Source organism: Ahaetulla prasina, chromosome 5 (assembly GCF_028640845.1).
Source record: "Ahaetulla prasina isolate Xishuangbanna chromosome 5, ASM2864084v1, whole genome shotgun sequence".
Classification (NCBI taxonomy): Eukaryota; Metazoa; Chordata; class Lepidosauria; order Squamata; family Colubridae; genus Ahaetulla; species Ahaetulla prasina.
In genome coordinates, this window is record NC_080543.1 from 60,561,309 (window position 1) to 60,683,204 (window position 121,896).

Consider the following 121,896-nt stretch of genomic DNA (forward strand, 5'->3'; position numbering starts at 1 on the left):
AAGTCTGCATTAAGAGAGTATATAGCTTGGAACTTAATTTAAGTAAAACATGACTTTGATCTCTATTTGGAGTACTTTTTAAATAATTTTATTAAATGCTGTATTTACAATAATAAAAAACAAAATAAAAAATAAAAGGGTGCAAGAATACAAGAAAAAAAAAGAGGAACCCCCCCCCCCCAAGAAGACAAGTACTCTCTTCACCTCCTTTTAATTAACAGATGTAAAACTCTTCATCCCATAACTCATCCTTAACTTTAGGCAAATCCAATAAGAAACATCTTCTCCAGTCCAGGTATCAGAAAAAAGTCCAGAGCCCAAACATAGATTGATTACATTGATTAACAGATCTAGAACTCAACATTCCACATCTTGATTCTTAATTGTAAGCAAATGCACATTTAGAAGGCATAAAGTGGTTCCAGTATCCTAGCATGAACAAACGTAAATAAAATTTAATATGACAGAGGGACAATTTCTCCCTTAAAAAGAACAAGCTCACAAATATCTCTTACTTTAAATGAAAGGACAGTTCGATACAAAGCCATTTTAAATGCTCTCAGATTAGGACAGATACTGAAACTCCATGGAAAAAGGCTTAAACTCTTTGTTAACTCTAAGCAAACCCAGTGCAGAATATTTTTCCAGTCCAGATGTCAGCAAATTTGAAAAGAACCATCCAAAATAACCTGTCCTATTTTAATCCTAATCAAATAAACCAACTTGGTGTTCCTTTTAGATATATATAAATCGATCTTGCTCTTTAATCCATTCAGAAGATTGTTGATCCTTGTCACAAATTTCTTCAAAACTTTAAACAACTTCCTTTGTATGTCATTAGACAAATTTTATGTCTAATGACAAATACTTATTCAAATTCTTGTTCATATTATTCTCAGATAGACTTTCTTGCATATATTTTACTATAGCCTCTTCTTCTGGAAACAAACTGTTCCCAAGAAGACACAACACAGCTGACACTGATTCAGCATCATAATGCAGTTCCTCAAAAATGATTTTGAACGCCATTATAAATTCCTTGCTATGTCTCCAATATCCAAAACAGTTTTTCTTTCCCACAAAAATGCATTTATTGTTTAAAATTAATTTCACAGTCTTAATATTTAAAATCCAATGTTTTCTGAGCCCTTAACCCATTTTAAACTTTCTGTACCCAAATCATTTTCCATTTTCTATTTATTAAAATTCTCAAAGTTTACAATTTTTTTTATTTTCTTATATTAAGGATAGAAGGCACTCACTCTGTGTTTTCAGCCTTGACATTTCTGAAGGTATCTAATGTTTTTAGAGCAATTAATAGGCAATTTCTGAAAGTGATCAACAAGAAAAGTGTGAACTTGTTTTTTTCTTTAGTTTGTTTCCTTCCTTCCTTCCTTCCTTCCTTCCTTCCTTCCTTCCTTCCTTCCTTCCTTCCTTCCTTCCTTCCTTCCTTCCTTCCTTCCTTCCTTCCTTCCTTCCTTCCGGCTTCATTTGCAGCTGAGCAAATATGGCAAATTCCCTTGCTTCTGGAGATGGCTGCTTTGCAGTCTTCTTGTAAGAAGTAACCATGGAGCACAGCTTGGGTAATCTTACATCCCCTTTTTGCCCAGAGTGTTGAAGAAGCCAATCTACTTGTTGGTTCTCTGTTCTTAGCCAGAAAAATTGGCTCCACTTTTTGCAGAACCATTTCCAGTCTGTCTCTGGAAGCCTATTTGGAGCACTTTGAGAACTTTTTAAAAAGTTCAACTTATTGCATATTCCTGTGAGATATAAGACCCAAATATTTTAATCTTCACAATTCATAAACAAGTCTGGTTCACAAAATCAAAGGTTTATTGGAGATAAAATGAAGAAAAATAAAAAGTGGTTGCAAGCGCAGCCTCTTAGACCCTTCCCAAATGGATTGATCAAAGAGTGCAAGAAGCAGTTTTCAAGCTACATATTTTATACTCCTACACAATGCACCCCACGCCTAAGAAGCCCTCCCAACTCCCCTTTATTTTCCTAAGTCATTCTCCAAGTTATTTTATACTTTAAAGGGGTCACCTTGACAATTCCTGTCTAACAATTGACTATCTGACTATCTTATCATGTTTACTTGTAACTTCACCTTGGGCGGATGTTCCCTTTTTTATTGATAATGGTTTTGCCCAAGGCGTAGGTTCCTGTCTCCAAGGGAGCTTTTAGAAAGTCGTAACACATTTTCTCTACTAATTGCAATTTGTGGTCAGTTTGCAACAGTAAGAACATCATAGCTTTTTATACATTAAACACTTTTATAAAAGAGTAACTTATTATTCATTTCCCATATTCCCTTCAACAGAAGTCACACCACAGATAATCCTTGACTTATGACTGCAATTGGGTCTGGAATTTGGATTGTAAATTGTTTTGGTCATTAAGAGAGGTGCCCACATGATTAATTCACTCAACGACTGCTATCCCAGCCCTCCAAGATAGAATCGCTAGCAACCACATTAAATGGATGGAGTGAAAGATCTGCCTGCTGAAATGGGGCAGGCAGTTCTCTCCATGTGCAGAAGGGAATTACTCTGTTGGGCTGGATAAACTAAAGTTGGATCTTTAGGAATTGAGTTTTGTTTCTTCATTCTACTGTGAGCTGTGAGGAAGAGAACTAGAACACAGGGCCAAAGAAAAGAAGGTCCAAGCTTTTCCAAGGAAGTTTGGATCCCAAAGATCCAGGTTTCATTTTTCCAGCTTACTACAGAAGGGGATTGATATGCTGGGCCAGAGAAAGGAAGCTCAGATGTTCAGGATCTGAGCTTCCTTTCCAGGCAGTTCTCCACCCTGTTGAGTGCAAGAGCAATGAAAGTTCACAACTTTCCAGAGCCTGGAACCAGAACTTTTTGACTTTATTTTATAAACAACCCCCCACTCCCCACACAATACAGATTAGAGGGAGGGAGGGAGGGAGGGAGAGAATCTACATTTACACAATATGCTAAGCCTCTCTGGATGATTCATGGAAATTTCTGTAACACCTTACTTTTATCCTGCACAATTCCATATCCATTGTTGGTAGTTTTCCTACTGTCTGAATACAGACTCACCATTTCTGCTTAGCACCAGCCTAAATTGAAACCATTATTAATTGTTGCTTTCAAATTCTAGTTATTGCTTATCAGAAATTGTGATATATATTTTTAAATAACTTGTCCTAAATTATTGATTTGTTGAACTATTAGCCAATAGATGGCAGTCAAGTCAGTGCTAAATGTTGGAGAACTGAAGTTTGAGCAATCACTTTCAGATTCTCATGCCAGATCATATAACTTTGATAATCCAAAAGGGTAGTAGAAGAACAATATGCAGGGTGATTATGAAGAACTATTTGGAAGGGTATAATTCAGTGATGAAATCTGAACTGGTTTACTATTGGTTTTCTGGTTGCGCATATGCACCGCGTGCCAAATGCATGCGCAGTGTGCACTAAATGTGAGGTGCACGCATGCACGTGCAGTGCACACCAAAAGGAGGCATGGGGTAAGTAGAACAGCACACGCGGGGGGTGGTGATTAGCTGTGGCACGCGATCTTTTTTTTTTTAACTTTTAAAAGCATTTTTTAACCTATTTGGCCAAATAGGTTGTAAAAAATGCTTTTAAAAGTTTAAAAAAAGGCTTTTATGATTGCACAGCTCAGCTGTGATTGTCAGAGCCTTTTTTTAACCTTTTAAAAGCATTCTTTACAAACCTATTCTGGCAAATAGGTTGTAAGAATGCTTTTAAAAGTAAAAAAAAGGCTCTGACAATCACGCAGCTCAGCTGTGATCATCAGAGCTTTGTTTTACCTTTTAAAAGCATTTTAACAACCTATTCAGGCGAAAAGGTTGTAAAAAGATGCTTTTAGAAGTAAAAAAAAGACTCTGATGATCGTGCGCCACAGCTGTGATCGTCAGAGCCTCTTTTTTTACTTTTTAAAAACATTTTTACTACCGATTCCGGAGAAAAAAGTAAAAAAATGCCTAAAAAGTAAAAAAAAGTTTTGATGATCAGCTGAGCGACTCATGATCTTTGGAACTTTTTTAAACTTTTTTTTTAAAATGATATTTATTAAATTTCCAACTTATTAAAACACAAAATACAAAAAACACAGCAAAAGAAAAAAGCAGAGAAAAAAGCAGAGAACTGGTAGTAAAAAATGCTAAAAAAGTTTTTTAAAAAAGTTCCAACGATTGCACATCGCTCACCTGATGGTTGGAACTTTTTTTTTTTTTACATTTTTTACTACCGGTTCAGTGAACCAGTAGCCTTTTTTACTACAGGTTTGGGTGAACTGGACCGAACTGGGAGTATTTCACCCCTGGTATAATTTATATGTGCTACTTTCTCATTTAGCTATCACTTAAGGTTATGTGAAAAATTGCTACATATCTTCCGATTCTGTATTTAATTGAAAAAAGATCTAACTACATTTAGTAGGATATATTTAGCTAAATGTGCATAGTTTATAGTCTTTACATTTCAATCCTCCATTTATGTATAGGGGATGGCACCTAATAGTTATCTGTGAGTATGCTTAACTGAACTCTTTAGGGCAAGGCTGTCAAACTCTATTTCATTGTGGCCAGGGTTGTATTTGACCTCGGGGTGGGGGGGGCAAAGTGGGCGTGGCCAGGGAGGGTATGGCCAGTTCAACTTCATTTGTGTCAGGGGTGCCTGTGATGCCCTGAGCACTCTGCCAGAGAAAATGGACTCCCGAGCTCTGTTTTTGGCTGCGATGGCCTCCCACAACCCTCTGCCAGTGAAAACAGAGCTTGGGAGAGCCGCCCACAGCCCTCACAAGCTCCGTTTTCACTGGCAGAGGCATTTCAGGCCAGTCCTCTGCTGTTTCCAGGGCAGCCCCGTGGGCCGGATCTAAGCACCCCACAGGCCTTGAGTTTGACACCCCTGCTTTAGGGTTTACATCTGAGCAGCCTGAATAAAATATAACTGTTACCCTGCAGTTTTTATCCCAAGTAAACATGTCATGGACAGGATGACATTTTATGACACCACAACATAATGCTTTTTAGTGATTTTGGTATAATATCTTACATGAAACCAGCCATTGTGGGTTATAAATTATTTCTTTATGGTATGTTAATTCCATGGTAGAGCAAATCAGGAGTGATGATGATATAAGAACCTGATCTGTAGACAGTCACACTTAAATAACAAGGATTTTATTTTGTTATTAAGAACTGGAATATTGCTATAATATTTAATATGAGAGAGAATCACTTCCCTTCCAAGACTGAGTGGCTGTGGATGCCGGCATCCCGGTACAATCAGCTGAATCCATCGCTGACTTTAGGGGGCAAGTCATTGGCCCCCACGGAGAAGGTCCGCAATCTAGGCGTCCTTCTGGATGCACAGCTGTCATTAGAAGAGCATATGACAGCCGTCGCCAGAGGAGCTTTTTATCAGGTTCGCCTGATACGCCAGTTGTGTCCCTTCTTGGATCGGGATTCTCTATGCACAGTCACTCACGCCCTCGTCACTTCCCGCCTGGACTACTGCAACGCTCTCTACATGGGGCTCCCCTTGAAGAGTACCCGGAGGCTCCAAATGGTTCAGAATGCGGCCGCACGGGTGATAGAGGGAGCAACTCAAAGCTCCCATATAACACCTATCCTGCGCAGGCTGCACTGGCTTCCGGTGGTCTTCCGGGTGCAATTCAAGGTGTTAGTTACCACCTTTAAAGTGCTCCATGGCATAGGACTGGGTTATTTACAGGACCGCCTGCTGCTACCGGTGGCCTCCCATCGACTAGTGCGCTCCCATAGGGAGGGTCTCCTCAGGGTGCCGTTGGCCAGACAATGTCGACTGGTGACCCCCGGGGGGAGGGCCTTCTCTGTGGGGGCCCCAGCCCTCTGGAACGAGCTACCTCCAGGGATACGCCAACTCCCTGACCTCTGGACCTTCCAACGCGAGCTGAAGACTCTTTTATTCCACCGCGCAGGACTGGCCTAATAGTTTTTAATGGGGTTTTTATTAGTTTTTAGAATTTTCAGCCAATTTTGAATCAGTCTTTTAAATTTGTTTTTTAATTTTTGTATCTGTTGTTTTATCTGGCTGTAAACTGTCCTGAGTCCTTTGGGAGAAGGGCGGTATAGAAATTGAAATAATAAATAAATAATAAATAAATACTCTAGAGAACAAGTTTATTTTACTCCTTATTTTCTTAATAAAGAACTATATAATTAAAACATACAGTAGAAAAGTAATACAAAACAGCAACATTACATTAAAAGAATTTGAAATTAGGAATTTTCAATTCTAAAAAAGTTAGATTTCTACTTTAAAATTAACATAGATAGTAAACTAATGTATACAAGATATACATAATTATAACAACAGCTTTCAGATTTATGTTACATATCTTTACTTTAAAACCAGAAAAAAACTCAATAGAATTTAAATTATATTCCTGGTTATTTCTTGGACATGATTACTCCACGTGCTTTTGTAATGCAGTCCCCAAAATTAGACAGCAATATCATAAAAAAGTAGGCCTTTTGTCATTTTTTTAAAAAATCTATTTTTGTCAAGCATTTAAATTTCATCTATTGGCTATACAGAATCACTTTACAGACACTCAAAATGAAACTGGTTGTATTTGTAATCATCTAAGGACAATAAATAGTAAAGTACTATAAAAAAACCCCTCATCAGAAATACAAACTTCATATATTCCACACAATTCATATACAAGAACTATAAAAAAATCTGGAAATTTTAATATCTCAACATCTTACCATGCAAGTGCTAAAACTGTGAATAGGGTACTATTTGGATCTACTGAATTCAATGGCTTTTTTAAAAAGTAAAATAACTTTAATCAACCTTAGAAAGTCAAATTTTAGATATCTTTTTCAGTATAAGAAGTGTTAATAAATTTAAAACCTTATGGAGTGCTCATCTTTCTTTATTACTGGGAAACATAAGGTAACCCAGCTATTCTATTAAAAATGACTCCCTGTTGCATTTGTGGTCAGCAATATACTTGGTTTTAGTACTGATTAGATAATTGCCATTGCAGGAGGAAGAAAATTAGTGTGCTTTAATTGTATCCAACATTCAGGCAATAAAATGTAAACAGTCTTCTTTTAACAAAATAAGCAAAATCTAAGAGAGTAAGGCTAAATTAATTTTAATTAAAGATTAATATTTGACTATCAATTTATAACCATATTGCCTTTGATAGCTTCTAAAAGTCCTGGTTTGGTATATCTTGTAATTTCAAAATTCAATTTAATTACATATGACTTCAGAACAACCACTAATATCTTTCCCCCCTCTATTTCCGTCTACATATAATCTAAGAGGTACATCATTCAAAGAAAACACAAGATCTTATGATAAAATCTTAATAATTAAAAGGGTGTGATGTAGTTCACAATAAAAAATACTGGCTTTTTGACTGTATTGGCAGGTAGGATTTATTAGGATTTGCTGAGCTCTATGGTTGTTGTGTTTTTATGAGGATTACTGGATATATTCAGCTATTTTACTGTGCCAGAGGCAGCAGTGCAAAAACGTGAACATTGCTGCTATAATTAGGAAAGATAGAAGAAGCAAATGCACCTTTAGAAAAATGGGGTATGTTTTTCAATATGCAATTATTGGAAGATGATAAAAAGCTACCTTTCACTAAATCAAATGCTACTTAGAGTATTACAGTATCCACAATTAAATAACTGAAGATGTTTCTGAACCATTTGGGCTACTATTATCCATTCCACTTTATAAAAACAAAACCAAGTTTTTGTTAAAATGCTACAATGTTCATATGTATTTGCTACTTAGGCATGTAAATTCAGAATGATCCTTTTAGAATTTTCCTCTTATTTCATGCCTTTTTAGAAAGATTAATTTATGAAAAGAGTTTAGCATAGCGCTTGTTTTAAATAAAATATTTAAATTTTATTGTTTAGGATCTACAATAAATTCACATATAGATAATAAATCTTTGCTAGAGTAGAATTCCAGTTATTTAATGAACTTTAATTTCAAGCGTCATTTTTGCAAATATGGTATGAATTTGCAAATAGTAATTAAACTAGATACTTATAACTAAAATAGTAGATACATGTATCCTACTATGCATATTGTTAGTGATATTTTTAATTTTGAATCTTTATCTCATGTTAAGCTCTAAATTAGAAAGTATGAACTGTATTTAATAAAATGTAGATCTGAGCAGTAAATCAATATCTTTATTGTTTGTATAATATAAAAATAATTGTACGGTTGTAAATAAAATGCATGTTGATTTTTCTTTTATTACAAGCAATATATATTTATTAAATAAGACTTAGGAGAGTTTCTACTAAATCTAGACTTAATGGTAGGGCGAGCATGTTTAGCAGAGTTGTTAATTAGACATTCAATAGTTGGAGGTTTTCTAATAGAAGCCCCATTAAAATGAAATATAGTTAAGTGGCTGAAAGAAATGGGAATTATAATCTATAAAAGTCAACCTTTTTGTTACTGGTTTAAGTATGATTCAGAAGTGTTGTGCATATTTTAAAAGAAATCGAGGAAGTGCTGTGGTAATGGGAATGATGACCAAATCTTGTGTATAGGCAGCGAGAGATCATCAGAGCTGGTTCACATATTCCCCCCATATAGCAGTAGCAACAGCTATCTTCAAGCACATAGTAACAAACTCTGAAAAAGTATGTTAATATCTAACTCCAAAGCAAAAGAGGCAAAAGCAGCATATATTTGTTGTAATGCAATAGATCAAAAAAACGGCTGACTAAATCTCTGGGTCATGTTAAGTTTTCCATGCAGGCACTATAATGGGATGACAGGAGAAATGCTGAACTGAGAAAATATTCTGTGAGAGTCTAGTTTAGGTATGCAATGTTTACCACAAAAATAGCAATGGCTCCATTCAGTTTAAACAAGCAGAAGAATGTAAATTCACTTTTCTTTTTAATGATCAAGAGTTCATTTATTCTGAAGTTAAAAATAAATGTCATTGTTCAGAAACTGCATGTATATGAACCTTGTTCTAAAGATATTAGCTTTTTATACATTCATTTATATTTTCAAAATAAAAATAAAGTACATGGTTTAGTTTGGGAATAAGAAGATAATTTATTTGTAAACTTTGCTGTTAAGTTATTGCTTTTTCCTTATAGCTTGAGGAAATTAAAGTCAGATGTTTACCTCTTTAAAAAAAAAAGACTACACAAAAGCATGCTCAAAACTAATTCTGACAATTATTTTTAAATTTCTTTAATAATATAAAGATTGCTTCTGAATAAAACTTTCTGAACAACTTTATTAAACTTCATAGACTCACAACCTGAGAGCCCAGTTACAAATAGTGTCTGAAAGGCTTGTATGCAGACCCCAAAAATTACTGTATTCAAATACTTTTGTTAAATTGTAATTCTTTATCTGACAGCAGGGCAAAAGGAAATTGATTTGTATGAAAATAGTAAAAAATAAATGCTGGGATAATAATCATTTCAACACATTTAATATAATTAAATATAAATTTAGTTTTTCCCCCCAGACCTCATAAGTATTTCATGGAATATACCCTCCATCATGCCACTGAAAGGTCAAGAATGGCCTTTGGTTGAGAAAAATGTATCCATCACATTAGAGTTAGGATTCACAAAAGCTTTCTTCTCACAACACACTATTCACCGAAGAGTAACTATTTTGGGAGAACTTGGTGGCCAGGTGGATGTAATCGTATAGCTTTCTTGCAATAGCATGTGTTTTGCAAATGCCTTTCTCTGATCCACTCACTCATTTTAGCCAGTTGTGGTGAGAGAACTTATCATATGATCTTGGGAACTCAGTTCATTTAAGTATGGATACCATGCAAACTTGGTTAAACTTCTCAATCATCAGCATAGGCAAGTGATTCTCAATCAAGCCCAGGCACAAAAGGACGTTAACAGCGATAATGTAGTAACCGCTCCAGGCAACTGTTGATGCCCAGAAATATCCTACAATTCCCACAATAAAGTATGATTTCACCAAAAGCTGGATGCAAGGGCCTCAATATTTGTTATACAGCTTTCTTGTGAAACTTATTTCTGCCTTTCTTAAATTATTTACTAATATTTGGATCATGGCCATTCAAGAACTTACCATATTTAATCCAAAAGTGATTTGTCAACCCATATTTTCTACAGCAACTTTTGATCAGCGAACTATAGAAAATAAAATTTTAAAACCCCAATAAACATTACATGGAGCTCACTAGATCACATGTATTTTATAGATCTTATTTTTAACTTTAAAAAATATTGTAATTTTAAGTTGCTCTAATAACGTGACTGACAATGACATTTTATTTACTGCTCATATTTCATTTCTATTAGATTCTAGTATTAGTGTCCTATTGTTCTTTTTTCTTCTAGAAACTCAACAAGTTTCCATTTGTTTTTAAATAGCATAAAATAAATGAATCTTGCAATTATGCTAGCTCCCAAAAAAATTCTTACATCACAATCTAAAATATCAGTTGATGCATCTACAGTACTCACATTCTTATCATTCATTCTAATATATGGACACTAGATCAAACTTAAAATAAAACCATGGTTAAATTTTAATTTTTCAGCAGGAAATAGAACTCCAATTGCTTGGCAGACTTCTGTATTAATTATTCTACTTAGTCATATATGGATGCTACAACTCATCATCCCACTGTATCAGTCCATTTTAATTGTAGGACAACTGATATAGGAAGCTTGTCTACTACAATGGTTGTATTATACCAAAAGAAGAAATCAATGAACAAGAATTCTTATGTAAGGATGTTGTATTACAATTGATGAATACACATGCATGTTTGGGAAAGTTGTTTATAGATGCTGCAACTGTACACGTGCATGAGTGCAGATGTCTCTGTGAATAAATAAAACACACATTAAAATGAACTGTTTGAGGTGTTTCTAAACTGGCCATATTTGGTGGGAAATTATGAAATTGAAGAGCACCACATTGGGAAACACTATTTTAACTATCACTGAATGTACACAGGCATTTTTGCCAAGGAAAATCAGTGGGCTTAAATTTGCATTAGATTATGGCTCAATATTCTAATCACTTTAATCTTAAATGAACAAAACAAAAAGGTGCTGAAAGTAGGATACTGGATATAAAAGTTCATTGTGGATTTTCATTTATGAAATACATTGCTTTTGGGTGTTGCATTTCTTCCTGCACTTTCACCTAAGCATAATTAATATAAATTTTCTATTCATTTTTCATTTATACTTACATAATTATTTACATTTGAACTTTTTTTCCAAACACTTTTTTGCAGCCTTGGCGGGGGGCCCTATTACTCAGTTAAGGAAATGAATTTTCTCATTTTTAAAATGTTCATATTCATACTTTTCATTTCAATGAAACATAAGCACCAATATGGATCAGAAGCAAAGAAGAATTTAATTTATGATATCTATTAAATGCTATTTCATTCAAAAATGAAATAGTTTGCATTAGAATATCAATTTGCTTCTTCTTCTTACATTAATTCTGTGTATTAAAATATAAAACTATCAGCCTCTGAGGACCAGATAAGCACTGTATCATATTCCAACATTAAGAATCTTTTTTAAGGCAACCAAAGGAAGGTTCACACCTACTATACAGGTAGTTCATTTAATTACCATTCAGAGTTACAGCAGTACTGAAAAGAAGTGACTTATGACCGTTTTTCATATTGACGACTATTGCAACATTCCCCATGGTCATGTAATCAAAATTCAGATGCTTGGCAAATGACTCATATTTATGATAGCTGTAGTATCCTGAGGTCATGTGATCACCTTTTGCGATCGTTTTACAAGCTAAGTCAATTGGGAAGCCAGTTTCACTTAACAACCATGTCACTAAATAGCTGCAATGATTCACTTAACAACTGTGATAAGAAAGGTTGTAAAATGGGGCAAAATTCACTTAACAAATGTTTAATTTAGTAACAGAAATTTTGGGCTCAATTATTATTGTATGTTGTGGATTACTTGTATATGTATAAACATCCAATTGCTCACATATTGCTAAACTTTGATTACATCTTGTACAATATTCATTCAGGAAATTCCAGTAATGAAATTATTCCAAGATAAGCAACCTTTTTCAATAAGGGTCAATTCAATTCAATTGAAGTTTTATTCATTATTGCTAATGTTCAACAGGACCAAGGCCAACACAGCAAAGCACTCAATCCATTTCTTCCCTTAACATCAAATGAATGACTAATATATGGCGCTCATGAGTTATTTTCTGTAAAAACAACTAGCATGAAATTTTGCTGTACTCTAAATACTTAAGTCACTGATTCTTTTTACATGTCCATGTTTACCAGTATAACATTATGAGAAATATATATTCAGATTTAATGAATGCAAATATTCTATAACTAAGAAATCTGAAATCACAATATCAAAAAGTTTGCACAATTTTCTCTAGTAAGGATAAATTTAGTTTACTTTCATTTCTATATCCAAAACACAGCATCACAAATTTCAAGTTTAATTTTGAGAGTTTTTTTACCCTTTGCATGTGTATGCCTTATATATATTATATATATCTATATATATATAATCTACTTTCAGTGATGCAATTTCAGAAACATCACAGAAATTAAACAGATATTTGAAACTTTCTTTAGGCACTCTTTTAAAAGTTTTCTTTAATTGTGTGTCTGTTCATGGCTCCAAAGACTAAATGCAGTTTTGAATGTCCTATGGCAAAGTTTGCACATATACTGTCTTTTGAATGTGATAGCTGACAATGGTGGTGCATGATAAAAAAGTGTGTCAGACTTCTGTGGAACAAATAATTTCTCACTACCTGAAGGGGTTTCTGACAGGCTTGTAGGGCTATCTGGTTCCAAAGGCTGTATTTTGGGAAGCGGAGGGGGTGGAGGCAAAGGTGGTGGTGAAGGAGAATTAGCAGAAGAGCACATCTCAGGTTCTTTTCGCAAAGGTTCTTCCGAAGCTTGTGCCATATGGGACTGGAAATGACTCCACAGTCGGAAATTGGTTCGGAAAGCCTTATTACACACATGGCAAATAAAGGGTTTCACTGAACATAAAAGCTCTTGATGACGCTCTAGCTGCTTGTGTACGGTGAAAATTTTTCCACATTTTTCACAGGGCCACAAACCAGTCTCCTTATTAGCAATGCTTTCCTTTGGTTCCCGGATACTTTCAGAGATCTCCTCTTCTACATCATCCACAGGTTCTTCTTTGATTTGAACTTTCAGCTGTTTGGAAACACTAAGGTCTTCAGGAAGGCATGAGGAATCTTCTGAATCAAAATTGATTTGCTCTGAGGAATCACTAAATACACCATCTTCTTTAGCTGCAAGAAAGCTACCAATTTTGTTAGGCTCTGCTTGATAATGTGGTTTTGAAGCATTACTTACTTCACCGTTGTGCTCCAAAACTGGTAAAGAAAAATTCTCTGTTGGAACCATAGTATTTTGATTGTGCACCTCAACTTGATGGCGCCAAATACTGAAGGAGGATTTAAAAGTTCGCATACACTCTAAGCAAGTGAGCTTCTTATATTCACATGTGACTTCATGGTCATGCTTCAGTTCTGGAGAAGAAAACAGAAGACTGCAGTAAGCACAAACTGTTGCTTTCCGGCATAGCCGCTCATGATTTCCTTGTTCAGTAAGAGATGAAAGTTTAGCATTACAAATGCGACACTGATAAACTTTTTTGTTTTCCACTGGGTTTTCAATGCGACTATCTTCTTTTGGTTTAATAAGAGTTTTATTTCCTCCAACCAGTTTTTCTCCTGGGTGCATTTTTATATGCTGTTTAAACTGCGACAGGAAGCGATACGCTTTCCCACAGTAGGTACAAATGTAAGCTCCTCTATTTCTTGACCTCAGATTCCTTTTGATGACTTGTTGAGCTTGTGAACTAGTTTGTCCCTGAAACCCTGGTTTTCCACGTCTTAATTTAACAATCAAAGCCTTTTTAATTTCCCTTTCTCTTACAATATCAATTAATTTCCTCTGGAATTTTTCATCTAAGACAGCATGTGAACTAGAAGCAGGCGAGGGGTTCTTTACAATTCCATGTTGTGTCTGGCAATGGGTCCAAACTTTGAAGTTTGTGTGAAATCTCTTATGGCAAATATCACAAGCATATGGTTTCTCTGGATTGTGGTACATATTGACATGACGATGTAGCCCTGCTGTTGACCTGAAAATCTTAAGACAGTGTTTGCACTTAAATTTTTTGTTAGGCTTTATTTCCTCCAGTTCACCACATTCATCTCTGCTAACATCAGAATCTGGGAAATCAACAAAGGGTACAGGATTCAAATTCTCTTCAAAATTGTCCTCTGACTCTGGGGAAACATGTTGGTCTACCTTCATTTTTTTTAGTGGTAGCCTTCTGTCTGCTTGAAATCTTCTTTTAGCTGGAAGTCTATTGAGCTCGCTATCTTCTGCTTTAAAAGAGTTAGTGAGTTCCCTGTGGTCATCTTCAGTCTTAAAACAGTCACTTTTGTTGACAGATGATAAAGTATCTCCCACTGTAATTCTTATAATTTCAGATGGATCTGAAAGTGGACTGCTAGGTTCCATTTTAATCTGTACTTCTTGAGAATTCATGTCCCTGTCTGTTGATTGAGAAGCACTGAAGGATCTGAGACGATGTGGATGCATTATCTGTGTCTTATCATCAGAAGCTGCTATTTCTGAAGTATCTTTCATGGGTGACTTTCGTGATATTACATTCAACATTATTCCTTGTGCATTGTTCCCCACTGAAGATCCTTGAGAAAGCTTTAAATCAATAGAAGGTGAAGATATAGGAACTTGACTATCCATTGACAATGACCTTCGAAGAAGACTTTTTACAAGTGATCCACTCCTGTCAGTACTTTGGCTTTCAGGACCAGCTATCCTAGATGGGATTACTAATCCTAATTTTGAATAGTATAGTAAATTCCTGTCTTCACCTGAACTAGTTCCTTTGTTTCTTTCATTCAGCAAAAATGTGGCTTCTGATGAACTGCTTACAGTTTCAGCAGGTGGACAAACCTGTTTCAAGGATACTTCCTCTGCCTTTCCTCTTAATAGTTGATCACTTTCTCCTAGTTCATCAACTGCCAGTTCTTTCTCTACAAAAGATTTCTGTGATAATATTGCATTTCTTTTCATTCTACTTTGATCATCCATTGTAACTGAAGATTCATGGGTCTTTGAGTATCTTAAAGAACTATCTTTCAACCATCTCTTTTCATTTAGTGATAGGCTATGTTGAAATTCAGTTGACTGTTGTGACCACTTAGTTTTGATAGCAACAGATGACAAAAAATTAGAACTATGGCTTATATCATGGAAGGTTTGACCAAGATTTTCCCCCTGTGTTTCATTTTTGCTCTGGCAAACAATGACACTTCTTTTCTGGGAGCCACTTTCATCATCTTCTTGGAATAGTATTTTCTTGATCGGACATGCAGGCAACGGAACTTGAGGACTTCTAGATACAATGTTAGTAAGAAAGGAAATTCCAAGACTGTAGCCTACCTCTTGCACACCAGCCAGACTGCTTTTTTCAACAAACAAAGATGATGAATAAATATAGTTTAATACATTATCAAAGGTATCTGGTTCACAGAAATCAAGCTGAAATACTGACTGAGACTCATTTTCTTTCTTAGTGAAGAGAGATTGGAAGTATTCACTGCTGGCAGCTAGAACATTTTTATGAGCTCGAAATTTTTGATCTCCTACTATGAGAACAACATCACAAAGTTGTCCTTTCAGACGCTGTTCATTTAAAGCACTTAAAAGAGAAATAGCATGTGCGGGATTTATATAATGCAAAAGTCCATCCATGATTAAGTTTATCTGAAAGACAAAAAAGACAGACTCACATTCACAAAATAATTTAGATGGAATAAATATAAGTAAAAGAGAGCATTTTAAAAATAATATCTCAAAAGCATAACATGGCCTTAATATATTTTGTTTAGATTTTTAACATGTGTAATATTCTATATCAATTAGATCAATACAGTATATATAGATATATATGTAAAATGTAGTGCAATGTACAATCAGACTAAAGCACAATCAAGGAGAAAAAAATCCACTTTTATTTTATCTGCCCATATAAGATAATTTAAATATATAGCAAACAAAATAAAAAAGTTTTAGTTTTTCACTACATCTCTGTAAAACTTGACAAAAATAAAGACTGAATTGAAAGTAAATCTGTTTAAATGTTTAAAGCCTTCTTTTATATTCATATTTAATTCTAAATACAAAGGAAATAATCCCAGTCTAATAAAGTGAAACAAAAGGTACTATAAACTCATTGTAGATTGAATCTGAACTAAGATAATTGTTGATGATGTTAATCTTGGAGTTAATCTGTTTTTGGTTTGTTGATTATCTCTTTTGCATAGTATATATTGTTTATGTCTATTTGTCTCTTGTCAGAGTGCCAAACTTCTAGAAATTCCCTATCATTTTTGGACTTGGCTTAGTCTAGGTCCAGGATGATCATTTTCCCAATTGAGACTATGGTTATGTCTGTCCATATGTTATGAACTTAAAAAGTTTTCATCATGTATTTTGAATGCTAGCTGGTGTTCATGGATGTATTCTACCAGTCTTCTGCCTGTTTGTTCTATGTGTGGTTGTTATAATCATTATACTATATGTTGTAGATAACTACTGTTTTTTTCTTCTGGGGCTGCTGGGTATTTTGATTTATGTAGGACATTTTGAAGGGCTTTAGTTGGCTTGTGTACTATGTTGATTCCATGTGGTTGCAGTAGTCTGTTGGTAATATCTGAGGCATTGTTGATGTATGACAGTGTTACTCTTTTTAGGGCTTGTGTTGGTTGTGCTCTATTGGGTTGAGTGGTCAGGCACTTTTTGATAAACTTGCATGGATATCCATTTTGTTGGAATATGTTGCATAAATACTCTGTTTCCTTTTTGTGCTGTTCAGGGTTGCTGCAGTGAGTTTGTGCTCATCTAAATAAAGTTCTTACACAGTTTCTCTTAATGATAATGATCTGGTAGACAGTCCTTCAAAAAACATTCTCCTGCTAGTCGCTGGCTGAAATGTTTAGATGGGATCCAACATACTTATTATTCAATATCTTATTTTCTGCCTTTAATTGTAATTGCTGAGTTGATTCATGAGATCTTTTTTATTAGATATACAGAGCATATTCATTTGCAATATGTAAGGAGTACGCAACAATGTATGGAAATGCATTTGACCTGATATAATACTAGAACAAGTTTAGTATTATATGAATGTAAGCAGTAAGCATCCTTCCTATTTCTTCTCTTGTCTGTTGTAGTCATAGCCCCAAGTCTCTATTTTCTGCTGAGACTTGTTGAGTATCCTTTAAATCCTTTTGGATAGTCACAATTTCTGCTCTTATTTCATCAGTTTCTTGTCCATATTAGATAACTTTTCCAGAATTCTCTCCATTTCTCCAGCAGTTGGTCTCTGACCTTTTGCCATTTAAAAAAATTTTTTCAAAATCCTCAGGCAAGCACAGTATCCTTATAATTTCCTCCGGATCCACCAGGGGGCACTCACAGGAGCAACGAGTCCAGAGTACAGTTAATCAACCAGGAAGCCGAAGGGAAGTGATGTCATCAAAATTCTCATAGTGAAGGCGGAAGCTGGGCGCCACCATTGTTCCCCAGAGGGGGGGCCTCAAACCCTCCCTCCTAAATTTCTCCATCACCTCTTCTCTCCAGAGCTCCACAAAACCGGTAATCTTGTTATTTTAAGTTCTCCTCTCTCCAAAGTGATTCGTACTCCTTCCAGTCGCAGGGGAGAAAAAACCCCCCCGCACTCCGGAGTACTCCACTCACGTTTGCCGATATTCCCTTTCCTTCTTCATTCCTCAATTCTTCTCCGTTCCCTGTTCACCACCAGGCTGCTGCAATTATAAATCCAAAGCCCGGTGTCACGGGCACAGCGCCCAGGCGGCGATCCTCAGCCTCTTCCCCACTCCCGCCTCCGCCCTTGAAGCAGCAGCGGGGCGGCGGCCGGATTCGGACACTGGAGGCAGGAGAAGCCTTCCAGACGTCCGTTGCCACCGGATACCGGAAGTCGTCTCCTATGTAGGACATTTTGAAGGGCTTTAGTTGGCTTGTGTACTATGTTGATTCCATGTGGTTGCAGTAGTCTGTTGGTAATATCTGAGGCATTGTTGATGATGTTAATCTTGGAGTTAATCTGTTTTTGGCTTGTTGATTATCTTTTTTGCATAGTATATATTGTTTATGTCTGTCCATATGTTATGAACTTAAAAAGTTTTCATCATGTATTTTGAATGCTAGCTGGTGTTCATGGATGCATTCTACCAGTCTTCTGCCTGTTTGTTCTATGTGTGGTTGTTATAATCATTATACTATATGTTGTAGATAACTACTGTTTTTTTCTTCTCGGGCTGCTGGGTATTTTGATTTATGTAGGACATTTTGAAGGGCTTTAGTTGGCTTGTGTACTATGTTGATTCCATGTGGTTGCAGTAGTCTGTTGGTGATATCTGAGGCATTGTTGATGTATGACAGTGTTACTCTTTTTAGGGCTTGTGTTGGTTGTGCTCTATTGGGTTGAGTGGTCAGGCACTTTTTGATAAACTTGCATGGATATCCATTTTGTTGGAATATGTTGCATAAATACTCTGTTTCCTTTTTGTGCTGTTCAGGATTGCTGCAGTGAGTTTGTGCTCATCTAAATAAAGTTCTTACACAGTTTCTCTTAATGATAATGATCTGGTAGACAGTCCTTCAAAAAACATTCTCCTGCTAGTTGCTGGCTGAAATGTTTAGATGGGATCCAACATACTTATTATTCAATATCTTATTTTCTGCCTTTAATTGTAATTGCTGAGTTGATTCATGAGATCTTTTTTATTAGATATACAGAGCATATTCATTTGCAATATGTAAGGAGTACGCAACAATGTATGGAAATGCATTTGACCTGATATAATACTAGAACAAGTTTAGTATTATATGAATTAAGCAGCAAGCAGCCTTCCTATTTCTTCTCTTGTCTGTTGTAGTCATAGCCCCAAGTCTCTATTTTCTGCTCCAAATTTGTTACAATCTTCTTCCCCATTTTCAGATGTAATGGGGAGTCTAAATAGTTTAAAATAGTCTCCCTTCACAATTATGCGGAAGAGAAAAGTGGAACTAGGCTCTTTGCGCTTTTCTCCAGTAATGTTCCAAGATGGTTCATTATTACATCTGCAAAAGATCTTATTCTTTAACAACTGAAATACCAAAGGAAATCAAGAAATTTAATCCTAAATTCATACTACTAAAGATAAATGGAACGTACCAGAAATGCTTTTTTCTTCTTCTTGAAAACACTTCCAAACAAGAGAAATCTTAGATTCAGGACTGCATTTACTCCTTAATTGGCAATGACTTTGAATTCTTTATGCCATGTAGTCTGTTATGGGGAAAAAAGAAATTATGTCTATTGTAAAACAAAATTAACATCCAAAAGAATTTTCTGAGTAATTACTGCTCCTTGAACATGTAAGAAGAACCATACTAAAAATGGTTTTCTTGAGGACTTCTCTTTGCAGAATGCAATTTCAGTAGGAAACAATCTGTTTTGGAAACAGTTCAAAGTAGTTGGTTATAACTTCTAACTCTTTAAAGCAATGGAACTAGATTCATTCTCAGATGAGTCTGATTTATTTCAAAAATCTCCAAAAAACCTCGTCTTTTTCTGTCCTACCCTCAGTAGAGTACATTTCTGAGGACCTGAAAGGGATCTTTCAAGAGATTTTGGAACTCTTGGTTAAAGAAGCAAAACTAATTCAATATTTGATGTTCTTCTTGAAAAAATATGTTCTTGGTCAGACAAGCTTTTGGACTTGAAGTAACATCTCAGTTTGGCCCAAAGAAATGCAAATTGATAACTGCTACTTACTGCTTAATATATCTAATATCTTAACTGATATCTTTATTTCATGTTTTGATTGTATTTTCCTATGATTAATTACACTAACAATTCCTTGCCCTTAACTCCTGCTATGGTGCCTGATCATGGTAGGGTGTGTGTGTTCCTAAAGAAAGCCAGGAATGCATGCCACGTAAATGTGTATATATGTGTACATGTTTATATTCCCTTCATGAAAGTCATCTCATATGTCCAGCTAAAGCAAGAAGGCACCTATATTGGGCATCTGTTATATAGGAAAACGCTGGAGACAAATGATCATTGTAGTGACAGTGACAAAGGCATCAATGAATATTGAGCAGAAGGCAATTTGATCTACACTAGTATTTTAACCCCCCCACCCCCCCAAAAAACAAAAGCTACAAAATATAAAATGATTTGCAATTGAATCTATGTGGTTGCTAAGACATGAAACTGACTTGATGGCACATGATCAATAAAAAAAAACATAAACTGAACACAATAGGTAACAAAAAAGTAGAATACTATAGAGATTTAATTACAAAATTATAGTCAGCTTTTTTTTCTGGATACAATGGTAAACAAACCCTAGTCATATGTTAGGTATTCTGAATGCTCAGTTCATGCCCATTAGAAATAATTCACCCACCTGCTACAAATAATTGCTCTTTTGAAACTCAGATTCAGCATATATACAAATGATTGTATGCACTTAAGACTTTCCTTTGATGGACAGTTGGGCTAAATCAGCAATTGTTTATGTTATTTAAACAACATCTGAGGAGTCCTAACTGGAACACTGAAATTAGGTGAACTTGTTTGTGAATCCCAGAACAGAACTACCTTGGTTGGATTCACTTCTAACTATAGTCTCTAATGTTTGAGCCACCCAGGTATGTGAATTCCCACTCAAATTTTGCACCTGTACTTCTAAAAGAAACAACACTGACAAACAGATTTCATTACTACTGTAAGTCACAAAGCTCTGCCCAACAGTTTCCTCTTAACCTTGGAACTCTTTCTTATTTGCTAATGCCTCCTTCAACTTTCCTTGAGACTAGCTAAATATGATAGATAATAGTGTGGATCTTCTGAAAATAAACTGTAAGAGCTCTCAATTTTTTTGCATTGGATTAAACATCTGAGGTTTATTGTCCAACATATCTGGACTTTTTTTGCTTAATATATGTAAATAATTATATTGTGTTGTTTTCAAACTATTTTTACTATTAACTTAGCGCCACTGAGGCATTAAAAGTAGAATTGCTAACTGCAGTTGTAGAGTAGTTGTATTCTTAAATGCAAGGCAGATTAGGAGGCAGTTGAGCTCATTTAGCTCAAGTTTGTAGTGCAGACATGTCAAATATAAGGCCTGCGGGCCACATCTGGCCCGCAATGTGGTTAGATCTGGCCCAAGGGGCCTCCCTGGAGACAGTGATTGGCTGGCCCCTGCTGCCTTCGCCTACCCCACTGTAGGTGCATGGACAGGAGGCATCGAACGTTTGGGGTCTGGCATCCAGTGAAAGGGAAGGACTCAGAACATGGTCAGCCTGCGGAGCAAGATAGTCATCAGGGGTGTCTGGCCCTGTGTACTTGTCGCCTCCTCTCCGCATGCCCAAGGGATGGGGATCTAAGGCTGACTGTGTTCCGGTCTACATGACTGCCATGAAGCTGTAGATCAGTGCTGTGTAAGCCAAAAGAGCCTCCATGGCCCACAAGCACTTCCCTTTCACTGGGATTGCCCCCGCCTCCACATGGGAAAGCCACAGCCACCATTGGCACAGCCACTGGCAGTGCTGCCAACCTCTCCCCCTCCCCTCATCCCTTTCTGGGCACAGAGGGAGGGAGGAAGGAGATGGGAATGAGGAGGAGGGAGGCAGGAAAGGGGGAAAGGGAAGGAGAAAGGGATGGAGATTGGAATGAGAGAGAGATGGAGGCAGGGAAGGAAGGAAGACAGGAAGACAGGAAGGAAGGAAGGAAGGAAGCAAGCAAGCAAGCAAGCAAGCAAGCAAATTGAAATGAGAGGGAGAGTCTGAGGGAAGTCCTGCCTTAGTATAGTATACCATAGCTTTAATTGTCTTTGTACATCATGTATACAACGAAATTGGTTTTAGCCTCACTTGTGCAATCCATGACAAAAAATACAAACAACATTAATAGTATAAAGAATAATCCCTATGCAAGTAATTAGGGGGGGAAGAAAAAGAAAAACTAGTCATTCATTTCCGCATGTGCATTGAGTGATTGTGGTTGTGTTTAAGAGTCTGACAGCCCAAGAATAGAAACTATTTTTAAACCTATTTGTTCGGCTGGCTATGCTTTGATGTCTTTTGCCTGATGGTAGAAGTGTGAAGAGACACTGACCAGGGTATGAATCATCTGATAGCATTTGGCCATCAGCAGTCTTGCTGCCCTTTTGCCATTCCTTTGCCCCCTCCTTCTATCCTGTCATGGTAGTCTTCCATCCTATCACTCAGGATGCTTTGGTTACAAAACTTGGTCTCCTCACATGGAAAGACAGTGGACTTCCCTCTAATCCATCACTTTTCCCTTCCCACAATAAGCAACCTGGCCAAGGGGAGTAAGCATAGCGACAGGAGCCTCATGGAGATAAGTGCAGCTGGGCGCTCCCTCGGGTAAGCTGGGCTGTGGGGTCCTGGTGCCCCGGGAGCTCGAGGGCCAGGCTGGGTGCTTGCCCTCTGCTGCTCAAGGCTCCGAGCAGCCCATGCTGCCATCTGGGGGTCCTCCATATGGTCCGAGAGGGATGGCAAGGCTCCTCTGGTGGACTAGGTTTTGGCACTCACCCTTGTCTCATCTTCCTCTGCTAGAGACCTCCGGATCCCCCCCTTCCAGCCTTGCCTGCCCCCCCCAACCCCCAATAGGAGGTGGAGGACAATGCTGCTGCATGTGAAAATACAGACGTCTGGAGAGGAAGATTGGCTGGCGGGGGAACTGAGTGAGGGAAAGCTGCCCCAACAAGCCAGTATCCTTAGCACACACGATTGGAAACATTGATTCCCTTTCGAGAAGGGCCAGCCTCCCTCATGTAGGATCAGGGAGCGCTGCTTCCTTGCCTCCTCCTCTTGCTCTCCAGGGATCTGTCAAGGCAGAAGTTGGACTCGGAGGAAACTGCTTGCTGCAAACTTTCTCCTCTGAGCTTACATACACAGTAGTGTCGTCCTCCACCTCCTGCTTTGCTGGAAGGAGGCACCAGACAGGAAAACACCATTTCTGGGATTGAATGTCTCCTTTGGTGTGCTATGCATACACATACACACACATACACCATTCCAAGCTTGGAGACTTTTATCCATATCTGAGCTTGCAAATTGCCAATCATGCCAGCAGTTTGGGGGAGGCGAGGAGCTTGTGAGGCACAGAATTGTCCCCACATCAAGTTAGCCAGTGCGACTTATTCTGTCCCGACCCAGCCGTCCCGAATTAGCCATGCCTACTGAGCAATGTCAAGCAGACCACGCCCAACCAGCCACGCCCACCTAGTCATGGTGACTCAACTACTGGCCCTTTGAAGGCAACCATAATGCTGATGAAATTGAGTTTTGTAGTGGATTTTATTTTCCTGAATTTGCCTCCTCTGTGCAATGGGTTGCTGCTGGAGACCAGATTAAAAAAAGTATGAGCTGAAAGTCTGCCAGTTAATTTGAACTGCAATACTCATGATGATCCCTAGGCAGCAAGATCAGTGACAAGGGACTGTGGAAATTATAGTCGTAGATACATAGACAGTTGCAGACTTCCTATCCTTGGTCTACTGCGATTGATGACTGTCTCTGTATTGTTCAAATACAAATCTCCCCCATACCTCTCTGCTCCCTCTCCTTCCCACTAATCGCGACAGATTTTGTCTTCTCTGTATTTTATTCAGTGGGCTTCTATAGAAACACATATTGGCTGATGATGTAAGTATGAAATTTTTTTACACTCAGCTGCAACTAATCAGTCCTTAGTAGTACTGACACTAGAAACATAATTAATCAGTTATCACTCATAATATCACTCATTATTATTAATCTTCTCATTGTTCCTATCACCCATCTCCTCCCACTTATGACTGTATGACTGTAACTTGTTGCTGTATCATTACGATTTATATTGCTTCCCAGTATGATTTGATTGCTTATTTGTACCTTATGATTATCATTAAGTGTAGTATCTTATGATTCTTTAAAAAATGTATCTTTTCTTTTTATGTTCACTGAGAGCATATGCACCAAAGACAAATTCCTTGTGTGTCCAATCACACTTGGCCAATAAAGAATTGTATTGTATTGCATTGCATTGTATTTTATTGAAATTCAAAACCCCCTACAGATTTGATTTTTACCAGTGCTTCTAATCATGTCTGGTTTCCCGGCAACCTGCAATGTGAAAAGTAGCCCATATACAGGTCAAACAGATGCTCTTCTAAAATGTATAAGAATGTTATAATTCCCAATCATCACAGTATAAGTTAAATACACCTTGAGAATATTATTAAGGGAAGACAAGTTTAAAGGAAGTACTTGTACCTGGTACAGGCTGTATTCCAAGACCTCCCAATTGAAATTTTGTTATCTCTGGCTAACACAACTTTCTCAAATTATAATGTCCCTCGGGTATTTGACCTTTAACTTTCATAATTATTTATTCATAGTAAATGAATAATAAATAATTCCTATCCAGTCTGGGAATTTTAGGAGCTGAATTTCAACACTTGAGGGCTCAGAAATGGTTGCGCTGATAGGAATAAAAAGCATAAAATATTAATGAACCCTGAAACTTAACACATCAACACCCACCCTTCCTTTCCGCGGAGAACGAGGCTGGCCCAATTATGTGTTGCCCAAAATGACATCATACGATTCAAAGCCCAGTACTGCACATTCATTTTCGGCGCATGCTCATTGCGCTCTATTATATACCCCACCCAAATTATTATTCCTAAACTAACCGCGTAGGCGGTTAACACTAGTTTATATGGGCAAAGCGCAGGCGCAACACAGAAAATAAAGCCTCCATGAGCTAAAAATGGGCAACAGACATGCGCGCTAGGTACCTAATAAAAGCAACGACGCGAACGTATGCCACAGCGTGAACGCGTCTATTAGGACCCACGCATGCGCTGTGAAGGGGTAAGAACTCGTTTTGTAACTGGCGCAGGCGCAACACAGAAAATAAAGCCTCCATGAGCTAAAATGGGCAACAGACATGCGCGCTAGGTACCTAATAAAAGCAACGACGCGAACGTATGCCACAGCGTGAACGCGTCTATTAGGACCCACGCATGCGCTGTGAAGGGGTAAGAACTCGTTTTGTAACTGGCGCAGGCGCAACACAGAAAATAAAGCCTCCATGAGCTAAAATGGGCAACAGACATGCGCGCTAGGTACCTAATAAAAGCAACGACGCGAACGTATGCCACAGCGTGAACGCGTCTATTAGGACCCACGCATGCGCTGTGAAGGGGTAAGAACTCGTTTTGTAACTGGCGCAGGCGCAACACAGAAAATAAAGCCCATGAGCTAAAATGGGCAACAGACATGCGCGCTAGGTACCTAATAAAAGCAACGACGCGAACGTATGCCACAGCGTGAACGCGTCTATTAGGACCCACGCATGCGCTGTGAAGGGGTAAGAACTCGTTTTGTAACTGGCGCAGGCGCAACACAGAAAATAAAGCCTCCATGAGCTAAAATGGGCAACAGACATGCGCGCTAGGCACCTAATAAAAGCAACGACGCGAACGTATGCCACAGCGTGAACGCGTCTATTAGGACCCACGCATGCGCTGTGAAGGGGTAAGAACTCGTTTTGTAACTGGCGCAGGCGCACACAGGAGCTTAAGACCGCAGCCCTACTCGGTAGGGCACATGATCAATAAAAAAACATAAACTGAACACAATAGGTAACAAAAAAGTAGAATACTATAGAGATTTAATTACAAAATTATAGTCAGCTTTTTTTTCTGGATACAATGGTAAACAAACCCTAGTCATATGTTAGGTATTCTGAATGCTCAGTTCATGCCCATTAGAAATAATTCACCCACCTGCTACAAATAATTGCTCTTTTGAAACTCAGATTCAGCATATATACAAATGATTGTATGCACTTAAGACTTTCCTTTGATGGACAGTTGGGCTAAATCAGCGATTGTTTATGTTATTTAAACAACATCTGAGGAGTCCTAACTGGAACACTGAAATTAGGTGAACTTGTTTGTGAATCCCAGAACAGAACTACCTTGGTTGGATTCACTTCTAACTATAATCTCTAATGTTTGAGCCAGCCAGTTATGTGAATTCCCACTCAAATTTTGCATCTGTACTTCTAAAAGAAACAACACTGACAAACAGATTTCATTACTACTGTAAGTCACAAAGCTCTGCCCAACAGTTTCCTCTTAACCTTGGAACTCTTTCTTATTTGCTAATGTATCTTTTCTTTTTATGTTCACTGAGAGCATATGCACCAAAGACAAATTCCTTGTGTGTCCAATCACACTTGGCCAATAAAGAATTGTATTGTATTGCATTGCATTGTATTTTATTGAAATTCAAAACCCCCTACAGATTTGATTTTTACCAGTGCTTCTAATCATGTCTGGTTTCCCGGCAACCTGCAATGTGAAAAGTAGCCCATATACAGGTCAAACAGATGCTCTTCTAAAATGTATAAGAACGTTATAATTCCCAATCATCACAGTATAAGTTAAATACACCTTGAGAATATTATTAAGGGAAGACAAGTTTAAAGGAAGTACTTGTACCTGGTACAGGCTGTATTCCAAGACCTCCCAATTGAAATTTTGTTATCTCTGGCTAACACAACTTTCTCAAATTATAATGTCCCTCGGGTATTTGACCTTTAACTTTCATAATTATTTATTCATAGTAAATGAATAATAAATAATTCCTATCCAGTCTGGGAATTTTAGGAGCTGAATTTCAACACTTGAGGGCTCAGAAATGGTTGCGCTGATAGGAATAAAAAGCATAAAATATTAATGAACCCTGAAACTTAACACATCAACACCCACCCTTCCTTTCCGCGGAGAACGAGGCTGGCCCAATTATGTGTTGCCCAAAATGACATCATACGATTCAAAGCCCAGTACTGCACATTCATTTTCGGCGCATGCTCATTGCGCTCTATTATATACCCCACCCAAATTATTATTCCTAAACTAACCGCGTAGGCGGTTAACACTAGTTTATATGGGCAAAGCGCAGGCGCAACACAGAAAATAAAGCCTCCATGAGCTAAAAATGGGCAACAGACATGCGCGCTAGGCACCTAATAAAAGCAACGACGCGAACGTATGCCACAGCGTGAACGCGTCTATTAGGACCCACGCATGCGCTGTGAAGGGGTAAGAACTCGTTTTGTAACTGGCGCAGGCGCACACAGAAAATAAAGCCCATGAGCTAAAAATGGGCAACAGACATGCGCGCTAGGCACCTAATAAAAGCAACGACGCGAACGTATGCCACAGCGTGAACGCGTCTATTAGGACCCACGCATGCGCTGTGAAGGGGTAAGAACTCGTTTTGTAACTGGCGCAGGCGCACACAGGAGCTTAAGACCGCAGCCCTACTCGGTAGGGGAAAAATATACCTCAGAGTTACGTCAGGAAAAGACGCCTTTGTGCACGGGGAAACCCGAACCTTTGTCCAGGAGGAGTCCCACCTTAGAGGAGCAACAGCTGGGGTGTCTTACTTACCTTCCGCGCACCCCCTTTCCTTCCCCCTTCGGCGGTCTCCTTTTACGATTCACCCGCGCGCCGCCGCCACCGCCGTGATTCCATCCATCTTGAATTTGACGTCATCCCACACCAGGGATGAAGTCATCGTTGGGAACGCTTATCACGTGCGCATCTTTTCGATTGGTCGAGGTTAGCCGGATGGAGGAGGGGGAACGCGCCCGATTCTCAGTCTGGGATGGAGGGTGGGAGGAGGCGAGATGGGGTATTTTTGTGACAGCCCTCGGCCTCTTCCAGAATGCTAGGTTTAAAAAAAAAAAAAGTTTGTAGCCTGTCTGCGCAAGCAGAATAAAACCGGTTAAGAACTAGGAAATCCGTACTTGTCTAAAATAAAGCAAATTCAACCTACAGCCCTCAAGACAAGTCCAGCTGAAAGGCAGCAGAGTTACCGAATTCCGTATTTTGAGAAAGCCACGCTGCGGTATTTTTTCCACAATAATAGTAGCGATCTGATTCCCCACTAGTAATATCCCACCAGTATTAATGTGTCTGTTTTTTAATGCATAGATACTAAATCTATCGTTGAGCTTTTATTTCATAAGTGCTCTGAACCAGCCACAATATTTAGGTGCATGGACAGGAGGCATCGAACGTTTGGGGTCTGGCATCCAGTGAAAGGGAAGGACTCAGAACATGGTCAGCCTGCGGGGCAAGATAGTCATCAGGGGTGTCTGGCCCTGTGTACTTGTCGCCTCCTCTCCGCATGCCCAAAGGATGGGGATCTAAGGCTGACTGTGTTCCGGTCTACATGACTGCCATGAAGCTGTAGATCAGTGCTGTGTAAGCCAAAAGAGCCTCCATGGCCCACAAGCACTTCCCTTTCACTGGGATTGCCCCCGCCTCCACATGGGAAAGCCACAGCCACCATTGGCACAGCCACTGGCAGTGCTGCCAACCTCTCCCCCTCCCCTCATTCCTTTCTGGGCACAGAGGGAGGGAGGAAGGAGATGGGAATGAGGAGGAGGGAGGCAGGGAAGGAAGGAAGACAGGAAGGAAGGAAGGAAGCAAGCAAGCAAGCAAGCAGATTGAAATGAGAGGGAGAGTCTGAGGGAAGTCCTGCCTTAGTATAGTATACCATAGCTTTAATTGTCTTTGTACCTTATGATTATCATTAAGTGTAGTATCTTATGATTCTTTAAAAAATGTATCTTTTCTTTTTATGTTCACTGAGAGCATATGCACCAAAGACAAATTCCTTGTGTGTCCAATCACACTTGGCCAATAAAGAATTGTATTGTATTGCATTGCATTGTATTTTATTGAAATTCAAAACCCCCTACAGATTTGATTTTTACCAGTGCTTCTAATCATGTCTGGTTTCCCGGCAACCTGCAATGTGAAAAGTAGCCCATATACAGGTCAAACAGATGCTCTTCTAAAATGTATAAGAACGTTATAATTCCCAATCATCACAGTATAAGTTAAAATTTGAGGCATACCAATTACAGTTACTAATAGCACAATAACCTGATTTTAATAGTGATTTAAAACTATGAGATTAATATATCAGTTTATTAAATTAATTTTACAATGACTAAATCTATCGTTGAGCTTTTATTTCATAAGTGCTCTGAACCAGCCACAATATTTAGAAGTCCTCATTAAATTTCTCATATATTCTGCATATAAGTTAAAATTTGAGGCATACCAATTACAGTTACTAATAGCACAATAACCTGATTTTAATAGTGATTTAAAACTATGAGATTAATATATCAGTTTATTAAATTAATTTTACAATGACTAAATCTATCGTTGAGCTTTTATTTCATAAGTGCTCTGAACCAGCCACAATATTTAGAAGTCATTAAATTTCTCATATATTCTGCATATAAGTTAAAATTTGAGGCATACCAATTACAGTTACTAATAGCACAATAACCTGATTTTAATAGTGATTTAAAACTATGAGATTAATATATCAGTTTATTAAATTAATTTTACAATGACTAAATCTATCGTTGAGCTTTTATTTCATAAGTGCTCTGAACCAGCCACAATATTTAGAAGTCCTCATTAAATTTCTCATATATTCTGCATATAAGTTAAATAAAGCATTTAGGTGCATCCCTTTCCCAGTTTTGATTCATGTACAGTATGCTTTAGATTTTGCTTCATTTTTTTTCCTTTGGGTCATCTCATACATAATGAGATGAGCATAATGAGCAGGTGAAGTGGTCTGATATACCTATGTTTAAAGGACTATACAGTCAAAAGCCATTGTATAATCAATAAACTAGTCGTTTTGGAACTGTCTTGTCTTTTCCATGTTACCAATGTGATCTGAAGTGTTTTTTGAACATAAATTCTGTATCTTGACAATTTTTGTTCCACATTCTGCAGTAGTCTGGATTGTAAAATCTTGACTATTATGAGAATGCAAGTGTTTCATGTTTGGATTTTTTTTTACCACTGCCCTTTTCTTGTATTGGAGTATGAATTTATCTTTTCCAGTCCCTTGGCCACTGCTGTTTTCCATAATTGCTTACAAATGCCAAGTTGCTCTATAACTCAACTTGCAAGGTTTTGAATTGTTGAATTTATCAGCTGAAGTTTTGTATTTAACTATATTCAATATTCTTAATTAAATGTAGAAAAATGTTCATTCCACAGAAAGCCTTCCATTCAAAATTATTTACATTCCTTCAGGTTTTCCATTTGTTAATACATATTTTATAGGGATATGAAAAAGTTCTTGGAAGAGGTGGGCCATAAGATTTAAAATGTGATTTTTGCTAATCATTTTAACAGATAAAATTGCTCACATGTGCTAGATTAGCAGCCAGGTGGATAAAACTTGATGAGATAATACCATTTGCTGTTATCTGGACCTTTTTGAGGCTGTGGAACCCAAGCTAGTAGACAGTTCACTTGGTCCTAACTCTGTCATTTATGTGCTTGACCTTCTCCTTATGGTTAATTAAAGCAGATAGGGAGAAAGAAAGATGGCTTCAGGCAACAGACAAATGGGAAAATGGCACTAGAGCCACAGCCCTTCTCAAGGGACCTGCTTTGGTTTCATTACTAGCAGATAGGTGAGCACAGTACAGAACAAGTTCACCATGCAATAAATACTAAGAAGATTAACAAGTATTATGCTGTACTGATTGTCCTCAATGGGAAGGTGATGGGACAACAGTTATGTAGAACTGTGGAAGAAATGGTTCATTTAAATCTTTAGCAAACAAAATTCACTGAAACTCCTTTGCTTGCTTTCAAGAATGATTCATGGCAGGACAGGAGTGAAGAAAGCATGGCCACCTTCTATAGACACTAAAGTTTGCAGGTGTTTTTATAGTGTTAGCCATAGTATTTGGGCCTGCCTATGAAGACTGGGGGTAAAGAACATTTTATAGCAGTTCTGCTGTTTCCTGAATGGGTCCAGTAAGTAGTTGTGAGAGGAGGGAGAGGTATGACCTACATGTTTTCCATTATTGTAATTTTTTATTCTGGTTTATAAGTTAAAATTTGAGGCATACCAATTACAGTTACTAATAGCACAATAACCTGATTTTAATAGTGATTTAAAACTATGAGATTAATATATCAGTTTATTAAATTAATTTTACAATGACTAAATCTATCGTTGAGCTTTTATTTCATAAGTGCTCTGAACCAGCCACAATATTTAGAAGTCATTAAATTTCTCATATATTCTGCATATAAGTTAAATAAAGCATTTAGGTGCATCCCTTTCCCAGTTTTGATTCATGTACAGTATGCTTTAGATTTTGCTTCATTTTTTTTCCTTTGGGTCATCTCATACATTCCTTAATGAGCAGGTGAAGTGGTCTGATATACCTATGTTGAAAGGACTATACAGTCAAAAGCCATTGTATAATCAATAAACTAGTCGTTTTGGAACTGTCTTGTCTTTTCCATGTTACCAATGTGATCTGAAGTGTTTTCTGAACATAAATTCTGTATCTTGACAATTTTTGTTCCACATTCTGCAGTAGTCTGGATTGTAAAATCTTGACTATTATGAGAATGCAAGTGTTTCATGTTTGGATTTTTTTTTTACCACTGCCCTTTTCTTGTATTGGAGTATGAATTTATCTTTTCCAGTCCCTTGGCCACTGCTGTTTTCCATAATTGCTTACAAATGCCAAGTTGCTCTATAACTCAACTTGCAAGGTTTTGAATTGTTGAATTTATCAGCTGAAGTTTTGTATTTAACTATATTCAATATTCTTAAGCGGAAATTATTGTAATCATATAAAGCCAATGGGAAAGATCATCCAATGTAAGATACCATCAACATGAATATTTGTTAAAAGATACAAAAGATAAACTGAAAGAAACAAAGACTAAAGACAAACAAACAAAAATCTGAACCAAGAAATACTAATAGGAGAAAAGGAGCCCCCCTTTTAATAAAAGAAACCACACAAATGCAATAGCAATACCAAAGCATAAGATATAAACTATTTGTATTATGCATCCCTATGGAGAGCAACTTCACAGTTTGGAGATCCTCTTAACACATGACCTTGAAGATGGAAGCTATGACCAGTAGGGCCTTTGCTCAAATTAAGTTGTGCATCCTGTACAATAGGGGGCACTAACGATTTGTTCATGTCACTTCACATGTACCTTAGTAAAATTTTCATAGGATTGCCTTTAAAGACCACCCAGAAATTTCAAATAATACAAATTGCAAAGTCCCATCTGCTTATGTTACTGGCTTGTAACTAAACATTTATTTATTAATTAATTAATTAATTAATTAATTAATTAATTAATTAATTAATTAATTAATTAATTAATTAATTAATTAATTAATTAATTAATTAATTAATTAATTAATTAATTAATTAATTAATTAATTAATTAATTAATTAATTAATTAATTAATTAATTAATTAATTCCGGGCCATGCTGCGACCGAGACAACGACGCCAGTCGTGGAAAGCTGGGCTGTGGGGTCCTGGTGCCCCGGGAGCTCGAGGGCCAGGCTGGGTGCTTGCCCTCTGCTGCTCAAGGCTCCGAGCAGCCCATGCTGCCATCTGGGGGTCCTCCATATGGCCCGAGAGGGATGGCAAGGCTCCTCTGGTGGACTAGGTTTTGCACTCACCCTTGTCTCATCTTCCTCTGCTAGAGACCTCCGGATCCCCCCCTTCCAGCCTTGCCTGCCCCCCCCAACCCCCAATAGGAGGTGGAGGACAATGCTGCTGCATGTGAAAATACAGACGTCTGGAGAGGAAGATTGGCTGGCGGGGGAACTGAGTGAGGGAAAGCTGCCCCAACAAGCCAGTATCCTTAGCACACACGATTGGAAACATTGATTCCCTTTCGAGAAGGGCCAGCCTCCCTCATGTAGGATCAGGGAGCGCTGCTTCCTTGCCTCCTCCTCTTGCTCTCCAGGGATCTGTCAAGGCAGAAGTTGGACTCGGAGGAAACTGCTTGCTGCAAACTTTCTCCTCTGAGCTTACATACACAGTAGTGTCGTCCTCCACCTCCTGCTTTGCTGGAAGGAGGCACCAGACAGGAAAACACCACCATTTCTGGGATTGAATGTCTCCTTTGGTGTGCTATGCATACACATACACACATATACACCATTCCAAGCTTGGAGACTTTTATCCATATCTGAGCTTGCAAATTGCCAATCATGCCAGCAGTTTGGGGGAGGCGAGGAGCTTGTGAGGCACAGAATTGTCCCCACATCAAGTTAGCCAGTGCGACTTATTCTGTCCCGACCCAGCCGTCCCGAATTAGCCATGCCTACTGAGCAATGTCAAGCAGACCACGCCCAACCAGCCACGCCCACCTAGTCATGGTGACTCAACTACTGGCCCTTTGAAGGCAACCATAATGCTGATGAAATTGAGTTTTGTAGTGGATTTTATTTTCCTGAATTTGCCTCCTCTGTGCAATGGGTTGCTGCTGGAGACCAGATTAAAAAAAGTATGAGCTGAAAGTCTGCCAGTTAATTTGAACTGCAATACTCATGATGATCCCTAGGCAGCAAGATCAGTGACAAGGGACTGTGGAAATTATAGTCGTAGATACATAGACAGTTGCAGACTTCCTATCCTTGGTCTACTGCGATTGATGACTGTCTCTGTATTGTTCAAATACAAATCTCCCCCATACCTCTCTGCTCCCTCTCCTTCCCACTAATCGCGACAGATTTTGTCTTCTCTGTATTTTATTCAGTGGGCTTCTATAGAAACACATATTGGCTGATAATAAGTATGAAATTTTTTTACACTCAGCTGCAACTAATCAGTCCTTAGTAGTACTGACACTAGAAACATAATTAATCAGTTATCACTCATAATATCACTCATTATTATTAATCTTCTCATTGTTCCTATCACCCATCTCCTCCCACTTATGACTGTATGACTGTAACTTGTTGCTGTATCATTACGATTTATATTGCTTCCCAGTATGATTTGATTGCTTATTTGTACCTTATGATTATCATTAAGTGTAGTATCTTATGATTCTTTAAAAAATGTATCTTTTCTTTTTATGTTCACTGAGAGCATATGCACCAAAGACAAATTCCTTGTGTGTCCAATCACACTTGGCCAATAAAGAATTGTATTGTATTGCATTGCATTGTATTTTATTGAAATTCAAAACCCCCTACAGATTTGATTTTTACCAGTGCTTCTAATCATGTCTGGTTTCCCGGCAACCTGCAATGTGAAAAGTAGCCCATATACAGGTCAAACAGATGCTCTTCTAAAATGTATAAGAATGTTATAATTCCCAATCATCACAGTATAAGTTAAATACACCTTGAGAATATTATTAAGGGAAGACAAGTTTAAAGGAAGTACTTGTACCTGGTACAGGCTGTATTCCAAGACCTCCCAATTGAAATTTTGTTATCTCTGGCTAACACAACTTTCTCAAATTATAATGTCCCTCGGGTATTTGACCTTTAACTTTCATAATTATTTATTCATAGTAAATGAATAATAAATAATAAATAATTCCTATCCAGTCTGGGAATTTTAGGAGCTGAATTTCAACACTTGAGGGCTCAGAAATGGTTGCGCTGATAGGAATAAAAAGCATAAAATATTAATGAACCCTGAAACTTAACACATCAACACCCACCCTTCCTTTCCGCGGAGAACGAGGCTGGCCCAATTATGTGTTGCCCAAAATGACATCATACGATTCAAAGCCCAGTACTGCACATTCATTTTCGGCGCATGCTCATTGCGCTCTATTATATACCCCACCCAAATTATTATTCCTAAACTAACCGCGTAGGCGGTTAACACTAGTTTATATGGGCAAAGCGCAGGCGCAACACAGAAAATAAAGCCTCCATGAGCTAAAAATGGGCAACAGACATGCGCGCTAGGTACCTAATAAAAGCAACGACGCGAACGTATGCCACAGCGTGAACGCGTCTATTAGGACCCACGCATGCGCTGTGAAGGGGTAAGAACTCGTTTTGTAACTGGCGCAGGCGCACACAGGAGCTTAAGACCGCAGCCCTACTCGGTAGGGGAAAAATATACCTCAGAGTTACGTCAGGAAAAGACGCCTTTGTGCACGGGGAAACCCGAACCTTTGTCCAGGAGGAGTCCCACCTTAGAGGAGCAACAGCTGGGGTGTCTTACTTACCTTCCGCGCACCCCCTTTCCTTCCCCCTTCGGCGGTCTCCTTTTACGATTCACCCGCGCGCGCCGCCGCCACCGCCGTGATTCCATCCATCTTGAATTTGACGTCATCCCACACCAGGGATGAAGTCATCGTTGGGAACGCTTATCACGTGCGCATCTTTTCGATTGGTCGAGGTTAGCCGGATGGAGGAGGGGGAACGCGCCCGATTCTCAGTCTGGGATGGAGGGTGGGGGAGGCGACGCGGCTTACGACGAAGAGCCCTGAGGGGAGATTCCCCTCCCGCGCGGTGGTTCCCTTCCTCTCCCCTTTGGGAAGCGCCGCCGGGCCATGCTGCGACCGAGACAACGACGCCAGTCGTGGGAAAGCCGCCCGGGAAATTGCGGGGCGCCGAAGAGGTGCCGGGCGACCGCTACCGTTGAGGCTGACAGAACCGGGGCAGGCGGTCCCGGGTCTCCTGCGCCCAAGAACGATTTGGAGAGGACGAAGCTTTGGTCGGGCTGAGGTTGCAGAAGCAAGTTTTCAAGGACACTGTTTTCGGCTCCAAGATGACGGATTTTCCCGAAGGAGGCAGGCCGAGGAACTTTCAAGTCCAGGCCTTCAAATTGGGGGTGCGGGGAGGAGGCGAGATGGGGTATTTTTGTGACAGCCCTCGGCCTCTTCCAGAATGCTAGGTTTAAAAAAAAAAAAGTTTGTAGCCTGTCTGCGCAAGCAGAATAAAACCGGTTAAGAACTAGGAAATCCGTACTTGTCTAAAATAAAGCAAATTCAACCTACAGCCCTCAAGACAAGTCCAGCTGAAAGGCAGCAGAGTTACCGAATTCCGTATTTTGAGAAAGCCACGCTGCGGTATTTTTTCCACAATAATAGTAGCGATCTGATTCCCCACTAGTAATATCCCACCAGTATTAATGTGTCTGTTTTTTAATGCATAGATACTAAATCTATCGTTGAGCTTTTATTTCATAAGTGCTCTGAACCAGCCACAATATTTAGAAGTCCTCATTAAATTTCTCATATATTCTGCATATAAGTTAAATAAAGCATTTAGGTGCATCCCTTTCCCAGTTTTGATTCATGTACAGTATGCTTTAGATTTTGCTTCATTTTTTTTCCTTTGGGTCATCTCATACATTCCTTAATGAGCAGGTGAAGTGGTCTGATATACCTATGTTGAAAGGACTATACAGTCAAAAGCCATTGTATAATCAATAAACTAGTCGTTTTGGAACTGTCTTGTCTTTTCCATGTTACCAATGTGATCTGAAGTGTTTTCTGAACATAAATTCTGTATCTTGACAATTTTTGTTCCACATTCTGCAGTAGTCTGGATTGTAAAATCTTGACTATTATGAGAATGCAAGTGTTTCATGTTTGGATTTTTTTTTTACCACTGCCCTTTTCTTGTATTGGAGTATGAATTTATCTTTTCCAGTCCCTTGGCCACTGCTGTTTTCCATAATTGCTTACAAATGCCAAGTTGCTCTATAACTCAACTTGCAAGGTTTTGAATTGTTGAATTTATCAGCTGAAGTTTTGTATTTAACTATATTCAATATTCTTAAGCGGAAATTATTGTAATTTTTTTATTCTGGTTTATAAGTTAAAATTTGAGGCATACCAATTACAGTTACTAATAGCACAATAACCTGATTTTAATAGTGATTTAAAACTATGAGATTAATATATCAGTTTATTAAATTAATTTTACAATGACTAAATCTATTCTTGTTCCTTTTATTTTTCCCCTTGGTTTTCCTTTGATTGTATCTGTAAATGTAATAAATTTAAAAAAAAATTACAGAATTCAAAGAAATCTTCTATGCAAAGATAAGTGTCATGAAAAACAAAGAAAACAACTGTATCTCCATAAAAGGCAAAACCAAACTGATGATATAGCAGCTTATTCACTGAATTAGAGCTAGATGTACTGGAAACTAAAAGATAAATGGTATCTAAAAATGTCCCTAAGAACAATATTCTTAATTAAATGTAGAAAAATGTTCATTCCACAGAAAGCCTTCCATTCAAAATTATTTACATTCCTTCAGGTTTTCCATTTGTTAATACATATTTTATAGGGATATGAAAAAGTTCTTGGAAGAGGTGGGCCATAAGATTTAAAATGTGATTTTTGCTAATCATTTTAACAGATAAAATTGCTCACATGTGCTAGATTAGCAGCCAGGTGGATAAAACTTGATGAGATAATACCATTTGCTGTTATCTGGACCTTTTTGAGGCTGTGGAACCCAAGCTAGTAGACAGTTCACTTGGTCCTAACTGTCATTTATGTGCTTGACCTTCTCCTTATGGTTAATTAAAGCAGATAGGGAGAAAGAAAGATGGCTTCAGGCAACAGACAAATGGGAAAATGGCACTAGAGCCACAGCCCTTCTCAAGGGACCTGCTTTGGTTTCATTACTAGCAGATAGGTGAGCACAGTACAGAACAAGTTCACCATGCAATAAATACTAAGAAGATTAACAAGTATTATGCTGTACTGATTGTCCTCAATGGGAAGGTGATGGGACAACAGTTATGTAGAACTGTGGAAGAAATGGTTCATTTAAATCTTTAGCAAACAAAATTCACTGAAACTCCTTTGCTTGCTTTCAAGAATGATTCATGGCAGGACAGGAGTGAAGAAAGCATGGCCACCTTCTATAGACACTAAAGTTTGCAGGTGTTTTTATAGTGTTAGCCATAGTATTTGGGCCTGCCTATGAAGACTGGGGGTAAAGAACATTTTATAGCAGTTCTGCTGTTTCCTGAATGGGTCCAGTAAGTAGTTGTGAGAGGAGGGAGAGGTATGACCTACATGTTTTCCATTATTGTAATCATATAAAGCCAATGGGAAAGATCATCCAATGTAAGATACCATCAACATGAATATTTGTTAAAAGATACAAAAGATAAACTGAAAGAAACAAAGACTAAAGACAAACAAACAAAAATCTGAACCAAGAAATACTAATAAAAAAGGAGCCCCCCTTTTAATAAAAGAAACCACACAAATGCAATAGCAATACCAAAGCATAAGATATAAACTATTTGTATTATGCATCCCTATGGAGAGCAACTTCAAAGTTTGGAGATCCTCTTAACACATGACCTTGAAGATGGAAGCTATGACCAGTAGGGCCTTTGCTCAAATTAAGTTGTGCATCCTGTACAATAGGGGGCACTAACGATTTGTTCATGTCACTTCACATGTACCTTAGTAAAATTTTCATAGGATTGCCTTTAAAGACCACCCAGAAATTTCAAATAATACAAATTGCAAAGTCCCATCTGCTTATGTTACTGGCTTGTAACTAAACATTTATTTATTTATTTATTAATTAATTAATTAATTAATTAATTAATTAATTAATTAATTAATTAGATTTCTAGACTGCCCTTCTCCCGAAGGACTCAGGGCGGTGTACAGCCTTATTAAAACACATAGGAACACAATAAATTTAAAATACATTTAAAATGAAATATTTAACCGGCCAATTTAAAACTAAAACGGTCAAACGACCGATATAAAACCCTAAACTATAAAATTATAAATAAATTAATACAGTTTAAAATTCAATTAAAACTAAGTTAAACTAAAATATCAAATTAAAATAATATTTAGGCTAGTCCCGCCTGATTGAATAGCAGAGTCTTCAGTTCCCGCTTGAAGGTACGGAGGTCGGGAAGTTGGCGTAACCCAGGAGGTAACTCATTCCATAGGGTCGGTGCTGCCACAGAAAAGGCTCTCCCCCTGGGGGTCACCAGCCGGCACTGTTTGGCTGATGGCACCCAGAGCAGGCCCGCTCTGTGGGAGCGCACAGGTCGTTGGGAGGCTATTGGTGGCAGAAGGCGGTCTCGTAAATAGCCCGGTCCTAAGCCATGGAGCGCTTTAAAGGTGAGCATTAACACCTTGAATTGCACCCGGAAGGCTACCGGCAGCCAGTGCAGGCCGCGCAGGATAGGTATTATATGGGAGCAACGTGGTGCTCCCACAATTACCCATGCAGCCGCATTCTGGACTAGCTGGAGCCTCCCGGTGCTCTTCAAGGGGAACCCCATGTAGAGAGCATTGCAATGGTCCCAGGCGAGAGGTAATGAGGGTGTGAGTGCCCATGCGTAAGGAGTCCCAGTCAAGAAAGGGGCGCAACTGGCGCATCAGGCGATCCTGATAAAATGCTCCCCGGGCGACGGCCGTCAAATGTTCTTCTAAAGACAGCCGATCGTCCAGGAGAACGCCCAAGTTGCGCACCCGTCCCCTGGGGGTTAGAACTTCAACCCCCACAGTCAGCGAAGGCGTAAGCTGACTGTACCAGGACGCCGGAACCCACAGCCACTCTGTCTTGGTAGGGTTGAGTTGGAGCCTATTCCTCCCCATCCAGACCCGCACGGCCTCGAGACACCGGTCCATCACCTCGATAGCTTCATTGGGGTGGTTCGGGTGGAAATGTACAGCTGAGTATCATCAGCGTACAGATGATAATCCACCCTGAAACCGCGGATAACTTCACCCAGCGGCTTCATATAGATGTTGAACAGGAGAGGCGAGAGAATCGACCCCTGAGGCACCCCACAAGTGAGGGACCTAGAGGTCGATCTCTGCCCCCCTGCCAACACCGTCTGCGAACGGTCAGAGAGATAGGAGGAGAACCACCGATAAACGGTGCCTCCCACTCCCAATCCCTCCAACCGCCGCAGCAGGATACCATGGTCGATGGTATCAAAAGCCGCTGAGAGATCTAACAGGACCAGGACAGAGGAACATCCCCTGTCCCGAGCCCTCCAGAGGTCATCCACCAATGCAACCAAAGCCGTCTCGGTGCTATAACCAGGTCTGAAGCCGGACTGGAACGGGTCTAGAAAGACAGTTTCCTCCAGGTATTGGGGAAGCTGATACACCACCACACTCTCAACAACCTTCGCCAAAAAGCAAAGGTTGGAGACTGGATGATAATTCGCCAATACAGCTGGGTCCAAGGAAGCTTCTTGAGGAGGGACCTCACCACCGCCTCTTTCAGGGCGGCAGGAAAGGTGCCCTCCAACAAGGAGGCGTTGATAAATCCCAGGAGCCAGCCTCGTGTCACCTCCCATGTGGCCAGTACCAACCAGGAGGGACACGGGTCCAATAAACATGTGGTGGGATTCAGCCTAGCCAACAACCTGTCCATGTCATCAGGAGTCACAGGATCGAATTCAGCCCAGGATTATAAATTCAATTATAATTTTTGCTAGAAGAGTTGCTCTAGCTTGTGGTTTGCTTCTGAAGGCAGTTATGAATGGCTTAGAAGAGGTAACTAGGGAGTCTACAAGATCTCATGTTCAAAACTGATTCTACTTACCAAGCCTGAGTGAACAAAAAGTGCCTACTGAAGCTTTCACCTACCAAGAAGTAAGGCAGCCAAGACATTCTCTGACAGTTCTCAGCTTTGCTCCCTGAGATAAGGGTAGCTCCCATCCTCATTGCCTTCCAGATGTTGGCTGTTCTGGAAGGTCCTGGGGACTTGGGGAGTAGTTATTAATGACCGTTGTACAATATAAAGTTAAAAATGATGCACTATAATATAGTTTCAGATTATTGGGTTTATGGATCCTATTGAATTGGCTCTTTGTTGCCTTTTGAAGAGCCTTCTAAAAATGGAAGGAACTCCATGAATTGATAAATATATAAATAATAGCATGTCCTTGAATTTTTAAAGAAATGCAAGACAGAGCAACTGATTCAGGGGCGTTCCATAAATCTACATAATTTATAATTCATTTGACAAAGACTTCTTTAATTTTGTTTTTGTAAGAATTGTTTATGTAATATATTTTAACCGAAAGCAGGAAGCTAGAAACAAACAATTTAATAAGGTGCTGTGGGAGTTTCTCAGGATAAGGCTTATTAAAGGTAGAGCCTTAAGTGAACAGAAGATTCAAAAGATTTCACTATGTTGGCTATGTGCATTTTGCCAAAACAGAAAAGGAGTGTCCAACTTAAAAAATTGTGACAGAAGTCACATATTTGCCCATGAGTTTGAGTATGCAGGTAGGTAGGAAAGTTGATGATAGATAAAGAAAAAGGAGACACAATCTCACATGAACACACATTATCTGCAACGCCACACCACACCATGACCTGACGATCAGATGTATTATGAATCTACTAAGTTGCCCTGCAAATGTTATCTTTTGATAGGGAATTTTGCGTAGCTTCTTTTCCAAAAACACCACACTACTAACCAGAGCATATAAAACATTTGCTAGACCAATTCTAGAATACAGCTCACCTGTTTGGAACCCTCACCACATCTCTGACATCAATACAATTGAGCGTGTCCAGAAATATTTTACAAGAAGAGTTCTCCATTCCTCTGAAAACAACAAAATACCTTATCCCACCAGACTTGAAATCCTAGGCTTAGAAAACTTGGAACTCCGTCGCCTTCGACAAGACCTAAGTTTAACTCACAGAATCATCTATTGTAATGTCCTTCCTGTCAAAGACTACTTCAGCTTTAATTGCAATAATACAAGGGCAACCAATAGATTTAAACTTAATGTAAACCGCTTTAATCTAGATTGCAGAAAATATGACTTCTGCAACAGAATCATCAGTGCTTGGAATACTTTACCTGACTCTGTGGTCTCTTCCCATAATCCTAATAGCTTTAACCAAAAACTTTCTACTATTGACCTCACCCCATTCCTAAGAGGACCATAAGGGGCGTGCATAAGCGCACAAACGTGCCTACCGTTCCTGTCCTATTGTTTTTCTTTTCTTCTTCCTATATATGTTTATATGTGTATATACTACATACCGTATATACTCGAGTATAAGCCGATCCGAATATAAGCCGAGGTACCTAATTTTACCACAAAAACTGGGAAAAACTATTGACTCGAGTATAAGCCGAGGGTGGGAAATGAGGCAGCTACTGGTCAATGTAAAAAATAAAGATAGAGCCAAGTAAAATAACATGAATATTTATTTGAACGAAAAACAATAAAAGTGCAAAAGGGGGTCCCCAAAAAGAATATGGTATCAAAAATACAGTATCTTTAAAAGTAACAGCAACCAAGCTAACGAGAGCTAAAATCCCTCAAAACTGGAGTTCTCCTCCTCCTCATCTGTTTGTCCAAACAGAGCTTCAGCTACTTCAGCTTCTGTGATGTTATCCGCATATACGTTGTCGTCATCACTGAGTTCACAGTCGTCATCATCACTGCTGTCACTCTCATACAATGCGCTGTCTTCACTGCCATCCATAGCATTACTAATGCCACATTTCTTGAAGGCACGTTGCACCATGTCCTCTGGAATATCTTCCCATGCATCACGAACCCACTGTGCTATTAGTTCTATGTCTGGCTTTCTCAGATTTCCAACTTTTGTCAGACGAGCTTGACCAGATGTCATCCATTCATGCCACATCCTTCGCACATGGTCCTTGAAAGGTTTATTTAAACTGACATCTAGGGGCTGCAATACAGATGTAAGCCCACCTGGAATAACGGCCAAAGTGACTTGAGATGACTTTGCCAATTTTTTTATGTCATCAGATGTGTGGGCTCTGAACATATCCCAAACTAACAGTGATCTTCTAGTCCAGTCCCACTCCTCAAGCAAGAGATCCTATACTGTTTCAGACAAAGGATTGTCCAGTCTGTTCTTTAAAAACCCTCCAGGAATGAAGTGTCCAATAAGGTTCAAATTGCAAGTACCGGTAGTCCTCAATTTAAGACTGCAATTGAGCCCAAAACATTGTTTTGTTATTTTCCCTAACCGTGTATGTATCCCCTGCCCCCATTTTACGTCAGGCTGCCATCAAAGCACGGCTGAATATTATTATTATTATTATTATTATTATTATTATTATTATTATTATTATTATTATCATTATTATCATTATCATCATCATCATCATCATTATTATTATTATTATCATTATCATTATTATCATTATCATCATCATCATTATTATTATTATTATTATCATTATCATTATCATTATTATCATTATCATCATCATCATTATTATTATTATTATCATTATCATTATCATCATTATCATCATCATCATCATTATTATTATTATTATCATTATCATTATTATCATTATCATCATCATCATCATTATTATTATTATTATTATTATTATTATCATTATTATTATTATTATATGATGATGATGATTTTTTTGCATTGGACAGAGCGAGCTTCAGTTTACCAAACTTTGTATCTTTTAATGAAACGTGTTAGTCTGGAAGGGACTGTTTGAACTCACAAAACACTTGCAACTTTTAGTTCCGTGCTGAGGATTTTTGGAAAGCAGCCCAGCAATATTTATTTATTGCTCGGACTGCTCTTATTTTCACTCCCCCTTTTCTTTTCTTTTCCTTCCTCCTCCTCCTTCTCTGCCTCTCTTTCGTCCCCCACCTCCCGGGATCCTTGCGGGTCGAAGGTTCTGCCCTGCCTTACACCAGCCGCCCACCTATGCCAAGGTCTCCCTGGCTCTTTCGCTCTCTGTAAGCAGCGGCTTCTCGGCAGCGTCGCCCCCCTCCCCTCCATGGATCGGCTCCTTCCCCAGCACTGAAGGCATCCTTAGGAATACACCTCCACCTCCAGGAAAATAAAAGAGGCAGAGAAGGTAAATCGCCCGCCCGTTCGGAAAGGAAGGAGAGGACTCCAATGGAAGAAGGAGAGGAGAATTACCAATAACAAACACAAAGCGCTGGGTTAGAGGTGCCTTGTCATGTACAAGGAGATCAGAGAGGGCAACCACATGAAACAATAATCAGACTCAAAACGGCTGCTTATTTGCCATTTGCTCTGGGTAGAACGGGTTTTTTAAAAAATTGGTTTGGAGAAGGAAAGCTAATTTGCTGATCTCGCGAGGTCGGTTTCTTTTGCCTCCTTCTTCTTCCTCCTCCTTCTTCCCACCCTAGCTTGCAATGCCCCATCTCTCCTCCTCCTCCTCCTCCTGCCCCCTCTCGGGAGAAATTGTTTGTTCTTGCCGTATTTCTCCGCTTTCCAAGAGGCTTTTCTTTTCACCTCTTTCTCCCCACCTCCCAATTTCCATAGGGAAAAAAAACCCTAGGAAAACTTGGCAAAAATAAAATAAAATAAAAAGTACTGAGTGCAAATGTTTTTTTATACTGTAGTTGGAGTTTTCCACGTTTCTTTCACATTCAAGGCAGCATTCTCCCCATCCTCGCTGCTTTTCCAAAACATGCTTTGAAACCTTTGCATTTTATTGGGATGTATTCGTGACAACGCCCCTCCGCCCCTCCGAGGCGAGAGGAGGACGAGTAAGAGGAGGCGAGTGACAAACAAATAAAGAGAGTTCTTCTCGCCCCTTGGCGTTTGACACACTCGCCGCCTTCCGAAAAGCCAAATTGAGTGCGGCGGCAGTGGGGGTGGGTGGGTGGGTGGGGAGGCCGTGAAGTGCCGGCTGGGGAGCCCGGGATTGAAGTGCCGGCATGCTTTGCCAGCTCGGCCGGCTGCTTTGGGCGGCGGCTGGCCTCCGGCGTTTTCTTCCGCCGCTTTTGATGGCGGCGGCGGTGGTCGGCGGAGGGGCGGAGGGCGTTCGACATTTCGCCTCTCACTGCCCTCCTCTTGCCCGCGGTGGGGGCGGAGGCGTTGTCACCTCGCCTCCTCTCGAAAGCCGAAATTGAGTGCGGCGGCAGTGGGGGTGGGTGGGGAGGCCGTGAAGTGCCGGCTGGGGAGCCCGGGATTGAAGTGCCGGCATGCTTTGCCAGCTCGGCCGCCTCGCGGCTGGCCTCCCACTCCGCCGCTTTTGATGGCGGAGGGGCGGAGGGGCGTTCAACATTTCGCCCCTCTCACTCCTCCTCTTGCCCGCGGTGGGGGCGGAGGCGTTGTCACCTCGCCTCCTCTCCAGCGAAATTGAGTGCGGCGGCAGGGGAGGCCGCCGTGAAGTGCCGGCTGGGGAGCCCAGGAGCCAATCCCGGCTCCCCAGCCGGCACTTCACGGCGGCCTCCCCACCCCCCACCGCCGCCGCACTCAATTTCGCCGAGAGGAGGGCGAGGGTGACAAACGCCAAGGGCGAGAAGAACTCTATTTGTTTGTCTCCTGCTGAGGCGTTGTCACTCGCCTCCTCTCCGAAAGCCGAAATTGAGTGCGGCGGCAGGGGAGGCCGTGAAGTGCCGGCTGGGGAGCCCGGGATTGGCTCCCGGCTCCCCAGCCGGCACTTCACGGCGGCCTCCCCACCCCCCACCGCCGCCGCACTCACCGCTTTCGGAGAGGAGGGCGAGGGTGACAAACGCCAAGGGGCGAGAAGAACTCTATTTGTTTGTCACTCTCGCCCAGGGGCGTTGTCACCGCCTCGTGGCGGCGGGCGGCAGGAGGCCGTGAAGTGCCGGCTGGGGAGCCCGGGATTGGCCTCGGCTCCCCAGCCGGCACTTCACGGCGGCCTCCCCACCCCCCACCGCCGCCGCACTCAATTTCGCCGAGAGGAGGGCGAGGGTGACAACGCCCCTCCGCCCCGGGCAAGAGGAGGAGTGAGAGGGGCGAAAATGTTGAACGCCCCTCCGCCCCTCCGCCCCTCCGCCGACCACCGCCGCCGCCGCCATCAAAAGCGGCGGAAGAAAACGCCGAGGCCAGCCGCCCCAAAACGAGCCGGCCGAGCTGGCAAAGCATGCCGGCAGCATTTGGGCTCGTCCTGCCGGCCCAGCTGTTCCCGAGGGCAAAAAACCCTCTCCCTGGGTCGGCTCTGCAAGGGTAGACTCGAGTATAAGCCGAGGGGGCGTTTTTCAGCACAAAAAACGTGCCGAAAAACTCGGCTTATACTCCAGTATATACGGTAATCTTTTTGTATGATGTTGTGACAAATAAATAAATAAATATAAACTATCGAATGAAGGCAAAAAAAAAAAAAAAATTTCTTTGCTCTCCAGTCTTATATCCATCAGAATGGAAAGTAGCCAGAGTATTATCCTCTGTAAAATGGGACAATGGTGGCTCTCATATTTACAGAACTTCATATGTATTCAGCATAACACTGAGATATACAAGATGATACTTTCTCTTCCTTTTTTTTTTACAATTCAGCTTATTTTTATCTCCACCAACCTAATCACTGAATATATTAACGTATTTGAAAAATAGATATATAGATACTGTTTTCCAAAACCTGTTTTGAATTCCCAATGGAATACTCTTGATGTGTTTCCATGGCACTGGTGCATGATTCACCATGGTTACCATAGCAATAAAATGCACAGTATCCTCTAGGGATATGAAAAACTATTTTTAATGCAACCAGTATGATTCCTTTAAAGATTTATTTTATCTCTTATTTAAAATTATTTTACAAGGCTGAATTTGTATATGTATCCAGAACTGAGAATGGGAACAGAAAAGAAAAGCAGAAAATTTTATTAATTTTTCCTGTGTGTTATTAGATTAACAAGAAAAATGGAAGGATTAATAATATCAAGTCAGAACTATCTGTAACTGAAATCCAAAACTTTTCTTTTAAATGTTGTCAGGTGCTCCTTAGATGTTGATTTTCTACTTCGTTCCTTGTATTGTATACTTTTATAATCATGGGAAAGACAGCAGAGAGGAAGTGCCTGATAAAATATGTGATCCCCAAAGACCTTTCTCAAAAATACAGTTCCAAGTGGAAAATATTTGCATAGAAAAAGACCTAAAGCTACTGAGATCATGACCACACAAAATAAACAATAGCAGCAGAACGAACTCATTCCTTAAGGCTACAATCCTAGGGAGAAAGTGCCACTCAGCACAGAGGAACTAACCTCTTTCAAATAAAATTATTCTGTTAATAGTCTTTGATCAGAAGTATTCCTTAAAACTGCACTATAATAACTGCACTATATGTCGACACCACTTTCATATTTTTATTTGTAATCTTGGCCTTTCACTTGTTCAATGTTTAATTTCTTTCCTCTCCTGCTTAGTTCTGTCTAGACTTTCCTCCAGTTTATGAGTTTTCTCTCATAAGGCGAAGGAAATGGCGCAGCTGTCCTCCAGTCCAGCGAACCAATATTAGTGTAATGTAGGGATAAAGATGCTGGACTTGGAGAGACCCCAGGTCAAGTCCCTATTTAGACACATTGATTGCAGAGTGAATGTGAGCCCTGACTTCTTCAGCCTTAACATGTCATCATTATCTGTTATGCAGATAAAATAAAACCCCAATTTCCAGTACCTTGAGTTTTCAGAGAAAATACAATGATTTAATTTACTAAGCCATCGTTTCATCGTTTGGTTCTCTCCCAAAAACATTATCTTGTTTTTAAGTTCATGGAAGAGTGTTTTCATCAGATTGTTATTCTGTACATGAGTGTAACAGGTTGCTGAGGACCAAGATGGGTAATTTAGATGCAGGCAGTCCCTTGGGAAAGCATTAATAAACCCAAGCAACCCAAGCAAGATACTGGCTGAATTCTCTCTTTGTTCCAGGACCAGTGTATACCTGTATACAAAGGAGAAAAGCAGTGAATGTTTTCCTTTATATCCTAACTGTATGTAATACTACCAGTTCTTTTGTTTTCAGAGGACGAAGACAAATTAAAAAATGATGAGGGACTCCTTTATTTTATTGATTAAAGTCTTGGTAACTTTTGTTTTCATCATGTGCATCACTTCAGCAGAGAGCACAACCAACACCTTTACAGGTAAGTCACCATGCTACAGTTCTAATGGTACTACAGTAGTTTCATTTCAGTGATAATTTTAATTTAGAACCATAGGTTTTGCTTGTCGTATAATGCAGCTGGTCATTCATCCTGAGACCCTATGTTAATCATGGATTTAATATTTTAAACACTTTGATGTCCATGACCATACTTTCAAAATGATATTTTGTAAAAGAGATGTGAACATCTTTTGTCTCACAGTCTTTCCCTTCTACTCTGAACTTAGTGAGACTTTGTTTCATTTAAATTTGTATAGAATTTTTAGGTGAACTATGTAAATATTGGAGAAGATTTCTTTATGCTGCTGAAACTTCTGTATATTTCATTTAGGAATCCCCATTTTTTGAGCTGGGGACATATGTAGAATTTTGAGAGCATGTTATAGATATTCTCACAAAATGGCTGCCAAGATGACTATTTATTTATTTATTTATTTTGTCACAACATCATACAAAAAGATTATATAGTATATACACATATAAACATATATAGGAAGAAGAAAAGAAAAACAATAGGACAGGAACGGTAGGCACGTTTGTGCGCTTATGCACGCCCCTTATGGTCCTCTTAGGAATGGGGTGAGGTCAATAGTAGAAAGTTTTTGGTTAAAGCTTTTAGGATTATGGGAAGAGACCACAGAGTCAGGTAAAGTATTCCAAGCACTGATGATTCTGTTGCAGAAGTCATATTTTCTGCAATCTAGATTAAAGCGGTTTACATTAAGTTTAAATCTATTGGTTGCCCTTGTATTATTGCAATTAAAGTTGAAGTAGTCTTTGACAGGAAGGACATTACAATAGATGATTCTGTGAGTTAAACTTAGGTCTTGTCGAAGGCGACGGAGTTCCAAGTTTTCTAAGCCTAGGATTTCAAGTCTAGTGGGATAAGGTATTTTGTTGTTTTCAGAGGAATGGAGAACTCTTCTTGTAAAATATTTCTGGACACGTTCAATTGTATTGATGTCAGAGATGTGGTGAGGGTTCCAAACAGGTGAGCTGTATTCTAGAATTGGTCTAGCAAATGTTTTATATGCTCTGGTTAGTAGTGTGGTGTTTTGGAAAAGAAGCTACGCAAAATTAGGTTTACAACTCTTAGAGCTTTTTTTGCTATGTAGTTGCAGTGGGCTTTGGCACTTAGATCATTTGACATGAAGACTCCAAGGTCTTTAACGGGATGGGGGTCGTCTGTAAGGTAATGTCCATCTAGTATGTACTTAGTTTTAGGGTTCTTTTTTCCTATATGTAAGACTGAGCATTTGCTGGTTGAAATTTGGAGCTGCCAATTTTCTGACCAAGCGGTTAGATGGTCAAGGTCGTTTTGAATGATAGAAGTGTTGTCTGTGGTGTTAAATAGTTTGACATCGTCAGCAAAGAGAACACAATTACTTGAGATATGGTCACAAAGATCATTAATGTATAGAATAAAGAGTGTTGGTCCAAGGACGCTGCCTTGAGGAACGCCACTCTTGACAGGAACAGGATTTGATAAAGCATTGCCAATTTTGACCACTTGTTGTCTGTTAGACAGAAAAGCAGATATCCATTTGTGGAGGGGTCCTGAGATGCCATAGGATGTTAGTTTAAGGAGAAGTTTATCGTGTACTACTGAGTCAAAAGCTTTGCAGAAGTCTATGTAGATTGCATCTATTGATTTGCCTTGATCTAGATTTGAAGTCCATATGTTTTTGCAGTGGAGAAGTTGTAAGTTACATGATAACTGTTTCCTGAAACCAAATTGTTTGTTGGAGAGTTACTATTCCAGTTACTAATCATCAGTTTAACCAACGTCAAACTGCTGAGCTTACTCTCAGCTGTCTCTTTTAGCTATCTCCAATAACCATTTAACATCTCTTTTTGTTTTGTTTTGTTTGCTGGGTTGGTGGACACGCTTTCAAACCAAGCATTAAGCTGTACTTCCTTTAGTTATCTCTTGTTAATTGTGTATGTATAAACCAAATAAATACATTTTGAAAGACAGTACCTCTTGTTAATTTTCATTTTCTGAGATTGGCTGGAGATTGCCCAGGGCCTAAAAGTATTCTTGGAATAAGAATCATGCTTGAGATTGATGTTTTGCTTTGAAGCATGCTAGTATCCCATTTAGAACCTAACAAACAAACAAAATTAGGGTGCCTGTAAATTGTCAAAGGATGCTAAAGGACATATCTCCTGATATATGAGAACCCTGTTTGGGATTCTGGATATAAAGTTTTGCTTGTACAGAGTCTTATTAGCACATTCTCACTTCACAGAACTGCCTGACACAGCAGAATGAACAAAGCAATTCTGGTGGAGTACCTTATTTTAAGAAAAATATATATGAAAAATGCATTTTCTTTTCCTAGAATTCTTGCATTGCCTCATTTGTTGTAAATTAATCTTCCCCAACTATTAGCATTCCAGGAGGTAAGCATTTCAGCCTCTCTTCCTAATTCATTATATCAAGACAGGTGAAAAGAGACTATGAAATAGGGAGTTGTGGTTCTTTATTTTCAACTTTAAAAGATTCTTTTTACTGGATGGTTTGGCAGTGATAAGTTTTCTCCACTGTTTTTTCTCCATTAATAACTGTGTAAAAGGGTTTGTGAAATGAAATCCAAAATATTGCAATAATCATTGAGGTTATATTTTATAATTATTCTGTTGAACCAATTACCAGCATTTGGACTGCATTTGGTTTTACTTCCTCAAATTACTTTCATGGGTTCATATTATGGATCTGATTATTTAATATATTCATCACTATTTTGGATGGGACTCCTGTGTATGAGGACTGGAGAATTCACCTTTACTAAAAACATCCTTTGATTCCCAGATTTTTAAACAATAATCTTCTAACTCTCTTTCAGTCACCTCACCTCATAGGATTGTTGTTGTGGGGAAACAGGAGGAAGAAAGTGTGTTGGATATGTTTGCCACCTTGAGTTATCTCTAAAAATAATAAAGGTGGAATACCAATAAATAAATAAATAGGCTTCATTATAACAACGAAGAAAGATAAGCAGTCTACAGCCACAATATAATGTATACTATATTATTATTATTATTTATTTGATTTTTATACCGCCCTTCTCCCGAAGGACTCAGGGCGGTGTACAGGCAACAATAAAATACAAACACCACAGTATACAATTTAAAATGCAAGTTAAAAAACTTATTATAATTAGCCTAGAACTTTAAAATTTATAAAACCAAACCCCATTTAAAATTAGTAGAAAATTTAAAATCGATAAAATTTATATAATTTAAAATTTAAAATTTAAAATTTAAGCCAGCCCCGCGCGAATAAAAAGGTATGTCTTCAGTTCGCGGCGGAAAGTCCGAAGGTCAGGTATTTGACGTAAGCCTGGGGGAAGCTCGTTCCAAAGTGTGGGAGCCCCCACAGAGAAGGCCCTTCCCCTGGGGGCCGCCAGCCGACATTGTTTGGCGGACGGCACCCTGAGAAGTCCCTCTCTGTGAGAGCGTACGGGTCGGTGGGAGGCATGTGGTAACAGCAGGCGGTCCCGTAAGTACCCAGGCCCTAAGCCATGGAGCGCTTTAAAGGTCGTAACCAACACCTTAAAGTGCACTCGGAAGGCCACAGGTAACCAGTGCAGTCTGCGCAGGAGCGGTGTTATATGGGAGCTATGCGGAGCTCCTTCTATCACCCGCGCAGCTGCATTCTGGACTAACTGAAGCCTCCGAGTGCACTTCAAGGGGAGCCCCATATAGAGAGCATTACAATAATCCATTACATAATAATATATGTAGTATATTATAAAAGTAATTTAACCATAGTTTTTCACTATTTAAATTAAGAAAAATCTTAAAACTGTTACTTGAGCAATACAATTTGTCACCAATGAATATAAAGTGTCAATATTTTAAAGCCATAATATTTGCATGGAGGATCAATGTCATAATAAAAGATAAGCTGATAAAATGATAATTAGCTAATAATTATAAACCTTGTAAATATCCAATAAATTTCCAGTAATTGTAGTGGAAAATTCAGCTCATAATTGAAAGACATTCACACCACATGCACCCATACCAAAGCACATTTTAAATTAGCTTAATGAAAGCTAAGTCTTGTAACTAAGAGCTATACAGCTGAAAATGTTAATTTGTAAACAAATTTTGCTTAGCAATTCTGCCCAGGGGAACAGTAGTTTTCTGAGAGCTGGGCCCTAACCTCTATCTTTAGTGCCTGGTTTTGTTGCTGGATCATAATTGATGCCAGCAGGACTTTAGACTGCAATTATTGTTAATTTCGATATTTATTCAGAAGTAAAAGTTTTTCGGAACAGATAGCATTTGCACTGAAGAAAATTTGTTTTGTGAATGGCTTGAACAATATGGCCTCCAATCAAAATCGACAGAATATCAAAGCATCAATAGTAAACAACAGGTAATAATAGAAAAAGCCTAAATGATTTATCATGAAGGTTTTAGGAGTACCAGACATGCCAGCATGGAACTCTTTCACATGTGTGAAAGCCATCCCAAAGATTCTCAATTGTGTGGGGGGAAAAATCTTGATCAAATTATCTGTTTCAGGAGATTACCATGTTCTGCTTAATGACTGGGTCAGTTCTGGGTTGGTTTGCTATATAATAGGTATGCAGTTATATGCTTATTTACTTTATTTTATGCTCCCCATTCCTGAAGGTTCTGAGTAGATTTTGGACAGTTTCTTCTAACATTTGTTGTTTGTTGATCAAACATGGTCTTGTGTTCTTTCTTCTGGACCTTCAGACCATACTCAAAATTATTAAAATATTGATTGAAAGATTACATCATATCAAATCAATGTCAACTCTTAGTGACCACTGAATGAATCTGTACCTAATATGGGCTTTCTGTTCTTCTAGTGGTGTGTACGGTTTACCACTACAACTGCATCCTACCATCGTTCTCTTCTCCTTCCTTTTATTTTTCAGCATTGTGAATCTACAAGGGTAACAAAATCTTATGTTAACAATTTGAACAACGTTCAGTTGTTTCCAAGTAGTTTGGTGAAAAGGTACCTTCTATGTCACTAATTCCATTGTTTCTTTATTTCAGAGAAAAATATCTCTTTGCATGGTTACCATTTATGCAATTATTCTGTGATAAAAAATGTGAGCAAAACAGTTCCATATCAAAAATCATATGAAAAACAAACACCATGTGGAGGATGGATTCCTTGGAGAATGTGCACCACAACCTATTACAAAGAAGAGTACCATCCTATTATGGTCCAAGAAGCTGTGAATGTGACAGATTGTTGTGCTGGGTATGAACAAGTGGGTCTATATTGTTCTTTACGTAAGTATGAAACAATGAAAAGACTATGGCCTATGAATTGCAAAACCAATAAAATATTTAATTACAGTATAGGGTTAGCAAGTTAGGTCAGTTGCAAATATCTGGATGACTTCTAGATAGCAGCAAGTAAACTGACTTTTGTGGATTTATAATCTAGTGCTCATTCTTTTCTTTTTTTCATAAAGCAGATTTGGTAAATATGGTCCATATACAACTATAGCTGGCTGCCTGGCCATCTGGCCATCCATCTGGCTTATTGATTGATTGGTTGATTGATTGATTTGATTTGATTTGATTTGATTTCTATAGCTGCCCATCTAAGCAAATGAAATATATTTTGGGTATTAAAATATAGGAAAAGTGTTTTTGGCTTACGTACTTTTTTCTTTAATCATATACCTTTTAGAGTTGGGGTCTCCAACCTTGGTCCCTTTAAGACTTGTGGACTTCAACTCCCAGAGTTCCTCAGCCAGCAAAGGGGCTCTGGGAGTTGAAGTCCACAAGTCTTAAAGGGACCAAGGTTGGAGAGCCCTGTTTTAAACAGCCAGTTTGGTATACTGGTTAAAGCTTTAGGCTAGAAACCAGGAGACTGAGTTCTAGTCCTGCCATGGGCATGAAAAACCAGCTGAGTGACTTTGGGCTATTTTCTCTCTCTCAGCCCACCTCACCTCACGGGTTTGTTGTGCGGAAAATAGAAGGAAGGAGTATTAAATGGGTTATTTCTAAAAGTAGTAAAATAATAAAGGAGGAAGGAGTATTATATGAATTATAACAATAATAAAGCAGGATAAAAATGTTTAAAAAATACAAATAATTTTCTATGCATTGAAGCAAATCCCTGAAATTCCTTAAAGCTGATGTATCTTGTGGAGAAACATATTGAAGTCCAGGTTTGCTCTTATATGGGTAATCCTTTCCAGGAATAGTACGATTAGGTCATGTATTCATTTCAGTAAACCTTTCTCATGGATTTTATTTCAGGTTTATAAGCATATGTTCAAAGGTCAAATGAATTGCCATATTTGACAAGCTGACAAGCTGAATATTAAGTGACTTTCTTCCAATGTAAAACAAAAATCTTGTATGTCACTATTATCTATATGCTCAATATTTTAAGACCCCTTCCCTTCATTTTGAATTATTCATTTTGAATTATTGTGGAAAAGATAGTAAATTCCAGGGTAAACCAAACAATAAATAGAAGCTTCAAATCAGTGTTAACTCCTGGAGTCTGTCTTGCATTTTATTTGGAGAGATTTTTTGAAATGGCTTGCCATTTACCTTCCTAGGGCTGGGAGAGAGTGACTGACTTCATGCCTAAGGCAGGACTAGAACTCACATTCTAGTGGATTCTAGTTCAGTGCCTTAACCACTACACCGGACTGGCTCCAATATCACATTGTCATTATTATTTAAACTCCTATACTATCCTGAATGCATTTTATGCATTCAGTATAAGAGTACTGTAGCTATTCTCTGAGGTGCACATAAACCTATATGCCATTTCTTCAGCTTCATGATAAACAAGTTAAGATAAAATAAAACTATTTTGAAATCAGGCAATGGTCATTTTGCTATTACTTGCTAGTCCTTATTAATTTAAAAACCATTAGTTATAGCCTAAAATTCATGCATTTAGGTAAATGACATAATATGCACATAAGAATTCTCCTTTGATATATAACTAAGCCACAGAACAATATTTCTATTAGTCTGACTATAGGCATGGTGTTTGTGCTTTCAAAATGTTTGTTAATAAAAGAAATGACTCTTCCATTATGTAAATGTGCTCAGAGGTGTCTTGAAAGATTAACACTACTCAAAAAGTTATATTTAACTCTCCCCCCACCTTTCAGTGCCAGATACAAATTCTGCCTTGATTACTATTTTCAGCTATTTCATATATTTTACAGTTGGGAATTTTTATTCCCAATGTAATATATTCTTATAATCATTTTAAAGGAGGAGATTGTACCATTGAGTGATTATGACAGACTAGCTGAAATACAATGTAAAGTACTATTCATCAAATTCTAATATTGCACATCCTACTTTAAATTTTTCTATTCTGTGATATCCTTTTCTTTCCTCTGTTTTGGCATTTATTATGTGCAGAACATTATGATTTCTCATTTTGTCTCTCTGATTATGCCCCATTTTTCTGGACCATAATGTCCCATTGAGTTACAGAAGAGAGTAGAAATTAGCTCTCATGGAATTATATTGATCAGTCATTCCATTATATTGCTAATAAGCCATTCCTAAAGCAGAGAATAAACATATATAATCACTTCATAATCAATGCAAACGTGTGAATTTAGTTTGTGGCTTTTTCCTTTTCCTTTATACTTGGTAGATCTATAATACCTCAGATTTAAAAAGATTAATGTGTAATTTAGAAGAGAGAGTCAGTCTTATCTAGTAATTAAGGCACTATCAATTTTTGCCACATCCAACCTTCTGTTGATCAGAAAAGCAGACCCCGCATCTATGGAAAGATACTTAAGAAAAAAAAGTCCTCTAGAATATTCATATATTTTAATTACATTGCTCACCAACATGCAGCCATGCCAATTTTCTTTAATTGCTATAAATATACTGTAGATTTGGAATTCTTCAGAATACATGTCAATGCTAATAGTAACTAGCTGTTCGGAATATGCTAATGGTACTGGACCAAACTGAAATCAAAATTTGCTAGATTAGGTAACCTATTCATGTGGTTCATAGATATTCATCAGAAAAAAACAGTTTCTACCCTGTGACTATGGAGATTTCTGAGTAAATGTTACATATAATTTCATAGTGATCAAATAAAATTTCAGGAGAAAATGATTAGAGAGGCTTGGTAGAGGAGATATCCTGAATTTCTATAATAAACATGCAAAATGATCTCCTTCTGGAGAAAAATTCTTAGGGAAAATAGCATGATAGAGCATCTCAAGCTTTGCCAAAGATAGATTTAACAAGGTAAATTTACTTTCAACTACATACAGGTTTTTTTTTTTTTGTTTACATTTATACCCCGCCCTTCTCCGAAGACTCAGGGCGGCTTACAATGTATAGGGCAATAGTCTCATTCTATTTGTATATATTTACAAAGTCAACTTATTGCCCCCCCAACAATCTGGGTCCTCATTTTACCTACCTTATAAAGGATGGAAGGCTGAGTCAACCTTGGGCCGGGCTCGAACCTGCAGTAATTGCAGGCTTTGTGTTCTTAATAACAGGCCTTACCAGGCAGAGCTAAACCGGCTGCCCTAATCAGATTAGAAGCTCTTCCTGCTCAGAACTTGCGAATTATTCTATATGTGGGGATATACAGATCTGTCTTATTTATTTCCCTAATAAAGATTAAATCATTTTCCAGACCTCATAGTGCTAATATTTATGAATGGTATTATCTAGACATATTCTTTATCAACTTGTTCTTTTCATTATTTATTAATCAGTGGACAGAATTAAGAGTGTGTTACTGAATGATTCTTAATGTTTCCCTTGATATTAAAATACTTATGTCTGGATTCTAAATAATTAGAAATGAGAGTGACTTTAGATTTTCCCTGGATGCTGTCACTTGAGGGTCTATTCTTTGGATACTATATTTATATTTCTATAGCATACCCAAAAGTCAATTTAAGTAGCAGATAACTTTGGCCACTCTGTGACTCTCTTTATTCTGTCATAACTGAAATGCATGTGCTTTGTTTTGTGTAAAATTAGGAGGAGCGTATTAAATACATGATGAATTATATTAATTTAATCAATTAGATGTAAATTAACTAAATAAATTAAATGGAATTAGATTATTATCCTGGCTCTCCCCCATACTTTTAGAAATGTAGCCCCCATGTTATCATTTTTTTATTTTTATGGGGTGCTTTTCTCTTTCTCACCACTATGAATTTTATTGATTAATTAACATATAGGAAAATATTCCCTGGCAATTTGAGATTGGCTGTGATTTTCTGAGACAGAACCTCTCAAGAGGTTTTACATTTATTGCAAATGGTTTGCTAGCAACCAACAAATGAATAAGCCACATAAAATCTGCACCAGCCCTTTACCGGCTTTCTGCATGCAGTAGTTGTCATGGGAATATGAATCATATTGAATTGTCCTTGTCTCATTTTGGCTTATCAGGCTACTTATGAGTATTTTTCTTACATGGCTCTCTTACAACAGCCATAATCTCTTACTCTGAAAATTTTTCAGAACATATGACAGACCTGGCAGAGTTAATATAATAGAGTATAAATAATAAAATACAGTAAATAAAACCTTTTGGAAAAAAGCAGCAGCACCATAACTATTCTTTGTATTTCCATTATTATTACATGGTTTTCAGGAGGCTTTTCCCTGAAGGAAGACATTGACTAATATTTTTCCAAGGATTTCTGAGAATTGACTTCACTCCTGAAAATGACTCCTGTAATAATGACAACTTGACAGTCTTTTCAGAAACATGCTAGAGGTTTATGCTATAAGCACTAGATTAGGATTATAATATTATTTGGGCATTGATATATTTTTTGTTATCAATAATAGATATACATGCATTATCTCCCAGTTGTTTTGTATGATTGATTTAGCTTGAAGCCTATTTGTTTTGAATTAATTGAAGTTTTGTTAGATTATTTGCATATGGTTGCTTTATGCCTTTTATCTTTTTATTTTAAGTATCCTTTATTTCTTGCTTGTTTCTAGCAGTCAAGAGTGGAGAATCTTTGGCTTTCTGGATGGTACTGTACTATAATTCCCAGGAGTCCAATTCAATATAGCCAGAAGTGAGGGATGCTGGGAATTTTTGTTCAGAAAGAACTGGATGTTTCCCCTCCCTGGGTGCAATTACCTTTGGTGGGAAAAGCATCACTTCTGGGTGGTTAAATGCACTTCTAGAGCTGATTAAATGTAATGCTCATAACTATGCTAAGCGTTCTAGCAGAAGGATTCATATAAAATAACATCTCTTGGCATTGATATACTGTAGGCGAAAGCAATCATTCCTGAAAAAAAGGGGGGGGAGTACTGACTGTTTATTCATCATTAAGGTCAAGGGAGTGGCTGACATTCATATTTCTCTGATTAGAGTACTGGAATGCTGTTAGGTGTTGTTATCAGAAAGGTACAGATGTGAGAGGCTGGCTTTCATTTTCATCTGCTTAGCTGGCATATAAAGATTACTTGAACTGGAGGTGGATTTAGATTTCTGCATTGCTGGAAACCTTAGTCATCTAATTTTTGCACAAAATGTTGCTGGCCTGCAAAGTTTCTGATCAAGTCAGATATTTTTTATAATTGATATATAATTGCCATTATTTAGTGTTCCTTTTATTATTGGTACTATGTTGATAAATATATTTCTGCATTAAACCAGGGAAATTAAAACAGTGGAACTGATCTTTGATTTCAGCTCTTTCTTTCTACCATGCTATTAGCATCAGTATAATTGGGGTGCTCCAGTGGCACCAGATTGTCACTATGCCCTACTTTTTTATGGTAGTGAAATCATGTAAATCACCTTAAAAAGTACTTATAATTTCACAGCAAATGTTTTGCAGTAGCTACTGTGGTGGCCACTCCCAGAGACATCCTAGGGCAGGAAGGAACTGTGGCCCTTTTATGACTTGTGGACTTCAACTCCCAAAATTCTGGGAGTTGAAATCCACAAGTCATATTGAATTCTGGGAGTTGAAGTCCACAAGTCCTATTGAATGCCAGTGCATAAGAGGTGCAGCATGCATTGTGATGTCACAACTCAGCCTGTGTCATTTTCATGCCATAACAGATTGTATGAAATACTACAGTGAATCCCTTCCATGGGCTATTTCACGGCTATCCTGACTCTTATGAATTGGGTGAAATTATAATAGTTATTATTATGAAAGGGTTGATAATACTTTCCACATTATTGAAAACTGATTATATAATTATTAATCACCAGTAATGGTAATTCTGTGTGTTGTTTGCAATCATGTAAAAATTTGATAAAATCTATAAAAATCCAAAATAATTCAGTATAATATAAAAGTCAACTATATTTGAAAAAGGTAGAGCCAAAAGAATCAAGCAATACATATAGGCACTAAAACTAGTAAACTATCAAAAGGATTAAAATAACAATCATGTTTAAAAACCACTGGTGGTACCAATAAATAAATAAGTTGATTGTCAGAATGAAAACAGGTCTGAAAGTTTAGCAGGCTTCTCTAGAGAAGCCTTCCATTATCATTGTAGAGACCTTTCCTCAGAGAGCCATTCTTCAAACCTCAAAATCAGTTTTCTTAAAAGTTTAGAAATGAGTCATAAAAAGTAAAGAACTAGAAATATACTGGGTAGGTACTAAGTTTCCAAATAATGTACATACAGCTCTCTACTTCTGTGAGTGAAAACTCATGTTTCATATTTTGTTCCAAAGTGAGCTGGAAGCTAGTGTGAAAAAGAACCAGCATAATTTATGTAAAGTGTCTGATGCCAATTCAAAACTCTCTTGGCTATCTTTTTCACCAGCAAAAGTTTTGGTTTCATCTTAAAGGCAGACTAATATCCAAATTAACAATGATTTCAGGCATGGCATTCAACTTCAGATAAGGTTTATTACCCTAACCTGGAAATAAAGGGAGTTTCATCAAAGAGGCCAAGAGCTTCTGATATTGTATAATTAAAGATCTAAATCCACATTTTGGTTTCTCAGAGGGGAATATAAATACAATCTGGACAGAGGTATGGAAGCATGGACTTTGTTCTTGCTCTCTCTCTACATCCCTGCCTTCATGTTTTGCCTTGACATTAGTCATGATTTAGATAAGGTAACAACAATTAAAGAGAGAGGGAACGCTAGCAGGTGTCTCCAATGGCTGATAATTGACTCTGGGACTAGAACCTATTGAGTTAATAATATTTTCTTCTCTGCTTCTTCAAAATTCTGTGGAAAGGAACTTTTGAATCTGATGTTCATAAGCATTGGCAAGGTTTGATTCAAAATAAAGTTAAGAAAATTCCATTGAGGATGGTTAGACTCTTAGATGTACCTAAAGAAACTAGAATCTTGGCCAGTGAGTGCACTTTTTCTTGTAAAACATTCTGTTTTATAGCCATAAACAGATCCAGCGAGTTTGCTTCAAGACCTGGTGCCTGTCCCATGAAGATAGGAGAAGCAGTAAAGAGTTCATGTGTGTCTGACATGGATTGTCCAAAATATAAAAAGTGCTGTAAGACATCTACGGGAACCCATTGTTCAGATCCTGTTCCAGAAGGTATAGTAGTATAGTAGTGTCATGCTACTTATTCTTTTCTTTTTCGGATATAGGGGAGTTGAGGCAGAAGATCTGATTTGTGGGTCTCTCCTTCTTGGGCAACCTTGATCTGATATGTCAGGTGTGTTTCAAAATTCTGTCAGGGTTTTCTCACAAAAGAGATCAATTATGATGCAGAATATATGAGTCTCATAGATAATTCTGATTGGTTGATTAAATGCATATATTGTCACACCTTGTGAGTTTCAGCAGTTAATCAAGACCACTGAAAATGAGAAGACCACTATATTAGTTCAGCACCTATGCATTTATATAAAGTTCTGACTACCACCTGATTGTTTTCTCTTTCCAATTCTAGAACAAACAGTGACAAGGTACTGGTATAATGTGTCAGTCCTTGTGAAAAGGGATTTCAGTGAATTATACAAAGTAGCTCCCAGACTTCTGAATCATTCACGTCTTTTGCACTCCATGGTAAGAATCAACGGAATAATAATATATAAACTGTACTATATGTTGATATAAGAAAGCCCAACCTACACTGGACTGCCATCTACTGGACAAAGAAGTTATAGAACATATAGTTCCTCTTACATTTCAAATAAACCCCTTTTTCTGGTGTGTTTATGGGCAAATACATTGCTTGAACATGAAAATGTTCTTAAAATGAATAATGCTGCATATTTATTAAATATTACTTAAAATATATGTCAATGTAATTAAAATAATAAATTATAACGTTCTGACTAAAATAATGCCTCTTTAATAGAATTTTCATAAGTTAATATTGAAACATAGTTTTTATAGCGTTAGAAAGGATCTAATTTTGATTGCATTGTTTTTGACTTTATATATAAAATTTAAAGAAAAACTATTAACTTATCTACAGTGGTATTTTATAACGTTTAAGAAGAGTTTCTCTCTTTTCCAGATTACTGGAGCATTGTGGCCCATGAACATCTCTGTGTATCATATCCAGACAACCAAGTCAGAAACTAATGCAGAGACAATAGTGTCTCATGTCCTGGTGGGACTGCAGCAACTGGTTCCATTGGTCAATATTTCTTCTTTGCTGAAGAAAATTGTGATCAGAGTATATGATGTTATTGATGTTGTTGTACAAGGTTACTATTTCAGATATATATTGACCATCAATTGTGTTGTAAATGTTGTACCTTGATGAACGTATCTTTTCTTTTATGTACACTGAGAGCATATGCACCAAAACAAATTCCTTGTGTGTCCAATCACACACACACATATTCTATTCTATTCTATATTTGACTGAAGAGCAGCTCTATAAAATAGATTTTTAAAATTTCTGGTTTTACTTTATGTTTGGATTTTCAGGATTAGAAAACAGGATCTCTAGTGTGACAAGGTATTTTCTAGGGTGTAAGGAGTGGGGCCTTCAGAAAAGAGTAAATTTCTTATACACATTATGTGAATCTCAAGTAAAGTTTGTCATATTTGATAAACTGAAAGCTGAAGATCACAATACAAATCTGTCTTTTGCCACAGCATTTAGCCGCATGGAGTAAAATTAACTTTCACATCAAGACCTTAATATAATGACTGCTTTCACTTAGTGCAATCACAGAGTTAAATCAGCACCTACACTGTTTCTTAAGGCCTAATTTTACTTGTTCTTTAATCTGGGGGAAAATGTAAAAAAAAAACCTACCAAAAGCTTGTATAACCACTAATCAAAAACTTATTTCAGCAAATGTGTTTATTAATCTATAGACAAGCAATCTAGTATTTATCTAGGGCAAATTTAAATATCTCCTGTCTGTAGGGGACAAGGAGAAAACTTGTAGCTTGATGATATATATCATGGGTCAAAAAGGTTGCCATTGAGGGTATATATGGCCAGTCACAATCTCCATAATTTCTGAAAGGCAAACTAGTGAAGCTGCTTCCTACCATCCTCTTTATCTCCTATCCCAAAATGCTTTCTACCATTTTACTTTTATCTTTTGCTTTTTTGAATAACTGGACATATGTCCAGATATTTCCAATTAAAGCACTGGGCTACAATTGCAGTTCTGTGTCTTGTAAATTACATGAGATGAGAGGTCACAACATAGGTTTTTTTTAGCATTCTAATTTCCCATTTATTTTTCTTAATCAAAATAATAAAAAATAAATTTGAGGGTGGGGTGGCAGGGAACCTGCAGGTGTAAGTGGTAGTATCAATGCCAGACAAATACCTGTGGATGCCACCTTGGGAATTCACAGCAAGAAAATGTTCATGAATGCATACATTAAAATATAAAAATGATGACATATATTAACAAAATACAGAGTGGTAGGAAATTGTAGTCAGGCCATTTTTTAAAATTTTTCAATTTTCTACAAAGTATCACAAGAACATTCCTTTAAAATAAGTGCAAACAAATTAAAAAAAACAATCCAATCCAACCAACCAACATTAAATAGCAGACCATATTATTGCACCTTCTCCTTCCTTATCAACGCCTTAATATTTATTAATGAGAAAAGTCTTTGACAGTTTCTCTAAAAAATGTGAAAGAAGAAACTGATCCAGGAAGAGGGCAGATGTTACTGAGATTGGTAGGGTCCCATGGGTGGCTTGCTACCCTGAGCAACATAAGATTGAAGGAGATATTTATGGAATTGGAATTATTGGAATTGATTCCTTTTCGTATGTATGTAATATATATATGTTCAGCTGAGGGCTCTGCTCTTTGAAAGCAAGAAAAAGGAATAAAAAGAGGAGAGGGGTTTTTTATGGTTGGGATCTCACAACCATGAAAAAACCCCTCTCCTCTTTTTATTCCTTTTCCTTGCCTTCAAAGATCAGAGCACTCAAATGAACATCCTTTAGGTTCCAGAATTTATCAAAGATACAAAGGAAGATATTATCTCAAGTCGAACAATTTTTTTTTGGTCATTTTTCACTAACAAACCAGAAGTGATACGAGGATAGGTAAATGTTACAAGAAGGCAGAAATAAGTATGCTATATAACAAAACATTGCTTCCACATTCCATAGCTAGTTAAATATTGCAGCTAGCTTTTAGGAATACCTACTGGCTTGTGATCATGTTTCATTATTCTTTTCTTTGCTCCAGATTGTGATCGTAATATACCCAACATTCTGATTAAAAAAATGCATTCTTCTAATTTGCTGAGAAATTCAAGATCTGTATCACCTGAAATTCATGTATCAGTAGATTCTGAATGTGGTAAGTTGCTTTATATTTTAAAATTCATTTATTTTTAAATTTTGCTTTCTTTAGGGTCTGTGGGACCTGCTTTATTTAAGCATCTTTGCTCTTTTAATTGTGTCTACACTATCATTTATTTAACATTTCTCTGTATATAAAGGAACCAACAAATACTTATGTAAATGAAACAAATTAATGGACCTACTGGCACATTTTGTTTGTAAGTATATCTTACCATTTCAGAATAATAGATTACTGTTCAGTATAGTTTATCAAAAAGCTTTTGCCTTGAAGACTTTCTTAAAATCTTAATATCATTTGAAAAAGTTACATTTATAGAATGAAGTGCTGAAGCTGAGATCTTTTATAGATTATTGCTTACAGAATCTTAATGATTATCGTAAGATGTCATACATTGGTGCTTAAAGAAAGTTAATGATTGCTTAATTGCTCATTCTGCTTCGTATTTTAACTGCTTTAATCAAAGCACATTTTTTAATATAAACAAGTACATATTTGACTCCTAATTTTGGCATATGAAATTTATTGTTTGGAGTATCACAGAATTATTTCTGCAACTATAATCCAATAAATTTGTTTATTAATTCAATTGGGAACAATATTTCAGTTGCAGGTCCCAGAATACCTTTCAAAAATAAATAAATAAATGCTTTTTCACTCAGTTTCTAAATTTTTATATGTCTGATTTTTTAAGGAAATGTGGGCATTTTGGACTTGTGAGAATTAGTATTTGTGCAAGCTACTTTGCTGTCTGGGGTGGACCTCATATTATGTTTCTTCAGTTTGGAGAAAACAGTAAAAAAAAAAAGCTTGCTTGCACCTTCAGATATATGGTACTAGTCTTCAAATAGTTTAAGCTTCAAAGTAAAGACACAACTACTGAACCACTTGTTTCCTTTTTCTTCACTGTGCCCCTAACAATCTGAAGAGTCAGCTTTTAACCTGACCATTCAACCCTTGGGGCCAACAGAAACAGTCCATGAGTCCCACATGTTCAGTGGAAACAATCCTGAATTTTGAGGGACACATGTGATGACATTTTCACCTTGCTAGCCTGGATGTGAAGGCAAATGTACATTTTTCTGTTGAATTTAATGGAACATTTCTACATGTCCCAACTGCACAAAGAAATGCACCCGAAGCTCTAGAGCAGGACAAAAAATAACATAACATTTATAATGGAAGACATGAGCTGCTTGGGAAATTATAGCCAAAGAATTATTTTAATTCTCCATGGCTCCATGGAGCCATGGAGCTCCATGGCTTAGGACCGGGCTATTTACGGGACCGCCTACTGCCATAAACAGCCTCCCACCGACCTGTGTGCTCTCACAGGGAGGGCCTCCTTGGAGTGCCGTCGGTGAAACAATGTCGACTGGTGACTCCCAGGGGGAGGGCCTTCTCTGTGGGGGCTCCTGCCCTATGGAATGAGCTGCCTCCGGGGCTTCGCCAACTCCCCGACCTTCGGACTTTCTGCCGTGAGCTGAAGACTCTTTTATTTCATCGAGCTGGCCTAGCCTGAATAAGTAATTTTAAATGGAATTTTAGTTTTATATTGTTTAGTTTTTAATATTCTGGCCATTATTTATATAAATTTTAGTCTGTTCTTAATTTGTATTTATTGTACTTTTTAACTGGCTGTGAACTGTCCTGAGTCCTTCGGGAGAAGGGCGGTATACAAATGTAAATAATAATAATAATAATAATAATAATAATAATAATAATAATAATAATAATAATAATAATAATAATATAATCCTGAAATTTGAATTTTGTGTGCATTTGCTAGACTTGAATAAAATAAGATAACAGAACAGGTAAACTGATGTGTGGGCACCTTTGAGTGAATTTCCTTTAGTTCCAAGAGGAAGACTAACTAGAAATTGATCTTTTACTTTCCAGAGATGGTGACTAGTATTTGATAGACTGAACTTCCAATCAGCTCTAATGACTAGTGTCATTCTCACCTTCTTCAGCCAAATGACAGAAAGAAATAGAACAGGCCTCATCATTTTGTAAGGTTGTCTATAGTATCACCTCCAACAAGATGGGTGGCATATAAATTTAATAAATAAATAAATTCGATACTACTTGCCAAGTAGCAAATGAACTTAGTGGAACAACCACTTACTTATTATGTTAATGTGAAATAGAAAACAAAATCCCTAGCCACTTAGGTCCAGCCAAATTTCCAGATCAACAACTTGAATCCTAAATAGCTTAGTGTTTAATTTCATTCCATGACAAAAATGTACAAATTTTCAGAAACCACACAAAAGGCTGACCTTCTAAAGACAGGGTAGTTCTTTTTTGGTTTTGTTTGCATAGCATCCCAATTAGGAATGCCAAGATAGAGCACCTTATATTTCTACCCTAAAGGCTGAGGAAAGAATTTCTGCCCATCAGCCATGAATCAAATTCTGCATCGACTTCATTTATTGCTAAAAGGAAATACTAAATGAACTATTTTATGCAATTAAAGTACATGCCTACCATTCCTTAGCCACACAAAATATGACCGCAGAAGGTTTTTATTTCCCTAAAATATGATAACGTTCACACATTTGTTGTTGCAGATTCTCCTTCTATTAGAAACCACAAGATCTTCAGTGTAACTAGCAGCAGTTTTGAAGCATCTTGGAGTATAAATTCTTTGCAGAACCATTCATTCCGAGCAGAAGTGTACAAAGACAATGAACTTGTTGAAAGAATGGAAACCACAGATACGAAGCTAACTATGTTAAATCTAGAAGCAGGTATAATGTATACAATGAACATCAGCTATGAAGCTTGTGGTAAAAATATTACCTCCAGTAGAATTGTGAAAACAGGTACTGTATATCTACTATTTTATTCAATTAAAAATATTTTTCTAATGTGTAAATCTTTTTCTTAAAAAGCTCCCTAATTTGATCTGATGGTAACTGTAAATTGGAAGTGCCTTAAGTATCTAATTAAGATTTGGGAAGCATTAGGGTTTTATTAATTTGTAATGTTTTACCTTTCATTGTATCACTGTCTTAATACTGTATACGAATACTGTATCTTTTAGATGCCTTGATATTTGGTTTAACTCTAAGGATCTTGAACTATAACTTCACTGACCAGTTTCTCAATGTGAGCAGCAGAGAATACCAGAATTTTTCTAGAACTTTGATGGCTGAGGTAATGCTAAAACCCATTATATATTTGAAATCTCAGAATAAATTTTATGTAATGCAACTATCAACTTCAATGATTTTCTTATTTATTTTTAGTTTAGCATAAAATTAAGCTGTAGGCTCAGGGGCTAGGACGCTGAGCTTGTTGATCGAAAGGTCAGCAGTTCAGTGGTTCGAATCTCTAGTGCTGCTGTGTAACGGGGTGAGCTCCTGTTACTTGTCCCACCTTCTGCCAGCCTAGCAGTTTGAAAGCACGTAAAAAATGCAAGTAGAAAAAATAGGGACCACCTTTGGTGGGAAAGGTAATAGCATTCCGTGCACCTTTGGCATTGAGTCATGCCGGCCACATGACCACAGAGACGTCTTCGGACAGTGCTGGCTCTTCGGCTTTGAAACGGAGATGAGCACCGCCCCCTAGAGTCGGGAACGACTAGCTCATATGTGCGAGGGGAACCTTTACCTTTACCGAAGCTGTAGGCATAGAAAATACCTTTGGACTGCTGGAATTCCAAAACCAATTTCAGGCCCTTGCAGATGAAACAGAATCTGAGGAGAACAGGTAGGGAACAAGTTAGTGGGTCCCTAACAGGAAGGATACTTTCTGTATGCTAGAGAGGTGATAGTTTCCATTTCATTAGATACTCAAGTATACAGTATCCTAGAAAACTATTTATCTGGGATGCTTCAGTTTGAATCCCTGCACTGAGAAATTGATTAGGCTAAATGGTTGAAATTACACTTTCCAACTCTATGATTCTATGAAAGGCTTTCATTTAATTGGCATTGCAGTTGAGGGAAATGCAGCCTGTGAAATGACATTCAGTTCTTGTCTACTCAGGTATGTTTTGAATGTAAGAGGCAAGTAGCCTTGTGACAGAAGTTAATTTTGCTCAATATGCCATGGGTACAAATTTAATTTCTCTATAAACAGTATGCAGAAAATATAAAGAAAAATGACAGCAAGGAGAAGGAAATTGAATGTATATATTTTGAGGTTTTGTGTGTGTGTGTGTGTGTGTGTGTGTGTGTGTGTGTACATGCGTGCACAAGGGCATTAAAGTAGTAATAGTCCTCTTATCTGTTTTCAGATTAAGAATTCATATCCTTCAAATATGAATGCATTACACCTATCCAGGAAGCTGAAAGTACAAGTGGATTCCATTAAAGCTGGAAGTATTATTGTGAAGCTTAAAATCATAATACAAGATCTAAAATTTCCAAAAGACTTGTCTGCATTTGACTCAATGATTGTATCACTTCACAACAGTTCTATGCTTGGAATTGACCCAAAGAGCTCTGCGGTGGAAGGTATATTACCTAATTCAAAGTCTGGTTTATAGTTTTGTTATTGTATGAAGCAGTGTTAGCTATCTAAGATTTGGTAAACTTATGTACCTACATCTCTTTTTTTGGGGGGGGGGGCTCCTATATCTCACTGGGATTGCTGCTAAAACGTGTTATCAGAGATCTAAATACTGGTGATATAATTTCCTGCAGATTTCTCGCAAGAAAATGTCCTTAAAAATGATGAGAAATTGGGCCACAAATGTTTGATTTGGAGGAGATTCTGAGGCCCACAAAAATCTTAATTCTCTCAGTGCTGCCTAATGTCCACTAATCCTTATAGTATGGCTGTAGTAGTATTTAGCCTTATTATCTTCTTTATTCTCTCTTTTATTGGTATTATTACTATTATTCTGCTGCTTTGCATGTACACTGAATGCTTCTGTACTGGAGACAAATTCTTATTATTTTTTATTATTTCATTTTGTCATAACAGTATACACAAACATTGTCATAAATAAAACAACATATCATGAAGAATATATATATATATATATATATAAGTAAAAAAGATATGCATCAGCTATATTAATTTGATATAATGAAGGGAACAATAGGACAGGAACGGTAGGCACTTTTGTGCTCTTATGCACACCCCTTATAGTCCTTTTAGGAATGGGGTGAGGTCAATAGTAGACAGTTTTTGGTTGAAGATTTTGGGATTTTGAGTAGAGACTATGGAGTCAGGTAATGAGTTCCAAGCATTAACAACTCTGTTACAGAAGTCATATTTTCTGCAATCAAATTTGAAGCAGTTGACATTAAGCTTGAATCTATTTTTTGCTCTTGTAATATTGCAATTGAAGCTGAAGTAGTCTTTTACAGGAAGGATATTGCAATAGATGATTTTGTGTATTAAACACAGGTCATGTCAAAGTCGACGGAGTTGTAAATTTTCTAATCCCAGGATTTCAAGCCTGGTGGTATAAGGTATTTTGTTGTTTTCGGAGGAGCGAATAACTCTTCTAGTAAAATATTTCTGGACGCGTTCTATTGTATTTATGTCAGAGATGTGGTATGGGTTCCAGGCGGATGAGCTATATTCAAGAATAGGTCTGGCAAATGTTTTGTATGCTCCAGTTAGTAGTGTAGAGTTTTTCGAAAAGAAGCTGCGTAAAATTAGGTTTACAACTTTTAGAGCCTTTTTTGCTATGTAGTTGCAGTGAGCTTTGGCATTAAGGTCATTTGATATGAGAACTCCAAGATCTTTGACAGGGTGGGGGTCGTCAGTAAGGTAATGACCATTGAGTTTGTACTTGTTGATAGGATTATTTTTTCCAATATGTAAGACTGAGCATTTGCTGGTTGAGATTTGGAGTTGCCAAGTTTTAGACCAATCGGAAACTAAGTCGAGGTCTTCTTGTAGGGTAGAAGTATTGTTAGTGGTATTAAATAGTTTGACATCGTCAGCAAAGAGAACACAATAACTTGAGATGAGGTCACAGCGATCATTTATGTATAGTATGAAGAGCGTTGGTCCAAGAACACTACCTTGGGGAACGCCACTTTTGACAGGAACAGGATTTGATATAGCGTTGCCAATTTTGACCACTTGTTGTCTGTTTGACAGGAAGGCATTTATCCAATTGTGAAGAGGTCCCGAAATGCCGTAGGATTTTAGTTTGAGGAGTAGTTTATCATGAACTACTGAATCAAAAACTTTGCAGAAGTCTATGTAGATTGCATCTATTGCTTTTTCTTGATCAAGGTTGGTAGTACATATGTTTTTGCAGTGGAGAAGTTGTAAGTTACAAGACAATTTTTTTCTGAAACCAAATTGTTTATTAGAGAGTAGGTTGTTTGTTTCAAGGTGGAGTGTAATGGATTGGTTTATGATAGATTCCATTACTTTGCATGAGACACAACATAGAGAGATAGGTCTGTAATTTTCAACTAGGCTTGGATCTCCTTTTTTGAAGATAGGGATGACTGTGGCTAGAGACCAGAGTTTTGGAAGGGAACTAGTTTTGAAGGCTTTATTAAAGATTATGCTTAGGGGTTCAGCTATATTAATTGAAAGTTTTTTTAAAAAGTATGCACATAGTCCATCTGGTCCAATAGATAATAATGGTTTCAGGTTGCGAAGGGCTTTTTCAACATTATCTTCTGTGAAGTCTGTTACGTTCGGGAAGTAACGAGGCTGGAGACCAGGGTAGTGACAACAGCTCTTTAATATATGGTGAACCCAGCAACCAGGCTGGGGAAAAACAACCCTTTATATACTGTTTAACCGGCGGCTTCAACCAATCAGCAACGTGCTTGTTTCCCGCCTAAATATTTAAAGATACATAACACTCCTCCCCTCCCAGAAAACACTTTACCACTATTTATATATTATTTACATGTTATTTTTCGACGTAGTCACGCAAATAACCTGGGCGTCTCCTAATTCTTTCGGACCTGCGCGGTTCAGTCCTGGGTGGTGTTTTGAGCTGGTCGGAGGGGCTTCTTTCTCCTCCCAGCTCTCTCTCTAGGCCATCGGGCCCTGGATTATTGGCAGTTTCTTTTTCTTGGCCCTCCGGCCTTGGATTACTTTTTGATTGTTCCCCGCTGTTTCCATCGGGAACCTGATGGCGTCGCTGGACCTCCGGGACCTCAGCTAAGTCTTGCGCCTCCCCCAGGTTATGGTCAGCTGTGGATTCAAATAGGGAGTGGTCATTTTCTGTCTCAGCTAGCTCGGTTTGATCAGTTATTCGTTTCCTTATCTGATCTATCGCTGGTCGCCTTGCCGATCTCGCTCTGATTGGCTGGTTTGAAATTCGGCGGAATGTGGGGTTTGCATCTCTGACTCAGAGCCGCTCTGATTGGCCGATTTGAATTTTCGGGAAGGTTGGGGTGCTCGGCAGACTTGAGCCAGGTGCCCTTCCTTTCACACCGCCGGCAAATGGCGTCCCTGAACTTACATCTTTGGCGCTGATGTCGCCCGCAACTTCCGCATTCCTCGGGTCTTCCTTGTCGATTTTCGGTGTAGTGGACTTCTTCCTCCTCTTCGCTGGTTGACTCACGATAGGTTTCTTCGTGGTGGACTGTGCTCGGCTTTGCGCCCGCCATCGGCGTGAGTCGCTTTGTAAGGTGTCTGCTGCATGGTTGGACATCTCATGGGCTCTGGCTTCGTCCAGGCGTTTGCCAATATCAGGTTGCTCTTGGCTGTAACCGTCTCCTCAAACGGATGTCTCTGACCCCCCGTATAAGTTGTTCCAGCAGCTCTTCGTCCAGATCGCGGTACTCGCAATGCTTGGAGGCTTGTCTCAGGGCTGCCATGTAGTCGCTGATAGACTCGCCTTCTTGTTGCCTGCGCTCCCCAAACTCGTGCCGTCGAGCGTGTTTGGCCGGGGCTGGTGCGTAGTGATTCTTCAGGAGGGTCTGAAGGGTCTGCCACGATACGGAGTGTAGCGGTGTTGGCTCGCTAGGCTTCTGACGGCGATGACTGCGGACCCACAGTGGCTTATGAAGTAAGCCCGTTTACGGTTGTCGGAGACTCCCTGTAGCTCGTTTGCCTCCAGGAAACTCTCGAAACGGGTCATATATATTCCCCATGTCTCCTGGGCAGGGTCAAACGGAGTGGGTGGCGTGTAGCCGGTCATCGCTGCATTCGCCGTCACCTTGCTGGGTTTGATTCTCGTAGTGAGTTCAGCTCTGTTCTGGTGCTCTGCCTCAATATCCCATCCTCGTCGCCAATGTTATGTTTGGGTATTGACGAGGCAGGAGACCAGGTTAGTGACAACAGCTCTTTAATATAGTGTGACCCAGCAAAACTCTGGAGAAAAACCTCTCCTTATATACACTTCAGCCAGAGGCTGTATCCAATCAGAAGCGAGATACTTCCCGCCTAAAACTCCCGCCAAAACTTACAGTAATACATTACACTTTCTGTATGCTAGAGAGGTGATAGTTTCCATTTCATTAGATACTCAAGTATACAGTATCCTAGAAAACTGTTTATCTGGGATGCTTCAGTTTGAATCCCTGCACTGAGAAATTGATTAGGCTAAATGGTTGAAATTACACTTTCCAACTCTATGATTCTATGAAAGGCTTTCATTTAATTGGCATTGCAGTTGAGGGAAATGCAGCCTGTGAAATGACATTCAGTTCTTGTCTACTCAGGTATGTTTTGAATGTAAGAGGCAAGTAGCCTTGTGACAGAAGTTAATTTTGCTCAATATGCCATGGGTACAAATTTAATTTCTCTATAAACAGTATGCAGAAAATATAAAGAAAAATGACAGCAAGGAGAAGGAAATTGAATGTATATATTTTGAGGTTTTGTGTGTGTGTGTGTGTGTACATGCGTGTACAAGGGCATTAAAGTAGTAATAGTCCTCTTATCTGTTTTCAGATTAAGAATTCATATCCTTCAAATATGAATGCATTACACCTATCCAGGAAGCTGAAAGTACAAGTGGATTCCATTAAAGCTGGAAGTATTATTGTGAAGCTTAAAATCATAATACAAGATCTAAAATTTCCAAAAGACTTGTCTGCATTTGACTCAATGATTGCATCACTTCACAACAGTTCTATGCTTGGAATTGACCCAAAGAGCTCTGCGGTGGAAGGTATATTACCTAATTCAAAGTCTGGTTTATAGTTTTGTTATTGTATGAAGCAGTGTTAGCTATCTAAGATTTGGTAAACTTATGTACCTACATCTCTTTTTTTGGGGGGGGGGCTCCTATATCTCACTGGGATTGCTGCTAAAACGTGTTATCAGAGATCTAAATACTGGTGATATAATTTCCTGCAGATTTCTCGCAAGAAAATGTCCTTAAAAATGATGAGAAATTGGGCCACAAATGTTTGATTTGGAGGAGATTCTGAGGCCCACAAAAATCTTAATTCTCTCAGTGCTGCCTAATGTCCACTAATCCTTATAGTATGGCTGTAGTAGTATTTATCCTTATTATCTTCTTTATTCTCTCTTTTATTGGTATTATTACTATTATTCTGCTGCTTTGCATGTACACTGAATGCTTCTGTACTGGAGACAAATTCTTATTATTTTTTATTATTTCATTTTGTCATAACAGTATACACAAACATTGTCATAAATAAAACAACATATCATGAAGAAAATATATATATATATATATAAGTAAAAAAGATATGCATCAGCTATATTAATTTGATATAATGAAGGAACTACCCTGAACCCTTGCAGGAGACGTTCCATCAAATTTTGGAACAGCCCGGTGCCACACTCACCCCAAATTGTAATCGGTGCACTTGAAGGCCCCCTGTGAGTTACAATTGTTTGGGCTTCGCTGTGTTGGCGTCTACGGGCAGTTGTTGGTAGGCTTGAGCCAAGTCTAACTTTGCAAAGACTTGCCCTTGCCCCAAAGAGTGCAGCAAGTGTTGCACCACAGGAACTGGGTAAGCGCTTTTCTGTAAGGCTTTGTTTAGCGTCGCCTTGTAGTCAGCGCAGATTCTAATTGACCCATCTGGTTTTACTGGGGTGACGATTGGGGTCTCCCACTGCGTGATCGACTGGCACCAAAATCCCTGATTTATGAGCTTATCTAGCTCCTTGTCAATTTTTGGTTTAGGGCAAAGGACTCTCCTTGCCTTTAACCTAATAGCTACCTGGGGTCTAAGTTGAAGGAAATCGGGGTCCCCTTGTACTTGCCCAGGCAGTCCTTGAAGACATCTTCGAACTCGTTCATGAGCATGTCTTTCAGGTTACAGTCACTTCTGTAGATGCCAGTCACTCCCATGCCCAGTGCACGAAACCAGTCTAGTCCCAACAAACTAGGCAGAGTCCCTTCGACGATCGTGATGGGCAGGGTCTTCTTGTGTGGTCCGTACTCGACTCGGACGGAGGTTGTCCCTCGAACAGGGATGCGATTCCCTTGGTAGTCGTGGACTCGTAGCCGTTGTGTTTGCAGGTGGCGCTTCGCGACTGACGGCAGTGACTTCGCCAAAGTGTCCCAGGACATGATGGTGATCGCTGGCCCGGTGTCTACTTCGAGTCGGCACCGTACTCCTTCTATTTTGGGTTTGGTGAAGATCTTCTTCTCCACCCGGGTTGAGGCGCGGCCTATGACCACCGTCGTTTGGTTTGAATCCGCGCCTTTTTTGTTTGAGCCAATCGCGGGTCGCCTTGCCGATCCCGCGCTCTGATTGGCCGATTTGAATTTTCGGCGGGAAGGTTGGGGAGCTCGACAGACTTGAGCTAGGTGCCCCTTCTTCTCGCACCGCCGACATGTTGCGTCCTTGAACTTGCAGCGCTGGTGCTGGTGTTGACCTCCGCAACTTCCGCATTCGTCCCGGTCCTCTTTGCCGCGTTTCTCGGTTCGGCAGACCCCTTCCTCATCCTCACCGTCGGATTCGGTCTGAATCTCTTCTTGATGCACCGGGGTTGACTTTGTGCTCGCCTTTGGTGTGAGAGGCTTTTGCAGTGTCTCCGCCGCTTGGGTGGACATTTCATGCGCTCGGGCTTCGTCCAGGGCGTTTGCCAGCGTCAGATTGCTTTTCGATAGCAGTCGCCTCATAAGCGCATGTCTCGGACCCCTGATGAGTTGCTCCAGCAGCACCTCGTCCAGGTCTCGGTACCCACAGTCTTTGGAGGCTTTCCGCAGGCGGCCATGTAGTCGCCGATGGATTCGCCCTCTAGCTGCGGCGCTCTCCAAATTCAAAACCCGCGTATTTGGACGGCGTTGGCGCGAAATGGTTTTAGCAGGGTTTGCAGAGTTTGCCACGATACCGATTGTAACGGCGTTGGCTCTGCCAGGGCTTCCGCGATGTCGATGACCTCGGGACCGCAGTGGCTCAAAAAGTATGCCCTTTTGCGGTTGTCTGGAACTCCTTGCAGTTCATTGGCTTCTAGAAAGCTTTCGAAACGGGTCATATACGTTCCCCATTTCTCTTTAGCCGGGTCAAACGGTGCGGGCGGAGTGTAACTGGCCATCTCCGTTTTTCTGCCCTGTGTTTGCTGGGTTCGGTTCTTCCGTGCTTCAGCTCGGTTCTGGTGCTCCTTAGCCTCGAGATCCCACCTTCGTCGCCAGTGTTACGTTCGGGAAGTAACGAGGCTGGAGACCAGGGTAGTGACAACAGCTCTTTAATATATGGTGAACCAGCAACCAGGCTGGGGAAAAACAACCCTTTATATACTGTTTAACCGGCGGCTTCAACCAATCAGCAACGTGCTTGTTTCCCGCCTAAATATTTAAAGATACATAACAAAGTCTATATGTGTTAGGTCGTTGTTAACATTTATGGTACGATTGAGGAATGTTGGGTATGAGCCATCACTGTTTACAAAGACTGAGCCGAAGAATGTTTTAAAGAGGTTTGCTTTATTCTTAATTCTTAATTCTTAATCCTTTATTCTTAATTGTTTGTGTGTCTAACTACACCTGGCCAAATAAAGTATTCAATCCAATCCATTCCAATTCAATCCTGCAGCTGTCTACCCTGGTATTATGGCATTGCAGTGGATGCCTCCTAAACACAATGATTTGGGTAATGAGCTATCAATCTGTCTTCCTTTTCTTTTTTTTAAGTACCTAACTAGTTCTCCAGATAAAACAGTGCAATTGAATTCATGAATTCATGAATTTAAATAGGATTCATGAACAGAATTCATGAAGCCTCTTTAAATAATTTATATAACCCGCTGTGTGATATTAAATGGTTCAAGACTTTTACCCTGTAAAATGAGGATTTCTCCAATGGAAAAATTGAGAACAAATTTAATAACAATAACAATAATAACAGAGTTGGAAGGGACCTTGGAGGTCTTCTAGTCCAACCTCCTGCCCAGGCAGAAAACCTTACACCATTTCAGACAAATGGTTATTCAACATTTTCTTAAAAATTTCCAGGGTTGGCGCATTCACAACTTCTGGAGGCAAGTTGTTCCACTGATTAATTGTTCTAACTGTCAGGAAATTTCTCCTTAGTTCTGAGTTGCATCTCTCCTTGATTAGTTACCACCCATTGCTTCTTGTTCTACCCTCAGATGCTTTGGAGAACAGCCCGACTCCCTCTTCTTTGTGGCAACCCCTAAAATATTGGAACATTGCTATCATGTCTCCCCTAGTCCTTCTTTTCATTAAACTAGACATACCCAGTTCCTGCAACCATTCTTCATATGTTTTAGCCTCCAGTCCCCTAATCATTTTTGTTGCTCTTCTCTGCACTCTTTCTAGAGTCTCAACATCTTTTTTACATTGTGGCGACCAAAACGGAATGCAATATTCCAAATGTGGCCTCACCAAGGCATTATAAAGTGGTATTAACACTTCACGTGATCTTGAGTCTATCCCTCTGTTTATGCAGCCCAGAACTTTGTTGGCTTTTTTGGCAGCTGCTGCACACTGCTGGCTCATATCTAAATGGTTATCCACTAGGACTCCAAGATCCCTCTCATAGTTACTACTATTGACCAAGGTACCACATATCTGGTACCTGTGCATTTTGTTTTTTTGGCCTAAATGTAGAACCTTACTTTTTTCACTGTTGAATTTCATTTTGCTAGTTAGCGCCCAATGTTCAAGTCTGTCAAGATCTTTCTGTATCTTGAGCCTATATTCTGGAGTGCTGGCTATTCCTGCCAGCTTGGTGTCATCTGCAAATTTGATGAGTTCCCCATCTATCCCCTCGTCCAAGTCATTGATGAAGATGTTGAAGAGTACTGGGCCTAAAACAGAGCCTTGGGGTACTCCACTGCATACTTCCCTCCATGTGGATGTAGTTCCGTTGAGGACTACACGTTGAGTGCGGTTGGTCAGCCAGTTATGAATCCATCTGGTGGTGGTGCTGTCTAACCCACATTTTTCTACTTTATCTAGTAGTAGGTTATGGTCTACTTTATCAAATGCTTTACTGAAGTCCAAGTAAATTATATCGACAGTATTCCTCTGGTCCACTAATTTTGTCACTTTGTCGAAGAATGCAATAAGATTAGTCTGGCATGATCTGTTTTTGACAAACCATGTTGGCTTTTGGTTATTACTTTGTTTGCTTCTAGGTGTTCGGTGATTCGTTGCTTGATTATCTTTTCCAGAATCTTCCCTGGTATTGAGGTTAGGTGGATAGGTCTGTAGTTTCCTGGATCAGTTTTTTTTCCTTTTTTGAAGATGGGAACTACATCAGCTCTTTTCCAGTCCTCTGGCAGTTCCCCTGTGCTCCAGGATCTTTGAAAGATATAGTTCAGTGGTTCTGATTTGTACAAGTACTTGTGATAGTACTATCTAATAAGGTCTCAGTTACAATATACAAAAGCGTTTAGCTCTCAATAGTGTACCATAGGCAATGAATCATGAAATGCTGGTATTGAATTAATATCTGCATCTAAAACAGGAAATTCTGACTCCCAGATCACAAAAACATCCAAATTTCCACAGAAGTATGATATTCTTTGTACCTAGCTGAACTACGTGTCTGTCACTTACTTGGCATCACCTTAAAAAAAAAAGATGCACAGTCTGGATTGTGACATTGATCATGCCAGTTCTGGACATATTGTAAGTAATTCCAAAACCAATATTACAGTGGGAGCACCTGCACGTAACAACTGAGATAAAATACAGATGTGTGTTCATTTTCTGTGGATTCTCATAATGACCAAGAATATCCTGGAATATTCACTGTCTTATTTTAGCCTTGGAAAGAAATGGGAAACCCTGTTAATTTCACTCTCTAAAAGCAGTGAATATCTTTGATGTTTCCTAAGATGAGATTTAGATTTTCAGGATGCTGCACACTTTTTCAAAGGTGGACAAAACATAAAAAATGTATTTGAAAAATATTCTTGATAACTTGGCAACCACAATGGCAAAGATTCTGGATTTCCTGAAGATTATAAAAGTAAGAGCTTATGATTTGCTTCTTTTTATCACCCAATTTAACCTCATCTTTGTTTTCTTGAATGCTGGTTTTGAACTTCAGATTGGGATGAGTGTGCATGTAGAGCAGAAAACGATTGCAGTATGTCTGCAGAGTGTATAAATACGGTGGGTTCATATATATGCAGATGCAAGACAGACACAGATGCCAATCCAGCCCGACCAGGCAGAAACTGTGAAGGTAAAAAAATACCGTAGGTTTATACTTTGGTGGAGGATTTGTTTATTCCCATGAATTAGGAAAGTGTCTTCTTTGGTGCATTAAACCCCTGTGAGGGTTCTTTGATTTTATTATTTTTAAAAATCAATTATTAAATTTATTATACTGGTTTTTCCAACATTCAAGGTGGTGTACAATAATTTTTAAATATATAACAAGTTAATATAGTTAAAATCAAAACCAGAATTAAAATAAGCATTTAAAATAATGAATAATATAAAGCTTGGTAAAAGAGATGTATTTTTATCACCTTCAAAAAGAGATGATAAAACAAATGTCCTTAGGGAGCCTGGTTCACAGACTTGAAGCCACATAGGAAAAGGCCCATTTCACCAGGCCTGAGAATCAAGCATCTTCAAAAAAGTCTCTCCTAAGGAACTAAATAACTAAGCAGCTTCACAGCGGGAAAAGCAATCCTGAAAATAATCTGATTTTGTTTGATTAGGAGTCTGATGCACTCAGAGATTCCAATCACCCAGAGATTCCCATGGGCCGGATGCATCACGTGCAGGCCACGCCCACCCCAGTTTCGTGAATGGGAAAAACGTCATATGACGGCAACGTGACGCTGCGAGTTTGACATAGAGGATGCTCTATAATTACATCTGGCTGTGGGGAGAGTGTTAAAAAAAAGTCAGGATAGTAGCTGCAACTATGTACTTGAAGTCCCACAATTTTCTGACATGTGTTGCATACATGTCACATGTAAGAAAGGGGCAAGAATTTGATTGTGTAGTTGTAGCTCCCACCTGCCCTGAACATTCTTGTTTAGTTCCCTTTTGAATCTTTTCAACAGGCGAAATTTGAGGAATATAGCTGAATAAGGATGTGCAACATGGGTCCTGCATTAATTAGAGCTTGGAGCCTACTTACATGGAGTAATGCATGAACAGAGCTAGCTACTTTTTCATTTGTATCATTAATTCAGTAACAGTAACAGAGTTGGAAGGCCTCACGCAGGAGACCTATATTAGGGATTCGAACCACCGAACTGCCGACCTTTCTGATTTACAAGCTCAGCGTCTTAGCCACTGAGCCACCTAGTCAGGCTACATTCATTCAGCTAATTTAATTTTTTTTCATGCATAAATGAAAGGAAATATCACTCTGTGTTATTACATTTATACTTATTATGTACAAAATGTTGCCATTCAGGTGAAATTGTGGATCCTGTTACTACACAGGGATCAAATGTAACTGATTATACAACTACGGCACCTTCCTCAATGGCAGAAATACAGGAAGTGTCATCTTTCACTAAGTATACTGAAGCAATGGTGCTGCCCTCTAGTGGCATCCAGGAGTCAAGCACTCTTCCAGCAGAGGAGACATTGGCAGCATCTCAGAAGATGAACATATTAGAGAATTTCAGCAAGGATAGCACCTTAAATAGCCCAGAAACAGTTACTTTGGCTCCAAAATGGTCAGGCAATGTAACAATCTCAAATGGAACTGTAGCTGAAGAGAGATGGACCACCCAAGGTCAGCAAAATTCATCAATGACCTCATCACTTGGAGTTTCAAACATAGAAACCTATTCTTTTAAGAGAAATGAACCTACAGTAGAAGTTAGCACACCTGGCTTCTCAACTGAAAGAAGTTCTGAGAATGTTGTAGCCGTGAATGTTACCAAAAACCCCAAATTTCATGCTTTGAACCATACCCTTGATAGGCACATAGGAGGAAATAACAGCTCTTGGTCTAATGAAAGAAACAGTACAGCATCACCGTCTTCTTTCAAGGAGAATATGACAATCTCCCTTGCTACAGATTTGAGTGGTGAGTATATCTTTATTTTAACATTGACTTTAAAAGGAATAGGTTATTACAATGAGAAAGGCAGTGTGGTTTAGAAAATGGCCGCTAGTGGCAACAAGCCAGAGGAGTGGTTCCATTTAAATAAATAAGGGGAAAAAAAGAACACTTAAGTTCTAATATTTTCATGGGACAAATACCTAGCCCAACCAGTTCCCTTGTTTGTAAAATAAAAAGATAAAGATTTCCCCTGTCCAGTTGTGTTTGATTCTAGGGGTTGGTGCTCATCTCTGTTTCCTAGCTGAGGGAGTCAATATTGTCCACAGCGCTTCTGAGGTCATGTGGCCAACATGACTATATGTGGAGGTGCGCAGAATGCTGTTACCTTCCCACCAACGTGGTACCTAGTTATCTACTAGTAATTGCGTGCTTTCAAATTGCTAGGATGACAAGAGCTGGAGCAGGAATGGTAGCTCACCCTGTTACACAATGCTTGGGTCTCAAATTGTCAACTTTCTACTCAACAAGCCCAGCATCTTAGCAGTGAGGCCACTGCACCCCTTAAAATAGATATTCATTATTTGCACAGAATGCTGATTGCCTTGGAACTAACTAATTACATGAGCAGGATCATAATAGAAATGTTTTCATACAATTAACTATTCTTCCAAAACTGTATCATTTGTTATTTAGATTCTTTTTTAGCCTTGTCCAAAGATTAACCAGATAGGTATCATCTAAGCCAAACTTCCCCAACCTTTCTGGTCCCATAGACTGGTTGCAGCAATGGTAGTAGTGGTGACGGGGGGTGGGGGGATGATTTTGCATGCACAACCTAGATCCTGCACATGTGTGACTGAAGTTTAATGTGCTCACCCACTACTTGCACAGCCCAGTTCCCAACAGACCATGGACTAGTACTGGTCCACGGAACCAGGATTTGGAACCCCTGATCTAAACCCATTCTCTAGTTGGGGCTGAGAAAAAAAAATCCAAGCAACAGGTTTCTACACTATCAAAGATTCTTTTTAATAAACTATCAAATTGTTCATAAAACAAATGTGATAGATAATTCTAAGAATGGATTCAGTTGTTTCCTTTTGTCTTTTCAGCACCATTTCCAGCTGAAAGAATATTTTTTTCCAATGTGACAAATACTAGCTTTCAGATTTCCTGGATTACATATTTTCCAGCAAATACTACTTTCCATTTTCTGCTCTTTGAGGAGGAACAGCTGATAAAGAAGGTTAAAACCCAAAGCAGTCATCTGAATATTTCCAAACTAAAAGCAGGAACTTTGTACACTGTTAAAATAAAGCCAGGTTTTTATGGAAATGAAAGTAAAACCATACAGTGTAAAGTAAAGACAGGTAAAGCAACATAAAATGTCATAGTGTGCATCTACTACTGCAGATGTCCATAACAGAAAGTGTTACCTTTCCAGTTTAACCTAAATAAATATGAACAGACATTCAGTAACATCAGATGTCTAGCATACCAGCATGCTATATTCTTTCCAAATATCCTTCCTATTTATGGAATCAAGTTTAGAGTGATTGCAACTTGTGAAAATGTTCCCCTTGGTTATATTTGGGATTCTTGGAATTTATCAAGAAAGTAATCAAAATTATTGATTCTTTTTAAGCAGTGGGTAGGTGAATATCCAAAATAATTAGAATATAACATAATAATAGTTGTGTTCTAAATATATCATATTTGCAGTAATAATTGTTGCTATATGCTAATCATCAACAATTACATTTCTTTTTAACAAGTGGTGATGGATGAAGAAAGAGGACTTTGGGGTTCTTTTTTGTTTTTTCTATTTTAAAAAAAATTATATTGTGTATGATAAATATTGTTAGCTACTAATTCAGACCAATTGATTTAGTTTGCTAATATTTGTACATAGTATATTATGAATGTGATATTTTAATCTTCATCACTATGTTATTTTCACAATTATTTTATTTGTTCAAAAGAGCAAAAACTCTTCTGCAAATCTTTGATCACAGATACAAAACATTCAGATTGTAAATATCACTTGTATCTCTAAATGTAAAGTTGCTTCTTTTCAGTTGCTTTTAAGATATTATTTTGATTTTCCATTTGAAGTGTAAAAGTGAGTTGGCATAATGTATTTGGTGTCTAGAACCTGACTACAAACTGATTACTCGTATTTTAACTAACAATACTTGTCTAACTTTGGTTACCTTCTCATATCTTGCAGCTGCCCAGAAGTTTAATGGGGCGGTTAGGATAGTGAATCTGAACTATAGCTCAGAGTTCAGCAACTCAGGAAGTGAAAAGTATCAACAATTTTCAAAGATGTTTCTTAATGAAGTAAGATGATGATGATGATGATGATGATACCTTTTAAAAAATGAGACAGCTCTATAATGGACATAATCAGATATTTATTTTATCAAGTATGATCTAGGACAGGGGTCTCCAACCTTTGCTGGCTGAGGAACTCTGGGAGTTAAAGTCCACAAGCCTTAAAGTTGCCAAGGTTGGAGACCCCTGATCTAGGATACAGGGTCCATCATGTCCCATGATTAGTCCATAATGTGGAGTAATAATCGTATGGCAATGTAACCTTAAGTTGCAACATGCAAATCTGAAATAGGGATAAAAATTACAAAACTAAAAATAGTACTAAGTTGAACTTTGTACTCAGCTTCAAACCCACAAATTCACTGACTGAAAAATGGTGAATAATACTAATTGCCCACATTGTCAGAATCAATTCCCTGGATTTGCTTTATTTCCATTCAGCCAGCTGGATAGGAATGAGCTGTTTGCACTCCCAAGTTCCCAGTTGATTACTTGGGAATGGCAGTCCGAACACATATAAAGGATGTGAAGCTGCTTACAGACCCCACGTAGTGTATATGTATATGTGTAAAGCAAAAGTCAGGCGGTAGGACTAGTTGGCATAAGCCTATCCCACATCCATTAATGGAATTCCTTAATAAAGAGGAACAATTTTTTTTGGAGAACAAAGCCATTTCACATTCTTAAAGACTTAACAAAATAACAGAACAATTATTCAATCATTCAAGAACAATCATTACTGCAACAGAATTTCTTGTACTGGGCAACAGGAGATAACCTTGAGGAGCAAGGAGGAAGAGCTGCAAACAACAGAATGGACAAATAAAAGAAATCTGAGTCCGGGTCTGCAACCCAACTGAGCATCTCAGAAAAAGATCCTCCCTAGTTCTCATGAACATAAAGAGAGTGAAGGGTGAAAAAATTTCAGACTTACAATATTCTTTTATTACAGTGGTACCTTGGTACTCATTGTTAATTGGTTCTGAGAGGTGAACCAGTACCAGGCTGATGAATACCAAACAAATGTTTCACATAAGAAATAATGTATTAGTCACGAGGCAGTTGACACCAACAAGTTCTAGCTTGTGCGTTGAGTATCAGACAAACGACGAGCACCGAGACAAAAATTTTGACATCAAAATGTGTACAGTACCAAATTCATTGAGTTCCAAAGTAGTCAAATGCTGAGACACTGCCTTTCATTTGGTTTCTTGGTCTGCTCTACCTTGAAGGGCTGACATTTTTCCATTCCTCTAGGTCAATGCTAAAGTTTTTTTTTCTCTCAAGCCCTCTTCTCACTTTTAACAATTATGGAGGATCCCAAAAGAGCTTTTTTTGCATGGGCTATATGTACAACCACAACTGAGCCTCGACATACGGCCACAATTGAGCTGAAAATTTCTGTTGTTAAGTGAGACATTTGTTAAGTCAGTTTTCCCCCATTTTATGACATTTTTTGCCACAGTTGTTAAGTGAATCATTGCAGTTGATAAATTAGTATCATGATTGTTAAGTGAATCTGGTTTCTCCATTGATTTTGCTCCTCAAAAGGTTGCAAAAGATGATCATATGTTCTTGGGACATGGCAACGGCCATAAGCATGAACCAGCTGCCAAGCATCTGAATTTTGATCACATGATCATGGGGCTGCTACAAAGGTTGTAAGTGAAAAGTGGTCATAAGTCACTTTTTGCTGTTGTAACTTTGAACAATCACTGAAAAGTCACTGTTGTAAGTCGAGGACTATCTTTGTTTACCAATATTACCTTATTAAAAATTATGTATTTGGTGCTGCTACCACTTCTCATGATTATTTAATGGGATCTTACATTATTTTTCCACATAGACTGGCAAATAATTTTTATTTTGAGGATGCTTGAGATGATTCTGGGAGACCAAAGTGTCCTAGGACTACTTTAGGAAACTTTAGAAAACACAGATTGAGACTATGAATATGCAACTAAATTGCATATTACTTGCAATAATAAAGCAAGTATATGCTTATGGAAATACAGGTTGTCCTTGATTTACAACAGTTCTTTTAGTGACAATTCGAAGTTACAACAACACTAAAAAAGTGATTAATGGCTGATTTTCACACTTATAACCATTGCAACATTCCCACGGTCACATGATCAAAATGCAACTGACTCGTATTTTTGACTGTTGCAGTGTCCTGGGATCACATTATCCCCTTTTGTGACCTTCTGACTAGCAAAGTCAATGGGGAAGCTAGAGTCACTTAACAACCATGTTACTAATTTAACAACGGCAGTGATTCATTTAACAACTCTGGCAAGAAAGTTTGTAAAGTGGGGCAAAACTCACAGCAAATGTCTTGCTTAGCCACAGAAATTTTGGGCTTAACTGTGGTCATAAGTCAAGGACTACCTGTAGTCTACTATCTCTATATGTTAGAGGAATACATATGGCTATCTCAGTTAAATAATTAGAAAGACAGTTCAACGACATTGGTTGGTTATTGAGAAATCTTGGATGCAACTTCATCCCATCTTCTGAATGTTTTATACGGTTTTATTCAAATATTAAGTAAATAAGTAAGTCAGTTTGGTCAAGTAAGTCCAGTTTTGGTCGCCACGATGTAAAAAAGATGTTGAGACTCTAGAAAGAGTGCAGAGAAGAGCAACAAAGATGATTAGGGGACTGGAGGCTAAAACATATGAAGAACGGTTGCAGGAACTGGGTATGTCTAGTTTAACAAAAAGAAGGACTAGGGGAGACATGATAGCTGTGTTCCAATATCTCAGGGGTTGCCACAGAGAAGTGGGAGTTGGGCTGTTCTCCAGAGCACCTGAGGGTAGAACAAGAAGCAATGGGTGGAAACTGATCAAGGAAAGAAGCAACTTAGAACTAAGGAGAAATTTCCTGACAGTTAGAACAATTAATCAGTGGAACGACTTGCCTGCAGAAGTTGTGAATGCTCCAACACTGGAAATTTTTAAGAAAATGTTGGATAACCATCTGACTGAGATGGTGTAGGGTTTCCTGCCTGGGCAGGGGGTTGGACTAGAAGGCCTCCAAGGTCCCTTCCAACTCTGATGTTATGTTATATTATATGTTAAGTTTAACATTACTCTTTGTGTGTAAGTATTTTAAAGCATCAGACTAGAAAGTAATAAACTGAGTTCTAGTTCCGCCTTAGGCATGAAAGCCAGCTGGGTGATCTTTGGCTAGGCACTCTCTTAGCCCAACTCACCTCACAAGGCTGTTGTTGTGGGGAAAATAGGAGGAGGCAGGTGTGTGGATATGTTTGCCACCTTGAGTTATTTGCATAAATATAAAAGTTGGAAACAAACAAGCAAACAATATTTTTTTTTAAAAAAAATCTGTATGTCATCCTTCAAATCATGCAATCAAAATAATTCTCAGAACAAATACATACACAAATTCATGACTCTGTTTTGGTAACAGGTCCGAACATCTTTGCCTCCTAATATTCTTCAAAAAATGGATGCTGGTATGATTAACATTTCAATAGTAAGTATTATCCCAGGAAGCATTGTGGTCAACTTCAGCCTCCTGATTCCAATAGACATGGATGCAAGGAATGTTTCTGGGTCTCTTCTTGAAGCTTTTCGAAACAGCAGCTTTTTCGAGGTTGATAATAGCAGTCTTTCCATAAACGGTAAATAATAGTTTCTTTTAATTTCATAGATTAATTTCATAAGCAGTTAAAACTCAGACCGGTATTCTCCAAGGGCAGTGGAATTCCAAAATGATATTCTAATTATGTTTACTTCAGTCATTATATTTGCATACAATATTTACTTCTCATGGAGTTTGTGAGTTACTCATGAATCGCAGTAAGTAGTGTGGTATTAGAATGATGTTCATTCAAAAGAACAAAAGTACTGACATTTTAAGTATAGAAATATCAAAGTATTGCCAGCATGCTAAATAATATTCACAAACTCATGAATTACTGCTCTCTTTTATTATATTTTTTTAAAAAACAGATAACAATGAATGTGAGAGAGAGGAAACAGATTGTTCTCCTAATGCATCCTGCTACAATATTTATGGGTCTTATGAATGCAAATGCAAAGAAGGATTTGTCAGTGTAAATGCTGAGAGACCTGGGAGAAACTGTGAAGGCAAGGTTTCAATATTAATTTTCATTTTCTTCCAACTCTGCTATTCTTATTGCCATGGAATTTTTTCTTCAAACTTGTGGTCCCCATGCAAAGGATTACATACACTCTCGGAAGCTCTTGTTCATGGAGTGGGCAAGGTCCAGTCACCTGAACCTGTCCCTGCAAAAGGCCATTCTAACACCTGTAGTTTCTTTAACTTGATTTGGCTATCAATATTGAGGTAGCCACAAATCTTTTCTAATGAAGTATTGGCTTTACTTTAAGTACTCCTCCACTACTGATAACTAAGGGTGCCTTTAAACCTGACATGGCTCTTCTTGGGAAGAAAAATTGTGGGTGGCATTGGGAGACATTGGATGCCACCCACGAGAGCCATTGCTGAGAATGCTAGAACCTGAAATCCACACTAAGACTGGGGAAGGCTGGGTTAGAGACTGATGTGCTCTTCTTTAGTGTCATCTTCCTTCCCAGGAAAATAAAAGGGGGTTGTAGCTGACGGATAAAGGAAACTTTTTGAGATGGTGGTAAAGCTAAAAATTCTTTTACATTGGTACTCTGATAAAACTGACATAGGAACTGAATGGTGTTGAGGGGGCTGCAGATGGGTGGTAAGTCCATCTTCTAGCCAATCTTTCCTTCAGTGAAACAGGCTCCCAGTATCTCTTGAGAAGGAAGAGGAGGAGGAAGGGGGAGGTTAAGCTTTGTTTGAGTTTCGATGGACTGGCCTGCTGAGCAACACTAGGCCTGTGTCCTGATTCTTTTTGCAACAAGAAACAAATTAAAAAAGCAGAGGTTATATTGGATGCTTGTATTTATTCCCAACCTGGAAGGGGTTCAACTCATTCCTTTATCAAAGAAAGGTACATGAATTAATAGAGTCAGTAGTCCTTTTCAAGAATGATCTGCAGAGTTTCTATGATTATAACAATGCTACCGAAGTAATTAAATGGTAAATGATAAAATATATTAGACATCTTACTGCTATAATATAAAATGCCGATTAAGTATTCTCCTTGAATGAAGCTCGAGTAGATTTTTTTTAAAAAAAAAACACCTGTAGTTCTTCATCCCTTTCAAGTAATTAAAGTAATACTTTAGAGACATATAAAACACATCCCAGTGAATTGATTGGGTATAAGAGCCATGGTGGCAGAGTGGTTAGAATGCAGTATTGCAGGCTAGTTCTGCTGACTGCCTGCTGCCAGCAGTTCAGCAATTTGATTTTAACCAGCTCAAGGTTGACTCAGCCTTCCATCTTTCTGAGGTCAGTAAAATGAGGACCCAGATTGTTGGGGGCAAAATGCTGACTCTGTTAACCACTTAGAAAGGGCTGTAAAGCACTACGAAGTGGTATATAAGTCTAATTGCTATTTCAAGTTATTTCGTTTTCTCATTGGATAGGGTGCTTTTATCTGCCTCACTTCAAATTTTATTCTGTCCACCTTGGGAATGACCTCTCATAAATGCAGCATGAAAGTTTACAGTTATGTAACATTCTCAAAATTTGCTAGAAAAACACATTTCACTTGCAAGGTTGATCTGACATCATTGAGAGATGAATATTATTTTACAGTTGTCAATAAAGCTCCCATTACTTTGAAAAATAGCTTATCAGAAGGTTTATATTTGTAGACCAACATACAAATGTAAACACACATGTTTCTAAATGCATTAACTCTGAATAAATTGGGGATTGGGAAAAGAAAATGTATTTTATGAAAGAAGAGAAGTTTTTGTTAATTTACAGAATGACAAGTTTGAAGCTGAGACAGTGAGCATCCATTGGCTGGCATTCTCTGTGTTTAGCTAGCTCAGGCTGAGCAATAGTTGGCTGAATATGCACTCTGTGAGCTCCAAACCTACAAAGTTGCTGATAATGTTATGCTGACAGCACTTTTGCTCTGCAGGTAGGAAGGACAGAGTAGAGGAGGGAGGGGGTGGTTTTGGAGTGCATACAAATGATTTCCAAATGGGAAGGCTTCTCAAAGGATAGATCTCAAAGTTGTATTTACTGTAATTCTTTGTGGGGGGAAAATGAGTTGTATAATGCAATTTTCAATAACTTTCCCCTACTTTATAGTACTTTCTTCTAGCCTTAGCTCTGGAGATGAACGGTCAAAGGAATGGAGCAGCACAGCTTTACCCTTGACCTATCCGTATACTTCAGACCCCATGCCTTCATCTGCCAAGGATAATGTTTCTATTCGTAGTGGCAGAAGCTTGGAGAATGCAACTGCCAACACTACAATTAATAAGAAAAATATAAATCAAACAACAAACATTTATGATTTACCTCAGAACTCGCCCTTGATTAACAGTTCTGCTGCTGGTTCAATTAAGGAAGCAGTTCAAATACTGTGTGAGTTTGAAAAAATTGTCCTCTCCATTAAGAAGGACTTTCTGCACCAGCAATCTATCCCAGAAACGTCCTTGTATCTAGGGAATCCTCGCTGCAATGTAACCTCCAGTAATTCTAGTCATGTGGTACTTCAGACAGACTGGAACGAATGCGAAACTGAAATACAAACTGTAAGTCTCTTACTCGAGAGTAAATTATGTAAAATTATGGGAGTAATCGAAAAATTATGCAGGCGCTATCCATAAAGACCACATGGTGGGACAGAATTTGGGGCTTTTATTCACAGTTTAAACAAATTGTTTCTGAAATGTATTTCTCATTTCTCATGTTACTGTAATGTAATTCTTATTTTTTCCAAGGATATTCTACATATTAGATTCCTCAGTTGAAATAAACTAATTATGAATAGATCAACTAAATAAATAGAATACAATCCTTGTATAATCAGTAGGTCCTGCATGGTTCTTCATTTTACTGTTTTACCTACTTTATAGCCCAGCCTACATGTATCTACTTTTTCCCAATCCTGTTTGCTATCTTTTAAACTAAAAAAATATTACATATTCAATATATATTTCTCTGTTGCATTTCTTTTACAGAATACCACACACACCATTGCAAGAACTGTTCTTCGTAATGATTATTCTTTCCATGGGGTTATCCACCACTTAAAGATTTCAAGTAAAATTCACTGTATCTTTCAGAACGATCTCTTAACTTCATCTGGATATACTTCAGAAGGGTAAATAACTTCTTAGGAAATAAGAACCAATTACATTATTTTAGACATCAAATAATTGTTGCAGAAATCCAAAATACGGAACTTAAAGGATAATTTCTGCAAAATTATTTTGCAAAAGAGAGGGAATATTCAGAGTTGACCTTCATTTTAGACACTGTATCAAAATACAGGTAATTCAACTATAATTTTTATCTTTTCATATGCTACTTACATTTAATGTCTGGAAGAAGCAATAGGGAGTAATTACAGGCTTAGGGTTATATTTCCAATTACTAAAAGAGCCATGGTGGCACAGTGGTTAGAATGCAGTACCGCAGGCTAATTCTGCTGACTGCCAACTGCCAGCAATTCAGTCGTTCAAGTGTCCCCAGGCTCAAGGTCGACTCAGCCTTCCATCCTTCCAAGGTCGGTAAAATGAGAACTCAGATTGTTGGGAGTAATATGCTGACTCTATAAACCACTTAGAGAGGGCTGTAAAACACTATGAAGCGGTATATAAGCCTAAGTGCTATTGCTATTTGCAAAACGAAGTAAACTTTACTTATATGAAATATTTCAGGTTTCATGAATATTTGCAGTCAAATTATGTCTTTCTAAGAAATTTTCCTATAGAAAGAAGTAAAAATAGTAAGACAGTCCTAATAAAGTAATATGAAATAGAATTTTAAAAAACCAAAAGCTTTTAACTTTTTGACACCGATATAGTAATCAAATTCTAACAATCATTGATTTTAATTATTTACACTCTGTTAATATTTATGCAATTATCTTTATTTTTTTTCTAGTCATTGCGCAAGTAAAAAGTGGTATCTTTTCTATTTCCTTGGCTGAAAACTGAACAAGGAGCCACTTTATTCTTTTGTGATAATAATACTGTGCAGACACAGGACATAGTTTGCAAAACTAGTCTACCAATGTTAACAATGGCTCCTTGCCTTTCAGAGTTTATACCATTTTGGAAGATTTACATGGATCTGGACATTTCTTAACAGAAATGCGATTGTTGATTGGCAATTCTCCAATTCCGCAAAATTTCAGCATCTCTGGCAGCGATAATGTAATGATTGAGGTGGGAGTTCAAACAAGAAGCAAGAAACTCAGGGTGGTTGTTGGCCAATGTTGGGCAACCCCAACCAATAACTCAATGGATCCTCGCTCATTTCATTTTATACATGGCGGGTATAGTATACACAATGTATTAAGATGTTATTACAAACCTTGTGAATAATAAACACAAAAATTTATAGAATGGTATTAGCTTTTATAATATTAAAGTTGAAACACCAGCAATGTAAATCTACTCTTTTTTGTAATGATGACATTTCAATTTATTAGTTAATGCAAGCTATTATTTCTTGGCTTCAGCCTCTTAGCCGATAGGTATATTTGTCTTAATTATATTCATTTACTTGGTGATGAAAATTATTTAGATAATATTTATAAAATGGGGAAACATTTCAGAATAAATGCATTCTGAATTTTTGGTTTCTGGTTTTAGTGCTTGAACTGTTCCATCATTCCATATAGATAATTTTAGCAATCAAATCAAAGACATGAAGAAGTAGGGCTAGGGTAGGAATAAAATGAAAATAGATGAGAAAAACCATTCCTCTTTCTAACATACATGTCTGCAGACTTTCAGTGAATTAAATGCAGGTATATGTTATACAAGTGGTCAGGTTGCTTTTACAAACTTCACTGTTGTGAGAAGTTGGCAGAGGTAGCCGCAAGGGAATTTTCTATATGTGTTGGTGGAGGAGAGTTCTTGCCAGGAAACAGATGACAGATGGCCAATGGCCGAATGCCTGAGTTGAAGTACCTCAACTTGGGGAGCTGCTTGTTGGTTACTTCTGCAATAAGAAGAGGAGGGAGAATAATGGCTTCAATCTCCAGCGGGCAATTGTATATATTATGAAGTATTCTCAAAGAATGTTATGATGCTACTATTTACTTACTAACTTGAATGTACATGTCACTTGTTGATGCAGATCCCTCCTAGATGTCATCAGATCTCTATGAAACAGAAGAAATTTATAGACTAGTGAAATATTTTACTATCATTACTAGAACTATCAGCCATTTAATAGCTGCAAATGGAATGCTTCTTTAAATGTTTAATTGAGCTTTCTTTTTCAGTTGTCCAGTTCCAAATACAAACACCAAGATGATTGCAAATGGGATAGCCAACCGAGCCCGATTTAAACTGAAAATCTTTTCATTTGTCAATGGTTCAGTGGTTTACATACATTGCAAAGTCAAAATTTGTGTTGAACTTCCTAAAAGCACTTGCAGAACGGTAAGGAGTCTTGCTCAGTTGGGAAAAAAAAATGATTTTAAAAGAAACAGAACTATTGTTTTATCTGTTCCCAGAATATGGTACTTCATAAACTAAAACAAAATAGTAAAGAGCTCAGAGATAAACTTAATCCGTAATTTTCTTCAACAAAAATTGGAAATGCAAGTTAGCAAAAAGAATATTAAGTGCTGTGTATGTCGTTTGCTTTTATTTCCATTTTGGTGCTTAGCTACCTCAGAATCTTAAATGATCTTACAATAAGATCATCTTAAGATTCTAATGTAAATAAGTTTCCATCTCCAACAGAAATTCTGCTCAGCAACACAGAAATTCTGTTCGCAACAAATCTTATGTATAAATGCTTTAAAATGCTAAAAGTGCTATAAATACTTTGAATGCTGTCACTGAAGCAAAGAGAGGGCTGTGGTTTTTAGAACCTGCTGACTTCAATGGGAATATATAATAGGTATAGAGAATTTAGCATTTTTGGTTGTATCCTGAGTCTGTGACTGCAAGGAAATTTATAGGTAGAAAAGGATCATGAATATTATTCTTTTTGATGTTAGGAAGCATAGGATGTCTCAGAGATGTAAGTCACCTCAAAGTTGGAGTTACTATATCCTATGATACACTAGGCGCCCCCCCACAAATTCTATATAAGGTGCCTTCTCAGTTATAACTTGATAACTTGACTTATATGTGTGATCTGACTATGTGGCAATAGTGTTTTAAAGGATCTCTGAGAGGTTTATTTATTTATTTATTTATTATTGAAAAAGTTTTTACAAAAGTTTTCACCCCCCTCTTCCCCCCCTCCCCTCCCCCCTCCAAAACCCCCCTCCTCCCCCCGCCCCAACTTCCCAGAACAAACACAAGGTATAGTTGAAAAAAACAATCATTCGCTAAAAGACTTCCCAGAATACCCATAAGATATAGTTCAAAAACAAACATAAGCTAAATTATTTCAAAACAATTATACAAATTTTTCCTCTCTGGCTCTGACTTCCCCCTTACATAACCAAAATCCTTCAAGAAATAGCAATTAACATTGGTAAAATATATAAATCAATACCGCAGATTAATCCTAAAGTATTTAAAACCAGCTAATGCCTAAAAATCCAATCCAATTCAGAGAATATCTCCCTTGTAGCTTCTATAAACCATATAATCAACCCATTTCCCCCCCAAATCTTTCTTACATAAAGTCTTTCGAGAGTATTCTATTTACAATTCAGTACAACACATTACATAATTTTGATACAGCAAATTACAATCTCTATTCAACTTTAGTCCTTCCTCCTCTGACCATCGCCATTTTTTTTAATACACAAGTTTAAGAGAAAAGAGAAAAGAAAAGAAAAAAAATCCAGTATGAATCCAAATATCTAGTCTTTTGTGATATATATCAAACATATAATCAACCCATTTCTTCCAGATCTTTCTTGCATATAGTCTTTCAGGAACGCTAATATTTTTATCTGTTAATATTTCAGAAAAAACTTCTTTCAAGAGTAATACTTTTGTCTCTTGCTGGTTTTTATTTTTGATGCATTAGTCTCTGTCTTCGTTACTCCTTTTGAAAAGTCAATCACAATATCTCCTAATAGTTCCTTTTGTCCAACAATCCACAAGTTACTACCATATATTCCATCAATCCGGAAAGAAAGTTCTTGTAAAGCATTAACCCTGTGTATTTTATCGGTTTGGGAAACAACCTCTTGTAACGCAGATTCAGGCATTTCATCCAAATCTTTTTTTAAAAGCCTCTTTACATCATCTTGTTTATTCACGATCATATCTTCATTTTTATCCACTTTTGCTTGTATCTCCTCCACTCCATTTTCCAAGTACTGATTGGGCTGGTTAGTTTCCTCCAAACTCGCATCCAAAACATCCCAATTTTTTTATCAATTCATATTTTTGGATAATTACATACATTTTCTCTCTATATTCCTGTATAAAGTCACGAATCCATTCTTCTGAAAGAACCTTCATGGCAAAATTCTTGAGAGGTTTATTATTTAGTAGTCATAACGTATAGCACATTTATTCTGAAAATAATGATTTCATAAATGTGTTTCATTGTTGCAGAATTGCGAGGGTTTCCGCTTTTGGAAATCAGGTGAAATTATTGCTACACCCAAAACAACTTGGGGTCCTCTTCGCAAATTCAGTGGTAAACCACTAGGTAAGTCAGGGCTTCAGTATGAAGTCACCAGGTAAATGATTTAATGTTGGAAGAGGGGGCAGAATTATTGAAAATGGATACCCTGGGAGTGGAACCATACACGGAGCCAACCAAGAGAAGCCAGAACCTTTCTACTCAGCATAGGAATGGGGAAATATGACAGGCTTAGTTCTTCTTAATACTTCATCATTGGGAACGCATTATGTTTGGGATATGGGTAATTTGGTTTGTTTCCATTTCTTCAAATGTGTTGCATTTGGTTAGTTGAATATAATAATTGCTTTAAAAGTTTTCATTAAAATGTTTAAATATCTTGCACATTTCTCAGAACTGTACATTTTCTTTATAATTTTGTGTATATGCAGTTTTTGTAAATGATTTTCCATACCAATTTTTTTAACATAATGTTTATGTATGTAGGCCTTTTAGTCCAGATTTCTGACTAGGATTTATGTCTGTTGTTACTGATGAGGTGCATTGTAAAATTTAAACTATACACTTCAATTGCTTACTGTTTCATTTGATGTGTTGGCTAAAATTCTGGAAGTAAATAAATGTGCATTGAAATGTGGACTAAATGAATTTCTTCCCCAATCCCAAGTCTGGGGGGTGGTGCACAACATCACCAAGTGAGGTCTGATACTAATAATGCAAGGACATCACTTTCTCCTTGCCCAAGCTCTCTCATGAGAATCATCCAGTAGCTTGAATTCATAGCTACAATTAGACATCCTGTGACATTGGATCATCATTTCATAGATATTTCCTTTCCAGGCTCCTCAATGCCTTCAACAATGGTAGAGCTTCATAGTACTGCTTTCCTGGAAAAGCTCTTAAAAATCAATGTATTGTTTCACTGGAAAACTTGTTAAAAATTCAGGGAGATATTCTGAGATATATCTGTCTTGAAAATAACCTGTGTTGTACTGTATAGCACAGTCAAACATCAGGAGTTGACCACAAAAAATGTTTTATGACGCTTTGAATTATTATGTCATAAAATGTTTACAATCACTTTTATATCATAAAACTCTTTATAAAATTTGCCAAGTGTCAATCCTATGGGAATTTTCGATTCTGGATTCTGGATACAGTATATTCTGAAGTTAGCCCATTTGAAATACCTTGGTTGAAAAATGATTGCCCTGTGCTGCCCCACCAGTTAAAGGTTACACACAGACAAACAAGAGTTTTAGAAGTATATTTATTTATTTATTTTTATTCATTTATTTGTCAATAAATAAATTGGCCGGTTTAGCTCACGCTGGTAAAGCCTGTTATTAAGAACACAGTAGCCTGCAATTACTGCAGGTTCGAGCCCGGCCCAAGGTTGACTCAGCCTTCCATCCTTTATAAGGTAGGTAAAATGAGGACCCAGATTGTTGGGGGGGCAATAAGTTGACTTTGTAAAAATATACAAATAGAATGAGACTATTGCCTTATACACTGTAAGCCGCCCTGAGTCTTCGGAGAAGGGCGGGGTATAAATGTAAACAAAAAAAAAATAAAAAAAAATGCAACAATATATATAACTATAAGCATGAAATAACCATACGAATTGGATACAGCCAAAGGGAACATTAGGACAGGAACAGTAGGCACGCTGGTGCTCTTATGCACACCCCTTACAGACCTCTTATGAATGAGGTCAACAGTAGATAGTCTTTTGTTAAAGCTTTGGGGATTTTGGGAAGAGACCACAGAGTCAGGTAGTGCATTCCAGGCATTAACAACTCTGTTACTGAAGTCATATTTTCTGCAATCAAGATTGGAATGGTTCACTTTAAGTTTAAATCTATTGTGTGCTCGTGTATTGTTGTAGTTGAAGCTGAAGTAGTCTTTGTCAGGAAGGACATTGTAGCAGATGATTTTATGAGTTTTACTCAGGCTATGCTGAAGGTGGCGGAGTTCTACATTTTCTAAACCCAGGATTTCAAGTCTGGTGGCATAAGGTATTTTGTTGTGATCAGAGGAGTGGAGAACTCATCTTGTAAAATATTTCTGGAGACGCTCAATTGTATTAATGTCGAAATGAAGTGTGGGTTCCAGACAGGCGAGCTGTAATCGAGAATTGGTCTAGCAAATGTTTTGTATGCTCTGGTTAGTAGTGTAATATTTTTGGAGAAGAAGCTACGTAAGATTAGGTTTACAACTCTTAAAGCCTTTTTGGCGATGTAGTTGCAGTGGGCTTTGGCACTTAGATCATTTGATATGAAAACTCCAAAGTCTTTGATGGAGTGAGGGTCATCTACAAGGTCATGTCCATCAAGTTTGTATTTAGTGTTCTGATTCTTTTTTCCAATGTGTAAGACAGAGCATTTGTTGGTTGAGATTTGGAGTTGCTAATTTTTTGACCATTCTGACACAAAGTCAATGTCTTTTTGAAGGGTAGCCGCATTGTTGGTAGTGTTAAATAGTTTAACTTCATCGGTGAAGAGAACACAATTACTTATAATATGGTCACAGAGGTCATTAATTATAATATGAAGAGTGTTGGTCTTGCCTTGGGGTACACCGCTATTAACAGGAGCAGGATTTGATAGGGTTAGGGTTAAGCTGCTGTTAAGTTCCCCAGTCCATTTTAGCTCTCTTAGCAGCAGTAGCAGCAGCTCATTTCAAAATACAGAACACATACAGTACAAAAGAAAAACTGGAATCACTCTAGCAGTGAAGATGAGATTCCTGTAGAACACCACAATCTCTGGTATCATGAGTGGTAGAATAGAATAAATAAATCTCCCCTAGCAACTTGAAGAGCTCTTGCCAATCAAAATAAACTATCCTGGAATTATTTGTAGCTATGTTTTTCCTTTCCTTTCCTTTCCTTTCCTTTCCTTTCCTTTCCTTTCCTTTCCTTTCCTTTCCTTTCCATTCCATTCCATTCCATTCCATTGTGTCTGATTCTCAGAAACTGCCTGAACAAGTCCCTGCAGTTTTTCAGAAGTAGTTTTCCATTTCCTCTATCCTAGGATTGAGCGAAAATGACTAGTCCAAGGTCAGATGACTTTATGCTTAAGCAGGACTAGAACTCATGGTCTCCTGGTTACTACCTGATATCTTAGCCACTACATCAAACTGGCTCTCAAAGCTAGTCTAATTTGACGTAAAACAGCTCATAATGTACCTTGTACTTGTTTGGGGTTTTTTAACAGCTTGGCAAATACAGCTTCGCTGACCATAACAAGAAGAAAATAGATTATTTCTACAAAATGAGATTTGTTAAGACTGCAATTTTCTTTGTCATTTATCATTCTAAATTACAAATAAACTACAGTTATCTAAACTGTACAGATTACAGTAAATCCTTTGTAATGAGTTTATTTCCATGCATATGATTGCACTCCTGCAGTGAGGCAGTATTATAATGATCTGATCAAATTTTATATAATAGCATTCAGTTTATAGCAATGGTAATTTTTTCAATTTCTTTTGCTTCAGCTGAATTAAAAACTGGTATGGGAGTAGGCTATATTGTCCTCATTGTTATTGGCGTACTTGTTCTCGCACTGGGAATAGCAGGACTTTTGGTCTGCCGATACAAACGCAAGGCTGGGACCTATGACATCAAAAGGAGGACTGAGTTTTTTAACTACCGAGCCTTCCATGATTGAAATACATGTAAGTTTTGCTAATTAGTGAATTATTTTCCTCAAGAGCTAGTTTCCCAACCCCCAACCCCCCACAAAAAAAAAAAATCCACTGAAGTGACTATTTAGGGGCTTATAGCTACTATTAAATGGCTGAGGGAAAACAAGGAGTCTGGTCCTTTTTTTGTTTTGTAATTGACTAGAGCTCATGGTCCTGGCTTTCTTCTCAGCCTAAATAACAAGTGCAGGAAATCAGGAGTCCGGGCAGTTCAAATGAATATATGTTTATTGTATGTTAATGCTCTCTACTGAATTACTAACAGTGAAGGCAATTTGGCGGTAGATAAAAGTCAACAGAATTCAAGGTGGGCTGGTCTTAGATCTCTTGTGGGGGTGAATGGACTCCTGACTGGTGACACATTTGATCCCTTCCTCAGGCTCAGCCTTGTCATCTGCTACATTAACCTAATAGTGATAGCACAACTACATTGAACAATAAGTGGGCTGCAAATGTGATGTCCTGTCACTCATCAAATGCACTCCTTATTTTCTCTTGGCATTCTAGCTGGAATCTTTCTATAAATATACTGGTCCATGAAATGCTGGAGGTGAAAGACATAACCAAAGCAGCTGATACTCAGATTATTGGGCCTCTGAGAACTTCTTATCGGATTTATGTTGCTATTGCAAACCATTTGCATCATTTCAAGAGGGAAGAACATCCACCAGTGATTTTGTAATTGGATTTATTTTTGCTCTGCCTCCCAGTTCTCTCTCTCTCTCTGTGTTTTATATATATATAACATACACACACATCTATTCAGTATGTGTATATGTATGTATGTATGTATGTATGTATGTATGTATGAATGTATGTATATATATATATATAAATATGCTGGAAGTTTGTGAAAATAAGGATTCCGAAGCGGAACATATGTTTCCAAAAAGATCTGCAAAACTGATTTAACATAGGATTAAAAGTGATGAAGAAATTCTGCTTTTTCTGCCATTTCAGGAGAAAAATTGAACATGTTCTTTTATAATAATCTTCCTTATATTTAGTGTAATTTTTAAATACTGAATGGATCATACAGTGCAAAGTATCCCTTTCTTAAAACTCATGTTTCCATGAAGTTGCTTCTGCAGATCTCTAATTCTTACAATAGTTTTCAGTCCAACATTCAACTTCATACATCTACTTGGCAGAAAACTTATTCATTCAATTTCTGTTTGGATAGTTAGAATGGAAGCCCTGAAGGTGGACTTTGAAATGAAGAAGAAAAAGAAAAAAGGGAGAGACAAAGGAAGGAAGGAAGAGAAAGAAAGAAACCAGAAAACATTAGTATAAATTGATTGTAATACAATAATACTTGGCTCTTCAATTATTTTGGATGTTTTCTGAGTCTACAAAATTTACTAGAATTTTGCTAAAGGAACACCTTTTTAAAAATTTTACACTGCTTAATACTGCAGTAATTGTAGCAAGTAAAATTGCTGCTGTAAAATAGATTGATTTGGGCAGACTAAGCGCTAAAAGTAAACACAGAAACTCTGCTGATGTGCTTTTAGAAACTGCTAAATTTTGGTTATGTTTATTATAAATCTTCATTTCAAAGAATACTATTTGTCTTATAAACATATAGGAAAGAGGAACTATTTTTATAGCTATTGTTTTTGACTTTCTATATCATACTAAAATTAAGCGGATGTTACTGCTACTGTGGCTGATTTGTGAAGTGAATAAAGCTGCCAAATAAAAACTCAGTCTTCAATTAGATATACAAAGCCTATACACTTACCTTTATGTCTGCTACTTTAATAAATACATTTTGTAAATTAATTTTCAGTCTTTTATTTTAAATATTACTCAGTTATTCAAACCTGAGAGAGAGATTCTTTTATACCAAATGGGATTTTAGAATCTTCTAATTCAAATTTAAACCTTAAGGTTATACTCCCCTCTATGAAAGCTTGTAAGTATTATTTTAATCTCTGTACAGAGACACTCCTGTAGATGGACACATGAAAAGAATATGCCCTATGGAATCCTATAGGAATAATTTTGAACATACTATCATGTGATAACAGCTGATCAGAGTATCTGAATTAGGCTGTGCTTAGTCCATTATTCAAGAGCAAACAGGACCCCGAACAGGAAAACAAAGGTTCCCATTTGTCGCTTCCAGCAGCCCTCCGTTTCTTTTTGAAATTTTTTTTTTCATTAGAACAACAATCCTGTGTGGTAGATTGGGCTGCGAGACTGTGATAATCTGATATTATGTACTCCAGCACTGTCAAAAACATTCTTGATCTACATTTATTTTTTACTGATGGAGGTTAGGTAAAGGATGAGCAAGCTGGTTTCTAAATGAAGCTATCACTAATTGAAATCACAACTGTCCTTAAAATCTTACTTCAGCTTTCCCTTGCTTTACAGAAATATAAATGCAAGGATTAGTCACAAAGATATATTTTCATCACTGTCATAATTGTGAACTGTTGTTACATGAAGAACACTATATGAGGAATATCTATACCACAATCACCTGTTACTCTGTGGGACAATAAAATAGGCTTGAGTTAAAGCCCAATGATTTTACTATACAGAAAGTTTGTTTCACAAGAGAAGGATGTGCAGTTGTATAGAGCTCTATTTCTCTCACAACATATGGAAACTTTGTATTTATTACGTTTTCTATGCCTAAAATATTTTGCTTACTGAAAAAATGTTTGCAATTGCTTGAGCTGAAAATATGTTTTTTTTGTAAAAGACAGAAAGGAATATTAACTCAACACAATGTCACCAATACATACCAGACATACAGTGATAAAAAGGTGTTTGGTTTTACTGGAATAAGTGCAATAAACATGTTTGATACATTCTTTTATATTTATTCACACATTTTACTAACCAGATTAGGCCATCGGAACACTAGTTTATATAACTAAAAACTTAGTCATGGCACATGTCAGACATGCCTCCTTTCAGTACTCAAGAAAGAAAAATCCCGACTCCATTTTAATAGAGAAAGGTACTTTTTCTGAGTATGAACTGAATGCAATCAAAGAAAAGCAAGGTCTGAGGCAATAGGCACGGAAATCATATATAGGAAATGCCCACAAAACCCTCCCCCCAAGGGTCCAGTCAGGATTATCCAATCCACATTCCTCCAGGGGGTCATGTGGGGTGCAGCTTCAGATGGCCCCATCCTTCTGGTATGCCCGGATGGTTGACCTTGACTGGTTATCAGCATGCCTCCCAGTTGCAGAAAAACGCTGAGGGAAAGTTCCTCCGATTTTCTCCCTGTTACAATGGCATCTCCACCAGCTCGCTCCCACCCCCCATAACCAAGGCAACTCCCCTCCCCCCGTTACAATGGCAGCTGTAGCAAGCCGTAGCAAGCAATATAATGGGCCGTAATAGCTCAGGCTGTTAGAAGCCTGTTATTAGAACACAGCAGCCTGCAATTACTGCAGGTTCAAGCCCGGCCCAAGGTTGACTCAGCCTTCCATCCTTTATAAGGTAGGTAAAATGAGGACCCAGATTGTTGGGGGGGCAATAAGTTGACTTTGTAAAAATATACAAATAGAATGAGACTATTGCCTTATACACTGTAAGCCGCCCTGAGTCTTCGGAGAAGGGCGGGATATAAATGTAAATAAAAAAAAAAGCAAAGCAATCAATCAATAAGAAGCAGAGGCTGACAGCACATTTAATACTTAGGATTTAATTTGAAGAAACATATATTCCCATAGAGTTAAATTATAATGAGCTGACTATCAATTGCCCTCTTATATAATGGAACAGCTTTTGAAAAAAACATTACTGTGTCTATATTGTGAATAATAATATAACTATTATTATTAGTAAAGGACATGGAGTAAATCCAGGGTGTTCAATGGATATTAAGAAGTGTTCTAGACCATGAAAAGATGTCATTTTTAGCCAAACAATAGGCAAGTGTGAAAAAATATGTTGACACCTGCAGGAAATCCCAACAACCAATACAAATATTAAATGAAAGTTCATTTTAATTGATAGTCTATAGTTGGCTGTGATTGCACTTGAATAATTTAGCAACCAGTTCTCTGGCTGGGTAGGAGTGGCCATTTGATCATGTGATTGGGTGGGTGACGTCACTCATCATACCCAGCCCTGCCTCTCGGCCACTTGCCTCAAAGGTAGAGATAGGATTCAGCCGGTTGGGGATAATCCCACCACTGGCTGGCCCCACCCCTTTTTTGGCTGTTTTTTGGTCCATTTTCAGGCTATTTCAGGCTGTTTTTTGCCCCAAAAATGCCCCCCAAAATGGCAAAAAACCAGGGCTTTTTCAGTCCAGAAAACAAGCAGGGGCCAGCCAATGGTGGGATTTACGGGTTTGCCAAACTGTGCAGAATTTTAACTACTGGTTCACCCAAACCGGTGCCAACCGGCAGCAGCCCACCTCTGCATGTAGCTCAGTTTGTGGCTGGGGTTTTATCCTTGGGCTGGACAAGCTTCTGCCTTAGTGTATTCTTGGGTTTGAAGTGTGCACATATGTTGTGTTGGCTGAACATCCTCCTGAGCTTTTCTGATATTCCTGCAATTTATTTATTTATTTATTTATTATTCAAATTTATATACCGCCCTATCTCCCGAAGGACTCAGGGCGGTTCACAGGCACATAAAAACATTTATATACAAATTAAGATAATCATTAAAAAACTTATTCTAATGCCCAATTATTAAAAGATCTAAATATAAATATTAAAAAACCAATTTAAAAACCCCTATAAATTTAAAATCTAAGCCAGTCCTGCACAGATGAATAAATGTGTCTTGAGCTCGCGACGGAAGGTTCGGAGGTCCGGAAGTTGACGGAGTCCTGGGGGGAGTTCGTTTCAGAGGGTGGGAGCCCCCACAGAGAAGGCCCTTCCCCTGGGCGTCGCCAGACGACACTGCCTAGCTGACGGCATCCTGAGGAGTCCCTCTCTGTGAGAGCGCACGGGTCGGTGAGAGGTATTCGGTAGCAGTAGGCGGTCCCGTAAATAACCCGGCCCTATGCCATGGAGCGCTTTGAAGGTGGTTACCAAAACCTTGAAGCGCACCCGGAAGGCCACAGGTAGCCAGTGCAGTCTGCGCAGGATTGGTGTCATCACGGGAGCCACGAGGGCTCCCTCTATAACCAACAGCCGCATTCTGAACTAACTGCAGCCTCGGATGCCCTTCAAGGGAGCCCCATGTAGAGAGCATTGCAGTAATCCAGGCAAGACGTCACGAGGGCGTGAGTGACCGTGCATAGGGCATCCCGGTCTAGAAAGGGGCGCAACTGGCGCACCAGGCGAACCTGGTAAAAAGCTCTCCTGGAGACGGCCGTCAAATGATCTTCAAAAGACAGCCGTTCATCCAGGAGGGCGCCCAAGTTGCGCACCCCTTCCATCGGGGCCAATGACTCGCCCCCAACAGTCAGCCGAGGACTCAGCTGACTGTACTGGGATGCCGGCATCCACAGCCACTCTGTCTTGGAGGGATTGAGCTTGAGCCTGTTTCTCCCCATCCAGACCCGTACGGCCTCCAAGCACCGGGACAACACTTCGATAGCTTCGTTGGGGTGGCCCGGTGTGGAAAAGTACAGCTGGGTGTCATCAGCGTACAGCTGGTACCTCACACCGAAGCCACTGATGATCTCACCCAGCGGCTTCATATAGATGTTGAACAATGTATAGAATGTTGTCTGCAAGGACTTTAAATCAATCTATTCCCCATCATCCAGTCAAAGCTAAAGAAGTTTCTTGGATGAGAAGCAAAACGTCTTCAAAGAAAAACCAGAAAGTCCAGTTGCCTCTTGAAAATGCACCTTTGGGATAAAGTAGTTTTGTGTTGTGATCCGCCAGCAGCAAAGTCAATTGACTTTTAGATATTGTAAGATTTTTTTTAATAAAAATGTATCTATTTCTTTAATAAGAGAGAACCAAGAGGAAGAAAATAGAAAGAAAAAAGAAAGTAGCATATCAGCTCTTTCTATCATCTACCTTTCTTTCTTTCTTTTCTATCATCTATCTATCTATCTATCTATCTATCTATCTATCTATCTATCTATCTATCATCATCATCTACTTCTTGTATCATCTATCTATCTATCATCCATCAATCCATCCATTGATCCATTGATCCATCCATTGATCCATCCATCCATCCATCCATCCATCCATCCATCCATCCATCCATCCATCCATCCATCCATCCATCCATCCATCTATCCATCTATCTATCTATCTATCTATCTCAGAAAAAACTTAATCCTAGCCACATGTCTGGCTTTGTATTTCCTATTGCAATCCCAAAGAAATTTAATAAAAAGATTGTGAGCTTAGCAATATAAAATTTGGTTACTGAAAATATCTTCTTTTTGCTTAGAAGTTCTCACATTGCACAAATTATGACTTTTTATATTAAGTCAAAGCCAGTTCTTATTAGCTATTTCTTAGGGCTCAACTACTTATTGCAACATTGATTTTGTGAAGATTAATTAAACATCATTATTAATGGCACAGACTTACAGAGGATAAACTTGTTAATCCACCTTTCTGTTAGTTCTTTTTGTCTGTTAGGCTCTGCAATTTTTTGTTTGGGTATTAAATGATTGTTTTCATCTTACATTACTAGATGTCATTTCAATCTACATGAGAAGGAAAATGCACATTGATCCCCACTGCTTGTCTAATGGAATTGCTGAACACATTCCATTGCGTTCCGTTCAGATTTCCTCACCATTTGCACAAAACTTCACAATCAGAGCAGTAGGCAACCAGGAACTGGCATAATGAGAGATGCTTCAATACTGACCTCAGTACAGTACAGTACAGTAGCATCAGGAACCTGGACCTTCGGTTGCTGCTTTGCAATGCCAGGTCCGTTGTAAATAAAGCCCCCCTCATAGCCGATCTTATTTAAGAGGGGGGGCCGGACCTGATGGGCATTTCGGAGACCTGGTTGGGCGCAGAAGGGGGGGTTCCCCTGATCGAGATGTGCCCACCAGGTTTCCAGGCATTCCATCAACCGAGGGCCCAGGGTAGGGGGGGGTAGCGGTTGTTATTCACGAGGGTCTAGAACCGAGGGAGGTCACTGTCCCGCAGATAGCCGGTTGTGAAACCCTTCTGGTTAAGTGGGGCCTTGGGGTACAGGTAGGGCCGTGGGGCATGCTGGTCACGTACCTGGCTCCTTGCTGCGTTGCAGCAGCCCTGCCCGAGCTGTCTGAGATGATAGCAGGGACGGCGGTTGAGACCCCCAGACTTATGGTTATGGGGGATTTCAACTTGCAGTCGGTGGGCGAATCGTCAACAGCAGTTCGGGAGTTCATGGCTTCCATGGTGGCCTTGGACCTGACCCAAGTAGTTAATGGTCCCACCCACACTGGGGGTAACACTCTGGACTTGATTTTCGTCTCGGGACAGTGGCTTAATGATCTGGATTTAGGGGAATTAATTGTTAAACCCTTGTCATGGTCAGATCATTTACTCCTCCAGCTAGACTTTCGAACCGCTGCACCCCGCTGCAGGGAGCCAGAGCCAGTTCGATGGTTCTGTCCCAGGCACATGATGGACCCAGAGAGGTTCCTGACGGAGCTTGGGCTGTTTCTTGGGGAATTAGCCCACGACACGGTCAAAGAATTGGTAGCTGCCTGGGAACGGGCGGCCGCCGGGGCTTTGGACCGCATCGTGCCTTTGCGGCCTCTGACCCGGCGCCGAACTCGCCCAGCTCCTTGGTATAATGAGGAGTTAAGGGAGATGAAGTGCCGGAAAAGACACCTAGAGAGTGCCTGGAGGTCCAGCTGTACCGAATCCGACCGAACACTAGTTAGGTCTTGTATTCAGACCTATCTAGTGGCGATAAAAGCGGCGAAAGATACCCATTTCTCCGCTCTTATCGCATCGGCAGATAACCGCCCAGCCACCCTGTTTAGGGTGACCCGCTCCCTGCTTTCCCAGGAGGCTCGGGAGGACCCTTTGCAGGGGCGTGCTGAGGATTTTGTACAGTATCTGTCCGATAAAATCGCTCGGATCCGGGATGGGCTGGACACTGATTGGATAGATCCGGGCGAGGGGACGGGGACGAGTCTTGTGGATATTATTTGGGCTGAATTCGATCCTGTGACTCCCGATGACATGGACAGATTGTTGGCTAGGCTGAATCCCACCACATGTTTATTGGACCCGTGTCCCTCCTGGTTGGTACAGGCCACACGGGAGGTGACACGAGGCTGGCTCCTGGGAATTTCCAACACCTCCTTGTTGGAGGGCACTTTTCCCGCCGCCCTGAAAGAGGCAGTGGTGAGGCCCCTCCTCAAGAAGCCTTCCTTGGACCCAGCTGTATTGGCGAACTATTGTCCAGTCTCCAACCTTCGCTTTTTGGCGAAGGTTGTTGAGAGTGTGGTGGCATATCAGCTTCCCCAATACCTGGAGAAAACTGTCTTTCTAGACCCGTTCCAGTCCGGCTTCAGACCTGGTTACAGCACGGAGACGGCTTTGGTCGCGTTGGTGGATGACCTCTGGAGGGCTCAGGACAGGGGATGTTCCTCTGTCCTGGTCCTGTTAGATCTCTCAGCGGCTTTTGATACCATCGACCATGGTATCCTACTGCGGCGGTTGGAGGGATTGGGAGTGGGAGGCACCGTTTATCGGTGGTTCTCGTCCTATCTCTCTGACCGTTCGCAGATGGTGTTGGCAGGGGGGCAGAGATCGACCTCTAGGTCCCTCACTTGTGGGGTGCCTCAGGGGTCGGTTCTCTCGCCTCTCCTGTTCAACATCTATATGAAGCCGCTGGGTGAGGTTATCCGCGGTTTCGGGGTGGATTATCATCTGTACGCTGATGATACTCAGTTGTACTTTTCTACCCCGAACCACCCCAACGAAGCTGTCGAGGTGATGGACCGGTGTCTTGAGGCCGTGCGGGTCTGGATGGGGAGGAACAGGCTCCAACTCAACCCTACCAAGACAGAGTGGCTGTGGGTTTCGGCGTCCCAGTACAGTCAGCTTACGCCTTCGCTGACTGTGGGGGGTGAAGTTCTGACCCCCAGGGGAAGGGTGCGCAACTTGGGCATTCTCCTAGACGATCGGCTGTCTTTAGAAGAACATTTGACGGCCGTCGCCAGGGGAGTATTCTATCAGGTTCGCCTGATGCGCCAGTTGCACCCCTTTCTTGACCGGACTCCTTACGCATGGTCACTCATGCCCTCGTTACCTCTCGCCTGGACTATTGCAATGCTCTCTACATGGGGCTCCCCTTGAAGAGCACCGGGAGGCTCCAGCTAGTCCAGAATGTGGCTGCGCGGGTAATCGTGGGAGCATCACGTTGCTCCCATATAACACCTATCCTGTGCGGCCTGCACTGGCTGCCGGTAGCCTTCCGGGTGCAATTCAAGGTGCTAGTGCTCACCTTTAAAGCGCTCCATGGCTTAGGACCGGGCTATTTACGAGACCACCTTCTATCACCGATAGCCTCCCAAAGACCTGTGCAGTCCCACAGAGCGGGCCTGCTCCGGGTGCCATCAGCCAAACAGTGCTGGCTGGTGGATCCCAGGGGGAGAGCCTTCTCTGTGGCAGCACTGACCTTATGGAATGAGTTACCTCCAGGGTTACACCAACTTCCCGACCTCCGTACCTTCAAGCGGGAACTGAAGACTCTACTATTCAATCGGGCGGGACTAGCCTAAATATTTATTTTAATTTAATATTTATTTTAATTTAATTTTAATTTAATTTTAATTGTACTAATCTATTTATAATTTTATATTCTAAGGGTTTTATATCGGTCTTCCACTGTTTTAGTTTAAATTAGCCGGTTAAATATTTCATTTTAAATGTATTTTAAATTTGGGATTTGTATTGTGTATCTATGTGTTTTAAATAAGGCTGCACACTGCCCTGAGTCCTTTGGGAGAAGGGCGGTCTAGAAATCTAATAAATAAATAAATAAATAAATAAATAAATAAATAAAATCCTGGACAGGCACATTGGCAAAGTTTGACTACTGGAGTAGATTCAGAAGAACTGAATCTACTGATTGGCTATTCTAGAATGGTATAGATTTATTATCTCTGTTGTGCAGGGGGTTTTTTAGGGTCCCAGGTCCCAGGAGAGTTGGTATAGCTACTTGGTAAAAATAGTTCACACTGGGAAGGACCTCCTTCAATATGATCAAGCTTTGTGAATTTCCTGCAGCAGGATGAGCCTTTCATATCTTTCAATACCCTTACTCCAATTTTGGCAAGCATTTATGAGAACCCAGAAATTTGGCAAATGACGCATAGCGGTTTCAAGGCAATATGAAGAGCTTCAGTGAACCAAATTGCATTGCTTCTTTGCCTTGGCAAATAGAACCAAGTATTTCCTGCCTTGCAAATCTCTTTAGCAAATTACTGGTAGGTCAAAGCAAGAGAGGCTGCTCAAACTGAACCTACCAGCTTTTAATGTCCAAGGTGCAATATAATGTCAATAGAAGAATTGTTTGCTAAAGGTTCTGGGAGAATAATCAATGTTGTGACTACACAGATCAGCATAATCCTAATCAGATAAGCAAAAAATTCAGTGTAAATTTGTTTACACTGTTTACCTCTGCAAATATCATCATTTGGCATAGGTGGTAGATAATCAGATGAAACTTGAAACATTTATTGAAACTAGTTTAATGGATTGATTCAAGATTCTATTTTCCTCTATTTCTGTAAGATTGGCTTATAGCTGACAATAATATTTGGGCTAGCATATCAAGTTTGGCTGATATCTGAATATTACAGATAGTGACATAATAGTGGGATGCATAGCACTCTGTGTGCAAGAAACACAAAAATAGCATGAATGAGGTAAATATAATGTCAACAGAAGGATTGTTTGAAATACTGTAGGAACAGCCAAACGTTCTGGGAGAATTCTTCAGTTGATCAATGCAGTGATGACATCTATTTTATCATAATCCTAAACAGACACAATAGAAGTTTCAATGTAGATTTGGGATGATACTATGTTTACATCTGCAAATATTAACATTTGGCATAGGTGACAGATAATAGATGGATCTTGAAACATTTATTGAAAACTAGTTTAATGGATTTATTAAAGATTCTATTTTCCTCTATTTCTCTAAGATTGGCTTATAGTTGATAATAGTATTTGGGCTAGCATATCTAGTATGAGTGACATCTGAGTATTACAGATAATGAGGTAATGGGTGCAAATGACATCTGAGAATATTACAGATAAGGTAATAGTGCATAGTTCTATGTATACAAGAAAGACAAAAATATTGTGAATGAACTGAATAGTCTAAACAGCTAACTTCTGATATGTTTGTCCAAATGTGGCCTTCTGTGAAAAAAGTTGCAACTCATGTTGATTCTGAAATATTAGATACGCATATTCATTCTTTAGAAATTATGGGTTTTACAGTGAAGATAGAAGTAATCTTTTTTAACATGAATCAGATCTGTCTACAATGGAACAATTATGTCTCTTTTCAGTGTCAATAATTCTTTCAGGTGTTAGGCAAAAATGAATTATTCAAGATTAATGGCTAAATAGCTGTTTATGTGTCTTGCATTATATACACCAGTATTTGTTCTTTGAACCTGGATCTTCTCTAGAGAAAGTATTTAACCATTATTTTGTTTTTCTATTTTAAATTATTATCACCATTCAAAGACAAAATGAACACCAGAGAAATAACACTTGGTTGATCTACAGAATAATAATTAAATGCAGTTCCAGGAAATTGCCATGATGAACCTTTAACACTGCATAACACATTGTTCATTTGGAAATAGACAATATTATCCAAAGGAAAATGCAAAGAATTGCTCACATACATAAAATAGACAAAGAAGAGGCGGGGGTCAACATATTTTCCAAAGCACAAGAAGGCAGGAGAAGAAAAAAAGAATGGATGGAAACTAATCAAGGAGAGAAGCAACCTGGAATTAAGGGGAAACTTCCTAACAGTGAGGACAATTGACCAGTGGAACAGCTTGCCTTCGGAGGTTGTAGGGGCTTCATCACTGGAGGTTTTTAAGGAAAGACTGGATAGCCACCTATCAGAAATAGTATAGTTTCCTGTTTGAGCATGGTGTTTGACTAGAAGACCTCCAAAGTCCCTTCCATCTCTATTCTGATTGATTGATTGATTAGGATCTATATTAATGCTTGCCTTATTTTGCAGTATTTATCTAATTATAAAATGAATTACCTATTTTTAAACCATGGAAATACTAAGTTAGATCAGTTCAAAAACTATGGAATGTAATGTCTAATACTAAATAATAATACACTGAATTTTCTCATCTCATGATGAGTTTTGACTCTTTTGAACTTGGAGCAAAGGAAAGAGAATAATTTTTAAATATATGGAAATAAAGAAGAGGAAACAGGATATGAATCTTTGTTGAAAATTTAGTTTCTCCTTTTGAAGATTTATAAAATCAAGTGAATTTAAATCATATTTGTAATTAGTTTGTCTTTTTTGTTCTTATTTATTGTATTAGATTTTATTTTCCTTTTTTCATATATGGTAAACTGTTTATTTTTATTTATATGTTTGTTTGAAAATGGATTTTAAAAAAACGATACATAAACCAAATTTTATCTGCAACCCAATCATTTTCACCTCCATTTTACAGCATTAAGTACAGCTATATAAACAGATTCCTGAACAAACAGGGATCCTGATATTTGTGAGAGTTCAGCAGGAACAGATAATCATTCTTGAGATAAATTGAAGGATGAAGTTCCTTCATTCTATCCAGTAACTGAGACTAGAATAAATGCAGAATGAAACTGTACCATTTTTCATTTTTTTATTTATTTGATTTTTATTTATTTATTTATTTATTTGATTTTTATACCGCCCTTCTCCCGAAGGACTTAAAATGAATCCTAAACTGGTGACCACAGATGAAGACAATTTTCTATTGATTGAAAGTTATATTACTGAATTTTTCTTAACTCTGCATTGGCTTCCAAAACAAAGAGTTGGTATAATCATGCACTGTCTTTAAAAACAAAAGCAAATAAGAACATGGTCTTCGGGTTTCCGGTGTGCACATGCACGCTGGCCAATTGATCTTCACTTGTGCCGGAAACTGGAAGACCAAGTGGCCGGTGCTCAGGGCTCCGGCGTGCATGAAGACCAGTTGTAATGTGCATGCCGGAAACCCAAAGACCAGATGACCGGTGTGCACACGCACACCAGCCACCTAGTCTTCCAGTTTCCAGCATTCTGGTTTGGGCACTTGGTGCCGAAAAGATTCACTGTCACTGTCATAGACATTTTGTATCCATTCATGTTGATGTTCATGAATGAGTTCTAATAGCAGAACAGAATGCATTATATCAGCTTTTCTCAACCTTTTGACTTTGGAGGAACCCTTGAAATATGTTTCAAGCCTTGGGGAATCCCTGCACATAAAGGCTCAAAGGCCAGATTGCTACAAAATTATATTTGTTTCATGTGTAACAGTTTATATATGCATTAACAGTATTATTAAGGTAAAAATAAAAGACAGGTGTGCACCTGTTGCCACTGATGGCCAGGCCACTGCAGCTCTGGATCTCCTGAATTTGCCCTGGGACAGAGCCCCCACCCACCCACCTACTGTGCCTGCAGAAGGGCAAGTGCACAATGGCAAGGACAGATTCAGAACAAAGCCCCCAGCGCTCGCTCTCGCTCTCAATCTCCCTCCCTCCCTCCCTCTCCCTCCCTCCCTCCCTCACACCACCTGCTGCTCCCCGCTGCTCTCTCCCTCCCTCCTCGGCTCAGCTCACTCCTGTTCTTTCATTTCTCATTCCTCAACTTATGTTTTGCTTACCTCCGCACCTGCATATGTGCAGAATCCCCATCCTGCCTGGATCTGTGCAGCTTTGGTGGGTGCACAGCCTCCAATGTTGGAGGTTGGAAGGCTTTTGTTCAGTGTCTGCTTTTTTAAAATAAACACGATCCCCCAGGTAATCCCTGATGACCATTTATGGAACCCTGGCTGAGAGTCCCGTACATAGAAGAAGAGCCTGGGGGTGAAGAGAGGAATCAGCATTACAGTCCAACAAATAATACACAACCAACCTTCCTTCCTTGAATTCCCTTAATTCTCATCTATTGCCAGTTTAGTGCTGATCATTAGTTGACTAGATTCTTATGTATAGGGATGAGCAATAAACCAGCTTAACTGGAATTTAATGTGTGATCCTGATTCTTTGAACTTGATACTACATTAGATAATGGACTTTGGAGGATTGTCCTAATAAATTATTGTCTTATAGGACTAAATCCTAAAACAATTTGGCATGAAGTTTACAAATCTTGCATACTCAATATATAACATTTCTCTCTCTCTCTCTCTCTCTCTCTCTCTCTCTCTCTCTCTCTCTCCTTCCCCTTTTACTACTTCAGGTATTGAGGAAGATACAAACTTCTCAAATCAAATTATTATTCATTACTATGCATCATTCATGCATAAATATTGCCCTTTTATACTCAGAGAAGTAAAATATTTATTTTAAAATATATCTCCTTGTAGTTTAGAAAATGTGAAGAAATTTGGCTGCATTATCGGTCAACATCAATGGCAAATTATCTGTTGAGTTTCCAAGCCTTGTATGACAACTTTCTCACATAAGACTCAGTGTCCGACTATAGGAAGCTGAATGGTCAACAGTGAGTTAGCAAGTCACATGTTAGAACACAGTGATTCCAAAGCATAAGTAAATATGCTTGAACAAATCTTGTCCATAATCACAGAGCTTATGGTTCAAATAAACTGTAGTGTGGGAAAGAAATTGAGTCCTCCCTTCACATATTCTTCCTTCCATAGGTCAAATCACAAATTAAAATAGGCTTTAGGTGAAGCTCAAAGTGCAACAGGAAACACTAAATATAATAGGATGCAACCTTCATCTGACCTAACCCAAGATCTCTTTAATCCAGAAGAGAAAAAGCTTCCCCCCTACCGCCCCAGCAAAAAGTGCATTGTTTGCAATCAACAAATCACAGCTCAGTAGGATACCTGAATTGCAAATGTGATCCCTTGTAAAGGGTTACTGTAAATGCATTTTGTTAGACCTCTTGGAGGCCTCACTTTTGAGGAACAAGGCAAGCAGTTCCTATACAGGAAAAGATTTAAGAATGGCTACCTCTATATCACCTGACATTATGCTTGTATCATGTTCTCAGAAATAAACTTCTGTGCTGCTTCAAGCAACTGCCTGAGTTCTTTCAAACCCAGCTTGCAACAGACCTAATTTTCCTTCCAATAGCACTTATACTTCATTCTTAGAACTGTTGTGATTTATTTTATCATAAAGCCTTGAAAATAAGAGTTACATATTACATAGGAAACTATAAATCAGATTTGGCTAGCTTAAACAAAGTATGTGGTTGTCAGAGAACCATTCCCTCTCCCCTATTTTAAATGCCATAATCTAGAATTAAATCTGAAAGACAGGACTAAAGCAGAAGAAAACTAAAAGTAAAAAAATAAGTGTAACTGAAATTGAAGTAAAACTTCTCTGGGATACCCTAGATTTTCATCTTTTTAAATGAAAAAAAATCTCATATTTGGTTTTTGCAGAGAGCTATTTCACAAGTTTCTGGGTGGATGGGTGGAGAAAATATTTGCGATTTTTACAGTTATCTTCTAGATTATTTTTGTACTTCAGTTAAGAGGTTAATTTTCCTAGATTCAAAAGTTTATATGAAAGGGCTTTAAGTAACCCCTACTCTACCCCCAACCCCACAATAGTATTTTCATGAATAGAATAGAATAGAATAGAATAGAATAGAATAGAATAGAATAGAATAGAATTTTATTGGCCAAGTGTGATTGGACACACAAGGAATTTGTCTTGGTGCATTGGCTCTCGGTGTACATAAAAGAAAAGATACCTTTATCAAGATACAACACGTAATTTGCCCCTATCTAATAATAAATAAACATGAAAATATCTGGCAGCATAGTTTGATGCTGTTGTCTGCCAAAATGAAGGAGACAGTAAAAATGTATTTTATAACTATTAGCAATACTTGAATCTTTTCCCAAGGCCCATTATTTGCATTGCTGATTTAATCATTGCTGAATTTTGGTTCATTGTTAAAATACCATGTGTTTCTAGAGTGTTATTTTTCTCACGCTCAAGTGTTTGCCTATGACTAGGCCAGTGGACATTTGCCATTGCCTGGAAAAGAAGAAGCTGTCATCTTAACTGCTGCTTTTTCCAAGTTCAACCCTGCACTGCCACTATGTGACAAACAATTAACTGTGAAGTGTTATGAATGGTTCCAGAGAAATGCATATTCAAACTCCATTACTTCTAGAGGAATGCATATTCCACTTTCTATGGAATTCTCTGAGTAATGATCTATATCTGGAGTCTTCAGGCTCAATGAGGAATGTATTTCTAATTGATTCTACATGTAGAATGCCTTCTTATGTGTATATATAAAACAGCTTTTTAGAACTTGTCTATATTTATTTAATATTCAAATTTGCAAACTTTCTTGACTCAGTATGCATAAAAAACAAACTGAACGAAAAAGGTTGGATAATTATGAATGAGTTCTATATGGCTAGGATTCTTGGAACATTGTTTAAAAGTCAACATCACATACGGTTTGAAAAGGTCCTAAATGATTCTTTACTAGTAGGCTTAGCATAGTCTCTTTCAAGAAAGGAATATTGTATTTTATTCTGATTTACCCTAATGTGAAATGTCATCTTTTAGATTGATTTTATTTTGCTTTGATGTATACAGCCAAAAAACTTAGAAACAAGACACATTAATATTGAGCATATGACTCCTTAGACTATAATTTTCATCAACTCCAGCCAATAGGATAATGAGAGTTAAGTTGAAAACATCTTTAGAAGCCATCAGACTGGAGAAAGCTATTGGACAGCAACAGAAAACAATCTCAGTCATGAGAAGTTACCCAACATGTATACTAAGTTCAAACCTAAAACTACTAGGCTAAAAGGCAGCAGAAGCCGCCAACCAGCCCCAGGGTTGTATCATACTCTTAGACCCCCATGCTAATTGGCAAATTTAGAACTCCACTGCCTTTGGTATGACCTGAGTATAACTCATAAAATCATCTGCTACAATGTCCTTCCTGTCGAAGACTACTTCAGCTTCAGCCACAACAATACACGAGCACACAATAGATTGAAACTTAAAGTGAACTGTTCCAATCTTGATTGTAGAAAATATGACTTCAGTAATAGAGTTGTCAATGCCTGGAATGCACTACCTGACTCTGTGGTCTCTTCCCAAATCCCCAAAGCTTTAACTAAAGACTATCTACTGTTGACCTCATTCCTAAGAGGTCTGTAAGGGGCACGCATAAGAGCACCAGTGTGCCTACCGTTCCTGTCCTAATGTTCCCTTTGGCTGTATCCAATTCGTATGGTTATTTCATGCTTATAGTTATATATATTGTTGTGTTTGACAAATAAATAAATAAAAATAAAATAAAATATCCAGCAGGTCCATCTGGGGCAGTACAACTTCATCCAAAGCCAAAAGTGATAAACCAGGGGTGAAATCCTACCGGTTCTCACCAGTTTGGGAGAACCGGTAGTGAGAAAAGCTACCAGTTCAATGAACCAGTAATAAAAAAAGGTATTGGTTGGTCTGAACTGGTATTTCTGATGATCAGCTGTGCCGCGTGATTTAAAATCGCTAGAAAGCAGGAAATCCTGCTTTCTAATGAATCTAAATCACGTGGCACAGCTGTTTTCCCCCTTGCTGTTCTACTTACCTTCCGAAGTTTCCTTTTTCCATGTGCAGCATGTGTATGCATCTGTATGCAGCGTGCATTTAGTTGTATTGCACATGCGCGTGCTGTGTGCGTTTGGCATGCTCACTTGCCGCACACCGCGCATGCACAGGCAGCAAACCGGTGGCAAACTGGGGAGGATTTCATCACTGTGGTAAGCCCCCAGATACAAAGGAGTCTCCTACCTATAGCCACTCCATTTTATCAGGATTTGTTTGAACCTGTTGTCCAGGCTCCCACAGACTCCAAGCACCCTAAAAGGACATTCACTGCATCACTTATTTTGATGTTTACTTTTCTTGTTTATTATTAAACAAAAAAATTCCTGATATTATGCAGTCATTCAGTGTGTATGTTTATGTTCATCTCCGTGTGCATTTTGTCGGAAGATTACATCATCTTTTGTACATCAAAGTATATTTTGTGGCTAATAGCATGAGAAATTACTTCGGGCGGAAACATGGCAATACAGCATCCCACTTTATAACAGGAGCAGTATCAAGGCACTCTCATAAGTGAAACAGGTACTGAAAGGAACTCCAGCAGAATTATGGAACCATGGAGGTATTGCTGGAAACTTGTCCTTTACATTTTGCTGGGTAAGTCAAGACTTTCTTAAGCTAAAAAAAACCCCTGTTTCACAAAGTTTAATATGTAATTTTAAGTAGACTGTTTAGTAGATTTAGAAGCTATTTTAGTCTTCTTTTGAGTGGCCGCCTACTCTTTCACTTCTAATGTTAAATCTATTTTTTCTTGTTTGTAAGAGTTGTGGGGTTGGTAACTTAGTTTTACTTTTTTATTATGAAAATTATATACAGATGTGGTAGTGTTTTATGGTATCAGGAAAACATCTCAAGCAGAGTTATAAAATAAATGCATCAGCCTTTTTTATTTGGATTTTACCTTTTTTAGTCTTATTTTTTTTACTTTCAGCCCTCTAGAAAAATAGGAATGGATAACAAGTATACTCAACTCATATTATTTACTAGTAAAAGTTTGCTTTTCAAATATATCTACATCATATTTAACTTTTAAAATGAGTGCTGATGACTTTCTTGAATAATGTCAAGAATCTCATTGCTTACATTGGCAAAGAAAATATTTCTTAAGACAGCATTAAAAAACAGAATATAGCGCTATGTTCTTGAAATTGATTGCACAGTACAGTGTCTGTAGTTCTAATATTAGGGCTGTGCAACCATTTGGAGAGAAGCTTTGTGAGATGAGCAAAACAACCTTCCAAATGGTTTGTGCAGCGCTAACAGTCTAAGATTAATATTCCATCTACAATGAAATAAATATATTAAAGAAGCTTGAGAATCTATAGTCTTTTTCTTAAAGTCTTGCCTGTTCAAAAGCCAATGTAATATTTTTAACATAAGCCTTGATGCTTACAACATTTAGAAAAATTAATCAGTAAAACAACTTGCCTCCAAATGTTGTGAATGCACCAATACTGGAAGTTTGGGACAACCATTGGTCTGAAATGATATAGGGTTGCCTGTCTCAGTAGAGAGTTGGACTAGAAGACCTCCAAGGTCCCTTCCAACTCCATTATTCTGTTATTCTCTTATAACTGGGGAGGGAGATGAAAGTTTTTCTGTTTTCAGTTTTTGTGTCTGCTCCAGAAACTTCAGTTGACAGGTATGTGTAGGCTGTCAATTACATTTAAAGATCTACATGACCAAAGTTGAGTCTATCTGAGTGAACACTTTTTTCTATATGAACCTCCTGTCATTTGATTTCCTTGGCCTTCCTTTCCTAATGGCAAATTGAGATGTATTCATTCATTCATTCATTCATTCATTCATTCATTCATTCATTCATTCAATAATTCAGCTTCTTTTTGTTTCCATTTCAGTTAATGACAGTGAAAATCCCCTCCCCAGAATTATTAGACAGCTTAGTATATTTAGTAGCTTTAAAAATGTCCTACTCTTTTTTAAACAATTGGTATTAATTTCTAATTTTAATTCTATTTGCTTCATTTGTTTTCACTGTTTTCAATAGATTTTTATCCTGCCTTTATTATTTTATAAGTTATTCAAGGCAGCAAACATAACTAATATTTCTTCCTGCTCCTATTTTTCCACAAGAGCAACTCTGTTTTCCCCCAAATTATGTTATGTTATTGTGGGAACATATTATTACAGATAGTCCTCAAGTTACAATAGCAACTGAGGCCAGAATTTCCATCGCCAGGAGATGCAATTGTTAAGCTGTGGCAATCCCAGAAAATCCCTGTTGCCACGGTTGACTGAAACTCATCTATCATTAGCTGAAGATCCACCCCTATCCAAGCCATTTCCGCTTTAGTCCCTCTCAGCCCTAAGCCTTGATTCTTCCAAGAGACTCTAACTTCCCCCAACTGCGCTGCTCTGGAGCTGCTTACCATGCTGTAGCTCAGTGGCTTCTTGATATTCCATGGCTCTGGGACTGCAAGAATCTCCTGAGCTGCAGTATAGAGTGAAGCCACAGCTCCTCCATCCTCGCTCAGTCCTGCAGCATGAAACCACAATGGCCCTAAGAAGAAGCAGCTAGCACAGCTCAGCACAGCAGAATGGTATGGCATGAAGCCCTAGCCACCTTCACTGCCTTGCACTCTAAGGCCCTTGTCACCCTCTGCTCCACTGTCCTAGTCAATGTTTGCTATCTTCTTGCTCCCACAAGGCAGATGCTGGCCATGCAAGTTCTTTTTCCTGAAATCTCATGAGGAAACTGCCATGTGCGAACTTAGGAAGGAGAAGACCTCATGCAGCCAGCATCTGCCTGGATGTGCTTGGTTGGCAGCAGGAGCAAGAAGATGGCAAAGGTCAACTGAGGCAGTGGAGTGCAGGGCAGCAGAATGCTCAGAATGACAGAGATATAGGGAGATAGGCAGGTGGATGGAATTGAAGTGACTGTGAGATTGAGTGAGCAGGCTATCAAACATGCAGTTTTTGATCATACAGCAGTCGCAACTTCAGGACCAGGCCTAAATACTATTCATTCAGCTACACTGTCACATTGAAAAGTTGCTGGAGGAATGGTCGTAACCCCAGGACTATCTCTATATGCAAGACTGGAGGACATCAGATTTCATAGAAACAGATTTGGTATCACCAACATACTTATAGTAACTAATTCCATGCCTCCTGGTGATCCCTCCCAACTATTCCATGTGGGTACTGAATGGAGCCTTGGGGGATACAATATTTTGTATCTTATTTTGTGAGAAATAACCATCTCCAAGCAACACCATTTGAAGCTGTTTGTCCTGTTCCCAAATCTCTCAGATAATCAGAAGGCTTCTTATATCACAGAAAAGTCCAAAAGAAAGGAGGCAACAACTGCTACAAAAACCTTTTCATAAAAGGAACAGAAACTCCTTGCTTAATCCAAAGCAAATGAAAAATGTAAAGAAGAAAAATATTTTCTTCAGAGTATAATAGAGAATATAGGATTGACATCAAATGATTAATAAAAATTAATAAAAGATAATAGGCTAGTTGAATTCACTGGATAAAAATGTTACCACATAATTAATCAATGTAATAATTTAATTAAATATAAGAATTAAACACTGATATTTCACAGTTTCAGAGCACACAGGAAGTCAAGTGACCTTTCCCAGCCCCGAAGCACTTGGAGGCATACAGGACCTGACTGACTCTTCTTCCCCAGAATCAGAGTCAAACACCTCCTTGGAACCTGAAGCAAGGTTTCCAAATGAGTGGCTATCAACCATGGTTACCATGGAGCTGGTTTCTGAAGTGAGTACATCTGCAGCTATGATGGTCGATACCTATGAAATGCTTTCAGGTCAGCTCCACTCCCTACCTTTTGAGAGCAGTACTCCCAATGCTGAAAGTCCCAGCCAAGAGACCACTTTCTTCCAGGCTACCAGCACCCCAGCGGGTGAAAGCAGATCAACAGACAGCCTGAGCTTTGCTGAGGCCAGCATTGCCCCTCCTGGGGATGCATCCATAGCTCCAAGCCCACCGGCCAACCGGGGCTATGCACATTCCATCCACAGCCGCAGCATCCCCACAAGAAAAAGCTCATCTGGCTTCAGACCTCCTGACATTTCCATGGTCAAAAAAGGATCCACCAGTGCCTATCTTCTTGGTCCCCAAGACCCCACAGGGCGGATGTCACACTCGGCTACCATCAAGCTGGTTTCTGAAGCGAGCACATCTGCAGCTATGCTGGCTGACTCCTATGAAATGCTCTCAGGTCAGCTCCCCTCCCTGTCTCTCAAGAGCAGCACTCCCAATGCTGAAAGTCCCAGCCAAGAAACCACCTTCTTCCAGGCTACCAGTGAATAGGAGGAATGTGGCACGGAAAAGAAGGCAACCTTGGTATTCCTGGTTCTTAAGAACATTTATCCACCTTTCCATGATAATGTAACTGATATGTCTCTTTCTAATAAGACAAGAATTCTTTCTTGAGGATAGTTAATAGTAGAAGGACAGGGAAGTAACTTGAAGTGTGCTAATAACGAATATATATGCTTACATCATCTATTACCTATGCATATAAATGATTACATCTTTTCTCCTTTCTGAAATGTTTAAATAAGAGTGTATCCTTTTGTCCCTAGGAATCCATCCCTTTATTCCTCCAGTGTGTGCTATTAAATAAATAATTACTGCAGCAAATCTTGATAATTGGTTTTTGGGTCCTGCATTCGATTTCACAGAAACTGATGGAATTTACAATTTTTGAGTCGAGAGCAGTGATAACAGCTGGGATGTCATTATAGGGAGAGTGTTGTGAGATTAATCCTATGTCCCTTCCTACTGCCACATAAGGGCACCATTAAGGAATATATGTAAGGCAACAATCTGTGTCTAAAAATTTATTTAGGCTAGGAAGTTTTGTTGAATGTGTCTGGCTCTTTCCACTCTTATCCTCATTCATCTTTGTCCCTCTGCAAGTTCAGCTGAGGAATGACCAGAAAGCAAGAGAGAACTTGGCTTTGGAGCAGTGAATGTGATCTTTCTGTGTCAAAGGATATTGATCCCGAGGCTGTCAAACTTCCTTTTTTCCTTTTGTCTTATTGAACGAAGTTGCCTAAAGTGATATCGGGCATGGAAGAAAGTATGTCATGGTGCTCAGGCAGACTGTGATAGGTGAATGAATGTTTCCCAAATAAAGAAGTAAATCTGCTGTGGCTCAAGGCTGGACATGGGGTAGTGTCCTCATTTGTAGTGTCCCTGCAGATTGCAAAAGTGAGGGAGTGTATGAAAGTGTAAAGGATTATAAACAGTTGTTTCTCCCCATTCTGGAGAAAAACAGGCCAATATAGGTAGTTCTTGACTTAGGACCACATCTGAGCCCAAAATTTCTCTTGTTAAGTGAGACATTTATTAGAAGAGTTTTGACCCATTTTACAACCTTTCTTGCCATAGTTGTTAAGTGAATCACTGCAGTTGATGAGTTAGTAACACAGTTGTTAAATGAAATTGGCTTCCCCATTGATTTTGCTTGTCAACAGGTGATGACATGACCTTGTGACACAGCAACAGGCATAAATATAAACCAGTTGCCAAGCATCTGAATTTTGATCACATGAACATGGGGCTGCTACAAAAGTTGTAAGTGTGAAATATTGTCATAAGTCACATTTTTCAATGCTGTTATAATGTTGAATGGTCACTAAATGAATGAACTGTTGTAAATCGAGGACTACCAGTACATGAATCCAAGGACCACTCCTTTCCACCAACTGTGGAAAGGAGAACAAACAGAAGGTCAGCCAGAAGAATCTTCCAACTCTGGGCAAGGACAGAGGGCATAGGGCCGGGTTACTTACGGGACCGTCCACTGCCACCGATTGCCTCCCACCGACCCGTACGCTCTCACAGAGAGGGACTCCTTAGGGTGCCATCCGCCAGGCAGTGCCAACTGGCGACACCCAGGGGAAGGGCCTTCTCTGTGGGGGCTCCCACCCTCTGGAATGAACTTCCCCCAGGACTCCGCCAACTTCCTGACCTTCGAACCTTTCGCCGCGAGCTTAAGACACATCTATTTATCTGCGCAGGACTGGACTAGAATTTTAATTCTAAATTTAGTTTTTAATGGGGTTTTTATTATTTTAATTATAATTTTAAATCTGGCCTAATTCAATAAGTTTTTTAAATAGTGTTTTTATCTTGTATTTATTCTTGTGTTTTTATCAGGCTGTAAACCACCCTGAGTCCTTCGGGAGATAGGGCGGTATAAAAATTTGATTAAATAAAATAAATAATAAAATAAATAAATAAGTGATCTGAAGAAAAAAATTAAGAATCTGTGGGAAGCAGGCAAATGGGTCATTTGCAGACAAGGATGTTTTGCAGGAGGCTTCACAGGGGCTCCTGCTATGTTCATGAAACACCAGTTTGATCTGATAGTAGTTAAGTACATGGAAAAATGGCATGCAGCAACCAAGCAAGA

General features: G+C 38.6%; 3 protein-coding genes across 5 annotated transcripts; 2 read left to right on the plus strand and 1 right to left on the minus strand.

Moving 5' to 3' along the window:
* Window positions 1-3,764: 3,764 nt before the first annotated feature.
* ZBTB21 (zinc finger and BTB domain containing 21) lies at window positions 3,765-35,782 on the minus strand. 3 transcript variants are annotated; one of them, XM_058186940.1, is made up of 4 exons: window positions 35,303-35,782; window positions 19,348-19,461; window positions 12,842-15,869; window positions 3,765-10,885 (listed from the first exon to the last, which is right to left on the minus strand). In XM_058186940.1, the coding sequence occupies exons 3-4, from the start codon at window positions 15,855-15,857 to the stop codon at window positions 10,803-10,805; spliced, it is 3,099 nt and encodes a 1,032-aa protein (XP_058042923.1). In that variant the 5' UTR covers window positions 15,858-15,869; window positions 19,348-19,461; window positions 35,303-35,782; the 3' UTR covers window positions 3,765-10,802. The 3 variants fall into 3 exon arrangements, with proteins under 3 accessions (XP_058042923.1, XP_058042921.1, XP_058042922.1); XM_058186938.1 differs by having other exon boundaries at window positions 3,765-15,869; XM_058186939.1 differs by lacking the exon at window positions 35,303-35,782 and adding an exon at window positions 27,665-27,770 and having other exon boundaries at window positions 3,765-15,869.
* Window positions 35,783-47,904: 12,122 nt separating this feature from the next.
* Window positions 47,905-99,482, plus strand: UMODL1 (uromodulin like 1). Its single transcript, XM_058186221.1, has 24 exons — window positions 47,905-47,947; window positions 53,014-53,256; window positions 60,351-60,512; window positions 60,871-60,986; window positions 61,444-61,636; window positions 63,611-63,724; window positions 66,304-66,558; window positions 66,780-66,892; window positions 67,977-68,196; window positions 72,267-72,339; window positions 72,619-72,791; window positions 78,124-78,261; window positions 79,456-80,079; window positions 81,168-81,425; window positions 82,286-82,398; window positions 85,825-86,038; window positions 86,370-86,690; window positions 88,474-89,036; window positions 89,466-89,608; window positions 90,551-90,787; window positions 91,745-91,904; window positions 93,996-94,092; window positions 97,531-97,710; window positions 98,245-99,482. Exons 1-23 carry the CDS (start codon window positions 47,905-47,907, stop codon window positions 97,701-97,703), a joined length of 4,746 nt encoding a protein of 1,581 aa, XP_058042204.1. The 3' UTR covers window positions 97,704-97,710; window positions 98,245-99,482.
* Window positions 99,483-115,936: 16,454 nt separating this feature from the next.
* LOC131200290 (uncharacterized) lies at window positions 115,937-120,926 on the plus strand. The gene is made up of 2 exons (XM_058186944.1): window positions 115,937-116,075; window positions 119,053-120,926. Exons 1-2 carry the CDS (start codon window positions 116,027-116,029, stop codon window positions 119,781-119,783), a joined length of 780 nt encoding a protein of 259 aa, XP_058042927.1. The 5' UTR covers window positions 115,937-116,026; the 3' UTR covers window positions 119,784-120,926.
* The last annotated feature ends 970 nt before the right edge of the window (window positions 120,927-121,896 follow it).

Bases quoted from the DNA above. Each gene is read 5' to 3' on its own strand.
- ZBTB21 (XM_058186938.1), bottom strand. From the start codon at position 15,857: ATGGATGGACTTTTGCATTATATAAATCCCGCACATGCTATTTCTCTT.
- LOC131200290 (XM_058186944.1), top strand. From the start codon at position 116,027: ATGGAACCATGGAGGTATTGCTGGAAACTTGTCCTTTACATTTTGCTG. The intron at 116,076-119,052 runs GTAAGTCAAGAC...GATATTTCACAG, and splicing joins TGTCCTTTACATTTTGCTGG to TTTCAGAGCACACAGGAAGT.
- UMODL1 (XM_058186221.1), top strand. From the start codon at position 47,905: ATGTGCATCACTTCAGCAGAGAGCACAACCAACACCTTTACAG. The intron at 63,725-66,303 runs GTAAGTTGCTTT...TTGTTGTTGCAG, and splicing joins ATCAGTAGATTCTGAATGTG to ATTCTCCTTCTATTAGAAAC. The intron at 94,093-97,530 runs GTAAGTCAGGGC...CTTTTGCTTCAG, and splicing joins ATTCAGTGGTAAACCACTAG to CTGAATTAAAAACTGGTATG.